Genomic DNA, 131,153 nt, shown 5'->3' with positions numbered 1-131,153 from the left:
TTTTCCATGCTCCAGGAAGGTACCCACAAATCTGCCATTTTATGAGGCTCCCACATGGGGCTGGGATCAGGGTGAGGCTAACTAGATGCCTGCTGGGGGCAGCATGAAAGAAATGCTAACTCCTGGGTGAGCCCAAGTGCAGAGTCGCCCCTGAGAGGACACACACAACTGTACATTTTGTGTCTGTGCTATTCACAGGGAAAGATCAGAAATCTTTTCCTTCTAGAAAACACTTGAAAATGGCCTTCTGGACATGATAATATCGTAGTTGCTAAGCATTCAAGCCACAGGTTAACCCTAACATTGGTTGGTGTGGAAGACAAAGAGGCAGGGAGGTCTTCCTTTTCAAATTTCCTCATGCCCCTAACCGAAAACAACCCCACAATTCTCCATGATGTTGTCGCATGTTTATTTCTACGTAAGGCATGAAGGCCACCCCACATAGTATGAGATGTAACTGCCACTCCTCGTTAGATCTTCTTGTTAGCTTAATGATTGGACAGCTGACCATTATCTATGTTCTAGAATTATAAGTCTACTCCCCAGGACTTCTGTACATTTCATGATAGTGTCCTCTCAATAATGTTCTCTTGCTACTACACTTAGTAAATTTTGCTGTAGACTGAATATTCCTGAATAAGTTTAATCATTCAATAATTTTAAGCCCCTGTGTGCTCAGCATCATGTTATGAATTGAGTGTGCAGGGGCACCTGGGTGGCTCAGTGGGTTAAAGCCTCTGCCTTTGGCTCCAGTCATGATCTCAAGGTCCTGGGATTGAGCCCCACATCGAGCGCTCTGCTCAGCAGGGAGCCTGTTTCCCCCTCTCTCTGCCTGCCGCTCTGCCTACTTGAGATCTCTGTCAAACAAATAAAATCTTAAAAAGAAAAAAAAAGAATTGGGTGTGCAATTTTGAAAACAAAACAAAACAACAACAAAACCACACTGACCTTGCCCCCCAACAGAGGTTACAAGAGGAAGAGAGAGAGAGAAACATTAATCAAGCCACATAGAAATTTAAGCCTCCCTAAGTGCTCTAAGTGCCATACAAGATAAGGTCGTGGTGCTAAAGGCATATACCAGGAAGAAAAAGATATCAAGAGGAAAAAACAACTCTGTTAATTGCATTAAAAGAGTGGACATTCTTCCCCACCCACATGCTGCTCCTTTCGCTCATGGCTTATGCTAGTTCATGTCCTCTGGGAAGCAGGTGCCAAGACAGAATGAGATGTGTGTGAGACGTGGGGGATATGCCTGCAGAGGCGGGGAGCCCCGGAAGACTGCAGCGACCTTCAGACCGTGGAGCAAGTGTGACACCCGTGAAAGAGGGACAAAGACAGGAGTGAGCAGGAGGCAAAGGGAAGGTTTGCTGCATGTGCACATTCACACCACGGTGGGGCCTGGGGGTACCAGGAGACACTTGGTAGATGACCTGGGTTCCACATGGTCACTCTTGTCCTCACTGTCTAGGAGTAGCTCTGCTCCTCCTGCTGGCCAGGGATACTCCTTTTTTCATCAGCTCGTGCCTGCACACAGGCAGGCCAATGATCCCTGATCTCGGCCATAGTTCGTAGTTCAATGGGACCCTCCTGGGTCCCTTGGCAAGAATTGCTTCCTTTGGAACCAGGACTTCCAATGCTGCAAGATTCAGAAATGGATGGGAAGCACCAGGTCCCACGGTGGAGCTTTGGAAGTGTTGGTAAGTAGGACCACTCCCTCTTCCACTCACTGGTTCCCAGAAATGTTCCCAAAGCCTTTGGGGAAAGGCGTCCTGACAGATGGTACCCCAACCTTTCAGAAGGTTGCTGGCACTTAGGCTATGCATTGGTTGTTCTAGTCCTCTGTGGAGCTGGCTCCTTCTAGAAGCACTGTGTGTGCAACGACTGATGGTTTCAAGGTCAGGGACCCAGTCTCACAGATTTTCCTGGGAAGTGGGTCACCTGATTGGATGCTGATGCTTGGGATTCCGTGCCTGTGGATCAGTCTTTGTATAAGCCCCAGGAGACTGGTGTCTGAGTCCCTGCTAGCAGGAATGGTAAACTCTCACCTGGATTCAGTATCTCGCACTATGAGCTACCACAGGGGATGGGAGGGATGAGAGATTGGCTAATAGGAAGTAAGGAGAACTGGAAAGAATAATGGAATAGGGGCACCTGGCTGGCTTAGTTGATAGAATACGAAACTCTTGATCTCAGAGTGGTGGGTTCGATCCTCACATTAGGCACAGTGCTTACTGAAAAAACCAGTAAGGGAAAAGCAGATATAAAGAGGAACTACTAATCTGCTAGGGCCGAGATGGCAATTAACTGTTGCCCACGGCCTAAGGGGTACATTTTGAAGCTGACTATATATTTTACGTTTGTGGAGGGACCTATATCCCGTGACCATCAGCCCCTTTTATTTTCAACACTACCCCAAAGCTTGGCTCAAAAAAGTGTCACCTTGTGGTTAATTGTAGAACAGGAGCCTCTCTGGACAGGGCCTTCTTGGGAAGCCAAGACTTGCCTGCAAATTTTCCACTTGAGCTCTAATGTCTTCTAGTATTTCTTCTGCACTCCTCCTTTACAAGGGCTTCACTTTGATGAGGAGGACAAAGGCAAGAAAGATGTTTTTTAAATGAAACTTAGAGCTTGCAGTCCAGGGATATTCGTTAAAGACTAGAAGCAACGTTGTCTTGATGACAGCTAGATCTTCACAGTCCTGTAAGACCCTGCTTTACGCATACAGAAATTCCTTAGAAACCTATGTTATCTCTACCTCCCCTCCATCTACAAACTTAAAATATATAGTCAGTCACCCCCACACGCAGGTGCAGCTCATCGGCCTATGGGGCCTGTCCCCCTAGTATAATAAAATCACCTTTTTTGGACCAAAAACCTCTCAAGAATTCTTCCTTGGCCATTTGCTTATTGAACCAAACTTCAAATCACATCCACTTCCCTGAAGTGTTGAAATTTGATCAACTGGCAGGAAGATTTGAAACCATAATCCAGAAAAGTGTATTAGAGTAAAAGCGGGTGATCATCCAGCGCTTGTTTTATGACAATTATCCCAAGGAATATCGAAATTTCTGCTTATCCAAAGGGATGTTTGGAATCCCATGGGCAATGCTCTGATTTGCTTGGTAACCAGCGCCCCCTGTCGGTTCGTGTCTGCTCTGCCGCAAGCCGCGCCGCCGCCCAGTTTTCTCAGCTGGGCGTGGACCAGAGGCATGTCTGCCCTCTGCCCGGGTGGGAGTCAGATCCTGCGGACCGCAAGTCCTAACGGAGTCCGCATCGGGGCTGCATCGCGGGGGGTGTCCTTACTCCTCTCATCGAGTGAGCCCGCCTATCCCTCTTTTCCATCTGCAGCGTCCAAACTTGGTCTTCTGCAGCTTGTCCGTTCTCTCCTGATTGACGCCACTTTGCAGACGTTAACAACAACCTGTCTGCTCACAGGCACCCTTACACCCTCTCCCCCCCGTTTATTTTACCCTTTCCTGCCCGTTCCTGCAGAGCGCTCCGTGGGCTCTCTCCTTCCATAAGTTAGGGCTCTTAGTCTCTGCTGGCGTCCAGCTGCCTGGTTTCCAATCCCAGCTTCTACCACTGACTCGTGTCACGGCTTTGAGACCATTGCGAGGTTAGAATATGGACTGGGTATTAGCAGGTGTTATGCAAGAGATACTTGTCATTCGATGTGATAATAACAGGGCAGTTACTTTTTTTTTTTTTTAATGTCCTTCCCTATTAGGAAAGAAACGGTATTTGGGATTTGGTTTTAAATACTCCAGTTTAAAGAAAAGTGGCGTAGGGGATGGGAGGAGTGAGAGGAGATTGGAAGCATGACAGTAATTGTTTAGGCCACTGACAGATAATTATATGTTAGTTAATTCTATTCTTATCTCTACATTTGGGTAAGTTTGGAAATTCCTCAAATAAAAAAAAATTGCAAAATAAAAATGGTCTCATTCATTACTTGGATAGTGGGTAACATGATCAAGAATTAGTTGGTCGTAAAGAAAGGGGAGAAACAGGAGAGAGTTTGCAGTTACATCCAATGGTTCTTGGGGGTACATGGGTATGGCAGAGAGAGAAAAAGACCAGGTTCCAAGGAGCATATGTATTTGGTGTACAAAATTATTGCCCCTTAACCTGAATTCTGTCCTGCAGGCACTGGGCATAACACGAAATTCTGGCCAGGCTCCCATCCTGGTTGGTTAGCATTACCAGTTAGTCAGGCCCAGCACAAGCCAGTTGGGTAAAGATGTAGAGTTGCAGGAAAGGGACAATGGTCCAGTTATTCCAGTGACATTGATATACTTGAGTTCATACACTTGAATGGGGAAATTATATCCAATTGGTAAATTTGGAAAAACTCAAATAGTCAAAGCAAAACCAATATTCCTTGGTTTTCTTGACTATTTGGACCATGAAGCTTGTTTTCATCTGTATAGACTGAGTCACAAATATAGTTAGAATTTGTAGTTTTAAGTATAACCCAACAGAATTACCTTTTTTCAGATACTAATAATTACCATAAACTCAGGTAATAAAGATTTCTTTAAAAAAAATAACAAGGTCATTTCTATAGGTGATTAGGTGATTTGGAGTAATTGTCAGAATTTCTTACCCTTTAATTTTAGCCTCTGAAGTAAAGGCTGTATGTACCAAAGCTGATTTTGTTTAATTTCTTTACCTTCTTGTTTTCAGATGAGCTGAAAACAGAAGACTAGTCTATTTCTTCCCCCTGGGAAGATTTCCAAGTGAGGCATTGAGTCTGGATTGAGGGTTGGTGGGACTGACCGTGGTGGGGAGGGATAAGGAGCAACCCTTCTCTTCTGTGTTGTTGGGATGGAGATTGGGGAATTGGGGAGGATGGATGCCTTCATTGGATCCTCATTAGTTCTTACTATTTTACTTGGAGGAATAAAATGGAGAGGATTTCAGTAAGATACAGAAGAGAATATTTTGTTGCGCAAGCAAAGCATGTGTGGATGGAAATGGGCTTTGTGTTGGCTTGGGAGTTCAAATTGGAGAGCAGAAACATACTGCCCACAGAGCTATAGAACCAATACACCGTAGGTAATGAGAACTATCATTTATTGAGTGATTACGACATGCCAGATAGTGCCAAACACTTTCCATGCATGATGTCATCTTACCCTTACAAAGACCACATGCGGTAGGTTTCATCACTAGCAGCATTTACAGTTGGGGAAACCTGCACAAACAGGCCCAATGCCTTGCTCCAGATCTCACCTACTGAATGCAGAAGTGGGATTTGAGCTGAAAGAGTCTAACTGTAGAGCCGGTGACCAATGTGATATCCTGAGAGAGACAGACTCTCACCAAGACATCAAGAGATAATACAAACATTTTTGTTAATGGAACCATTCAAACATTTACTAGAGAGAAGAGTATCATAATACCCATTACCCAGATTTAATAATGATGTATGTTTTTCCAAACTTGTTTATCTCCCCTACTTGATTGCTAAGTATCTTAGAGTAAATTCCAAAATTTCCTGTCATTTCACAGCAATAATTCATTTTAATTTGGTTTAAAATACAAATGTGAGCAGAAAACATGCAGCCCTCCAAAGTGGGAGAGTGATCCATCATCCAGTGTAGGAACTGGTCATAAGACACACACCCCACTCACAGGTCACAAACATTTGCTTGGCTCAGTGTGTACACACCGGCTGTGGAAAAGGGTGCATCGGTCTTTAGAACTGAATTCTTTAAACCAACTCCCTTCCCCCCAAGTCCATGTGCAAAAAGAAATCTAAAAAATCTGATTTTCTGTGCAGTTTTGGCTAAGCGGAAATAATGGGCTGCTCTGGCACCTCAGAATGTCAAGCCACTGTGAGACTTTTGTGTCAGCCTAGACCACATGCTTTAATTCCCAGTGGGTTTATGAGCGTGAACCAGTATCTCTGAGTTCTGAGAACTTTGGAGAGAGCAATAATAAGATTGAGTTTTTATTTTTCTTTCTTTCTTTATTATTATTATCTTTTTTAAAAGATTTTATTTATTTATTTGACAGAGCACAAGCAGGAGCGGCAGGCAGAGGGAGAAGGAGAAACAGGCTGTCCACTGAGCAGTGAGCCTGACCAGGGCTCAATCCCAGGACCCTGGGATCATGACCTGAGCTGAAGACAGAAGCTTAATGGATTGAACCATGTAGGAGCCCCAAGTTTGAGTCTTTAGACGTGCAAACCCAAATGCCAGCCTCCAGGAGGTAGGGAGTGTTTATTACACTTTCTGCCTATTCTAAAACATTTGCCTTTGTTGCCCTAACTCAGCAGCCCAATCCTTCTTAAATCACCACAAAGGTACCTTCATCCTATTATTTTATTTTCTTTTTAAAAAGATTTTATAGTATTTATTTGATAGATCACCCGTAGGCAGAGAGGCAGGCAGAGAGAGAGAGAGAGAGAGAGAAGCAGGCTCTCTGCTGAGCAGAGAGCCCGATGCAGGGCTTCATTCCAGGACCCTGAGATCATGACCTGAGCTGAAGGCAGAGGTTTAACCCACTGAGACACCCAGGTGCCCCGGGAAGAGGTCTTTTTAACCCATTTTTTTAAAAAAAATTATTTATTTATTTGACAGACAGAGATGACAAGTAGGCAGAGGCAGGCAGAGAGAGAGCAGGAAGCAGGCTCCCTCCTGAGCAGAGACCCCAACTCGGGGCTCGATCCCAAGACCCTGGGATCATGACCTGAGATGAAGGCAGAGGCTTTAACCCACGGTGCCACCCAGGAGCCCCTAACCCATTTTTAAAAATTCGGGCAAATTTGGCATACCATAAGATGAACAGTTTTTAGATAATTTAGTGGCATTGAGTACATTCCCAGTGTTGTGCATCCACCACCTCTGTCAAGTTCAAAAACATTCCCAAAAGGAAGCTCCATATCCAACAATCGGTTGCCCCCCCATTTCCTCTCCTCCCAGCCCTGGCACCAGATGAGCTGTCTTTTTGGATTGACCTATTTTGGATATGTCACGTAAATGAATCATAGGGTAGGTGACCTTTCCTGTCCAGCTGTTTTTCACTTACCGTAATGTTTTGGAAGTTCACCCCCCTGTAGCTTCTATTTTTCATAAATTTAATATGGATGGGATTGCCTCCCCTGGGGAACAGAATTCTATGCCTATGGACAAAAAACCGGAGACCTCACCTTCTTATGGGGCACATAGGGAAGATGTGAGGGATAAGGACGGTGGCTCCGTGTCAAATCCCTACCTAGGGGACAAAGGCCTCTCTGTACTGAAAACCACCCAATCAGAGCTTATGGAGAAAAGACCCTTGTGGGGCTCAGCAAGGGGAGGGGAATGGAGCTTACAGGCCTAAGCTGGCCAACTTCACAAAGCCTTTGAGAAGGGCACTCATAACATATTCAAAGGGACCTCAGCTTTGGTCAAGTAGAAAGTAAGCATCCATCGGTTTAAGAGTCTCACTCTTTCCTGTCTCAGTCCTGGCGTGCGGTGCTGTCCTATTCTGGAAGGATTCACTGCCACCTTCCTTCACACACAGCTCACGGCAGGTGCCCTTCTGGTACTTTCCTCCCTCCTTCCTGCTTCTTCTTCCTTCTGGTTTCTCTCCAGTCCTTGGTCCCCACACCAACTCTTGCTCCCCCCCCCCATTAGTATGCAGAACAACATAGTTCTAGGCCGTTCATCAGAGGGAATTTTTACACAGCGAAAGTGGCCCATCGACACATTTCACCAAGGACTGTTCTTTTTCTGGGGAGTTTTGTTCCCACCCTTTGATTTATGTCAAGTTGTTTCCACGATAGATTTAGAAGTAATTTTTTATTTTAATTTTTAAATTTTTAAATAAACATATAATGTGTTTTTATCCCCAGGGCTACACGTCTGTGACTCGCCAGGTTTACACATTTCACAGTACTCATCATAACACATACCCTCCCCCATGTCCATATCCCCACCACCTTATGGAAGTACTTTTTATTCCAAGTAGATAAAAAGCAAAATAAATAATAAAATTGGAAAACAAAGACGCTTCAGATTCAGTCACTGATTTAAATTACTTCCTCTATATAAGATAGTAAATCAATCTAATAAATCGAGTAGCAATAATCCGATCGAATGAAACAAACATCCAAAAAAATCAATCACGTGTGGCACATGCTGATAAGAAAAGGGGACGTATTGCCCCTGGCCCGTTCAGCAGTGCCGTAGCAGGTTTAGAGTTTGGTTAGAGACCGTTGAAGCCCCGCATTTGAATATTGAGATGGTCCTTTGAGATCTAAGTCTGAATACGTGGTGTAGAGAAAGCAAGCTTTGGAACCCATTTCAGATCTTTAGTCCATCTCCCAAGAAACTAGGATTCCTTACGAGGGCTAGGCACTAGGTGGCAGCATGGAGCACTAGAGGAGCGGATACCTGAAATCTTCCTGGGGAGGTTTACCTGGTCCTTGCCGCTTGGGTACACCTTGCAAGGAAAAATTGTGGGATTCTGGCCTGTTTCTGTATCTCTGTGAGTGTTATGGAGAAAGAAGTAATATAATTGAATGGAAAACTAAAAACCCATTGTCATAAATTTGGTTCTTTATGAATACTCAGAATGGTGGGATCTGGGCTTAAAGTTGGAGCAAATTTTGGGGGCCTTTCTCAGTCAACGACGGTGCTCATGTATTCTCCAATATAGCAGTTAGGATGAATGGTTTCTCCTGTTTAGTATCTTCGTGTCACCTTGCATGTAGCGAGTGCTTAATACGTGTTTGTTGAGTAGAGTTTAATCACATCAGGAGCAAGTGTGGTATAACTAATGGATACAGGCTGATGTTTAATTTTAGTTGGCTATACTGGGGAGAGTTGGAAGGCTGTAGAGCAGTTGAGGTTATAGGGGAGGGTCTTCTGGAGGAGCAAAAACAGTTTCGTCCCTGAAGAGGTGAGGATTGAGCCTGGATGTCTAAACAGTGTGTCCCAGTAGAGTTAGAGGATTAAAATTAGAATGGGAACATTGTGGGCAAAGTACAGTTAGCTCGATGAGTCTGGTTACGATAGTTCAATGTGAAAAATGTGAGCAACCAAAAGTTTTAGTACCTTGGGGCACAGGGGAATAGAGAGGATTTCAGCGTCATAATTCTGCAATTTTTGTTGTGGGTAGATGTGTTCTGAGTAATGTTCTGGGGACGAATGCTGCTTATTTTTCATCTTTGTATTCCGCAAGAGGTTTAGCACAGTGCCCGGCTTATAAAGTAGACATTCAATGAGTATTTGTTAAATTGAATAATTTTAGGTGGTCACAGTTGGCTGTGTAAGGGGAAGGAGTAGAATCTGATTAAATTATGTATTTAAAAAATACATATGTATTTATTTTTAAAGATTTTATTTATTTATTTGAGAGAAGGAGAGAGACAGAGCGCATGAGGGAGCAAAAGAACACCAGCAGGGGGAGCAGCAGAGGGAGAGGGAGAAGTGGATGCCCCGCTGAGCAGGGAGCCTGACAAGGGACTCCATCCCAGGACCCCGGGATCATGACCAAAGGCAGATGCTTAACCGACTGGGCCATCTCGGTGATTATATATGCATAATGCGAGTGCGCATGAGCAGGAGAGAGGCTCAAGGGAAGGGGGAGGAGCGACTTCCCGGCTGAGGAGGAAGCCGGATGCTAGACTTGATCCCAGGACCCCGGGATCATGAGCTGAGGGGAAGGCAGATGCTGAACCCACTGAAGCACTCAGGCACCCAAAGGTATGTATATTTTTTAACAACAATAATTGTAGCTGAAGTTCACGGAGCACTCCCTGTTTTCCGTAAGCCTGCGGGGTAGTATTTCACCTCATCCTGACCGCAGCCACACGGGCGCGCTGTGACGCCAGAGCCCCTGCTGGGAACCTGCCGGTGGTTCTCTGGTGTCCTCTGTGGGTCAGTTTGCCAGAGCTGCCCTCACAGTCGCCGTGCACTCGGTGGGTGAAGCAGCAGAGGTGTACTTTCTCACGGTTCTGGAAGCTGTGAGGTCCAGGTGCCAGCAGGGCTGATTTCATCCTGAGGCCTCGCCTTGGCTTGTGGATGGCGGCCTTCTGTCTGTGTCTTCACCTGGTCTTCCCTCCGTCTGTGCATCCCAATCTCCTCTTCTTACAAGGAGGCCCGTCATGTCGGATTGATGACCTCATTGAACCTCAGTGATCCCTTTAAAGGTTCCATCTTTAAATAGGGTCACGTTCTGGGGTATGAGAGATTAGGACTTCAACATGTGAATTTTGGAGGGGACACAGTTCAGTCCGTAACCGAGTGCCTCAGAATTCCCAAGCCTGGGAAGTGGGGTCGGGACTAGGGTCCGGAAAGTGAGAGGTGGCTCACTCTTGGGGCTGTTTGTACAAGTGCAGGGTCTGCCCCAACAGTGAGTGTCCCCTTAACTGCCGTGCCATAAATACCTCCTCAGCCCCCACCGAGGACCATCCCTGCTGGGGAGCCTGGTAAAATAGCAGAGTCCGGGGCCCCAGCCCAGAGCTTATGATTCCAAAGGTCTCTGGTAGGGCCTAGGAATCTGGTGTTTCCATAAGCCTCCCCAGGGATTCTAATGCAGGTGTTTAGGATCACCTGGAAACTAGAAACTTATATCCAGTGCAATAATTTCTCTCTTCCTTTTTGGTCTGGGAGTAGACATCGCTGAACTCATCAGTTACCTTTCTGAATTTTTAGGGGGTGGGGTAGTATTCTTAAATCCCTCCTGCAGAAAGCCCCTGTAGTCGAGTTGCTGGGCATTGACCTTGACAGACCCACGGACTAGCTCTTTTTTTGTGGGGTCCTTTCTATCTGTTCCAGACGGCAGTACTCCTTGCACACACACAAGCACGTGAGAACTAGAGCATCAGCGGCTGCCATTACAGAGTGTGGGTTGCACTGGGTCCTACGTACGAAGTTGTTTGCAAGAGTCTCTACTAAATTTTGAGGAGAGAGCCAAGATGTTCGTTGCTTGACACTGAAGAAGGAGCGAAGACTGATCAGTAAGGTTTTCTCTGAGTCTGCATTCTGGGGGCAGGGAAGCAAGTGAAATTGATCAGCAGACTCTACCAAATAAAAATAGTATGACAATATGGAAAGTCATTTGCTTTATGGAGAATCACAGAGTGATACAATGAAGGATTCTTGGGTGGCAGATCTTTATCTGTTTCTCTTTGGGGAGGAGAAATCAAGCAAAGAAACAGACAAAAATCTCACCTGACTTCATCAAACTTTGGCCTGTTGTGTATGGCCTAAAAAAGAGCTTGTCTTTCATGATTCTCTCTCTGTGCACAATCACTCCTTTTTTGTTTCTTAACCCTTGTCAGTAGGACTGTATAGATTTAGCTGTGAAAGCAACAGATTCTGACCCTTGTTGACTTGAAGCAAAAAAAAGGAAAAAGAATATTGACTTGACAAGTGATAGAATAAGCCTCAGAATGATGGGCAAACCCAACAGGTTGAACAACGGGATTTTGGCAGATCCGGGAACAGGCAAGGTCCAGACATCTAAACAGCAATTGCTGTTGGACTTCTTCAGGATGCTGTTTTGAAAATAATTCATGTCTCCACTCCAGCCATTTTCTGTCGTTGGCTCATTGTCCTTAAGATGTGAATTTCAGGAAGCATGTCTAATCGGCCCATCTTGGACACACACCCATCCCTCATTGGAGGTTAAGTTCTGAGGGTTGGAGGGGGGGAGTACATTGATCATCAGACCCAACCCATGGGATCGGAGGGGGGTCTTCCTCAAAGAAAAACAGCAGACGTGGGGCGCCTGGATGGGTCAGTGGGTTAAGCCTCTGCCTTCGGTTCAGGTCATGATCTCAGGGTCCTGGGATTGAGCCCCACATCGGCTCTCTGCTCAGCAGGGAGCCTGCTTCCACCCCTCTCTCTGTCTGTTGGTCTACCTACTTGTGGTCTCTCTCTGTCAAATGAATAAATAAAATATTAAAAAAAGCCAAACAGGAGACGTGAGACATATTACAGGGACGGAAACAAGAGACCCAATAGGGACCCTTGGCTCACTTTTATCTTGGTGACAGCCAGTCATTTCAGTCCCTGATGTGACTTCTTCAGAGACAAGAGGCATATTAGCTGTCCCTTTTCGGTCACTTCGGTCCACTTTCGGCACTCACAGTGATGAGGCTGAGGTCTTCTTGGATTACTGGCTTATCTCAGAGGATGGTTGTTTTCTATAAGGAAGACAGTGTCCCTTACCTGTCTACTGGATATGGGTGGCTCATAAACGGGCTCTTCAGAAATTAAAGATAACTTCGCGCAAACTCTGGACTCACTCAACAGCCCCTTTTCTATTTTCACACATTTCTTTAACACATTTGTTAGGTGCCTACCCTGTGGCTGCTCTCTCGTTGATGCTATGATACAGAATTCCCTTCTAGAGTCCTTCCCTTCCAGAGTCCCTACGCTGGATCTGCATGGCTTAAGGTGCTGGGATATTGCAAGAACGAACAAAATCCTTGTTTTCATGGATGGAGCCCACATTCTAATTCACCATTGCATCCCCAAGGCCTGGTGCAATAAATATTTGCTGAATGACTCTATGAGTGACATCAGCTTGAACTATGTCATTGCAAGCCTCACTTCCCTCACTTCCAACAATCACGATGTGCTGTTGGAGCCTAAGAATGTGATTTTCTGATCTGTCCTGCCCTGTGGATGCCTCTACTAGTAACTCACAGGAGTCATCAATAAATTCTTAAAGGAGACTTGTTTTCAAAGCAGGCACCAGAGTTCTTCCTGCCATGGAGAAGGCTGAAAACATGGGCCAGGCGTTCTGCCTTGAAAACAAGCAGCTGATGGGTCTGTGAGTCCCCTGTGCCCCAGGAGATTGCCTACTCCCCCGACATCAAGTGCCCAGGGGCTCTTGGTGATGTCAGATGTTGCCGTCTGTGGTGGGTGGTGCTGGCGTCAACTCAGGCGGTGGGAACAATCTAGCATCACTCTAAAAACAGGAAGGCTAGTTGCCCTTCTGTGAATGAGGTCTGAAACAGGAAACAGGGTCACCAAAACGTGGTCTCAGCCACCTGGACGCTGTAGCTGGAGGGTTTGTTCTTCCCCAAGATCCTATTTACCAAAAGAAACAGGGAAATCAGGAGAATATTTAAGATCCGGGAAGATGGGCACTGCAAAAACATAGATAAAATAATCCTTAGCAAATTGGTTAATAGAATACTCACATCAGTTAAAACATGAATGAGGTAGCATTATATGGGCTAATAAGGTTAAATATCCAAGACATACTACTAGGTGGAAGAAGCTGGCAGATTAACATGCAGTTTTTATATTAAAACAAAACACTGCCAAGAATAACAACACACACGTGATGTAAATTTACATCACAGGTTCACCCAGGTGGTCATGTGTCTGGAAAAAGTTTGGTACCGTACTGATGACAAGGTTACCCCGGAGAGGGCAGAAGATGAACAGACTGTGGTTCGTGGCCAGAAGGAACTTGAGCTGTAATATTTCAACTTATCTAGAGGAATGTTTCATTTACAACTTTTAAATCTCAAAATTAATTTTAAAAGAAAGACATTAGTAATTGTTAGAGCAGGTAAACAGTATATACAATTCTTAGTAAATCAGGCCGTTAAGACTTCCTTGATCATGTTTGTTAAGCAGGTGTGGTTCCATGGCTTTCTAGAAATATCTTGTCTGAAACAGACCACATGAAAGATGCCCCACACAGCAGAGGTACAGATACTATCATGGGCAAGCTAAGGAATATTGGAAAAGACATTCGACCAAAAGGCCTATACTGGATTTGATCAATAGTGTTGACCTTTGACATTTCTAAGGAACTTCATGGTTGTCGAACTATCTTATTTGAAGCTCACAACAGTGTCTGGTTAGGGAGGGCCAGATTCAATATCCATGTCAAAGCTTAGAAAATTGAGGTTCAGCAGAATTAAGTGACATGTAGAAAAGGGGCAGAGCACCTGTATTTTCCAAGAGCTGAAAGCCTTCTCTAATTTATCTACTCAATAAATCCCACTCCAGTAGTTAATAGTAGTTGCTAGAACCTAGACAGCATCTTCTTGCTGGCTGAGTTCACATTTGGCAGCCTTCTCTACCCACTTTCTATTTGAACCTGAGTGGACTGACTCCCATTCAAAATCCAATTTTAGAACCTAGTGCGCGTTCTCCCAAAGGGATTTTCCAGCCAGTCGGAAGTTTGCCGTCAAGAACAGCATTCAGCCTCCCTGCTGTCATAGTCGCAGGTGATAAATGACATGGTGTTGGGCTTGATAACACAGCCCCATGCTGCCTGGCAACAACAGCTACTCTGTAATGTGGACTTTACATCAAAACCTTAGTCAAGGTTAAAGGAAACCTCCTGTTACTCTTTTTATCCTTCTGTAGCAAGCCTGTCAATGATCATGCATTTGATAAGTTCCTTCAGCTTCATAATGTAGCCAGGAGAGGACACACTTACGGGTAGCAACACATTAAAAAAATTAACACACTGCCCATGAGAACTGACGCTTCTGAAAGTAAATTCTAGCTCTTCCTCCTCACTCCTGAAAACCTGTTCCCCACCAGGTTCTTCTCTATCTCAATCAACAGCAAGTCAACTTTTGCAGCTTGTCAACTGGAAACCTTAGAGTCACTCCTTTCTTTTTTCACACTCTATTTCCAATCCTTTAGCAAATTTCGTTGGCTCTACCTTCAAATTCCATCTAGAGTCCATACCACCTCTACTGAGACCTCCCTGGTCTGTCACCTGGATCATTGGAAAGGCTTCCACGTGCATCTCCCTGAACAGCCCTTGGCACCCAGTTTCTTCTCAAGGTGGCAGCTAATGGATCGCACTGTCATCTAGGTAGACCGCATCACTCCCTCCACCGAAACACCTCCAACTCGGAGATTAAGCTGAAGCAAAATCCTACAAAGTCCCATATTCCATCATTACCTATTATTCTTCCTCCTGGCCTACACATCTCCAGGACCTCTAGCATTCTCTTTCTCTTGCATCCTATATTCTCTCTCCTCTGGGATTAGCCAGCCACACCCTCCCTGAAATGCTCCTCCCTGTGATATCATAGCTGGCTTGCTCACCTCCTTCAAGTCTTGGCTTAAATGTCACCATATTAGGAGGCTTTCTGAGACCACCCCATTTAAAACTGCAGGCAGCATCCTTCTCCCCAGCACGTGTACACACACACACACACACACACACACACACCCCTCCCTGGCATTTCTTGTCTCCTTCCCTGCCTTATTTATCCCTATAGCATGCATTACCTTTTTTTTTTTTTTGTAAGATTTTATTTATTTAATTGACAGAGACACAGAGAGAGGGAACACAAGCAGGGGGAGTGGGAGAGGGAGAAGCAGGCTTCCCGCTGAGCAGGGAGCCCTGTGTGGGGCTTGATCCCAGGAACCTGGGATCATGACCTGAGCCTAAGGCAGATCCGAAACGACTGAGCCCTCTAGGAGCCCCCACGCATTACCTTCTAACACATTAAAGAACACACTTGTTTTGCCTAACTCTCCTCCTAGAATGCTTGCTCCAGAGAACAGGGATTTTTGTTTCTTTTGTTCCCTGCAGTTTGCCCAGCACCTAGTACAAGTCTGGCACACAACAGATGCTGATTACGTATTTGTTGAATAAATTAGATTGGCAAAGATGACAAATTAGATGGTGACTTGATTGGCAGGAGTGTAGGGAAATAGATACTTTCGCACGTTACCCGTCAGAGTGCAAACTGGAATTGCCTCCTTGGAGAGCAATCTGGCAAGATCTCTATTAAAATTTTTAAAAAGGCCTTACCAAGACCCAGCATTGAGCTGCCAAGCATTTACTCAATAGATACACATGTCCAAATGTGTAGTTCAAGGATGGTCACTGGTGCATTATTTTAATGAAAAAAGGCCAGAATGAACTGAAATGTCAGTAATAGGGGTCTGCTTGAATAACATGGGAATCGGTATGACCGTACAATAACCTTTAAAATGACAGAGGAAGATAGACCCGTATTGCTGTAGGTCTCCATGATCTACTGAGTGGAACAAGCCAGGGTGCAAATGTGCGAGGTATGCTGCTGTTTGGGTTTCAAAAAAAAAAAAAAAAAAGGAGCGGGACGGAAGTACACATACTTACAAGTTCGTACAAGCATACATACGTTTATAAATAAGCACATAAAGAGCTCTGGAAAATTGCAAGAAACTAATGATAGGGGTTGCCTGTTCTGTGTTTTAGGGGCTGGTGAGCTTGAAAACAACTGGAAAATTACGGGGAATGCAGTACTTTAAAAAAACCCGCTTCTGGGGGCGGCTGGCTGGCTCACTGCGGGGAGCTTGGGGCTCCTGATCTGGGTTGGAGTTGGGGCCTGATGCTGGGTGTGGGATTACTTAAAAACAAAACCAAACAAAACCAAACAAACCGCTTCGCTAACGTGTCAGTGCACGCTCTTCTGCTAGCTTTTACTCCGTGTGGGGCTGACCTGGTAAAAAACGTGCCCTCCACTCTGCTTTGAAGACACGGAGTAGGAAGGAGGACCTTTTATTTCCTTGGGGAGCGAAGCCAATAAAACGTCTGAATGGAGTCCGCCCAGCCTCGTGCCCTGTCACTCCAGGGCAAGCCCCCTCCCTCCCCCAGCGCCGGGCGCCCGTCGGAGGTGCCGGCTGCCTGGAGTCCCCGCTTCCTCCTGAGAGGGCAGCAGCGGAGCGTCTCGGGGACGCATGCGTCCCAACTGGCCCCCGGGGAATTAAAAGAAAGGGAGGGGGGAAGCCCCAACCAAACGGGCGCCCCAAACAAAACCCAAGTGGAGGAAAGCGCGCGGCCGCGCAGACCCCGGGCCCTGCAGGCGTCCCGGCCTCGCCCGCGTCCCCGGCCGCGGCGTGATGCGCACGGACCGGCCCGCGACGCCCGGGCCGCCACTGTCCCCGCACCTGGACGCCGGCCGGGTGGCCGCGCCCCAGCCGCGCTCGCTCGCCGCCGCGGCCGTGTCCCAGTGTGCCGGCGCCGCGGGGCCCCTCGCTCCCCATGGGGCCGCGGGACTGGCTGAGGACCTTGTGCTGCTGCTGCCCGTGCAGGTGCCTGGAGGAGCCCGCCGCGCCGGAGAAGGAGCCCCTGGTCAGGTGGGTGCGCGCCCCGGGGCCGCCATCTGGGCTTCCGTGGCGGCGGCCGGCGGCGCGGAGCCGGGTACCCGTGTGCCCGTCCGAGCCGGGGAGGGGGGCTCGCTTCACGGTCGCACCGAGGCGCCCACTCAGCCCCTCGGTCTCCGCCCGGAGATCCTGTCCCGTGGGTAGGAGTTTTGTCCGCGAGCGCAAACCTCCGGAGGCGCGGGAGACCCAGGTGGACGCCCGCGGGAAGCGCCAAGGGAAGCGCGGGAGAGAAGTTGGCGTCGGGGTCGGTCTGGAGGACCTGCGGAGACCGTGTCTTTAATAGGCGTTTTTCAGTGAAAAAGGCGACTGTGAGTTTCTCGTTCGTCCAGGAGAAAAGTTGGGTACGGTGCCTTCAGTTTTATTACCAAAGAAAGACAATTGTAAGTGACTGAGCCGCCGTAATATTTTTCACATTAAACAAAGACCAAAAATGCTTATTTCCTGTAGGGACAGCCTGTTCACTAGGATGTTGACTCATGACAGGTTCGGTTAGGAAGTGTGAGGAAATGGAACGCAGGTTGGCAGTGAGTGCGCTTAGTGGCTCTGTGGAAGGGGCCATGCGACACAGTTTTGTTCTGGGCTGTCATTTAAACAATTAATTTTGTACCTTCGCCATTATGAAATGAGGGTTCCTTTAGGTCACGCCTAGGGGTAGTTTCTTATGAAACCTGCAGCTAACATGATAAAGCTTTTCTAAGTTTGCAAAAGCATGATTTACCTTTTCTTACTCGGTCAAGTCCAAACACTTCCCTTGACTTAGGAGGTCTTACGTAACCCCTTACTTCCTGTCCACTCTTATTTTCCAGTGTATTAAATACTGTGCACTCCTTGATTTAATCAGACAGGCATCCTTGCTGTTCTAGGGACAATTCAACCTTCTTATTTCCCCCAAGCTTGCCTCAAGGAATGACCTTTATCCTTCCTTCCTGCCTTCCCCCCAACTAGCTAAATGCTGGTTCTCAAGCCATCCCCCACCCCCCTTCCCCCCAGCAGCTCTCTTTGATGACTCTGAGCTCATTCATCTCTCACTCCCATGACTTAGGATTTAGAATTCACCATCTGCCCCTCACTGTTTAGTGAGCGCACATGTGTGTAAATATATATGTCATGTCGGCTTTATATATAGGAACAACTGTACACACGATGCATAAACTTTTGTGAGCTCTTGCTGATGGTTTCAACAAGAAACCTAGACTATTAGGATAATACGGACAGGGAGACAGCTAGTCAACCACCCTCAGTCTACAAAGAAGTAAGTAGCAATCTGGAATTTCATGCTTGCTTGTATGTGCAACTTGTCAGTATTCAGTGTAACGAGAATACAGTACTGATTCTCAGTGTCTTGGGTCTTTCCAGTTTTCCATCCCGATTGCTATTCGAGTTAATAGTTTTGGTTATTTAAAAATCTTCACCTGCGTGGTTTGCATTGGAAGGCAATGAATTTTGCAAGTGATTTTAAGAAGACGGAGTCACTTGGGGCCAGAAGAGCCTAGTGTTCATGAGTCAGATTGCCTGGGGTGAAAATCCCAACTGGGTGACTGGGCATAAATTATGAAACTTATTTCTGCCTTAATTTCCTCATCTGTAAAATGGGGAGGACAGCAGTGTGTACCTCAAAGGGTTGCGGTGAGAAAGGAAATGAGCTAATCCATGTAAAGTGTTGAGCAGAGTGTCTGACCCATAGCAAACAACCAATAAATTCTAGTTAGTGTTAATTATCGTTGTTATTCTTCTGAGCATGTGGATATGAGTGGACTGGTCTTCTGTGGCTTAGTGTCAGTCCTGGCATCATTTCAGTGCAACCCCATTTGGGAAGAGCGGCTTGTTTGTGGAAGTGTGGAGCAGTGATAGGTGTGTGTATGGGTAACTGTATCTTCTTCCTTACTGAAGTCATCATGAGGTGTCATTTGAAATCTTTTTTTGTTTATTTATTTTTACAGTGGGAAGTTCTATGGTTTTTCATATATTCAGAAAGTTGTGTAATCATCTCCCCTATCTGAGAGAGAACATTTCCATCAAGTCCCAAGGAAATGCCACACCCCTTAGCAATCACTCGCCACTCCCCCTTCCTCAGCCCTAGATTTGCTGTCTCCCTAGATTTGCCTCTTCTGCAAGTTGCTTATAAATGGAATCTTAACACTCTGTGGCCTTGGGCACCTGGCATCTTTCACTCCAAATCGTCTTTTTGAGTTTCGGCTGCATTGTAGCATTTATTAACACTTCATTCCTTTTTAAGGCTGAATACCCTTTTTATGTTTGGCTTCTTTACATATTATTTACCTGTTCACCAACGGATGGGCATTTGGGTTGTTTCCACTTTGGGGCTGTGATCGTCTGCGAACAAGTTTTTGTGTGGATGTAAGTTTTCAGTGACCTTGGGTATATCCCTAGAAGTGGGATGCTGGGTCATACAGGAATCCTCCATTTAACTCTTTGACAAACTGCCAGACTGTTTCCCAAAGTGGCCGGTTTGAAATCTTGATGTGGTGAAATCATGGGGCCAGATGGTCTTAATTTTTATTTTATGGAGACTACTTTATGTCTTTTTTTTTTAAATATTTATAAAAAAGGGGTTTTGTATATATGCTCTCCCCCTAACTAAATCGTTTATGGTGAGGTAATGGTTTTCAAGTTTTGTTTCAGGCCGCAAGGGAGCAGTGCTGGGAAGAGGTGTGCTTGGGGAATAACAAGTGTCATTCGTCTACATGGTCCCCTTCAGGCCTCTTCCAAAATGCACCAGGGATTCTCGTGAGTTCAAGAAAAGCAACTCTGAGTCTCATCTCCTTTGCCAATCTGATCTTGCCTTTTATGTTTTGACCTCGTTCTTTTTTTGGCCTTTCTAGAACTTTATACCTGAAGGGAAATGCCTGTGCCTTGTCTGCTTTGTGTCTGTGTTTCTCTCTGTTCTTAGTTTCCCCTTTTTCTAGAAAAAGAATTTCTCCTTTTTTAGGAATGCCTGAAAATTCATCCTGATACTGCCCAGCCCTTCAATTACCACCCTTTGCTTTCTTTGGTGACGGGCACAAAGGTCTTGAAAGAGTTGTCAACTGTCCCCCCCCCACCCCCCACTTTCTTCCTTATCACCCATTCACCATGAAATCTGGTTTCTCTCTTTTTAAAAAAATATTTATTTATTTTCGGGTGGGAGAGGAGCAGAGGGAGAGAGAAAGCCAGAATCCCAAGGAGCTTAGTGGCTCCTTGCAGTGCAAGGCATGGATGGACTTGGAAGTCCTGATGAACAGGGAGCCAGATTTGGGGCTTGATCCTAGGACCCCGAGATCAAACAGGAACTGAAATCAAGAGTCGAAGGCTCAACTGACCACCCCACCCAGGTGCCGCTGAAATCTGGTTTCTGGCCTCTGCCTGGTGACATGAAAATTGCTCTCTTGCAAGTCGCAAGAAATAGAAATCTGATGTTCTTTCGTTGGTGCGTGGGCCATACCTCTGTGCTGACTGTCTCGCTTGCTTTCACACTTCCTCTTTCCCTGGCTTGTCTGATTCTCCGGTTTCTGCCTGTGATCGTTCCCGTCATGCTGGTCTCCCCCTAGTGTGTGGTTGCCAATACCATATTTGTTAGATAGACATCTTATTTTTTTTTCCGACTTCTTAAGCTTTGCTCTGTTCTCCAGGCCCATTTCAGCTGCCTCCTTTGTGATGGAGCCTTAGAAAGTCTCCCCAAGCAGTTATGGCATCTCTTTACTTTCTGTTTATCCCTTGGGTCTCTTATGGTTATGACTTTTCTAAGTGGGGGCTGCAACCCTAGCTTGATTGGAGGTTCTGGTCTAGATTGGAGAGGCTAAATCCAGCTCCCCTGACTCCTCCTGTGCCCTGCACAGTGCTCAACATGGAGTAAGAACGGAATAGCTCCTTTTTGATTGGTAATGATGATAATGCTGTTTACTTGTTAATTTCCATGTGTAAATTTTCTAAAACATGTATTTAAGACAAAATGTGAAGACCAATAGAGTCAACACACACATGCACCCAGCATCTGCCTTAAGAAATCAGCGATGGAGTTGAACCCCCCAACGTATCTCTCCTGACTGTATCTGCCTTCTTTCTTAACTTTCTAGAAATGGTGCATCCAGGGTATAGCTTATTGCACGAGTGAGATTTCCTTGCATACCTTCTGTTGTTTGTCATCACTAGCACTGAATTAAATGGGTGTTACTTAGCTCCATTTGATAAAGGAGGAACCCAGGGCTTAGAGAGTTTAAATGAATTCAGAATCACAGTTGGGAAGTCAGAGAGCCACAATTTGAATCCATGTCTGTCAGACTTCCAAATCCATGCCTTGCATTGTAAAAAAATTCAGAAAACTACCAAATGTTTTCCGAAAGTAACATAATATTTATGCACAAGAAACTGGTGGATATCAGTAGCCTTGGCTCCTGTTTGTTTTGGCCCCTTTCTCCTTCCCTTCTTCCATGTGCTTTGTGGGTAAAGTAGAAGTAGAAGCAACCTGGTCCTGTGAACCAAGCCCAGGGGGAGTTAGGAGACCTGAGTCCTAGTTTCAGCTATTAACTGACTGTGGGATTTGTGGGGGTGGGGTTGGACCTCCCTTATCTTCCTCAAATTCTACTTTCTTCTTTTGCAAAATGAGATCAGACTTTTTTTTTTGTAATTTTATTTTTTTTTTCAGTGTTCTAATATTCATTGTTTATGTACCACACCCAGTGCTCCATGCAATACGTGCCCCCGTTAATACACACCACCAGGCTCACCCAACCCCCCATCCCTCCAAAATCCTCAGTTTGTTTCTCAAGAGTCCACAGTCTCTCATGATTCATCTTCCCCTCCAGTTTCCCCCAATTCACTATTCCTTTCCTTCCAATGTCCTTCATGTTATTCCTTATGCTCCAGAAGTATGTGAAACTGTATGATAATTGACTCTGCTTGACTTAACTTCACTCAGCATAATCTCTTCCAGTCCCGTTCATGTTGATACAAAAGTTGGGTATACATTCCTTCTGATGGAGACATAATACTCCATTGCATATATGGAACACATCTTCTTCTTCTTCTTTTTTTTTTTTTAAGATTTTATTTAGTTATTTTTCAGAGAGAGCGAGCGAGCACAGGCAGACAGAGTGGCAGGCAGAGGCAGAGAGAGAAGCAGGCTCCCTGCGAGCAAGGAGCTCGATGTGGGACTCAATCCTAGGATGCTGGGATCGTGACCCAAGCCAAAGGCAGCTGCCTAACCAACTGAGCCACCCAGGGAGCCCTGGACCACATCTTCTTTATCCATTCGTGTGTTGAAGGGCAACTTGGTTCTTTCCACAGTTTGGCAACTGTGGCCATTGGTGCTATGAACATTGGGGTACAGATAGCCCTTCTTTCCATGACATCTGTATCTTTGGGGTAAATACTGCATAGTGCAATTGCAGGGTCATAAGGCAGCTCTATTTTTAATTTCTTAAGGCATCTCCACACTGTTTTCCAAAGTGGCTGCACTAACTTGCACTCCCACCAACAGTGTAAGAGGGTTCCCCTTTCTCCACATCCTCTCCAACACTTGCTGTTTACTGTCTTGTTAATTTTGGCCAATCTAACTGGTGTCAGGTGGTATCTCAGTGTGGTTTTGATTTGAATCTCCCTGATGGCTAATGATGATGAACATTTTTTTATGTGTCTGATAGCCATTTGTATGTGAGATGAGACTTTAAAAAAAAAAAAAGATTTATTTGTTTTTAAGAGCGAGAGGGTATGCGAGCAGGGGAGAGGCAGAGGGGGAGGGAGGGAAAGATGCCTCAAGCCGACTCCTCGTTGAGCTCAGACCTCAGTGCTGGGCTCCATCTCATGACCCACGACCTGAGCTAAAATCAAGAGTCCCACTCAACCAATTGAGCCACCCAGGCGCCCTGTGGGATCAGACTTTGATGTAGGATCTTGCAGGGCTGTCCCAGGCTTGATGCAAATTCTCCTCCTCCTGTGGGCTTGTGTCCACTGATATTGTTTGACTTGGACTCCAGGGCCAGCGAGACAGTCTGTGGTACAGGGAGAGAACCTGAGGGCCCAGGGCATATGAAGGACAAGCACTTGTCCAACGCCTAGCTGCTCACGGCTGTTTCACCAGCAAATAGTGAGGTCATCTCTATTGCCAGGAAGCTTGAGAACAAGTCTGGAGAAAGGACGTAAGACCTGACCTTCACACCAGGCTTTAGGGCTGAAGAAAGCCAGAGGTTTTAATCGGTCTCTGTTTTCTTCCCTTCACTCCGATTTTAGGACAGAGTCATCTAAGACTCATCTTTTTAATCATTTTGGAAGGTTTGACATTCTGCTTGCCATTCTTCCCTGCCCTGCCTGTATTCCTAAAGTAAATAGTGATCAAAACCATAAGGAGCCAATGTGCACTGAGGCCCAATGGATTGTTTTGGATTGTTCTGGAATGGCTAGGTGGTCGATCATTTGTCTGTAAAATAGTGAATAGCTTTTGGGCTCAAGGTTTTATGTGACTAATGGAAAGAAACACATGGGGTGTTTATCATTAGTTTCCTAGGGCTGGCACAGCAAAGTACCACGAATCTGGTAGCTTAAATAAACAGAAATATGTTCATTCACACTTCTGGAAGCTGGAAGGGCTCTAGGGAGAATTGCTTCTTGCAGGCTTCAGCTTCTGGTGGCTGCCGGTGTCCTTGGCTTCTGGCTGCCCACTTCCGGTCTTTGCCTCTGTTTCCCTCTGTGTGCCTCTCCTCCTGTCTCAAATACCCCTCTCTTTGCTCTTGTAAAGATACCAGTCACTGGATTTAGGGGTCATCGTAAATCCAGCTGCAAAACCCCTATTTCTGAGTGAAGTGCCATTTCACAGGATCCGGGGGTTGGGACTTGGACAGATCTTATGGGGGGACACTATTCAACCCACTACAGGGTACTTTTGGGAAAATGTTCGAGCTCAGAGCATTGGTTTTTATTTCACTTTTATAGCACGGCTATAAAAGCATGCTAAAAGCATGCCTTGCCATATAAAAATTGCCCTGAGCATGAGTTGTGGCCCTTGAAATGTCATGATTCTGGAAGCACAGCTGCAGTCAGCCTTTGAGCAGAGCGATGTCCCATCCTCCGGCCCCAGAGTCCACTGCCGTATGGTGTCCCACGGGACAGACCTCAGAGATCTGGAAGAGCCTTCGATGCAACGTGAAGGAACTGGCACGCAAATGTCACACTCTAAAGCCTGTTCACAAGGGTCCCTTTGAAGACTTTCGGGGAAGTACAGGTCTGATGCTCTCATTTATACTCATGCCAATCTCTGATTTTTACTGGCTTTCGGTAACCGATAAGCACCACGACAGTCCAGTTGTTGAAAAGCCAAAGAAGAAAGGGAGAGAATTACAACCGTGGCTGAGTTTTTAATCGTGGCTCTCTCTTAAGCCACCTGAGTGAGCCACGTGACGAGCGACCACATCGCCTTAGCTCCCGGCTCTCCTCCACGACATCTTATTCTTTATATTTCGACTCGCTAGCATTGAACTCAGGGCCAGCAGCCCTCTCACTGCTGTCTGGATGGAGCTTATCTAACCCACGGGTTTGAGGGCTTTAAGCACTATGCTTGGGGGCCATTCCAAACAGCGGAATCACCAATAAAAAACACAGAAATGCAAAAAAACTTGGCACCAGATACATGACGGAAAGGACACTTGTCTGCACTATGAGAGCTGAGCCAAGCAAGCAGGGCATCGTGCAGAGGAACCCAGCTGGCGACGTGCCCCTTGAATGTTGCAGAAGCAGCACCAGCATCGATCTGGGATGACAGACAGATTTTAGTAAGTGGGTAAGTGTGCGAACGTGGGAACGGTGAAGCGGAGCCGTCTGCAATCCCCACTTGATGGTTGAAGAAACTGAGGCTCAAGAGCTTCAGTGACTTGCTCAGAGGCGTGCTTGGCTGAGCTGGGATTCAAATCCTATTATATTTCATCACTGTAGAAAGAGCGGGCACTGCCTCATATGCAGGGAGATGTGCAACTAGCTGCTAACGTGGTGTGTGCTAGAAACTGTGTTTGCAGCATCGTTAGAACCTGTGGTCGAAAGCCCTAAGCTCATGTTCCTGTGTTCGGTCTGCCCGTGGGAAAGCAGGTGCCCATGGGAAAGAAGGGTGGGGGGTTAAAGACACTCGGGAGGCACTCAGCACCGGCTTGAGAGGAACAATAATCCTTTACATGTGTGGAGTTTTTCATTTCACAGTGTGGACTCACATGACCTCCGAGCTGAATAAATTGTCTTCCACCCTTGGAAGGGCTTAAAGAAACGTTGGCTGAAGAGTTCGCATCAGTGAGCTCTCTCGGGCTGGCCCAGATGGCCTGACTTTCCCCATAGTGTGCTGCCCGGCTCCCCGAGCTGACACAGCTGGGTCACGACTTCCTGTAGAATCTGCAGCTTCAAAGCCCGGAGCCCTGGACTGGACCATGATTCCTAGGAAATGCTTGCAGAGGCACAAAGGATTCCTAGTGCAGGAATCAGCTCCCAGCTCGAAGAACCTTTCGCAAAGCCTGGATGCTTAACCTTTTCGAAAGCCAGAGGGGAGAGAGGCAGGGGTCAAGGGCACAGTTCCCAGACCGGGCCTCCAGTCCAATGGGTAGGAGGTGAATGCTTTACCAAGAAGTCAGCCTCTCAGGGCGCATAGAGGGATGACTTTTAAAGGTTTTCTTTCCAGGCAACCTCCAGTGTCTCTCTTCCCCTTTCGTGAATTGCATGAGTCAGTCTTAGTGACACTGGAAGTTCCCGAGAAGATGAAATTTCTTTCTCTTACGCAGCCTGTGATCTAGGTTTCCAGGAACTTTTTTTTTTTTTTTTTTTAAGATTTTATTTATTTATTTCACAGAGAGATCACAAGTAGGCAGCGAGGCAGGCATAGAGAGAGGAGGAAGTAGGCTCCCTGCTGAGCAGAGAGCCTGATGCGGGGCTCGATCCCAGAACCCTGAGATCATGACCTGAGCTGAAGGCAGAGGCCTAACCCACTGAGCCACCCAGGCTCCCCTTCCTGGAACTTTTTTTTCTCTAGATATCTTGAAGTGATCTTATCTCTTCGTCTTTGTTTAGAGAGTAAATTCTGCTTCAGTGCTGGGTAAAATAAATTTATTTTGTTAGTGATGGAAGTCTTTTTTAGTCTGGTTGATACATATTTGTTTGGTGCCTTTTATGTACTGTGCACTCTGTTCTTTTTGGGGCCCTACTTAGGGAATAATTTTGGCGACGCAACGTGTATCCAAATACCCCCCTAAGAGTATACTGAATTCCCTCAATTATTATTTTTTTCCTTAACTTAAAAAAAATTCATGTCTGTATATGCGTTATCAGAAACTAAAAACGTGTGTGCCTGGGTGGCTCAGTGGGTTAAGCCTCTGCCTTCAGCTCAGGTCATGATCTCAGGGTCTTGGATGGAGTCCTGCATCAGGCTCTCTGCTCAGCAGGGAGCCTACTTCCTCCTCTCTCTGTCTCTCTGCCTAATTGTGGTATCTCTCTGTCAAATAAATTAAAAAAAATTAAAACAAAGGAAACTAAAAACATATAAAAATAGCTACAGTATAAACAACAGCTATAAAGTAAATATAACCACCATCCGGGCCAGGAGATAACTATGGCTAGCCCTGTACCCCCCACCCCAGATTCTATCTAGATTTTTGTGATAGTCATTTCCTGGCTTTTCTTTAAGGCTTTACCATCTATGTGTGCACCTTGAACATGTATTTTAGTTTTGCCTGCTTTTCAGCTGTACTCAATGACATCCAACTGTGCAAGATCCATCCAGGTTGTAGTGTGTGGATTAACTTGTGATTCTCGGTTTCTGTAGGGTATGCATTTTGCTCACCCATCCTACTGTTGGTGGACTTTTGGGTAGTTTCCACTTTAGGACTGTCACACCAGGCTCCGATTTTAAAGTCAGCACATCAGGTGAAATTGTTCTTCCTTCAGCCATATGGACCTTCCCTTGGGTCCTCAGATACACCGAGCATGCTCCTGCCTCAGGGCCTTTGCACTTCCTGTTCACCTGCTTAGAATGTTCTTCCTCCACTTACCTGTGTGGGTAACTCCCTCACTCTATCCAGGTCTCTCCTCGAAGTCATTTTATCAGAAAAGCTTCCCTGACAACCCGTTTTAAAACAGGCCCCCACTCCCTCCCTCTGTCCCTTCATTCACCTGGTATTCCTTCTAGGCCCGGAGCATCACCTGATACAAATGTATGTACTTATTGTCTGCTTCCTCTGGAGAGACGATGAGCTTCACCTTTGTGAACTGAAATAGCTAAAAAATGTTGAGAGTTTGTCTGTGAGTCTGGAGACAGGGATTTCCAGCCTCATTTCGACCATTCAGAGCCCTGTGAACTTGGGAAACAACAATTCATCACTCAGAAAATATTTATTGAGCATATCCTGCATGCCAGGAGCTGTTCTGAGTCCTTTGATACATCACCACTGGGCCGAGTAGGTAGTGATCCTCTGCTCCTTTTATTCTAGTGGGGGAGGAAGCAGCAAACGTAGTAAGTAAATGGGAAGATAAAGATGTACAGGGAAAAGAAAAGGAGAGCATGGGCAGGGGAGCACGCTTGCCATTTTAAGTAGATTGGTCAGAGCAGGCCTCGTGGAGGAGCTGAGGGTTAGACAGATGTGGAGGAGGGGAGGAAGGGGGCATGTGGGTATCTGGGGAAAACATTCCAGGTAGAAGGGACAGCCAGGGTGACTGGGGGGTTCAGGGAACAGCGAAGAGGCCAGAGTGGCTGGGGTGTCCTATGGGGCCTAACAGAGCACTGAATGACTGGCTTATAGTCTAGGTCAAGTGGGAGCCACTGCAGGGTTTTGACGGAGGGGTGACGTGGTCTGATTTACACAGTAAATCAGGGGATTATGTTGGCTGTTGTGTTAGGGACAGACTTGGTGGGGGGCAACGGTCCAGCGGTAGGTAGAAACAGTGAGTGGAGGGAGTCCTATGCCGGATGGGAGACCGACCACCTTGGCTCGCCAGACCCCAGACTGTGCTGGGACGTGCCAGTGCCTGCCCCTTATAGCCTTGGCTCAGAGTGGTGGGAGACGGATGTGTTTTGCAGGTAGAACCAATGGGAGTTTCTGATGGCTTGGAGGTAGGGGATGAGAGAGCCAAGAGTGACGTCAGGATTTTGGCTGGAGCAGTGGGAAGGTTGGAGTGTCCGGGATCGGACTGGAGGCTGCTGGTGGGGAGGTCAGGTGGGACAACCAGGTGCTTGGTTGTGACCTTGTGGAGCTCAAGGTGCCTCTCACAGCTCCACAGAAATGGGAAGGAGCAGCACGTGGAGGAGTCTGGGGACACAGGTGTAGACAGGAGAGGGGGTGAGGTGAGCGGGAAAGAGCGCGAGCAGAGCAGAGACCGAGGACTGGGTCCCGTGCTCCTGACTGCTTCCCAGGGTTCTTGTCAGGGCCGTCTTCAAGCCGGGAAGCGCTGGGCGCAGGCATGAGACGTGCTGTCGTGGGGCTCTCGTTCAGCCCCGAGGACAGAAGGCAGGAGGGCAGGGGCCCAGCGGGCAGCAGGGCCGGAAAAGGGGCCCCCGGTTGGGGCTTTTCTTCCTTCACACTGAGGCAAGCGGAGCCTCCGGCGTTGAAGGAAGTCATGGACCTCCATGGCGAAATGCTGAGGAAAACTCTGGCATCTAGGGAACCGTGTTTAGACCGGAAGAGCCGGTGTGAGGAAGAGCTCGGGTGTCTGGCGGGAGGGGAGGAAGGAAAAAGGCAGGGAGGGAATGAAGGAAGGGAGGGGCAGAGAGAGAGAGAGAGAGAGAGAGAGGGAACAGCAGCACAGAGGAAGGACGGAGGGGAAAGAAGGAGAGGGAGAGGATCGTGGCTCCACCTGCTCCTCACTGGGAGGCTTCCTTAGCAAGAGGAAAGGAAAGATCTGGAAGCCAGGGGCTCAGCAGGCAGACCTGTTCTCGGTGGGGAATCAGGTGCGAAGTCCTTAGTCAAGGAGGTGGCACCAAACAGCCTTCGGGGTCTGTTTTTTGAGACCTTTGGTTGTTGTTTACTGGAGATTTAAAAAAAATAATTTACTTATCAGAGAGAGAGAGCCAGGGAGGGGAGGGCGGAGGGAGAGACTCTCGAGCTGACTCGCTGCTGAGTGCGGAACCCAACACGGGGTTCCATCTCAAGACCCTGAGAACATGACCTGAAACCAAGAGTCGGACTCTAAACCAGTGGTGCCCCCCACCCTCGGCATCCCTATTGGAGATTTTTATCTTTTCACTCTCTTTAGGCCTTCAGCCTTAAGCCAGCCACCTCTGACACACGGCCTGTTGGTGGGGAGACCCATGGAGCCACTCACTGCAGCTGTGGGTATCAGCAGCGCGCACGGTAGTTCCTGGGCCTGCCAAGGTCTTGTTCGTAGGGAGGACTCACGGGAAGCTCTGGAAACTCTGGGTAAGCAGCCTTAACAGCTGCCGGCACTTTGCACCCTCGGGCCCCAGGCAGGGAGCCTGGTGCTCCCAGATCTGGAGTCTCCTGGGAGCTGCAGGTGGGTTGAAAGAGAAGAGGAGTGACTGGGTCTTACGCCCCCAGGAGGGACTAGGGGTGGAACTGTCCTACCTGTTGGGAGTGAAAACTGCTTCAGCTTCTAATGTGACTTCAGAGCCACTTCTCAAATGCTTGAGGTTAATAAAATATTTATTATCAGCAGATGGTGGCCGGGGGCAAAACAGCTGCTCTGTTCTTAAGAACCTTTTCGAAATCATTCTATGGGGGGTGGGGAGAAGCTCAATGTTCCTGGTTCAGCAGCCCCCTGTCCCTGCTTTCTGTCTTCCCTGAGCTTCTTGGGTTCAGACCTCAGGGCCTTTGCACTGAATTATCTTTACACAAGCCTCAGAGTCCTTCACAGAGGTTCCCAAGCTGCTTCTCCTGTCATTTGCTTTACACATTTCTTTCTTTCTCTCTCTTTTATTTCTGGTCTCTCCACCTTACGGGCTTACAGTTTTGACGTAAAGCAGACTGATGCCTGGATGGGGTGGGCGGTGCAGAAGAAAAGGATCAGGGTCTAGCATGCCAGAGCAGAGAATCTGGGATCAGCGAGTCGGGCGGGCTCTGACAGACCCTCCTTCACTTTCATCTGGACCGGAGTGTGGCTGACCAGGTTAGGTTTACAGTCACATCCCACTCTCAGGAGGAGCGCAGGAGCCCCAGGCAAACAGCACGGGTCAGAGTCGTTGGTCGCCCAGGGGCCAAAGAGCTGGATTCTCTTGCCTGTTTTATGCCATCCCCCTGGGTGTCAGGGACGAGGCAGTCCGAAGCTCGTGGGATGCCAGGGCAACTCGGCTTCTAATTAGGGCAGCGTGAGATGTGGAGAGCACTGGGGAGGCTCCCCGTGTCTGGAGCGTGAGCTCCTCTGAACAGGCCCGGTGCTGACCTCGCTGTGCAGCTGTGTTTGGGTTTGCAGACGAAGCAGGAGAGGCTGTGTTTCACACTGGCCAGAGACATGCGTGTTCCTGTGTGTGTACGTGTGTGTGTGTGTGTTGGGGTGAAAGAGAGAGGGACAGAGAATAAGGGAGAGAGAGAGATGGGCTTTGAAAGGAAGGGGACTAGCCAGGGAGGCACCTGTTGTAATGTAAACATGCAAAGGGATTGTGGGTTGTGAGCAGAAATTGGCTAGATTACTCGTGGTCCCATGTGCTTGATCACGGATAACGCAGGTGGGTACTGGCGAATTTCTCAACCTCCTGCTTTGGGGGGAGTCTTAGAAAGGTGGCAATGGGGGGTTGTGGCTGACATTTCCTTAACAGCTCACTTTGCGACAGACACTCGTCACATACTCTGAAAACACCTCCTCTGTGCCTGCTCCTGCCAGGCCATGTGGATGTTAAGAAGTGCAGAGTACAGTCCCTCCCTGGAGGGACTAACCAGCCTGTTGCAGAGTCCAGACTGACACAAGTGGAACAGATTCGGGGACAAGCTGAAGTGCGGTTTCAGGAAAGTACTAGAGTCTCACGGCCCCGGAGGGAAATGTCCAGTGGCATCGGGAGCCAGGGCGGCGGCCACCGTGAGCCTCTGGGGTCTCCATGCCCAGAGGAGCCGCCCTGGGGGAATTTGCCGGTTTAGAGGGCAACATGCACATGTGCACTGGTTATCTGAGCCGCTCCATTTGTGGGTGTGTCCCTGTCACTGCGTTTGGATGTCCAGCCTGTGACACGTGGCTGCTTGGAGCCACCCCACTGGGGACCTCATGCTGGGAGGACTGTCAGCTGGCGGTCAGTCCTGGGCAGACGGTCAAGCAATGCCAAAGTCTGGTCTGAGTCTGGTCTGCGTCTGCAAACGGGGTAGTGTTACCTACCCTTCTGACCTCAGACAACTGTGTGGCAGGAGGGATGGGACATGGGAGCCCCCAGGCGAAGCTCTGTGTAAGGCAGCGGGGCTTTATCAACGACTGTAAAATCTGCTTAGGCAGAAAGCCATCAGAGGCAGCACGTCTCACATCGTGGACGCCTTTCCAGTGTCTGCCTGCCCTTTGGAGTTCCTCTCGGCATCACCGTCTGTCTTCCTTGGGACTCACCTTCTCTCTCCAGTGGCCCTTCCATTCCTGCTGTTTAAGTCTAGTTGTTTCCCGCAAAGCCTTTCCTTACTCCCCAGGCCCAGGCCGGTCCTCCGATGCTGCGTCTTCCAGAGGATGGAAGTGCATGGGCATTTCTCCCTAGTCTAGATGGCCAGCCCCGTCCTTGTTCCCAAGCCAGATTCACCTCCCTGTGAACGTCCCATAGGTTCAAGGTCAACCCTGGCCTCCTCTGCATGGGGCCAGTTGAAGGCCTCCGTCTCCCACATCAGCTAGGACTCTGCCCGCCACGGGCTCTAACCTCTCAAGATCCTATAGTGTGTCCTCACATGTCCCCTCCTGTGCTGTTTCCGTAGCCACACCCTTGCTCGTGCTCTCCCAACCAGTATTTCAGACATGTATGGTGAAATATGTATTTATTAGCAGAACTCCACTTTCCTGTGCCCCAAAGCAACCTGCGTTGGAACTCTAACAAATGACATTTAAATCGAGCGGCCTTGTGGTTGTGGCTGGTTCGTGGGCTTCTGTGTCTGTCTGCCCCACACCCGCCCCCGGCCCCCCGACAGAGGACCTCAGAGATCATCATGAACACCCGGGATGGCCTCCTAGGCCATGTCTTTGGTCCTTCCTCCCCCTGAATTGTTTCTAAAACCCAGACCTGGCAAGGCTCAAAATCCCCTTAACTTTTCCACAGTTCACACAATAAAGTCCAAAGTCCAGCAGGGTTATCGGTCTGACCCCGAGTGACCTTTTCTTCTTCCCACGCTTCTGTTTCCCTCTGTGCCAGCACTGTGTGGTGTAGCCACACCGGGAGGCTTGGAAACCCCCAGGCCTGTGCTTGCTTCAGGCCTCCGTGCGCTGCCCCCGTCGTTCCCTCTGTCCGGAATACCTTTCCCCGGCTTCTCCTCCAGGCACCTGGCGGTGCATTCCTCGGGTCTGGGTTAGAGATCACCTCCACAAAACCTTTCTTGAGCTTCCTTCCCATCACAGAGGTTGTCACTCCTTCTCTGGTTCTACGACATTCTGTTTATACTTAAAAATTTTAATTTCACTTATCTCATTGCACTCTTGTCACACTAAGAACCGCACAATGTCCTTTTTGTTTTCATGTCCCCAAAACACCCAGCCTGGCGCGCAGTAAACAGCAGGCATCATTTCACGTTTGTGGAATCAGCAACTGAAGGGATGAGTGAATGAATTTGACATGTGCCGCCAGGGCACTGAGGCCTCATCTGTGTCTTCTTTCATTGGCTCATCATCCTTTTTTAAAAAAAAAAAATTTTTAAATCTAAATTCAATTTAGTTAACATATAGAGTGTTATTAGACTCAGAGGTAGAGTTAGGGATTCATCAGTTGCCAACAACACCCATGCCCATTCTATCAAGTGTCCTTCTTAATGTCCATCACCCAGTTACCCCCTCCCACCCACCTCCCCTCCAGTGACCCTCAGTTTGTTTGCTATGGTTAAGAGTCTCTTATGGTTTGTTGCCCTCTCTGATTTCGTCTCGTTTTATTTTTCCTTCCCTTCCCCTATATTCTTCTGTTTTGTTACTTAAATTCCATGTATGAGTGAAATCATATGGTTTTTGTCTTTCTCTGATTGACTTATTTTGCTCAGCATAATACCCTCTAGTTCCACCCCTGTCATTGCAAATGGCAAGATTTCACTCTTTTTTTCTTAATTAAATTTTTATTTTTTATTAACATATAATGTATTATTATAATGCCCCAGGGGTACATGTCTGTGAATCACCAGGTTTTCATACTTCACAGCACTCACCATAGCACATACCCTCCCCCATAGTCCATAACCCAACCACCCTTTCCCTACCCCCCTCCCTGCCACCGGCAACCCTCAGTTTATTTTGTGAGATTAAGAGTCTCTTATGGTTTGTCTCCCTCCTGATCCCATCTTGTTTCATTTTTTCCTTCCCTAACCCACCAACTCCCCAATGTTGCCTCTCAAATTCTTCATATCAGAAAGATCATATGATAATTGTCTTTCTCTGATTGACTTATTTCGCTCATCATAATACCCTCTAGTTCCATCCACATCGTTGCAAATGGCAAGATTTCATTTCTTTTGATGGCTGCATAGTATTCCATTGTGTGTGTGTGTGTGTGTGTGTGTGTGTGTGTGTGTGTATCACCGCTTCTTTATCCATTCATCTGTTGATGGATATCTAGGTTCTTTCCAGTTTGGCTATTGTGGACATTGCTGCTATAAACATTCGGGTGCACGTGCCCCTTCGGATCACTACATTTGTATCTTTGGGGTAAATACGCAGTAGTGCAATTGCTGGGCCATAGGGAAGCTCTATTTTCAACTCTTTGAGGAACCTCCATTCCCACCAACAGTGCTTTCCCACCGACAGTGTAGGAGGATTCCCCTTTCTCCACATCCTTGCCAGCATCTGTTGTTTCCTGACTGGTTAATTTTAGCCATTCTGACTGGTGTGAGGTGATATGTCATTGCAGTTGTGGTTTGTATTTTCCTGATGTTGAGTGATGTGGAGCACTTTTTCATGTGCCTGTTGGCCATTTGTAGGTCTTGGTAGAAATGTCAGTTCATGTCCTCTGCCCATTTCTTGATTGAATTCTTTGTTGACTCATCATTCTGAACAAAAGTGCTTTCTGCATTTCTGCCTTTGCTGTGTCAGGCTGCCTACATGACAGCCACATGTGGCCAAGCAGCCTCTGGTTCCCCATAGGTTGCTCCTTTCCCCATCGCTCGGATCTCTTTGTCCAGTCCCAGACCCTACACTTTGCACTGTAGCTAGAGGGATTTCAGGGTCCAGTGTCTTGGCCCCTTGTCTGAGGCAGATAGTGGCCTCCTGCCGACCTTGGTTCCAAGATCCCCCACCACTTGTGCTCCACTTTTTACAACTGGACCCAAGGGCTTTTGAATGTGTTATTTCATTTCAACGAATGAATTACAACTTGAAGCTCAATCACCCCTTCTTTACAATGCCTACCCGATGCTTCCCACCACTGGCTCTACAGCGCGTATCCTAGTTTTTCACTCTATAGTCACCTGGTCATTCATTAATGTGTTTCCCTCCCTGGGCTCTAGTGAGGTCCAAGGATGGGGATTATGTGTCTGTTTTGTTCACAACTTTATGGAGCCCTCTGGTTAACATGGAGTCAGGGCTTCATACGTATAATTAGATGAAGGGAATATCCTCGACATGACCCTAGCTGTACAGTTCCACAGAAGCTCACCAGGGCCAGGTGCAAGCAGGTCCTAAGTGAGGCTTAGCCACTTGCCTCCTCCAGAAGTCCCAGCACAGGTAACCACCTTGTAGAGGGTAAATCCTAGAGCGTACATACAAAAATAGGATTACTGAACTTCTTACTCCACAATCCACATTGTCTACTGAATGTATTTGGAGGGCACCAGGGTGGTTCAGTCGGTTAAGCATCTGCATTCGGCTCAGGTCATGATCCCAGGGTCCCGGGGTCGAGTCCCATATCATGCTCCTTGCTCAGCAGGGAGCCTGCTTCTCCCTCTGCCTCTCCCCCCACTCATGCTTGCTCTCTCTCTCTGAAGTAAATAAATAAAATCTTAAAAAAAAAAAAAGGAAAGCATTTGGATATGCATATTTGTTTCTTCACTTTCTTGTAAGGAATTTGATAGTTCATTGCCATCGTGATCTCAGTTTACTGTGCTTCCTTGAACTCATAGCCCGTGAAAAGCTCACCTCTTCAGGTCACTTGTCAATTTCTTCTTTTAATCATACAAGAATTTTATTCCCCTTCCCCCCACTGGATTTCATTTTTCGGTTTTCACTGCTGGGATGTGCAGGGCTCAATTTCCTGATGAACGTAGTAATATCCCTTCTACCCAGGCGTCTGGTTACATCTGTTCTCTGTCATTTTAAAAGCCATTTTTAAAATTATTCTACTGTGCTATGCTTAATTATTAGAGAGAGTTCAGGCCTTGTTAGTAGAAATATATGTTTATATATTACATTGTATATTATACAGTATATAACATTTTATTTGCATTACATGTTACAGGCATCTGATGTATACATTATATACATTATATATATTACAAAACGCTTATACCCCTTTTTTTAAACACCATAGTGATAGCAATCCATATTCTTCATTTGGAGCAACTCTGGCGAGAGACGATGACAAGAATTTGTGGAGCATGCCCCACGACCTGTCCCACACAGAGGCAGATGACGACAGAATCCTGTACAATCTGATAGTCGTTCGAAATCAGCAGGCCAAAGATTCAGAGGTAAGCGGGCGCCAGTCGAGATTTTGCCGGGTGCCGTTGATAACGGCCAGTCGGAAAAAGCAGTGACTGAGAAGGCCAGCTTGGAATAAAGAAAAGGAAAGGTGAGCTGTTCGGTATGAGGGCAGTGTTTTAGCAGCCTGGGGGTGCTAATGTTCGTTAGTCTTGGTCGACCTGCTGGATACACAGATGAGACCGCCTTCTACTTACGACCTTGATGATGCAAGGATTACAGTGCTAGCGAGGCAGTGCTGCGGAAGACGGTGAAGAGAGCGGACCATCTTCCATGGCCTGCTTAGCAAGCCACAGTTAGAAGATTCAGACGGAAGTGGAAGGTGGAAGTGTATTTTGCATTATCACAATTTGTGCATCAGCGGGGTCTGAATTAGTTTTATTTGTTTTTTCTCTTGATAGCTTCTTAAATTGTGCGTGTTGATTAGACAGCTGCGTATCATAATTTTTGTGATGAGGCATGAAATTGATCTTTTTTTTTTTGTAGTAGCAATCTTTAAATTAGTAATTTTTCAGTGTAGTTTTAGGTTTATGGAGAAATGGAGCAGAAAATACAGCCACTACGTCCACAGTCCACAGTTTTCCCCATTACCAACATCTTGCATGGAGGGGGGTACATTTGGTACAGACCGTATTGGTACATTTAACTGAAGTCCAGAGTTTACATCTGGGTTCACTCTTTGTAGCATATATTGTACAGGTTTTGACAAATGGATAAAGACAGGGGCTGAAAATACTCTTAGTCAACTCTTATCCCCAAGTTATTGGTATGGGAACATTGACATATTGAAAAGGAGCAAGCTATAATAAGAGAAAACAACAGGGGAGTCGTGTTTTGTTTCCTCATTATGGTACTATGTATAATACAATATAATAGAGTATGATGGGTATTATTTTCCACATAATACTAAGTTTTCTAAATTCTGTGTTTATCAGTTAGTTCTGAGTGGATACCCTTATTAAATACAGACGTCATGTTTTACTTTGTATCTTATAGTAATTGAAAAGAATAGGGACATTGAAAACCCCAGACTCTGGCTCTGAAAAGAAGTACCAGAGAGGGTCCATGTGTGTTGCTGGGGACAGGTGGCCACAGCAGGGGGTTGGGGGGGTCATCTGTTCCTTATCTGGGCTTCTTTATTTTTGCAATTAGTTGCTTAATTTTTTCCTTTCCCAATCATGCATTAGCAGGAAGTGATAACTTTCAGAAGAGCCACATGTCTTTTTATTCTGTTTTGGCTTGGATGCCTTTGGGGGTTGGGGTGGGCGGAGTTAGAAGCAGGTGTGGAGGTGGGGATCTTCTGGTTGGGGCGGGGCTGACTTGCCTCTGGTCCTTCAGGCCTGGGTGAAGGTGGCCTGGAGTGTCTACAGAGGCTGTGGAGGTGAGTTTTGTCTTGGGTGTGGAGCGCTGATGAGGACGGCCTCTGCTAGACATCTATCACAGGGTTTAACTATATATTATACAGTTTATCACACCCCACAAGTGGCCGGCTGTGTTCTGCTCTGTCCCCGGTTTCCAGTGTCCCCTGCACAATTCCATCCTCCGCTAATAACACCGAAAGCACGTCATCTAGCTGGTCCAGCCAAGTCCTGCCACCTGGCTGCCCTTCTGGAGCATATGGACAGGAGCGAGTGACCTGGCTTTCCCCTGATAGGAGAGCTACCCCTTCCTTACCCTCCTGAACTGGGCTGACCAGGGAGGGTTTCTTTCTGCTGGTGAGGATAGACCTCTTCTGACCCCACTGTGCCCAAAGCTGCTAACAGCAAGAGGGCCAGAGTAGCTGGCGCACCCCTCCTCTCCAAGGCACCTGGATAAAAAATTTTTTCATATTTTTTTCCAAACACTTGAAATACATATAAAAGCATATGTTAATCTATCCTTCATTTCCCCCCACATTACATACTGCTCCTCACCTTGCTTTTTTAGACCTAGGTCCATTTCAGGACGCTCTAGATTTACCTCATTGTTTTGGGGAGGGGTCTCTGATATTCTCTTTCCTGGATTGGCCATCACTTATTCAGCCAGTCTCTAGTAACTTTTATGTTGTTTCAGGTTTGAGGTGGTGTTGCAGTGGATATCCATATATACTTGCATGATTTTGGATAGATTTTGGGGGACAAGAATTGCTAGGTCAGGGTACATTTAAATTCTGGAATTGCCACAGAGCCTCCCCTAGCTTCCTAGGAGAACCTAGGAAACATCCCTGAGACTGTGGAACAGGGGAGCATTGGAAGCTTATCCTGTGCTCAAAGGGAGCAGCTGCTGAGTTCCAGGCAGCTCTTTGCCATGCTGACAACATGGATCTGGAGGTGCCAGAACTTTTGATTATTCTTTTTAAAGATCTATTTATTTTAGACATTGAGAGAGAGAGAGGGAAGGGAGGGGCAGAGGGAGAAAGGCTTCAAGTAGACTCCACATTGAGCATGGAGCCTGACGAGGGGCTCAATCTCACTACCCTGGGATCATGACCTGAGTCAAAACCAAGAGTCAGGTGCTCAACCGACTGAGCCACCCACATACCCCATAGAACTTTTGATTTTGAAGGGAAGATGAAAATCCAGATTCACAAATAAAATGTCCAAATTTTTATTTATTTAATATTTTTAAAAGATTTTATTATTAGGGAGAGAGAGCGAGCAAGCACAAGCAGGAGGAGTGGGAGAGGGAGAAGCAGACTCCCTGCAGAGCAGGGAGCCCATTGCAGGGCTAGATCCCAGGACCCTGGGATCATGACCTGAGCCGAAGGCAGATGCTTAACTGACTGAGCCAGGTGCCCCACATTTTTAAGTGATAACTCACATTAAAAAAATGTGTCAACTAGACAAAATATGTTTGTGGGCTGCAAATATACAGGGCACATTTACAAGATGGATGACTACTACATATTATTATTGTTATGTTGTCTGGTATGAACAAGAAACGAACCCACCATTGATGAGGAAGATGGAGTTGGGAAGCCGGTTGGGTTGTGTTTTAAGTTTGAAGGAATTCCTTGTTTACTACTGTTGCTTATTTTCTTTTTCACAAAGGATGAAACTGGTACAAATGTTAATAAAACAGAGGGTTTTAGTTTTCTACCTAAACAAATTCTACCTACTGAGGTACAAGGAACCCAAGATATTCTTGTATGATACAGTTTAGAAGCTCAAGCAAGGTATTAAGGAAAACCAGGCATTATGGTTTTCCTTGAGTAGCCATAGCCATGCTGGCAATGTCCCTATTTGGAATACCCTGAAAGATAAAAAATAATTTCAAAATAGTTGTGTGCGCTACCTCCATTCCCCTAGTGGTAGGAAATGCTGCACATCACACTAAATTTGCACTGTTTCCCCAAAATGAAAAAAAAAAAAATCCGAAAAACAGTGTATGCAGAGCAAATAATGAAGGAAAGCCCAAACTTGAAGTTACTTGCAGTGACAGAAGATGTAAAATGTGACATTATTGAAATAGAATAGAATGCACTTTCATTTGCAAAAGCTTCAAAAGCTAATTGAAAACAGACTTCCAGCAGAAGAAATAATGCATCTGCAGACCTCCAAGCAGTGGAAAACTTACTGCTTTTGTCTTCGAGTGCTGCCATAAAATACTTTACGTTTGAGAAATAGTGAACTTCCTCAGAATCCTGCCCCTGAATCAGGATCGTTCTGTTCATTCCCATTAGACGGATTGTTCTTCACATAATCCACTCTGTTCTAGGGAGCTTACAATGGTTTATGAAATATCGACGCCTCTTAATTTTTTATTTGGACACCTGATTTTAATCATATTGAATTTTCTTGTCCCCCAAGATGTCAATAACAATGAGAACAGCTCCAGGTACTGTTCAAGCAAGTTGCACGTATTAACTATGTCCTCTTCACAGCAACACAGTGAGGTAGGCACCATGATTATTTCTTTTGGAAGTGACTTGTTCGAGGCCACGGAGCTGAAAACATGGTAGCCGAGATTTGAATCTTGGCTTCGTGCATCTAGAGACATTGTATATTGTGAACACCATGATTGAAATCATGAGAAGGGAATAGGTATTGTCTGCAATTTGATGTAGATTTAAAAATGGGTGAGCCACGTCTGCCCAAAGCCTATTTCTGTGACTTTTTGATGCTAGGAGACAAGAGCTGTGTTTGAGCATGAGGATCGTGACCTCATTTTAGGTAATGTTCTTGGTTGTACTGTAGCACACCTTTCCCTGGTGATGCTTTTCCATGGGGATCGCAGCCAGTCAAGGCTCCTGTCCCAGGCTTCTGTTTTATCTTGTGCCCTTCCATCCTGTCTCTGCTTTGGTTAATGTTCCCTGACTTCTGTGTTTTGATGTCCTTTCTGATGGTTCAGTAACAGTCAACATTTTTACTCTGCTAAAAAAGGCTTTTTATGTTTGTTTATGAAAAATAAATGCTAAAAGTCACATTGATCTTCTAAACACTTTTAAGCACTTTTCTGGTTCAAAACTGGTCATGTTTATTTGGTGGGATCAGTGATAGAAATTCTATGCCTATTTTTCTTAAGTCATTACATGCTCAGAAGTGTCCGTAGTTCTCATGACCTGTGCCTGCCTCTCCGTCATTGAGAGAGGTGGGATTTCTACACCGGGAGGATCCACGTGAACATCAGATGCTCGTGTGGCTGGAGTGATCCCATCGAAACCATACTCTGCCGGATTCTGGGGAGCCGTGAGATGGTATTATATTTTAAAACTGTAGGCGCAAAAGCATGAAATGTTCCCAGTTTATAACTCGTTGGCTCTTCCTGCATGTCAGAATTCTGCTGGAAGAATGTTGCCAGGTATTGTAAACAGCTCATATAAAATGCCTAAAATAGCCACAGATCTTCCCAGGGGTTGTGGCAGTATCTGGAGTATACACTTAGCCTGGCAGAGCCTTGGTGCTGAAAAGAAAGAGAACACAGGAGTTGAGTGGAGTATCTGGTGGGAGGGTGTGAGGAAGCGAGAGAGAGGGTTGGGGACCGGAAACATCCCTGTGACACACAAGGAGCCTGGGATAGGCCACTGGGCTCTGCATGACAGTCTCCCCGGGTCTCCACACGTGGGCTGAGATGTGCCCCGGCAGGGTTGGCTGGCTTCTCTGTAAGTGCTGAACTTCGGCTCCTATTGGAGATGGGACTGCAAGCTCTAGGCCAAGCCCAGAGAGCAGAATAGTAGAAAATGAAAGCAGTTCTCTAGTTAATTCTGGGTTCCCCCAAAGGCCTTGTACTTGCAGAGCCCGGAGTGTGCGGATTGTGGAAGGTGGCCATACTCTATCTTATTTTGCTAGTGAATATTTGGCTTTGTGGGCAAGAGAATAAAAATTCTTACTAGGATCGGAGTTTCAAGTGGTCTTAGCCTCTGTTTTCTAGGCGATAATACTGAGTATTAGCGCCATGGGCTAAGCAGCCCGCTCCCCAGGCAGACTGAATCCTCACAGCAGCCCTGGGAGGGAGGCATTCAGATCCTTGAGATTAAGGACTTCGAGTCGTCTGTACAAGGTGCTGGAGGGAATGACTGGGAATTTGGGATCCCAGCTCAGTCTGGATGACCCCGAAGCCAGTGGAGACACTGCTCCCTTCTCTCCAGTGAGCTTAGAAAAAGCCTCAGTGGAATCCTTTACAAACTTGCCAAACAGATGCTGACTTCCTGCTTCCAGTAGCTGCTCCCGTCTGTGTATTTGCTGACATCACACACCCTTTGCCTGCTGAATCACACAGTGACTCTCGTGTTTGCTCAGTATCAACATCTGTGCTGGCCACTGGATGTACTATCCTCCAGACGCTGTTGCTTTGGGACTTTTTTACACCCCAGGCCCCATTCCTGGCTTGAAAACCCACTGGACCACACCAGAAGACGTACTGTCTGGGAAGTTCCTTTCTGTTCTTCACCCACCGATCCTTTAAAAAAATATATATGTATATATAGATAGATAGATAGATAGATACACACACACACATATACAGAACATGTGTATATATATATATATATATATATATATACACACACAGAACTATATATATATATATGTATATATATATATATATACATAACTACAGACATATATATACACACACACACACACACACACAGAACTACAGATGTTTCTGAGCATGTAATGACTTTTATATATATATATGCACAAACATTTCTGGAGAGCAGTGTTAAGATGTTGTTTTCTTACAAGGTAGATAGCACACCAAAGCTGTATTTAAGGCAGCAGATTTAAAACAATAAATACTAGTGCAATTGCAGGGTCATAGGTATTTACCCCAAAGATACAGATGTAGTGAAAAGAAGGGCCATCTGTACCCCAATGTTTATAGCAGCAATGGCCACAGTTGCCAAACTGTGGAAAGAACCAAGATGCCCTTCAATGGACAAATGGATAAGGAAGATGTGGTCCATATACACTATGGAGTATTATGCCCCCATCAGAAAGGATGAATACCCAACTTTTGTAGCAACATGGACGGGACTGGAAGCAATGATGCTGAGTGAAATAAGTCAAGCAGAGAGAGTCAGTTATATGGTTTCACTTATTTGTGGAGCATAACAAATATCATGGAGGACAAGGGGAGTTAGAGAGGAGAAGGGAGTTGAGGGAAATTGGAAGGGGAGGTGAACCATGAGAGACTATGGACTCTGAAAAACAATCTGAGGGTTTTGAAGGGGCGAGGGGTGGGAGGTTGGGGTACCAGGTGCTGGGTATTAGGGCACGGATTGCATGGAGCACTGGGTGTGGTGCAAAAACAAGGAATACTGTTATGCTGAAAATAAATTAAAAAAATAGTTCTTTAGATTTTCAAAAGGCTGAAAAAAAAATAAATGCTAGAAAACTTGATGTATACAGGAAGTCATTGGATACATGGTAGGGTGTGAGGTGGTAGAAAACACAGGCTTTGAAATTAGATTTAGGGATAAAAGTTCTACTTTTCTGTGTTTTAGCTAGAAAGCACTAAATAATTATTTAACTGTAGGGGTGTCATGCTAGTTATTGCCTACTTTGGGACCCAGTCACAGGGCTTAACTAAGAGGAAAAAGAGGCACTAATATCAAGCATGCAGGGCCAAAGATAGAAATTGGGGCTGCCCTAGACAAGCTGGGATATAGGATCACCTTTCTTTTTTTTATTGTAAAATACATAACATGTACCATTTTGGCCATTTTTAAAAAGATTTATTTAGTTATTTGAGGGAGAGAGAGAGAGAAAGTGAGCACAGGGGGAGGGGAAGAGAGAATCTGAAGCAGATTCTCCACTAAGCATGGAGACTACACAGGACTCAATCTCATGACCCTGAGATCATGACCTGAGCTAAAACTGAGAGTCAGAGGCTCAACTGACTGAGCCTCTTTTAAGCTTAATCTTTTAAGATTATTTATTTATTTATTTGACAGAGAGAGAGAGAGAGAGAGAGAGCGAGCGAGCAGGAACATAGCAGGGGGAGTGGGAGAGGGAGAAGCAGGTTTCCCTCCAAGCAGAGAACCCAATGTGGGGCTTGATCCCAGGACCCTGGAATCCTGACCTGAGTCTAAGGCAGACACTTAACTAGGTGCCCCCATTTTAACCATTATGAAGCGCCACTTCAGCGATATAAGTACATTCACATCAATGAGCGACCATCACCACTATGCATCTTCTAGACTTTTTTATCTTCCCACCCTAAACTCCCTACCCATTAAACAATATTACCTCTTATACCTCCCTCCCTGTCCCTGGTAGCCACCATTCTACTTTCTATCTCTGTGACTTGGACCACTGTAGATACCTTGTATTAGTGGGATCGTACAAGATTTGACTCAATATCAAATTTGGTTTTCGCTAGAACAAATGAGATCATCAGAGATGCCTGCCCGTCATCCGGTCAGGGTGCCTCCTGCGTGCATTACCAGGCTCTCACCACAGTCTTCTGATGTAGACAAACTGTTATTAAAAAGAGAGAGCCAGAGCTCTTTGGGACTTTCTGAAATCGTGTCATGCAGAAATGGGTTTCTGACTCAGTGTTCTATACAGTGGACTACAGAGTGGGGAAGGAAAGCCACCAGGTTCTGAGGATTTAGAGCAGACAGTTGATTGTCTTTCTTATTTTATTTTATTAATTGATTAATTTTTTAAAGATTTACTTATTTATTTGAAAGAAAGAGAAAGGGAGGTAACTTGGGCTCGCGCACACACGTAACCACACACCAACAGGTGGGGAGGCAGAGGAAGAGGGAGAAGGCAAGAAGGAGACTCCCTCTTGAGCACGCAGCCCTACACTGGCCGATCCCACCACCCTGAGACCATGACCTGAGCCGAAACCAATAGCTGGATGCTCAACCAGCAGAGCCACCAGGGGCCCCTGTCCTTTAATAAATGTGAACTGGAATAAACTGGTGTTCAAATAAACTGATATCCATAGGACTTTGTAGAACATACACTGTCTAACTTATTTCCCTCTTAAGGGAAATAAGCCAATGTATGTATGATTATTTTTTCAAAGTCTAGACTATTCTCCTATACAAGATTTGTTTCAACAAAAGCTCAAATTCTGTGTTGATTTATTGGTTAATTTTGTTACAAATGATGTGTCCAATGTTGAATGAAGCAGGTTTGATTTGGAATTATAGGGTCAGTTATTCTATGTCTGAAAGGATATTTTGCTTTTTTTTTTTAGAGAGAGAATGAGCGTAGTGCATGCCCCCTTGGAGGGGCAGAGGGAGAGAGAGAATCTCAAGCAGGTCCCTGCTGAGTGGGGAGCCTGACTTGGGGATCGATCTCACGACCCTGAGATCATGACCTGAGCTGAAATCAAGAGTCACTTGCTTGACTTACTGAGCGACCCAAGTTCTTCAGCCTAATATTTTTAAGTCTTGATATTAATTTAGTGTTAACAATGTAGAAAATTATTTTCTGTTCTTCCTAGATCCCTCACCTCTCAACTCAGCATGAGAACTAACTGGTTGATACTTCCATTAGGTTACTTTCTCTTTTCATCATAAAAAGGACCCACTTCTAGGTTCACAGTGTGATGGGTGTGTATGTGGGGGAGGCTGGTTGGTTGTTCATGCAAACCACACAGGCTTGCAATATCATGGGTGGTGTCACTTCTGCCCAAGATCTGGTGATCAGCTTTGCAAGGTCTTTGAACTTGAATTTTTCAGGGCATCTAGAACTATCTGAACATAGAGAGTGTTCTTTGGAGAAGAACTATATGAGCATAGCTAGAGTTCTTTGGAGAAAGAAACAACAGAAACAGTTAGGCTGTCTATCTATCTGTCTATTGAGAGATATTTATTTTAAGGAACTGGCTCACAGTTGTGAAGGCTTGGTAAATCCAAAAGCTGATAAGGAAGGCTGCAGGCTGGAGACTCAGGGAAGATTTGCAGTTTAAGTCCAAAGGCAGTCTGGTGGCAGAATTCCTTCTTGCATGAAGATTACTCATTGTTCTGTGAAAGCGTTCAAGTGATTGGTTTGGGTCCATCCAGGTTATGGAGGGTAATCTGCTTTACTGAGAATATGCCAATTAAAATATTAATCTCAGTCCCAGAATACCTTCACAGAAACATCGCGAATATAGTTTGACCAACTATCTAGCTACTGTGGCCCAGGCAAGTTGACATATAAAATTACCCATCTAGGGGGGTTTTACTAACAGTTACCAAGTTCACAAGAGACTGTTGTATAAACCCAAATGCATATAACCATTGAGGGGGGCCATATGCCTGAGTGGTCCCAGCAGTCTTTGCCCTATAATAAAATTTATAAGGTAAATCAGTGACCAGACTAGAAAGTAGCTTGGTGGAAAGGAATCAGACTGTGAGAATGATGGCAAAGCACATTTATAGGGCACTTACTGTGTACTTGGTGCTGCTCTAAGTACGTTACATGCACTATGCTAACTACCCCCGTCCTCCTGGTGTGATTGATCATGGTAACCTGGTACTTTCACCTCCACTATCAAATTATTCATGTCATTTGGTTAGGACACTTTGCCCCATGATGGTAGTGGATAGATATTTCTGAATACCACCCCAGGGTAGCAGTCATTTCAGGCACTGGACTCAGGCATGGATTTGGGAGGTCAGGCAGCAGAATGTAGAATCAAGAGAAATCCAGAATAATTTAATATCTCCAGACACTGTCGTCCAAATGAAGCGCACAGATGATTGCAAATAGAATTTAAGGCACTGCCAAGGCCCAGTGAGTCCTACCATCCCATCTTCTGCCCTGAGACCTCTTGACTGTCTTCTCAGTCTCATCATGGTATCATCTCTACTGCCCATCGGTAGCTACAGTTCTGTTACTGAAGTCTAACTCATTTTCTTGCTTTATTATTTAATATCTAAAGCTTCCCTTAGGGCACAGAAACCAATGAGGCTATTGAGTTTGGAGGAATCTCTGCCCAAACAGACTGTGGCAGCATTCAGGGAAGACCTGCATTTTTCTTTTGGCCGGGACACAAGTGAGCCCACGGGAAGTGGTTGCCCAGAATGGAATCCCTTGTGATCAGAATAGCGCCTCTGCTTCCTCATTTGTCATTCTGGCTCCATTCACCAGTTTGCAATCCTCTTTAAGGTGGAGTAGCCTCAATATTGAACATGAATTAAATCAGTTCCCTTGGCAGCTTTGCTGTAACAGTCCATCCTATGGATATTCTTATACCGTTAAACAGAGATACGTGGGCTCCACCACATTATTTTGAAAAGTAAAAAAGCTGGAAATAAAATAATCCAATGAAAGTACTAGTTACAAAATCAAGAGGGAGGGAATTATGCTCTGTTGCTAAGGGGGTAGGTATCCTGTCGTCCTGCTCGTAGAAGAGCTAAGGCTAATTATAGTTAGGAGAGTTTCTGGAAGGTTACCTATCAGCTTGTTAGTCATGGTGACTTCTGGGGAGCAGAGGCACATGCAGAGAAGAAGACTTGTGTCTTCCTGTAACTTCATGCTCTTGGTACTGTTTGACAACAATTTCAGATCAGATGCCTGTATCACTTCACGGATGCCTACTTCATGTCAAATCATCATTTCACAGCACACTTTATGGTGGCGGTTTCCCCGGGGTCTTTCTACACCGTTCTGGTTTGCTGTTGGGAGGGTGTGCTGGAGGAAGGGGAAGGGGAGGGAGGGGGGACCAGAGAATGGGAGTCAGTTTTGGAGGAGCAGGAGCAAACTCTGAGCAGTCCTGCCAGAACAGGCTGGGGCAGACCATGCGGGAGCAATCAGTCCCTTTTTATCTTTCCAGCATTGTCAGATCCTTCTGCTCAATCAGGCTCCTTCTCTGGAGCTCCCTTCCCCTCCACCTGCCTGCCGCAGTTGGTGATTAACAGGGCTTTATTTTTGGCTTCTTCACCTCCCGCTTCCCCCCTCAACCACGCCTGCCCCCGCTCCTTCCTTTGGTTGGGTTTGCTCATCTCAGAATAACCGAAAATGGCTCTTAATTGCATGGCGCCTGTGCGGGTCCGGGCTGCTTGGCCGTCCCGTCAGGAATGCACTCATCTCTGGAATTTCGGCAAGATTTCTGAAGAACTTTGCTTACGAGCCACTTGTCTGGCTTTCTGGTTTTGACTGAACTCATAGTGAAAATGGAGTTCCGGTGGGGGCCAGAGCTCCTGCTTCTCTGACTTAAAATCCCCAGAGTGTTCTAGAAGGAACCTCCCTATAAAACCACCCTTTACTCTGGAAGCCCCAGCCCTAGCTACCTGGTTACACAGGATCAGGCTGTTTCCAGCAGAGCAGTGAGTGGGGCCCTTGGATGGTTTTGCAATAGAAGAGGCAGGCCCTGGGGCTCAGGCATGCAAATGGGGGACGCCCTCTTGAACTGTTCGTCACGTCTCATGACACATTCGTTGAGGTAGAGCCGGGCCCAAGCTCTTACGCCACGTTGTTGCCATCACTAAATGAAAGCACTTGGAGCACATTTCAACAGACCAGAGTCAAAATTAACCTCGTTCCTTCTTCCATAAATAATGTTTCGCGGTCAGAGGCCACAAGCATGTGGGAGAAGTGCTTTGGGGCCACAGGCTGCCAGTCGTAGCTGTGGAATGAAGTCTTTCAACCAAGAACCAGAAGATCAGGTGCTCTAGCAGACCGACCAGGCCCGATGTTGAGCAAGGTACGAGGGAGGAGCGTAGCAGGAGTAAGTCTTTCCGGAGCACAACCAGAATATTTTTGTTCAGTTGTAGAGCTGAATGTACTCCAGTCTGTTTGAGCTGACTTGCTGATTTTCTTTTCTTTTTCCTTTCCTTCCTTTTTTTCCCTTTCATTCTCCCCCCCCCTTTTTTATTGGTGCCAGCTTTGATGAATTTCCCAGAAAATTTTGAAACCAAGTCCGTGTGACAATGAAAGTCCAGTGCAGTTGAATTTACTAACCACAGGCCGCGCTTCATGGCTGAGACCTTTCATCCATGAGCCCTGGGCTCTGTCCTAGGCTGTCACGGACAGTCTGGGAGATTCTGAGGGAGCTAGAAGTAGAAATGGCAACAGCTTGTAAGAAGAGAGACCTTCAGACCAAGGACTGCTCAAGCATGGTTCTCTCCACCCAAGCGTGACAACATGCAGAAATTAATTCTGAGATGCCCTCTGTCGTCTTACACTGTGTATGCTGTTATCTGTGTAAAGTTATAAAAGTTTTGGCATTTTTTCTCATGGGAAGTCACTGTAGTACGTCTCTTCAGGCCAAAGTTTGGAATGGGTTGCGTAATGAGTGGGGATGAAGTGGGGACATTTGTGGCCAGCAGGACGGGCAGCCTTCCCCTTCCGAATGCTTCCCTGTGCTCTGGGCCCCTCTTCACTTCTGGGGGCCCCTCCAGGTTCACCTCGTGTCATCTTCTTGGCTGTGCCCCCTGGCGTTGGCTCCTCTCCAGGCCTGGCTGTCACCCACTGAGTATCCCATGCCTAACATTTTTTTCCCCCTTCTTTCTACCCAATTAAACATCCGTTTATTCCGCATAGGCTCTGCTCAGCCAGAAGTTGAAGAGAAGCGGGTATTAGGAAAAAACCAGAGGAATTCAAGTGAAGCATGTGAATGATTTGAAAGGAGAACTTGGGAACCCAAATGCATCACAACTGGTGAAAACGAGGGAGAAGAGAGGTGTTCTGAGCAGAGAGGTCTGCTCCACTAAGTGCTATTTGTGGGGCTTCCTGGTGTCCATGCTCACGGTCACTGTGGTTTACGATCTTTCCTGAACTGGGCTTGGAGCAGCCTCGCCACCTGGGAAATGCTGCCAAAGCTTGGGATGCAGAATCCCTGGGTGGAGGCCAAGGCACCAGAGGAACCAGATGGCTCCTTGTCCCAGAGGGTTTTGCGGGGCTCAGGGGCCGACTTGGGATGGGGTGAACGCTGGCGTGAGCCAGCTGGCAGCAAGGAGCACGGCTCTGAGTTGCACAAGAGCCCGGGTAGCTGACTGGGGGTGCCCTGGCGTCTTTGCCATCTGATCGGTGTTGGGTAAGGCAGGGCGTTTGAGAAACGATCTCCTGTCCGGCTGGCAGATCCTGGGCTGATGTTCGAACACTGACTGTCCTTCATCCCACTTGCTCCACCTGTTCCTGTGCCCTCGTTTTGAAAGTTTTTTTCTTCTCTTTTTTCTCCTGCTTCCGATCCCTTCTGACTCTGCAGCCACTGAATGCGTAGAGCAGGGCTGTGCAAGCCCTTGCCTAGGAGGGGAAGCAAGCAGACCTCTGAGCTTTCGTCGCATTTCATTCCTTCCGCTTGCTCAGAACACACTCCCTGGCCGCCTCTGCTTTCTGTTATGTAAAGGTCTCAGCTGACACAGGCTGGGTTCTGGTCCTCGAGAGGAACTGGCTCAGGCCCAGATGTATCCAGGCCTTTGACTGCCAAGTGTTTGAAAACAAGGCTTTTTACGGACACCTTAGTCTTCACCTTAACATTTTATTCCACGACATAGTATTTCTCTTTTTACCTGTTTTATTTATTTATTTTAATTTATTCTTAAAAGATGTTATTTATCTTAGAGACAGAGAGAGAGGCCGGCAGAGGGAGAGGGAGAAACAAGCTCCCCCCTGCGCAGGGAGCCTGATTCAAGACTCCATCCCAGCACCCCAGGGTTTATGACCTGAGCCAAAGGCAGACGCTTAACAACTGAGCCACCCAGGAGCCCCAATCTTCTTACCGGTTTTAAAGTGACATTTAATAGAAAACACCTTTGGTCACATACTGAATGACCTATTTCAGAAGGATGATTTTCTATGGAACTTCTGCCTCCAAGAGTGGAGAGCAGTTGACATTGTTGTTTTTCAAAATCCTGGCAAATATCCCTTCTTGTAAGGACAGGGCCCACCTAATAACTTCATTTTTAACTTGGCTACCCTCCTCACCATCTCCAAATAGGGTCACAGCCTGACATGCTGGGGGTCTGGACTCCAATGCAGGGAGTTTGGGGGCGTGTGCGATTCAGCCCATAAAGGTAAGCATACCACTGATCGGATTATAAATCGTTGTTTCTTTTGGTGGACAGACGTAGCTCCTGTGGCCATAGCCATAAACAAAGTGCCTGCCCTCAGGGGCAGAAGGAAGACCCATGACAGATACATACAAAGTAGGTTGTGATGAGCACTTCGAAGAAAAATAAGACAAGAGACAGAAAGCCACTCTGGGCTGGGAACAGAGGCCTGAAGGAGGGGAAGGCGTGAGCTTTGTGGAGAATGTGCCAGGCAGAGGGGATGGTGGAGGTGCGAAGGCTCCAGGCAGCAAGGAGCATGGTAGCTGCCAAGGACAGTGAGGCCTGTGGGGTCGCAGCAGGGGGAGGCAAGGAAGGGGCTCCTGCTGTGGTGCTGGGAAGCCAGCAAGGACCAGAGCAGGAATGCACACTGGGCCATGCGATGGGGGGTGGGGGAGGGGGGCGGATTTTGAATTTTGTTCTAAGAGAAATGAGGAACACTTCCTAACTAAACAAGTAAAACTTGCTTATTTATTTGTCCCTGTGCAAGGTTTGTTCCTTCCCTCTCGCCCCTGTCATTCCCATTCTGGGAAGCTCATGGCAGAGGCTTAACTGACTGAGCCACCCAGGCTCTTCCCCATGGATCTCTTGATCTTTGGGAGCCAAGGCACTGCCTGCCTGTTTTCCTGGACTGTCTTTTCAAGGGTGCTTACCTAGTGAACAGCCCTGGGAGATGTAGGTAGGTAGTTCTCTCTCCAGAGAAAAGAACAGGCAGACCTGTTTTTCGTTATAACAGGTTCCCTGGGTTCAGGGTACCTTTCCCTCAGGTAAGTGTGTAATGTAGCCTACTGCACATGCGCAGATCATCTGACTGCCCCTCCCCCTCATTACTGCTTTGTAATCAGAGCTTAGAGCACCTCCATGAAACCTACTGAACCGTGGTGGCTGGGTCCTTTGTCTCCTCCCAAGAGCCTGGTGGTTTTTTTGCCGTGTCTCATGCCACTCGTGAAACTGTGGCAGGAGGACTTGTTATTACCTTGTAAGGGATTCAAGTTTCAGATGCTTCCCAATTCTCAACTACCTGAAGAATAGCTTCTGTGTAGGCATCATGACGGAGACCTTGACCTTGGGCCGATGCTTTGGCGATGTCTGTGGTTTTTCAACTTCTTATTTTTATTTTTATTTATTTATTTTTAAAGATTTTATTTATTTATTTGACAGACAGAGATCACAAGTAGGCAGAGAGGCAGGCATAGAGAGAGGAGGAAGCAGGCTCCCCACCGAGCAGAAAGCCCGATGTGGGGCGCAATCCCAGGACCCTGGATCATGACCCGAGCCGAAGGCAGAGGCTTTAACTCACTGAGCCACCCAAGCGCCCCTCAACTTCTTTTTAAAATCAAGTCACAACTCTTCTCCCCTCACCCCCCTCAATGAATCTAACAGGAAACTGACATAATTAAAACATCTCTGGTAGAAATGCTGCCCTTGCATCTTTGGAAGAGTAGCGCAACATGATTTCAAAAACACTGTTGAGCTTCTAAAAATCCCCTTTAAAAGTCAAATCTGATATCTGGGAGCAATAATACATTCTTATGTATGTATTATGTATGTCTTAGAAAAAGTTAATTTACATGTCAATATCATTAATAGGTCAGCACAAATGATCTTTTTAAAGGAATGGGATCCAGGATTAAGATTGCAGGAAACAGAGCAGAGGTTGGGAGGGAGGGGCTCTGCTGTGGTTGGCCCTGGCTAGCAGAGCAGGACTGAAAAGGAGAGAAGAGAGTGCTGGAAACTAGAGGCTTGGAGAGGATAGCAGGTGATAAATAAAATTACAACTGATATGCCCGTCAGGACACTCACTCCATGGTTCCTTTGTGCTTGTGTCCAAAGGTCTTTTCCTCTTCACTTGGTCTTTACCTGGTGTCCTTGAACCTTATGATCCGTTCAAGGTGCCCCGGGAGCTTTGAGGGCAACCAGGTGGAGGGAAAGAGGTATCCTTACTTTCACATGTTTCATACTGGGGTTTATGTGAGATGTCATTTGGAAAAAAGACTCTCTTGCCATGCTTGGAGTTCATCTACTTCACTCTGTCACCAGGAGCTCGGGCAGGGTGTTAAAAAGAAAGTTTGTTAGAAAGGAAACCAGGTGCTTATTTCATAGAGCACAAGGGGGAACATGGTGCTGTAGAAAGGGTTCCGGGGGTTCAGGCTCAATGCTACTACTGGTTCCTGACTATTCTGCTGATTTACTTTGTGACATTTGGCAGCCTACTCAACCTCTCTGGGCTGGTTTTTTGTTGTTTTTGTTGTTGTTGTTGTTTTCATCTGACAGAGGGAGGTATGGAGGACATGATCTCAAAGTCCTCATATTTAAAGGCCTGTGAACAAGGGAGCAGTGATGTGAAACAATGTTTCTTGTTTTTACCCCAAGAAACATTAAGTGTTGCACCCCTGGGCACCTACATTGTAAGGAGCTAGATTTGACTCATGTCCTTTGAGCGAGATACATGCACTGTGCTTGGAACGGGGCTTGGACAGTTCCCAGAATAGAACAGGTAGATTTCATTCTGTCATGCCACCTTTTCCTCCACATTCCAAAAACCTGTGGCTCACAGGTCCAATCCAGGTTTGTTTGTTTGGTTTTTCTAAGTCCAGTTTTATTGGAACACAAACATGCCCATTTGTTTGCATATTATCTTTGGCTACTATAGCATGTCAGTCACAAAGCTGAGGAGTTGTGGCCGAGACCTTAGGTCTTATGAATTCTTTTACTATCTTATCCTTATGAATCCTTATGAATTCTTATGAATCCTTAGGTCTTATGAATCCATTTACTATCTGTCTTGAGGCCATTCATGCTTGGCCTTTGATTTGCTGCTCAGTAGTCCTTGCTCGAATGATTGTGTGGTTTTCCTACCAGAAGGACACGTAACCAGCTGCTTTGGAGAAGGCGTCCTGTGACTCCCCCAACCCCTGCCTCTCTTTGTGATCTTTGGAAGAAGAGATCCTCTTTAGAAACCGAGGGACTCTTCTGGCCTTTTTATTTTTTTGGTGTAAAACATTTCTCATTTACTGATTTTTTTGAGGGGCGGGGGAATGACTACACAATTACCCATGACGCGATATTAGTCAAAAATTTAAAAAATACACTGTAATTTCCAAACATGTTGAATGTGCAGTGGGTTCATGCCTCACCACGGTTTTCCCCTCCCATTCTGGGATTTCTAGTGCATAGGAGTTGGGGTAAGGACTTGTTTGAGTTAACAAAAGCCTGCCGTGTTGATGAAGAACCAAGTAGATGCTGCCCAGGCAAAGGTCTTAAAAACTGGAAATGGCTGCCGAATTCAGGATTCATGAGGCAGCCTCCTAACTGGCTTGGCAAAGGGTCATCCTATAACTATCTATAATAGTTACCAGTAAAGGGATAATTATAAACAGAAGTGTTAACCCGTGAGTATCCAGGCAATTACAGGGCTGCTTCTGCCTAAGTGATTATTTTGGCTCGAGGCTGTGGTGTTACATCATTCTCAAGGCTTGGTCAGAATAACCCCCAAACAGTTGAGTGGGAGAGCCAGTGCCCCTGGAGAATCAGCTGAAGTTTGGAGGAGAGTAAGAGGCAGGCAGTGAATGAGATACTGGAATTGGAAGGAAAAACACTTTATAAGGCTTGAATTTAAATACTAACTCCTGGCTGTTAATGGAACTGTGTTGTCATTGGAAGGTGACCCAGGCAGCAACATCTTTCTGCCTCTTGTCCCAGGGTGAATATGAATGTTGTGTTCACAAGGCTATAATATCCCGGAGATGTGCATGGTGGGACCAGGGCAGTGGTTGGTCTTAAAAAGCTCTGTGTCTTAAAAAGGATAACAATAACTTGGAGAAGGTGTAAAGTGGACAGTGAAAAATATGGAGAAATGAGCACGTAGGAGTCAAGTGATGGGGGAGGGGTGGAGTGAGCCAAACACAGATCATCGAATCAGAGTCACATGGGTCACAGACCTTACCCAGCCGGCATCAAAGACGCAGGCCATCCAGAGGCTCAGCTGAAGCAGAGCGAGGTCTGGGACCTTGAGAATGTCATCTTAGGACGCTGACGCTCTTCCTCCACAAGATATACACCTGACTCAGAATACTAGATGAGTCTAAAGTTCACTGGGTTACCTCACATCGTGGAAAGCATTTGAATTGTGAAAGGGCTCTGTCTAATACCCCTTCATTATTTTGTAGCGTATGTGACATTCTCCAGGGAGCCCTACCCAAAGATTTTGGGTGTCTTGAGTCTAAGGAACGCTTTGTCCTGAGACATTGTGTTAAAGGCATTCTGTAGACAAGGTTTCTTCCTCCTAGGAGATATCCCTCTAGTTACCAGGAGATTCGGCTGATAAGGAAATTAGATTGGGTCACCTGCCAGGGTTACCAGTTTTCTTTTCTTTCTTTTCTTTTTTTTTTTTAAAGATTTATTTATTTATTTGGAGGAGGGTGGAAAGGAGCAGAGGGGGAGTAGAGAAGCAGACTCCCTGCTGAGTGCAGAGCCTGATGCAAGACTTGATTCCATGACCCTGAGATCATGACCTGAGCCAAAGCCAAAAGTCGGATGCCCAAATGAATGAGCCACTCAGGTACCCCTTCTTTTCTTTTTTTTTTCTTTTTTTTTTTTTTTTAAGATTTTTATTTATTTACTTGATAGACAGAGAGAGATCACAAGTAGGCAGAGAGGCAGGCAGAGAGAGAGAGGGGGAAGCAGGCTCCCCGCTGAGCAGAGAGCCCGATGTGGGGCTCGATCCCAGGACCCTGAGATCATGACCTGAGCTGAAGGCCGAGGCTTAAACCACTAAGCCACCCAGGTGCTCCCACCCCTTCTTTTCTTTTTCTTGGTAGGGCTTACCCCTCCCCCAAACACATACGCCCGTGTGCACACACGCGCGTGCTCGCACACGCGCGCTCGCACACACACACACAAGAATGAATAGGTCACAAACCAGCTGCTTTAACTTCTTCCTCCTGGGGGGCAAAGATGAAAAAGACAGGCAAGATTCAGTGCCAGGTAGAAGTAAACAAGCTGACAGGTTTTTAATACAGAAAGGACATTTATTAGCAGGGTCCCTGGTGATAAAGTATGCAGGAAGAATGATTACAAAAAGTTACCACTACATGGGTGCCTGGGTGGCTCAGTCGGTAAGTACGCAACTCTTGATCTCAGCTCAGATCTTGATCGCAGGATTATGAGTTCAAGCCCCATGTCGGGCTCCACACTGGGCACGGAGCCTACTTAAAAAAAGAGTCACCACTACAATAAGAAGTGTCTGGCTTGAAAAAAAAGTGAGAAACTTTTGGATTTGGGGAGTTGTTAGTTTAAAAAAAGCAAATTATAACTTCTGATTTCTCTCTTCCCTTTCTTTCTCTCCCTTGCTTCTACCTGGCTCCCTCGAATGCCCGCCATCCCCAGATAATCTTAGCTCTCCTGGTGCTCCTTCCTCACCACACTTAACCTTGTCCTTGCTCTGCCTGCCTACTTTCTGTACCCCTCCTCTTCATAGCTGGCAGAGATTCCAGAATACAGAGTAAATGCCCCACAGAGGCAACAGTGTTTTCAGCTAAATATTGAGGTGCGCACGCACACACGCGCACACACACACACACACACACACACACACACACAAAGGAACTTACAAATTTATCCACAGGATTTTCAGTTTAACAGAATTAATGGAAGTCATATGAGTTGAGTAGGGTCTGTGAGTTGTCATCCAGAACATAGTAAATATTTTTCTAAGTAAATTCAAGTGATAATGGTACTCATAACTAGACTTCTTCATTTTTGGAGTAAGTAGACATTAGTTTGGATTACCAAAGGAAGCTTTGTTAAAATTAATTTTTACCTAAATTATTAAATCTAAAATTTAAAATTATTTTTGTTAAAAATAATCCTTCTTAGGTGTTTTAAAATTTCTGTTCTGATTATAAAAGAAGTATATAACCATTGTGGAGAATTTGGAAAGTATAGGAGAAAAAAATCATCTATACAAAATTCTACTCTGAGATAAATATTAGCGTACTATATTATACATTTTTCTGTATGTTTGAGACATTGTGTGTATATACATACATATAGAATTTATACTGTATGTACCTATAGATATGTACTATATATATTCTCTGTATATAATTGTCTCAAAAATTCATATATATTATAATAAGTAAATAAATATTCTGCCTTAACACTGATGACTAATGTATCTTAGGTCTTTTGTCTTCACTTTTTTGCCTTTCCAATTTGTGCTTTCATGAATATTCTTTGCATTCACATCTTTTGTATTTGAGATTATTTCCTTAGGATACATACTTATAACTAGAATTCCTGGATTAAATAGTTTACCCATTTTTATATATTTTGAAACACACTGCCCAATAGTTTTCCCTGTTTGTGAAAAAAATAAAACGCCAATTTATAACTCTCAATTGTAGTGAAGGAGCCCCTTTCCTCACACCCTGCCCAGCCCAGGCATTCTCCTTGTCTGCTACTTCTCATAGATAATTTGGCTAGATAGCAACAGCAACACAACATTCATTGTTTCCTTGAGAATTCTTGAAGAGCTGGTATTATCTCCTAATTGATCCTTCTGTAAATTCTCTTTTGATGTCTCTTGTTCACAAGTGTGGTTTTTCTATGTTAATCTCTTGCTATTATTTGTATCAAACACTCCCCCCACCCACCGCTTGTTTTTTACTTTTGTATTATTATTTTCTTTCCTTTTTCTAGAAGAGTTTTGAGTTGGGGCATCTTGGGGGGTCTCAGTTGGTTAAGCATCTGCCTCAGGCTCCGGTCCTGATCCCAGGGTCAAGGGCTCAAGTCCCACATGGGGCTCCTTGCTCAGTAGGGAGCCTGCTTCTTCCTCTGCCCTTCCTCCTGCTTGTGTGCTCTCTCAAATAAATAAATAAATACAATTTAAAAGGAAAGTTTTGGGTTTTTATTCAGTCAGATGATATACCTTTCTGTTGTCTTGGAGGTCTTTTAGAAGTAATGGGACATTTACCTGGGTGTAGGTGTCATGTACTGAGATTATGGTGTGAAAGCACTTTATTTTTTTTTTTAATTTTTATTTATTTTTAAAATTTCTTTTCCGTGTCCAGAATTCATTGTTAGCACTCTTATAAATTGAAAGACACACTAGCAATAAAAGGAGCAGTGACTCAATCCCCATAATGTTGCCACATTTTGAAATTAAACCACTGGGTATAGTATTATCTAGATCAGCCCTGTCCAAGAAAAAAATACTGCAAGCCCCCCAAGTAATTCTAAATTTCCTACCAGCCACATTTAAAAAAGTAAATATAAATAGGTAAAATTGAATTTCGTAGAATCTTATTTTAACCCAGCATATTTAGATTATTATCATTTCAATATATAATCACTATAAATCTCCTAATGAGGCATTTTATGTTCTTTTCTTTTTTCCCCTTTGGTATAAAGTCTTCAGAATCCCGCGTGTCTTTTACACTTAGAGCGTTTCTGTGTTCAGCCCTGCCACGTGTGGCTGCTGGTGAGGGAGCTGCACAGCCCTGGGCTGGGTGCTGAGGGCTGGCTGGGTCTCCGTTATCTTCTAGATCCTGGATTCAAACAACCCGTCCTTAAATCTAAACTCACCTCAGTACTTGGGAGCAACAGCCTTCCTCGTGGGTACATGCTGAAAGTCAATGAATCGGTCATTTCTACCTTGCCAGAAACTAAAGTCCCCCTTTGCTCTCCCTGAACAGGAACGCAGGCTTATCATCCTTTGCTTTTGGTGACAGCCATAAATTGTTCTAGGACTTTGGGCTGGTTCCAGCTCGTTGATTAGGAATAACAATGTCACATGCAGACTCCAAGCCCCCCCCCCCCCCCACCGTTCTTCCCACTGACAGCATTCGCCAAATCACACCCTGAGTCTGGCCCTTCTCCTAACTCGGAAGCCGGAGTGTTCTGGAACCCCCCAAATTAGACAGAACTGACTTAAAATCTCATTGCTCAGAAGCCCAGTTGGTTCCATGGCCTTCCTGGCAGACTTCGGCAGCAGGAGCTGGGAGCTAACCTTTGGCTTAATCTAGTTAAAACCAGATAAAGAATTAGGTCAGGGGCCTCTGGCTGCAAAGCAGTCTGTTTCCAGAACCCTGGCAGAGCTGGGGAATGAAAATAAACAAGGAGAACTGGAAAAGCTTTGCTTGGCATTTACGTCTCATTTGTTCTAGGTCAACATTCTAGCTGTAGTTCTAGGTCAGAACACAGCAGCATTGCAAAGGGCAGTGGGACTGCATTAAAGCAATCAGGGTGGGGCGCCTGGGTGGCCTCTGCCTTCCGCTCAAGTCAGGATCCCGGGTTTCTGCGATCGAGCCCCGCATGGGGCTCCCTGCTCAGCGGGCAGCCTGCTTCTCCCTCTCCCACTCACCCTCTCTTGTGCTCCCTCTCTTGCTATCTCTCTCTCTGTCAAATAAATACATAAATCTTTAAAAAAAAAAAAAAGGCAATCTGGGTAAGGAGGTGCCCCTCCATGGCTCGGCAGACTGTGACTCCCGGATGCTATTAGGAGTTTGAGGCTCCTGGTGGTCAGCCCAGCAGGCTGGTCCTAGACCTGGGGGTATCGTGAACCCCACCAGGCCCAGCTTTCCCTGGGATTCAGGAGAAGAGCAAGTGGATAGTTCTGGAAGGTCCATAGGGAGGAGCCCCAGACGCAGATGTCTTACCCAGAGGTTTGTTCTTATGTCACTGAAGAGGTGGGTCTGATCAAAGTTGGAGAGAGAGAACTGCGTGAGAGTCTGACCTGCCCCTCCAAAAGGCTCCTTTCCATAGACCCAAGCCACCAACAGATGCTCCAGACAGATGAGCATCTGGAGGGCCCTCTGAGCCCTGAAGCCCCCAAGGACCTAAGGGCCAGGTCCATGGGCCCCCCTTGGCCACCACTCCTCACTGCCCCTTCCTCCAAGGTCTATCTCCCTGCTGTTCATCCTTTTGCACGCAGAGGTTCTCAGCTCTGTCATTTGATCCTGTGCCATTTGGGGCGAGGGGGAGGCAGAGGGCTAGATGAGCGGCCTGGCTGTCTAGGAACAGTGAAATACGATTCTGTCTTTCCCACTTCCACACCGTATCTGGCAGGTGGAGAAAACAGGCTTTTATAGCCCTGAAAGAGGATGCCCCTCCTGGGTCAGTGCCCTTGACACTGTTCAGAACCAGCTGTGTTTAAAGGAGGCTTCTCTGTGTAATGGAGTGTGGCCTCCTTTCCTGGCCCACTCTCCCCAGCCTGCCGCTCACGCTGGAATCTGGTTGCCTGGTGTGTCCTCCCACTGCTGGGCAGTGAGGAGCGAGTCAACAAGGGGTAGCCGAGAACAGAGGAGGGGGCCTGTCCCTGTTCTGGACCCGAGTGGCTGTGCCAGAAGCTGCTTTTGGAATGTCCCTGCACTCTGTGTTCCATTTCTCTCCTTGTGTCCCAGTTTCCACGCTGGTGACAGGGAAGGACAACAGAGTGGGCTAAATTTGGGCCCAGTTGAGGGGCAGCTTAGGATACCAGGAGGAGCGTGGGTTCTGGAGTCAGACAGACTTGTGTTTCAATTTTAGGTTCTCCTGCTAACAGCTGTGAGATCTCAGCTGGGTTATTTAAACTGTCAGAGCCTCACTTCACACATGTCTCTAGAAAGGGCTCTACGAAACTATCACACTGGATTTTGTGCAAGGGACGGCACCTGCCACCCAGGCCGGCCTCAGCATCTCTTATTACTTAAAGAGCCACATGTGAAAAGAACTTCTGAAATGTCAAATACTTGATCAGGCACAGAGTGCCGGAGGCGAATGGATTATTTTGTTTAATTTCACCTTTCTCAAATTCATCATTTCCCCAAAACACAGAAATCAAAATATCTTGATCATACAAACCAGCCTTGTCCACAGAGGGCATGGACTAGCGCCCAAATGACTTTTTCTGATGAGATTTAGTGCCGGTTTCTAGATCAAAAGAAGCACTGAATCACCAGCAGAATGCAGCCTTTATGTGATTTGTCATATTCATTTGAATTCAGTGAACCCACGAGGGGGGCAACACTTTGCACAGAGGATTGTGTAAGATGTGGGTGAATCCAGGTTCTTGTACCCAGGGATCCTACAGTCTAGTAGCGAAGGAGACATTACGAATACCTTTGTACCAGTGTCTGTACAGTAAACAGCTCTGCAACAGTTTTCATATAGGGGCTGAGGAATTTCGAAAGAAAAAGCAGTTACTTGCAGTTGGTGGGAAAGGTGAAGGTGTCTGAAGGCATTTGAGCAGAACCTTGTCGAGTGTATAGGATTTAGCTGGCTCTCGATCGAGGAGGTGCATGAACGTGGTGCAAGCCACGGAGGTGCAAGGTGCGCGGGAAGAGGAGGTCCCGCGGCAGGTGCACACTCCTGGGGCTGGATGTGGTGGGTGGAGCCTGGAGAATCCGTGCATGGCGAGCCTGCTTGGAATTGCAGCTTTATTCAGTAAGCACCGCAGCACAACCCAAGTGTTTGAGCGGAGAAATGGTCCAGCCTCAGCTTTAGGAAGACAGCGGGTTGGGGGATACTAGCTTCTGGAAGGAAGCAGAGGGACCAGTTTCTGCAGCTGTTCAGGCCCATCAAGGTTGGGGCGGTGGCAGTAGTGTGGCAGAGGGCAGATCGCGGGAGCAGACGACTGGTTTGCATCGGGGTGAGCAGGACTGAGGGGAGCGGGCAGCAGGGAACCAAGCTGGGGGCGCAGGAGGGCAGTTGCTGGCTCAGCCAAGGCTGGTTCTGGGTCTCACTGGTTCTGTAGCATGGCCTGGGCAGCAGCCCTTCCCCGTGGAGACAGCCAGTGGAAAGGGGCCAGTAGAGACCCTCAGCAGAGGCGTGGGGTCAGGAGGAGATCGGGGGTGACTGACAGAGAAGTAGGGACCATGGGGGGTTGGTGAGGCATTGCTGGGGGGTTGGGAATCCTCTGGGCAGATGGAGATGGGAAAGCCCAAGGCAGAGGCTCGGGCAGAGTTGTAGGAGAGGAAGAGGCGACGGAGGAAGCAGGAGCTGCCAAGAAAGCGCGAGGGGGATGGAGGTCATCGGGAGGGCACCCTGGAGAGGGAGCCGACCCAGATCTCAGAGCTGCTGCTGCTCACTCCGGGCGAGAGACTGGACCTTTCTACGCCAGGCAGTGTTGGGATGGAGGCCGGTGAAGAGTCGTCGTGTCCTGCACCCAGTGGGCTCCGCACAGAGACGACTTTCTTCTTCCCTTTCCCACAGAAACCCAGAGAGGCCCTTTAGAAGGGGATGGCCGCCAGGAATCCATGCTTTAGGTAGGCCGAGGCTGAGGCCTTCGGAAGGAATGTGGAGCCCTGACTGTCGGGAAGGTAGGTTAGCGCTCTCTGGGGTAACATCTCTGAAGGGCGCTGACTGCCAGGGACTGGTGAATTGGCAGGGGACGGGGAGGAAGTGACAGCAGCAGGTGGAAGCTCCCCAGGGAAGCCTGGGCAGTGAGGGGGGCCTGGAGAGTGGGCGAGAGCTTGAGGCAGCAGCAGGGAGGACGGGCAGGGGACCATGGCTGCTTGGGTCAGCGAGTGACTCAGCTGTCCTTTTAAGAAGTATGAGCTAATTCCTTCCAAAATCCTTTTTCTTGAATGTGGCATATGAGAGCTGCCCTCTGGTGAGGTCTGGGAGGAGGAAGCCCATCACGTGAGTGAGTGCCCTCGCCGGCGGTGGCTGTCCCGTGTGCTCTAGGGAGGACGTGGGTTCTGCATGAAGGCATCGGGTAAGCCCGTAATCTTGCAAGCGTGGCAGAAGAGGGCTGCAAGCTCCCCAGGGACTTTTCCAAGGTTGGGAGCTTAATGTGGCTGGCTTCCTTTTGGAATGAGAGGTGGGGCAGCGAGGGAGAGGAGCATAGGAAGGACCTCTCGGGAAGTCTGAGGAAACCCAGGTTTTTTTTTTTTTTTTTGGTCTTGTTTTGTTTTGTTTTTTAACTCAGTCTTGGAGCCTGAAGCATAGTTTCAGAAAATTATGGGGAGTTTCATGGCTCTCTGTTGCAGACAAGCACAGTTTAGGCCAAAGATTGACCTTTTCTCCGTGGTCCTCAGAATCTCAGACCTTTGCAGGTTGGGCCACCCTCACCACCCAACACCCTGCGCCTTGGAGGGAACGGTTTTGCCCATGTGGCTCTCCTCACAGAGGACACGGGGAGGAGGTGGGCAGGAGGGACTGTGGGGAAGAGAGGGTTGAGGCAATTGGGAGCGGTCAGGGTCCTTTCTGCCTGCTCTGAGGTCCCCAGAGGAGGGACTGGAGCACAGCTTCCCAGAGAGCCAGCCCTTGAGAAGGATGTTGCTGGGTTTGGTAGCATCCTGGGAATACGCTGTCTCTAGAAAATGTCTCTCCCGAGACTTCAGTTATGTTTTCTTGGTTCCTCCTTGGGCACAGCTGTTCTGGCTTCAGGTTGGTTTCTTCTCTGACCAGCTGTTCTTCTGGGCTCTTCCTCCATTCCTTTCCTCCCTTTGCACCTGCCAACCCATCCCTTCTTCCTGTTTTAGAAGGTGGTGTGGACAGTGGCACCGTGCATTGGCCCCATAGCCAGGCTGCTGGGATGTGAAGTCCCAGGTCTCACTTACTAGTAGTGCACACGCGGGCAAGTTGTCTCAGGTTCCTCATTCTTGAGATGGGATAATCCTATTCATCTCCCAGAGTAACGCACGTATGGGAATTACTGAAGTAAATACATGTAAAGGGCTTAGAGCAGAGCCTGGGAAGAAGTAAGTGCTCTATACATATTATCTCTATCTACCTGTCTCTCCTTTTTTGTAAATACCTTGAGATCCTTTTGGATTTTGTCAGCTGATACAAGAAAAATACATTATATTGAGAGATCCTACAGAAATCACATCTCTAGAGGACGCCTGGGTGTCTCAGTCAGCTAAACTACCCTCAGCTCGGGTCATGATCCCAGGGTCCTGGATGGAGCCCCAAATCGAATCGGGCTTCCTGCTCAGTGGGAAGCATGCTTCTCCCTCTGCTGCCACTCCCCTTGCTTGTGCTCTCTCTTTCTCTGTCAAATAAATAAATAAAATCTTTTAAAAAAAGAAATTACATTTCTGGATATTTAAAATTATATACAGTTGGCCTGTGAACAACATGGGTTTGAACTACACAGGTCCACTTACACAAGGAATTTTTTTGATAAATACAGTACAGTACTGTAAATACATTTGCCCTATTTTCTTTTCCATATTATTTTAATAATACTTTCTTTTCTCTAGCTTAATTTATTATAAGAATACAGAATATAATACACATAATATATAAAATACGTGTTAATCGACTCTATCTTCTGGTCAACAGGAGGCTATTAGTAGCTCAGTTGTTGTTTTAAAGATTTTATTTATTTGTTTGAGAGAAAGAGACAGAGATAGTGATGGAGAGCATAAGCGGGGAAGAGATGGAAGCAGACTCCCTGCTGAGCATGGAGCCCAATGCCAGGCTTCATCCCAGGACCCTGAGATCATGACCTGAGCCAAGGACAGACGCTTAACTAGCTGAGCCACCCAGGTGCTGGGTAGTAGTTCAGTTTGAGGGAATCAGAAGTTATGCATGGATTCTTTTCTTTATAGGAGGTTGGCACCCCTAACACCCAAGCTGTTCGAGGCTCAACGGTGGTATATTTCCTATAGAAATTATCCCTTCCAGGTCCAGTGATGAAGAGCTCATCATCTTACAAAGACTTCATTCGAAAAGAAAGTTCTGTCTCCCACTGATCTTCCTCCTTGGGGCTTTTTCTATCTGTTAGTCTTAGTCCTGTATTTTGAGTGTATACAGAGAGGAGAAAAGAAGAGGACTCCTTCTTCCATGCAGCAGCTGCTGAGGCTTGAAGGATGCCCTCATCATACTCCCAAAGCCCTGTGGTTTGCAGATCTCCCAGCCAGGCTGCTGTGACCCAACCATCTCGTCTCATCTCGGTCCCTCTCCTGGCGGTGCCCCTGTTGGTCAAGATGCCTCTTTAGGCAGCTCCCCCAGGGGTTCTGGGCAGAGTGCGGAGATGCTCATGATGAAGGCAGTATAATATACATCAGTTTTGGGGGCTACATCTCATGTCTTTAGGGCAGGCTTCATGTGCTATTTATTTTGGGAAGCCCAGACCTGTGCTTGGCACAAGAGAAGTCAGATTGAATGCCCCATTTTGGGTGGATTTGGAGCTTTTAGTTGAGTCAAACCCTAGACCTGTCTTGGATCGGAACTGCTGTATAAGCAGGTCCCTTGTGTCCCCTGTTTCAACCTCACAGTAGGATATATCTCCATTTAGTCCTAATAAATTCCAGCATATAGGTTTTATTTCATAGACCTTATTTGTTGCACATTTTTAACTCTTGGTTCTCTCCTGCCGTGTGTTCGCTTCCTCTCCCACCTCCGTGGCCTTTGATTTCATGAAGTCAATGATAAAAACGATGATGAGGCCCCCACACCGAGCCCTGTCCTGCATTACTGAAAACCTTTTTCCAGACTGACATCAACAGTTATTGTTCAGTGGTTGCAAAACGACCCTCGTCTGCATCACCCATCTCACACTTCCCTGTGAGAAGCAAACATGAGAGAATCTGTTAGCAGATATATGCCCCCCACACTGCCTGTCTCTCTCTGATTTATCTGATATTTCCCCCCACAGAAAAAAAGAAGGAATACTAGAGATGCAGTCCATATGATTTTTCTATCCTTTGGAGAATCTCTCTTCATTGTAAGTAGAAGATAACACGAGATGATGTAAACAGGCAAAAATGGAAAGAAAGAGATGGCAGTTAGCAATGTTCAAAGGATTCATTTTAGCAAGAAGTTGTCACTTTCAAGGAAAAGTATTGGGGTCCCATTCGCTGGGCCATTTCCTGATGTAGATGTTTAACTTTTGTACAAGGCAATGTTGTTAGAGCCGGCGTGTCAATGTTGCATTGAAGTGAAAATTCCCGAAGGGAAATCTGTGGTACATGACACATGGGAGTACTTAATCATTTTTAATGGTGATTCTAGAAAGAATGATGGGGAAGCAAAAGGTCTTTTTTTTTTTTTTTTAAAGATTTATTTATTTGAGAGAGAGAGAGAGAGCACATGAGTGGAGGGGAGAGGGAGAGGAAGATGGAGACTCCCCAATGAGCAGGGAGCCCGATGTGGGGCTTGATCCCAGGACCCGAGATCATGACCTGAGCCAAAGGCAGATGAGTAACCATCTGAGTCCCCCAGGTGCCAGAAGCAAAAGATCTTAAGGCATTTTTTAGTTTTAAGGCACATTCAGGAACATACTGTAATTTTTAGGGGACCATTTTCTATAAAACAAATGTATATACATTTTTAAAAGATTTTTTTAAAGATTTTATTTATTTGACAGAGCAAGCGAGCATGAGCGGGGGAGGGGCAGAAGGAGAGAGAGAGAAGGATAAGCTGACTCCCCACAGAGAGCAAAGCCCAACAAGGTGCTTAATCCCAGGATCCCTGAGATCATGACTTGAGCCAAATTCGGATGCTTAAGTGACTGAACTGCCTAGGCAGCCCTTTAAGGATTCTATTTTTAAGTAATTTCTACACATAATGTGGGGCTCGTACAGCCTCAAGATCAAGACTTACATGCTCTACCAACTGATCCAGCCAGGCGCCCCCAAATATATGTGCTTATTATAATTTTGTGTCCATCTACACCAGAAGGGAAAGAAAGTCATGTTAAAGAAGGATCTGGAACTTCATATTCTGATACAGAACGACTGCTAAAACCTATTAAGTGAAAAGTGCAGGATATAGTATGCCACCATTTATGGGGGAAAATGGAAGGGTGCAGGAGAAGCTGGTAACATTCCTTGTTTATACCCTGATGGCTGGGAGACAAGGCCTTTATTTTTGGATTGTGGATCATATGAACGTATTCCCTAAGTTAAATAAGCAAACAATAAATATGCAAGAAAAAGGAAGCTGTGTTGAGGTAGTAACAATAACTAGTCATTCTTTCATGTTTCCTTTTTTAAAATTAAGTGTGTGTGGACTTTCGAATTAGGTTTGAATTCTGGCTTGACAGAATTGAGCTGGCATGTTGAGCATGAGGGAAGTAATATTAACTCATGCAAAAGTTGGGAAAGACTCTCTTGCAGATCAAATACAATAAGGACCATTTCTTAAAGTTCAGTTGGTGATTGTCTGATCTTGGGATATGGAGTGAAAACAAAGAAGCAGATTTAAGCCTGGGTACGAGCAGCTGCTTCTGAAAATGGTTTTTGACCATCCAAGCAAGACAAAAACTAGGGTATCCAAATGCTTGGGTTTCAAATGGTGAATAGGTTTTGACTCAAAAAATTTATTTTGACTCAAAATAAAAATTTTTTTCAAAATTTTTTAAAAATTTATTTTTGACTCAAAAAATTTATTTTGAATCAAAAGTCAGCTTGAACTACTCATTAGATCCAGCCAGAAAGATTCTATGTGTGTTTGTGAATAAGGGAGTTGAGTGTTTCAGTCAATGGTCGCTGGACCCCTCTCCATCATATCTTTGGAAGAAATTAGCCAATGAGCTATAAGCATAGCCACTCTCCTGTTATAAGTACAGTCTTGCCTGAGTGAGAAGCTCTGCTCTGATGGACAGAATTCAGGGGAGTCACCAAAAAGCAGTCCCTGGACCCAGAAGAGGAATGCTTTTGTATCTGTGTCATCGCCCGAGTCACTTAGGGACAGAAAGATTGAGCCATTAACACCCCCTTCTCTGTAGACCATAACCTCACCCAGCCAAATAAGTCTATATGCTGAATGTTTTCCCCCAGGAGCAAGAGCTAGGAAAGCATGAGAATAATAATTTGTATGGTAGTTATGATTTCCTTTCTGTTTATGTACTCCTTGAGCACAGTTTGTAACATGAATCTTTCAGACGCGAGGAACAGAGAAAGAACTCCCATTGTCTAAACCTAAGTGGAATTGTCTTGAGTTCCAGAAGAAGGGCTGACTTCAGATGAGATAAGATCCTGAGATGGGAATGTCCTTAGGCGCTCTCTCTCTCTCTCTGTGCTGCTTTCACCTTTGTCCTCCTCTGAGGGTTGACTTCTTCGTTAGGCTGACTTTTCTCAGGGTAGTCATGGTGATGGGAGAAGTTCTAGTTAGTTCTAGGTTTTTTACCCTCTTGCTGCATTGTCCAGGAGAAGAGAGAACATCTCTCCTGGTCACTCTCGAAAGCCTCACAGTTTTAGCTACATCTCCTTCGCTGAGCTGGGTGAGGTGTCCATCCCTGCCCCAGTGGGGCTGTGCTTACTGATGTGAGTTATTGGATTTCAAACCTGGCACCCCTTCAAAGGATTCTGATTTCATCAGCCTGGGAGATGGGTCTCGTGCACTGGTATTTTAGAAATGCTCCCTGCATGATTCTAATAATCAGCCAAAGTCAAGTACATTGGCTTAAGTCAGTTGGTACCAACTTTTAGAGCTGGGAATGTAACTGTTCTCCAAAGGAAAATCTGAGTAAAGGTGACAGATTGATAGAAAAGGAAGATAGATATCAGGGAAGCAGACATCAAGTATGTGTCTGAGGCAGACATTTTTGTTGCATACGTATTTGCTGCCCTGGTGTCCCTATCACATCTTCCTCCTCGCTATCAGAACCTGGCTTTTGTGGGGAGCATCAAGGTGCCAGCTCCAGTGGCAAGATCATGATTGTCCAAATACTGTTGGCAATTTGTTTCCCCACTTTTCCTGTCTCCCTGGTGATGAAAGAAACAGAAAGAGAGAGAGACAGAACAACTAAATTATTCTTTGTAGCAGAATATACAAAGAAAGTTTCAAGTTAATACATGAGAAATTGGGAATATGAGCCCAATATTTGGAGTTATGGAAGTAGCTACCAGAGGAAGAAGGAGGAGGAAGGAGAACAAGAAAGCAGGGGTGGAGGGAACAAGGAAAAGAAATGTTCAAGTGTACTACCAAGGAATAAGACAAGAAAAAGAAAATGGGAAAGCAAACTTCATTTTCATTTTAGACCCTTCTGTTCTCTTTGGGTTTTTACTTCTGTGTAATCGTATTATTTTTATAACTTAAAGATAAGCTGATTGCTTTTGAAATTGTTTCTAAGAGCTTAAGATGACTTAAAATATATGTAGCTTCTTGTTCGAGTCCATTCTCTAAATGCAGACATTGTCTTTTTTAGCAAGAAATGTGAAGTTCTTTTTTAACAGTCCCATTCATCCACAGCCTCACAGCAATACAGTCCTCTGCTCTGCCTGTCTTTGTGTTGCCTCAGCCTTCTTACCCGGCTTGAAACAACCAGAGAGGAGAAAAACACCTCAAGAATCTGGTCTACATGCCTTCAGTAACACACTTTCAGTCATATGTCTTTCACTTGGACTTGGCTCCCTGGTGTCTTATGCAATCAAATTGGCACTCTTTCTTTTTTCTTCTCTTTCTTACTCTTTCTTTCTTTCTTTTTTGAGAGAAAGAGAAAGAGTGGGGAGGGAGGGGCAGAGAGAGAGGGAGACAGAGAATCTTGAACAGACTTCATGCTGAGTGGAACCCCCCCCCCCGCTATGTGGGGCTCCCTCTCATAACCCTCAGGTTATGACCTGAGCCGAAATCAAGAATTAGACTCTTAGCTAGCAGCCACCCAGCCACCCCCCCCCCCCCGCATTATTTCTTTTATTACACCTTTGCAAATTGACTTATTGTTTCAGGCCACTGTATCATGATGAGCCACAATGTATTACATTAGGTTTTAGCAAAAGACAAACAAAAGATTATTTTAGAAAGTAAGACTTCAACTTTTGATGTCTAGTGGGTTGGAATTTCAACTCACTTATGAAGGGTATTTAATTGGTCTATGTTATTTAAAAAAAATCTATTTATATATTTTAGGGGGGGGTGAGGGGCAGAGGAAGAGGGAGAGAGAATCCCAAGTAGACTCTGGGCAGAGCACAGAGCCCAACACGGGGCTCAGTCTCAGGACCCCGAGATCATGATCTGAGCTGGAACCAAGAGCTGCGCAGTCAACTGACTGAGCCACCCAGGCGCCCCCAGTCTTTATTTTAAAATTATTTGTCTAAGAACAAAGTGTGACAACTTAAAAATTGTAGGACATCATAAGGCTTGATTTTCTCCAGTAGCAGGGAATAGGCAAGTTAGTTTGTTTAGCCATGGGTAAGATTTTATCCATCACCATTTCTCATTTGTTGCATTCAGATGCCGTTTGTTGGGCTCATATGTTAAAAACAAATTCAAATTCCCCTCCTTGTTGATTTTATCCAAAACCAATTCTTAGTAAACCCTACCCACACTTCTGCTGGTTTTAGAGCTTTTAAATTTTCCACAAAACTTCCAGATCCTTTCATATGAGATTACCCATGACCATTCTGTCAAAAGATGACAGTAATAATCCAGATATAGGAAGTGCATGGCTTTAGTCCATTAATTTTAACAGCACTTCCCATGCACACAAGTCAGTCGATGCTTAACTGGCCGGGTGGAGGGTGGGGGGGGGGATGCGCGTGGAGATCCGTCCTTAGCAGGTTTTTTAATGTCATAGTGTCGCTTCTCCATCAAATGCTTTTATCAGAGTAACAGATACTGAAACAGAAAGAATTTGTATGACACGCAGTGTTGGAATTTAGGAATAGCAAAAGAGCCGATAGATGGGCAGCAAGAGGAGGAAAATTAAAAAAAAAAAAAAAGTTTTCAACTTGGACGACCCAGTGAGGTTGGGTCTCTGAAAGGACAGGATTTGGCTACTTTGAGCTGAGCAGACAAGTTCTGGGGCCTCAGCCTAAGAAGCCAGGACAGAGGCTCAGAGACCTTGAATCACAAGTTAATGAAGCCACCTAGTGGTTTGTTACATGATTTAAGGTTGTGTGAAGACAGAAAGTATCTGCGGATTTTTTGATTGTGTGGGTTTCTCCAATCAAGTGTTTCTGAAAGCCCCATCACTTTCCATTTAAGGAGGGCTCACTGCATTGAGAATCAGTGCAACACTGCTCTGTGTAATATTTTATTTATTTACAGTCTTCTTTTTAGCAAAAAGGACCAAAGCAACACTTATTAAAAGACAGTGAGAGAGCACAAACCAGAAGATGAGAGAGAGAAAAAGCGTGAATATAGACATAGAAAGGAGCATAAAATTCTGGGTGTTTAAAAATTCAAAAACTTTCTGTGAAAGGGCTCTGTATTTTCACTTAGTAGAAACTGGTCCCTTATAAAATTCAGTGTCCAGAACGGTGAAACAGTTCTCAGGAAAAGTCTAAAACTGTACCTGACGCTAAGAGCTGAGCACTTTTTCTTCTGGAGGTCTTCCCAAATGAGATGCTGCCCTTAGTCCTCATCCAGAGTCTTGGAGGATTGTTTCTTAACCATGTCCACTCTGACTGGAGGAGAATGGGCATCACACGTCCCTTTCAGCACTTGTATGAACACACGTGCTCCTCAGAATAAGCCCATGAGGTCGGTAATACAGTGTCCCCATGCCACACACTAGGCCATGAGACACAGTTATTAACTTGCGCAAAGCCAGGCTCTTAGGAAATAATGGAGCCGGGAGCCAGACCCAGGCAGGATGGCTCCAGCAGGTGTGTTCTTTTCCAGAATGCTCTACACTGAATGGCCAATGTGGTACAATAAGACCCATCCAACGAGAACAACAATAGTGGAGGTTTCCCCCCAACTTACCCACTCTGTAGTGAATTATATATATCATGCCCTGAACATGATGCTCAAGATGGGTCAGGGTTGCGTATTTCCAAGATGACTCAGTTAACTTTGCTTTCTTCCAGGGCACAGGCTTTATCCCAGACCTCCGTCACCACACATTCGTGCCCACACATGCCTTTGGTCCAAAAAATAAACAAACAAAAAACACAAAGAAACAAACAAACAAAAGTCCTACAGAAGAAGGAGAGAGTCCTCAAATTCCCCCACTTACTGGCTTCTAAAAAATGGCTGAAATCAATGCCTTTTTGATGGCCTGTCCTTTAATACAAGATCTAAAATGTAGTCGTAACAAAATTCCCTTTATTTCGCTGGTTTTTCTTCTCAAAGTGGTATCTAAAAATATTTGTGAATGGCAGCTAAATGGATTTCTCCTAGCCAGTCATGAAAGCTGATTAGCAACGAGCAAGGTTAGGCTCAACAGGAACTGTAGGAAATGAGTGTCATCCCTGAAACATTTGCCTTAGAGGAGTCAGAGTATCACACACTTGAATCTTAAATTGAGCATTAAGAACGATGTTCTTTGAAGCTGTGTGTTAGAACAGTTGTGTGGTTAATGTTTTTGCTGAAAAGAAAAAGTATACTCTCTAAAATGACTGTTCTGTATAGATAAGGCTCCTTAACAAAAAAATGCCCATGATATTTAAAAGAAACGCTTAGCTTAATAAAGATTCTGATGCTCCTGAAAGATTCAGTTTCTGTTTGGAGACCAATGTGATGGCCCTACTGCCCATAAGATTGGAGTTTTGAGAATGGTAGCTTTTTAGCAGTTCTGAAAACAATTCTGCCTGAAAAGATTTGCCTTGTTGTGTGAATCTTACTGAAGCAAAAGAGAGCAGTGCTGGGATACGGTGAAGAAGACGTTGGCCAGGAATCCAGAAACTTGGGATTCCCAGGTCTACTGTACTCTGATAACAAAGGAAGAGATAAATTCTTGGTGTGTGGTATGTGCCGTATTTCTCATGAACTTTGGAGTCAGACCTGGATGCAAATACCAATTCTGGTACCAATTAGCTGGATGGTATTGGATGCCCCAGTTAATGTCTTCGGGCCTTAGTTTCTTCAGGGATAAAATGGCTTTGGTCATACATGGGTTTTAGTAGGGGCTCACTGAATGTGGGTGGGTGCCATTCTACACCTTTAATCTTTATAACTGTCTGGAATGAAGTCATCCCTTTCGACACCCCCACTTCACAGATAAGAGCATTGAGGCTGAGACACCGGGAACAGGAAGAGTTTAAGGAACATCGCCTGCTCCAGGCTGAGGCCCTGGAGATGGGAGCCGTCGGATTCCTGCTGACGCCTTCTCACGTGTGCCCTCCTCTCCTTTCAGAAAGGTTTTGAAGCCTGGTGAAGAGGAGACCCACCTGTTTCACTCAGTGTCCATTTGGGCATTAGAGAACAGTGGAAGGCAAGGGGTGAAAATAAATCCGCATTTTTATTTTCCTTCAGGAGTGGCAAAAACTCAACTACGATATCTACACCCTGCGGCAGATCCGGAGGGAAGTGAGAAATAGATGGAAACGCATCTTAGAGGATTTAGGTGAGTCTGAGAGTGACTGTGGAATGGTGCAGATAGCCAGGGGTGGTCATTCCTCTTCCCTTTCTTCTTCGAGCTTTGTATCAAAGGCCAGAAGACACATCAGCAGCTGACTGATTGGAGCTGTTGCGTACGGGTTACGGTCCCAATCCTGTGCTCCTTGTATCCTCCAGCATAAACATCTCATATTTCTGTTCCTACAAGCCTGTGTCTTGAGGACATACTTGGCCATGTGCTACTCCCATCTGTGCTCAGCGCGGAGTATCCCAGGCAGGGGAAGCATGCGGGCACCACCACCGGATATTTCTGGCGGTGTACATCATGGATTGAATTAGATGAGCGTGATTGGCCAGTTAGGAGGTGCTTGAAGATGAGGCAGGTGGAAAGAAATGTTGTTTGTATGAGAGAGAGCAAAACTCAGTGTGGACTTGCGGAAGGACTCAAAGCTGGGAAACCTTCCAAGTTGGGACATAGACCTGTGGCATCAAAAAAGACATTGGGCATTGGTTTTTCTTAAGTCGGCTAGATTCATGATACAGTAAACGTGGCCCCTCACCTTGGAAAATGACCTTGTTTTCGTATTTAAAGCATGAATGTATTGAGTTCGAAGTCTTCCATTTTTCTGCCTTGGAAGAGAACAGAATCCCTTGGCCTAATACCTGTTCACAGGTTGCTGGCATCAGCCCCCATTGCTCCGTTGGGTTACGGTGGGATGGACCCCTGCCCTCTTGACTCACCACTCTTGTGACTTAATTGTCTCCTTCTATAAAGTGAGTTAGTCCAGGCAGGTGTGAATCTCTCAGTCTTTCATATTTTGGGGTGAGTAATTTTTTTTTTTTTTTTTTTTTTAACAAGACTATTGCCTCGGGGGAAGGAATGTGGGCTTGGAGAAGTAGAAGCCTGGAGACAACCACTTTGCAGGTCCCAAAATGCAGAGGCAGGTAGGGGAAGAGGAAGGAGTAGGAGGAGGATTTCAGTGCCAAAAAAAGAGGTGGGAGTAGCAAGCTGTCAGTGGGTGAGGTTCTGAGACTTAACTCGGAGGGAAAAGTTAACGAAGAAAATGAGACCAGAAGAAATCTCAAAAGAGCTTTAAAGACCCTGCCAGTCACACTGACCTGGGAAGGAGTGCACGGAGCAGGGCCTTGGCTCCTGACATTTGTTTGGAATGCACATCTGCGTACCTTCATTTTTTTTTTTTTTTAAGTTTTATTTATTTATTTGACAGACAGAGATCACAGGAAGGCAGAGAGGCAGGCAGAGAGAGGGGAAACAGGCTCCTTGCTGAGCAGAGAGCCCGATACGGGGCTCGATCCCAGGACTCTGTGATCATGACCTGAGCCGAAGGCAGAGGCTCTAACCCACTGAGCAAGCCAGGCACCCCTGGGTACCTTCTTAATCTCCTGCAGGATGGCCATTTCTTATCACTACTGTATTTACAGGAGGGGTAAAGTTTTTTTATCTCTGTAAGTTTTTTCTTCTCCTTTTTTTCTTTTATTAACATAAAACGTCTGTAGGTTTTCAAAAGGAAGCTGACTCTTTGTTGTCCGTGACGAAACTCAGCACCATTAGTGATTCTAAAAACACAAGGAAGGCTCGGGAGATATTGTTAAAACTGGCTGAAGAAACCAGTATTTTTCCAACAAGCTGGGAGCTCTCGGAGAGATACCTTTTTGTTGTGGTAAGTGGAGATATATGCTTTTTTTTTTTTTTTTTAAGGATTTTATTCATTTATTTGAGAGAGAGCAAGTGGGGGCTGGGGGAGGGAAAGAAGGTGCGGGAGAAGCAGACTCCTTCCTGAGCAGGGAGCCCAACATGGGGCTCGATCCTAGCACCCTGGGATCATGACCTGAGCCAAAGGTAGATAGATGCCTAACTGATTGAGCCACCCAGGTGCCCCAGTGGATGTATTTTTTATGTGCCCTCATTTTGCTTTAAGTTTTTGCTTTACTGTTATTCCAAATACTCATCATTCCAGCACCACCACAACACCACAGTTTGGGGAGATAGACGAAGCTGGCATCTTATATGTTGGTTTCCAGAAGCAGACAGCATCAGAACCACCTGACGGGCTTTAAATTTTCAGATTTCTGGATTGCACTCAGCCCTGTTGAGGCTCAGGTTGTGGCTCAAGAATCCATACTTTTCAACCACTTCTGCTATGCAGCCAGCTTTTCGAATCATTTGTAGGTCAGAGATGTGAGAAACATTGTTAATATAACCTAAGATTGGGAGCCTGGGTGGTTCAGTTGTTTAAGCAACTGCTTTTGGCTCAGGTCATGATCCTAGAGTCCCGGGATCGAGTCCTGCATTGGGCTCCCAGCTCCATGGGGAGTCTGCTTCTCCCTCTGACCTTCTCCCCTCTCATGCTCTCTCTCTCTCAAACAAATAAATAAAATCTTTAAAAAAATATATATATATATATATATATGACCTAAGATTAAAAAAGAATTTGAAAGGGACTCTACTACAAATGTGGAATGTTTCTTGGGTAATATGAGTAAAGGTTAGGGACATCTCTAAATTTGTTGAGAAAAACTGAAGCAATGTTTTACTTGTTCATGATTATTTCTAGGGTGGGTATTGTTACTAGATTGGTTTTCCCATCAACATGGCTGAGTTCCCATCTTGACAATACTTGTATGTTTAAATCTTCGGCAGGACCGTCTCATTGCTCTCGATGCAGCAGAAGAGTTCTTTAAAATCGCCAGTCGAACTTACCCCAAGAAGCCAGGAGTCCCAAGCCAGGCTGATGGCCAGAAAGAACTGCACTACCTTCCATTTCCAAGTCCCTAAAGGACAGTCTAGGAAGCAGAATTGGGATCCCCTTGCTGGTACTCAACAGCCAATCCAAGTTGGACAAATGCATATAGAAGACAGTAAGCAAGTGGAGGGCTAGCTAAGTGAAAAATCATTCTAAATCCTACAAAAAACTAAGGGTTTGGAATATTTGGTCTTCAAGAGGATGTTATGATAAGAAATGTTTGGGTTGTGTTGAAACACACTTGGGATCTTGCATCAGGGATATGGTCACTGGGATCTTTCCTCCCAGCTGATTAGATTTCAAGAACCCACTGTCCCCATTTTGGTTTTGGTTGTACAACAAGCCTAATGGGAGAGTGGGATGTTCTAGGTAAGAAAACAATAAGACTGATAAAGCTATCATTGAGCCCAAATATGGACTACTGAATTTTAAATAATCACTATGTAATATAAGCTAATGCTAAAATAATACCAGGCATCATGTGACTTTTATTTGATTTGGAAGCTCCTTCAGAACCTTGCAGGTGTCAGAGGCATCATCTTGAGTATAAGTCAGAATTCTTCAGAGGTTCTAATGTAGCAGATAATAGGAATATCTAACAGGGCTGCCCAGAAGGGACTTCCAGATAGATCAATCCCATGTCAAAAAGCTCTGTCCTCAGTGGTGGGACATGCATCTTAAATTCTTAACATTATCAATACTTGATTACCTCATTTTGGCATCTCATCCATTTCAAGACCTCAAGGCCATGGTATGTTATCTGGGCTAGCATCTATCAACTGAAACATTTGACCTCCACTTCCTCCTCTTCTCTTTAATCTGCTTCTGGCTCAGTGGCAGAGTCACACTTGCCCAGAAACCCGCAGTGCAGACTTGCAGCTCTGTTACACAGAGGGTCATTGCAGGACTGTCTTCTGGATTTTCAAGATGGAGCAATGCTGCCAATACAACTTGCTTCTCTCCACAGACTGAGAAGTCCAGCCTCGGAAGTTACTTGCCACTCAAGCAAGGAGCTTGCCGGGAAATGACTCCTAGTTCACATTATTGAGTAGATTTTCAGAACCTGTCAGATGTATTGGTAGATTGCTGAGAACACTGGCAATATTTTTACCCCTACAGACTTTGTTCTTCTGACTTCAGGTAAAGGGTAGCTTGTCTTTAGTTTGTCCAGGGGATGGTGACTTGAAAAGTTTCTGACCAGCTCTTTTAGTAGTATATACAATGTTTGAAATATTTCTTAGAGGAAGATACATGTTCTTCATTTATTAATCCATTGCAGATCAACTTAACTGACATGTTTCAGGAAGATTCTTTCTAGTATAGTAAGCCAAAAGTTTTATTTTTTATATTTAATGCTTAACTTCTCTCTCACATTGTTTAAAATTAGCCTGCAGACGATTTCCCTCACTTCTGTAGGCTCTTGTGAGATAAACGTACAAACAGTGAAACAAATAAATAAAAAAAAAACTAAAAATAAACAATAAATCTTTCTAAATCGTATTGTTTCCATGTCTGTCCTTGGAATTTGTGTTTTGTCTTTCTGCCTTTTTTGCATCTTTGGAGAATTAATTGTAAACATTGTCTTTATTTTTGGTAATGTATGAATAAGGATAAGAATGTCTCTATGAGTATAAGAAACATGGAATTATCCAGGAATTTTTCCTTGCAGGGAATTAAAAAGTTTTCCTATTTACTTTTCAGCTGGATGTGTGTGATATTTCCAAGAAATAAGAGGGAACAGATCATTCTTTCCATAATCCCTTTATAATAAAGGGTAAAGAAGCTGATAGGCAAATGGGTTTAAGGACCTCCTCCCCCTTGTCCTAAAGCAAGTCAAAGGGCAGATCTGTGCTCAAGTCCAGGTGATACCACAATACATGGCAGGCTCAAGGATGATTGCCTGGACCACTCCAGAGCTCACACAGGGTTTGGCAGGACCCGATCGACAGATGTGCTGGCGGCTGGAGGGTTTTCCTACTTTCTAAATGTCTCCCTGTTGACCACTGTAGTACTTCTCAAAGGTTCATCTGTGTATGCACAGTGCTTTCAGATGGTAGAGATGAATGGAACTTTCCATATTAAAAGTTATTTATTTTAATGTGCTCCAGTGGGGAAACCCTGGAGTTTGCTGATGTCCTGCTTCATGGATATTATGGCAGTAAACAATCAAGTATTCATGTTTTCTTAAAGGGGGCACCTAGGAAGGCACAGTGGACACGCGGAGCAAGGTGATCAGGAATGCACTGGTGAGGGGGAAGCCACATCACTGAGGAGCTCAGTGATAAGGCTTGTGGTCCAGATGCTGTTCCAGAAGTGGGCTCACTAATAGCAATGCAGGTGGACAAATAGGGGTCCAGGGGCAGTGCTTCACTGCCAGAAGCAAAGTGGACACAAGGATCATGAGTGGTCAGGTCTGAGGGTCCCTGCAGAGAGAGTTGGAGATGGTTAATAGAACACAGCATCCCTAAAGGCGGAACAGAGGGGTGACCAGTAAGAATATTGCTCAAGCTATACCAGCGAAAGATCTCCAAGAACGCTGACCAGGAGATAGATGGGGCACAGCTACCCTAACAGAAAGTTATGATCTCTTGATAGGTTTCCAGACCCTGGCTATTTTCCAGATCCAAAAACTAGTGACCGGAGGATGGTCTAGATCCCCAAGAGGAGGTCTTTGCAACACCACTGCAAGTATATACGGCAAAGACTTCCCTAGTCCTTCCTCAAAGGGACCTACAGTCATTTCCCTGGATAACTGTACACTGGGGAAAAGTGTGTACAAAAACACTCTGAGGATGTAGGACACAATTTCCAAGTTGACACAGATACTCACGGACAAGAGTATCATGATAGTGTGCCTTGGAGAATGGAGGTCTGTAGGGTTTATGGAGTCCTAGCCCAGATCTAACTCACAGTAGTTCCACTGAGTCCACGGATCTATCCAGTGTTCATCTCCCCACGTCCAGAAGAAATTATTGGGCTGAATGTATTTGGGACTTGGCAGGACCACCATTTATTTCTTGGCCTGTGAGTTAAAAACTGTCCTAGTGGGAGAGCTTAGTGGAAAGTCAAACTGCTCCAGCCCCTGGCCATGACAGTAAACCAAAGTCAACAGTGCATCCCAGGGAGGTGGCAGAGATTAGTGATGCCCTTGAAGACCTAAAGTTTGCAGGACGTTGGTCTTGACCATAATTCCATTTAATTCACCATGCTGGCCCCTCTGAAAACTAGATGGATGCCAGAGAATGAAAGTGGATTATTGAAAACTCAACCAAGTAGCTGCTGGGCCAGATGCGGAATCTTTGTGAGAACAAATGAGCACAGACTCAGCTACATGGCATGTGGCCATTGATCTGGCAAATATGTTCTTTCCATACTCATTGGAAAGGCAGACCAGAAATGTCTGCATTCTCTTGTGATGGACAATGGTAACATTAATGGACTTGCTCCCAAGCTAGACTCTCTCACCCTCTACAATATAGTCTAAAGGGATAGGTATCATGTGGTCATTCTACAGAATATCACATGGGTCATCTATCTCAATGGCATTAGATCTGAGGAGTACGAAGTGGCAAATGCATGAGAAAAGACATACACTTCAGAGGATGGGAGAATCCTACAAAGTCTCAGGGACCTCCGACTTTGGTGGTTTTTAGGGTCAAGGGCCATTGCTGGAATGTCTTCCCCAAAGGAAAGGTCAAGTTATTTCATCTTTCACCTCCCACAGCTAAGAAGGCATCAGAACGCTTGGCAGACCTCTTTACATTCTCACCTGGAATTACTGCTCCACCCTTGATAGTGGGGTGTCATGAAAATCTTAGACCCCTGAAGGAGGTCTAGGGCAAGAAAAGGCTCCAAAGCAGGTCTAGGCTATGACCCTGCAGACACTTTTGATTATATAAGTCTTGGGGACAGGAGAAGAGGTTGTGTGGAATTTCTGGAAAACTCAATAGGAGAATAACAACATAGATCTCTAGGGTTCTGGGGAAGGCCAGAATCACACATCATTTGAAAAATTGCTCATCAGGAGCTAGGTTTTTATCAGATTCACCAACGCATGAGTTATCCAATTTTTTTCCTTGTTACTTTAAAAAATAATCTTGGTTTTAGAATAGTGTTAGATTTATAAAAAAAAGTTGCAAAGATCATAAAGAGGTGCTATACACCTCACACCAAGTTTTCTCCACTATGAACGTCTTACCTTAGTGTGGTAGGTTTGTCACATCTAATAAGCCAATGTTGATATGTAATCATGACGAAGTAAAGCCCATTGTCTACTCAGGTATTAGTTTTTGTCTTACGTCTTTCGCTGTTCCAGGATCCCATCTAGGACATCATACTTCATTTAGCCTCCATGGTCCCCTAGGTTCCTTTTGCCAAGAATATCTACTCAGACCTTTCCTTGCTTTTGAAGACCTTGAGAGTTTTGAGGAGTTCCGTTCAGGAATCTAGAGGAGAGACATGATAGTCACCATGACTATGACCTTGAGACCAGCTGCAGCCATGGGGTTAACTGTTGTCTGGTTAGCCTTCTTCATTTCTCAAGAATTGAAATGCAGCAGGTTCCTTGGAGGGGTCCCTCCCAGAACTTGCCATAAGGAGCCAGCGGATCTGCACATTGTAGGGGTGGACTATAACAGAGGATGTGGGGGCACTGCTCAAGCCTGTTGTCCTTGGGGCTGGAAGATTCCCTCAGCTGCTGGCGGTCTCAGTGTCTGGGCTCTCAGATTAGGCTCCCTGGGAACTGCCATCGACTGATGACAGCTGTCTCTCCCATGGTTCCCAGCCTGTCCAGGAACATCCTGTATCTGTCGACAAGTTCATTGGTACAAGTGTGTGAAGAGTTATCCCAGCTCCAGAGACCCCCATTAGGTTGGCTGAAGCCTTTGTTGTGACTCCATTTTAGTAACATTTCCCCCCATCCTGCCTGCCTTCTCTTCTCCGTAGGTGTTTGCCGATAACTTCTTTCATTGCTCCATTTCAAAATCTTTCCCCAGGAAACTCGGTTGTGACATTATCAGAGCAAATAATTTACAATATCCAAGTCTATGTTTTTGTATGACCCATATATAGTGACTTTTTGGTTACTAAACCAAGCCAGAGCAGTTATCTACTGAAATAACGTATTATTGAATTGCAAGTCATTTCAAAATGTATTTGGCTTTCAAATTAAGACATTGTTTTTAAAAATTTTTTTTATCATGTGGATATCATGATCCATTAATTCATTTAACATAAGTGGTTAAACAGTTTTTAAAGATATCATGAAAGTGACTTTTCTGTAGCTAAGACATTACATGTAAGTTTCACTAGGGGGCATCAGTTTAAAATCAGTAGCTTCTGGAAGAGATCTGCATTGACAACAGCAGAAACCAGTTTATCTGATTACTCTTCAGGGGTCACAGAGGCATCATGGCACAGCCCTGGCTTCTTTTCCATGAAAGTAATACATTCATTCATTTCTACAGATAACTTTCTATTACTAACATCACAAGGAATATGTTTAAAGTGGATTAAGTTGCCCTGAAAGCAGTGTTCTCAATTTCCATGTCACTACTATGAACAGAGTTAAAAGGGGCAGCCACTCGGAACACTGTGTACTGTTTCAAGAAGTGTTACTATTTGCTTCCAGAATATTAGTTCATGTCCTGCTTTGACACACAACAAAAGGATATGTGGCATCTCCATTTTCAAATCCCTTACCATCAGGGTTTAAGAGAGTGGGTCGTAGAAAACTGAGTCAGGGACCCAGGTCTTAGCTTGAGTCTCCTTTAATCATTTAGTATAAAAGTGGGGTTCATTTGATTTTCTACTCATCTATATTCTAAGCATTTAGTGAAATTAAATTTAGAAACAACAGTATTATAAGTATTTGCAAAAACCAAGAGTTGTAGTTTCTAGGTAGCAATTTACTTAAAAAATTCTTCCGCGTGAGCAGTGCGAAATGTGTAAGTGAACTCCATCATACATCCTAGAGATATGTAGTTAGCATTTGAAGTATTCTCATCAGGAATCCACTTCCCAAATGGCTGTTCAATCATTTCAATGATCTTTAGCAAAATTTACACCTGAAGTTTCATTAAATTGCAGAAAGCATGTTAGCAATGATTTTCCATTTATGAAATGAGTCATAGTCTAGTAAGTGTTTAGCTAGAAACACTGGCTCCATCATCTTTGTAGGAAGATGTTGCTAAGAATCTGTTAGACCAAGCACTGCTCAAGGCCTAAAGCCTTATATGACCTTTGTCCTCGTACTTCACAGATCTGAGGCTGCGTTACCTGGTTTGGTTATCAGGGTACTGTTGTGTCTACCTGAAAATGAAACTTGTATCAAGTCTCAAGACCTACTGTGGGTCTTGAGAAAAGAAAGGGAGAATTCTCTGGTGTTACAGGAAGAAAATGTTTAGCTTGTGGCTAATAAGTGCTGTATAGGAGAATTTGGGCTAAGATTCACTTTTCATATCACCTGGTTGCAAGATTACCAGAGAGGAGACCTACGGCCTTTACCTTCCTCTTCTAATTGCCTGAGAACACTGAAATTTACTAAAAGACTGGATCTTTGATGAAAAATTACATTGACTTAGGTCAATTTCTAACCCATTTAAAGAACTTGAAAGTCATGCTGCAAATTTTAAAATAGAAAAAAAAAACTGTAGTACTATAATTCTAACACAATTATTCGTAACATTTTGGGAGATTTCATTCTTTTTTATGTGCATATTTAAAATTTATATGTACAATTTTATATCCCAATTTTTAATTTATGTCAGGGGTCATGAACTGAAATGTCTCCGAGGGTCAGCTGGGTGGGGACTGTGGATCAAAGGGGTTTCTGTGCTCCTTATCTAAAGGGAACAGTTGGGGGCCTAGGTGGCTCAGTGGGTTAAAGCCTCTGCCTTCAGCTCAGGTCATGATTCCAGGGTCCTGGGATAGAGCCCCGAATTGAGCTCCGAATTGAGCCCCCCATAGAGCCCTGCATCCGGTTCTCTGCTCAGCAGGGAACCTGCTTCCTCCTCTCTCTGCCTGCTTCTCTGCCTACTTGTGATCTCCATCTGTCAAATAAATAAACAAAATAAAAAAAAAAAGGGGGGGAACAGTTACTACTCAGCTCTGAAAGATTGTTGGAATGCAAATGGACTGTTTTGCCAGTTATCTGATTTTTTTTGAGACGAGCCAAGGAAACATTTTTATGTAGATTTTATCAGTTTTAAAATGTTGGTTACTACATTAAAATTTTAAAAACATGATGGAAGCCAAAGATACACATATGAGCTGACCGTTTACCACATTTCACAGGGCATAAACAATTTTCTGTTACTAAGTAGCCTCTGAGAGCATCATTTTTACAAGCCACCTAATGGTACATTGCATAGATGTAACACATTTTATCATCTTTCATCTATTTTTGGACATTTCAAGGTTGTTTCCACTTTTTCTCTGCAATGAACATCTTCATGCATATTGCTTTGTTCTGTGTTGTTTGTGGAATTACAGAATCATAGGGAATGATTGTTTAAATCACTCCTTATATACCACATCAAACATCTTCCAAAAGATATCTATCAATTTATGCTCTTTCTAGCAGTGGTGTCTGGAAATATAATTCCCCTGTATCTTTGTTATGATTGGAATATACACCAGGTTGTGGGGGGTGGGGGCTGGCAAAGAAGAAAAAGTTACCTTGTTGATTTATTTTGCATCTCTGCTTATTAGGGTGAAAATTAGTCCATAGGCTTGTTTACCACTTTTCTTTCTTTTGTGACTCGTCTGTTTCCTTGGTCCTTTGCCTATGGGGAGAACGCCTACTTTGAAGTCTTAACAATGTCAATCTATATAGCAGCCAGGTATAAATAAACATCCACACCTGCTTCATGTTTAAAACATCTGTTTCATGGGGCTTTTCTTGTTTCCACTAGTTGGCAGCTTTCATCCTTGGGTCTCTCACTGTCTCACATGGTGACATCCAAAACAGAGGCAAAGATGATCCCAGCTGTGGCTCCTTAATTCATTTTGTGGGATCTAATTCTCCAGGACTAAAACTGCTAGCTTATTATATTTTACTTTTTTAAAAAATATTTTATGCTTAGATACTGAATGATCTGTTATGAATTGTTTTGAGTTTACGAATACAAGTCTTCATTCTGTGATATTAGGCATAAGACTAATTCCTGGCTTTAAGATCCCAGACTCAAAATTCCGGAGCTCAGAGGGAACTGACAAGTCATTTATTCCAAACTGCTCATTTTGCTAAAGCAGAAATTGACTTTAGGTTACCCGTCCAAAGTCACACTGGCTAGCAGGTAACTGCCACGTGGTTTACTACTACCTGGGTCTCTGATCTTTTGATTCATTTGCTTCCTTTCTGCCGTGCTGTCTTCCTCTGGAGCTGCATGCATCACTACATTTTGCAACATAATTTGATCCTGATACAGCTGAATCCTGCTAATGAATTGCTGCATTTCTGTATATTTACGTCAGAAATCCATTACAGAAAATAATTATTTGTCTCAGTGAAGCCTGATGAAACATTTTCATAGAGCCATGGAAAACCTTCACAAATACTGGTTTCGTTACTCTTCCAAAAGATATGGTTGCAACAGTGGGAGCCGAGAAGAAGAATTAAATCATCAAATTTCCATTTTATTCATCACAGAAGTACAAAAATGCAGCCCGGATACTTTTTTAGAGATAAAAATTATCATCGTTGCTGCAGAGGTTTTTCTGCCCCAGGTATGTGTGAAGACGGTTGAAGGATTAGTGTGTGAAGGAAGGATTGGGCTCAGCTGTGAATAATGGAGAGCCTGATCCAGGAGGGACTGCTTTGTCTTACAGAACAAGAAGTCTGGGAATGGAGGGTCCGCACCACACCAGTGTAGTCTGCGACTTGCCCCCGGCTCCTCATTCTCACCTTGTAACTTTAATCCTCCTGGCGGAAAGGGGGCAACTTCCTCCAGACGTGGCTTCCGGTTCCGGTTCCGGTTCCGTATTCAGGGAAGGAGACCGTGGACGGCCGGAAGGGCAAAGGGCCTGGGAGCGATGCCTGCCCCTTGAAGAGAGTTCCCCTCATAAAATAGAATTGGCCAGAACTGAGTCACTGGGCCAGCCGCGAAGCAAAGGGATTCTGAGAAGGTCAATAATTTTAACTGAGCACAATACCACTTTGCACAAAACCAGAAATCCTGTGAGTAAGCAAGAAGAGGAGTGTGGCTGCTGGGTGTGCGGCCAGCAGTATCTGCCTCAGGGAAGCTACGCCCTCTCCTTTGTTTGTATTCTGCGAGTAGCCGGGGCCTTCCCGCCATCCTTTCATTCTTTCAGAGGGAAGTGATCTTCTAAAAATGGAAATATATTCATGTCCCCTCCATCTTAGCAATATATATATATGTACATGCATAAATATATATATATGTATGTATGTATTTTTTTCCCACATTTTATTTATTTGTTTGAGAAAAAGAGAGACAATGGCGGGGCAAGGGGTGGAGAGAGAAGCAGCAGCAGACTCTCTGCTGAGCAGGGAGCTCCCAGTGTAGGTGCTTAATCAACAGCCACCCAGGTGTCCAAAGCAAAAAAATTTTTTAATTAAAAGTTAAATTAAAAATTTTTTTAATTAAAATTTTTTTAAAAAATATTTTATTTATTTACTTGAGAGAGAGAGACAGCACAAACAGGGGGAGTGGTGGCAGGCAGAGGGGGAAGCAGTCTCCCCACCGAGGAGGGAGCCTGATGGGGGGCTCGATCCCAGACCCCAGGATTATGACCTGAGGCAAAGGTAGGCGCTTAATTGACTGAGCCTCCCAGGTGCCCCGCAAAGCAATATTCTCAAGAAAGAGAATTCCTACACACGCCCATGAGGTTCTGCAGTTTTGGACCTTGCTTGTCTCTTCAGACTCACTCTGAAAGCCAGGGACGATGGGTGTCCTTAGTGGTGGAGACATGCTCGGCTCCTTCTTCCTACATAGCCTTGGTGCACATTCTCTCGGTAACAGTCTCTGGTTACCTGCACTCCAGCTCCCTCTTAGCTGCTTACTGCTCTTACCTCCTCTTTGTTCTGTGGATCTTTATGTGTCAGTTCAACGGACATTCATCGACAAAGACTTCCCCAACCCCGCAGACAAGCTGAGCCCCACTGGAGCGTATGTAATCTTAGAGCATCATGCACTTTTCCTCCATGGTCCTTAACACAGCTGTCGTCTTGACTCTATTCCTGTGGTGATTAGATTAATGATCGTCTACTCTGCAGACTGCAAGCTCCATGGAACAGGCAAGCAGCACATCTGTCTTTGCCCACGACTCCATCCCCAGTGCCTACTGGAGTGGCTGGCATATGGGAGATAGCAAGGAAACAGTGGCTGAGAGATGAATGAGGAGAGCCTGTATCCCGAAGCAAGAGAGAGTCAAGAGGCAGGGTTTAACTCAAGAACAGAGCATCAGGGATGGAGGGCTGGCATTCTGAGTCTAGCTCCATTTGCCACCAACATTTTCCTTCTCCATGATCGCTGTGTGCTTACCTCTTGATTAAGATGAGGAGACACAAAAAGAAGAGCAAACAATGAAACAAGCTATTTTCTGTGCCTGTCCTTTCCCTGGACTCTGGAACACGCTAGAAGTTTGGCACCAGTGGCATTGACAGCAGCCTAAGGATGAGACATCCGTGCAACTCTGATGCTTCCAACAGCAAAGGCACGGTCCGCTTCAGGTGTGGGCAGGTACATCTTTACCATAAACATTGGTGACGCCGTAGCTGGCCAAGGGGACAGGTTATCTTAGTGGTTAAAAGCAGAGCTTTTTGCATTTGGATTTCAGTGTTGTCACTAACAAGGCGGATGGCCTTGGGTAAGTTGGTTAACAGCTTTGATCTTTAGTTTCTTCTGTAGCGAAATGGGCAGAATGCTTGGTATGAAGTTTAAATGAGCTAATGGGGGAAACGAGATCCACACAGACGGTACCCACTGGGATCCCACCTGTGGTGGCTCTAGCTGTGGTCCCAGAGGGAATCAGGAACCTCAGCGTTTGGGGAGGAATGTAAAAGTGGAAGGTGGAATTCTGCCACGAGTAGAGATGACGGTAGAGAAATCTGGTTTTGTGACTGCTTCTGAAACTGGACGGCGACCCCTAAGTGGACGTGGTCTGAGGAGCCGTTTCACACAGGAGAGCAAACGTATGAGGGACTGAACTTCACTTCTCTTTCTTTTCACAGGACAGTCCTCTGGAAGAAGCAGCAGTGTCTCACAAGGCAGTGTCGCGTCCAGGAAGTTACCAGCTCTTCTGAGACTGCTATGGACCCTGGTCAGTAGGGGGCCTAGCGGCTTAGAGGGGAATGTAGCAAAGTGGATGAAAGCATGTACTTAGGAGCTAGATTACGGGGCTCTAAACTGAGTTTGGTAGTGTAAAACTGGGGAATTTACCCAGACTTTGGGTTCCTTACCTATAAAATGGGAGAAATAAAGCTATCTAATACATAGGGATTTTTGTAAAAATTGGATAGTTAGCTCATACAAGGCAATGGTTCTCAATGGGGAAGGGGGTAGTTTTGTCCCCCAGAGGACATCTGGCCGTGTCTGGGGATATTTTTTGGTTGTCATAACTGGGGGGAGGGGCTGTTAGCATCCAGTGGGAAGAGGCCAGGGGTGCTGCTAACATCCTACAATGCTCAGGACAGATCCCTCCTTCCTCTGTCAAAGAATGATCCAAAATGTCAATAGCGCTGAGGTTGAGAAATTCGAAAATGAGGTAGAGAGAAGAAATCTTGTCTGTAGAAATTGTTCAGTGTCAACTCTCATGAACACACTTTTAGTAAGGATGATAATGCCATTTTTCATATGGAACTTACCAAGTGCTCATGCCTCTCTGGACCAGGTAAAGGGGACTAAGAGGAGTTTTTCTTATTTTATGTTATGATAAAACCATATGGATGACATTTTAGTTGTAAGCTATGGCTATCAGTTTCCTGTCTGGATTAGTTTCCCAATCAAGAGAACTAAGTGGCTTCGAGCCATCCAAATGCTGATCTTTTTGTTTGGATAGCTTGGAAGATACCTGATGATGCCCTCTTAGAGAATGAAGACATGAATTGAAAGGGTAATTATCAAGAAAACTCCGTGGTACAGTTTTATGAATATGTCACAGGCAGGCCTGAAACATGGGACTAATAGGGGGCTCTTGCCCCTAGAATACTGACTTTGAGACACTGGCCATTGACTCTCTTTTCCGTAACCTTCAGAATTTTGCTTGCATGGTCGCAAGTTAATTACACCTATGGGAAGACAGGTGGGCCGTCCTGGAGAGAGGAGCAGAAGGGCATAAAACTCCCAGAAGAAAGGCAAGCAGTTTCTCAATGGATCTGAGGGTGTCCTCACCCAAGAATGTGGGGCCATTAGCAAGGGGGTGAGGGGGAGGGTGGGGCACTGTCAGGGATGTAGAAAGAAGGGAAAGCTTGCCTTTCCACGAAGTGCCGTCTGGCCTTATTGCTTGCTGGAGCTTTCTGTGTTGAGTAAATTATACTTTTCCCTCTTATTAAATTACTTTGTATCTTTCACTCAGGTCTACAGGTGTTTTCCTGTTGACGGTCACCCTAAGAAGACAGATCTAAGCTTAAAGGGCCTATTGAAGGGCCTGTACTGGGAGGAAGTAGGGCTCTGCGGAGAAGCCTAGGCAGCTGGGATCTGGTGGGGCGGAGGGACGTGAGAGGAATGGCTCAGGGGAGGGAGTGGGGACAGGGGAGAGAAAGGGTGGAGTTGTAGAAGGTCAAGTGACTGAGGATCCAGTTTTTCCACCCACTCCTGCTTTAAATGGAGCTCACCTGTCGTATTATTTATTTATTTATTTATTTAAACTTCTTTCTTTTTTTTTTTAAGCAAGAAAGTGTGTGTGTGTGTGTGTGTGTATGTGCGTGCGCGCGCTAGCGCGGGCGTGCCCATGCCAGCCCTCTAATGGGGCAGAGGGAGGAGCAGGGGAAGAAGGAGAGAAAGGATCTTTAGCAGGTTCCACATTTTAGCAGGAGCCCCAAGAGGGGCTCGATCTCATGACTTTGAGATCAAGAACTGAAATCAAGGGGCGCCTGGGTGGCTCAGTGGGTTAAGCCGCTGCCTTCGGCTCAGGTCATGATCTCAGGGTCCTGGGATTGAGTCCCACATCAGGCTCTCTGCTCAGCAGGGAGCCTGCTTCCTCCTCTCTCTCTCTCTCTCTCTCTTTGCCTGCCTCTCTGCCTACTTGTGATCTCTCTCTGTCAAATAAATAAATAAAATCTTAAAAAAAAAAAGAACTGAAATCAAGAATGAGATACTTAAACTACCCAGGTGCCCCTTTCACCTATTTTATTAATCTATGTTAATTAATCTATGTTAATTAATCTAAATCTATGAATTAATCTATGTTTTATGACATTATTATCTCAAATACTTCACTTCTAAGGAGTTCCACTGCCAGTAAAAAAAAAAAGTAGTAAAAAAAATGTTGACACTCTCTGGCATGTATAGATAAAAGATAGCCTCTTCTTTATAGAATGTTATAGGTCAAATGGTTTCCCCCAGAATTTTTTCTTCATCGAGGAGTTCAGGATCTCAGGATAAAGTTAATGCAAAACCAGGATTATTTCCCAAAGTCAGCAAGCGCTATTCAGTTTACTCCAGTAGAAGGCTGTTACAACAGTTAGCCAGGGTTCTTGTCCTCCAGGGGCTCTCAAGGCTTATCACCTGTCTTTGAACTTGGGATAGAGGGGAGGCTGAGGCAGATGGGATGGAACCAACTCCTTAACTCCAGGTGTGCTCCACAGCTGCGAGATGTGGAGTGTTCCTGGAAGTAGGACTACCTGCCTTTCCCTGGGAACACCTGTAGGAGCAGCCCCATAAACGCAGCCCCATAAACGCCCAGGTGAGCGCACCTTGCTGATCTCAGCAGGTTGGGCTGGTTAATGTAACAGATGCGCATCACCTTACCCTGGGGCTCCTGTTTCTCCCTCCAGGAGCTTTGCAGAAAGGATCTGGTTGAACACTAGATGCCACTGTTGCCTCATTCTGTCGTCTGTTAGCCGGTAGCTGTTAAAATTTCCAACTTGTGTCAGCAAGGAGACACCATTTAAAAAAAAAAAAAAGGCCTAGGTAAATACACAAAGTTTTGTTAAATTTCCTCCCATTTAGTGACTGATTTAGAGGGTTTTTTAAAAGTAAAGTTCAGAGGTTGTCCTTTTCAAGAGAACATTTGACAATGGGCAGGTAATAGATAATGAGGCCTGAATGTTTCTTTTTTTTTTTTTTTTTTTTTTTTAAAGATTTTATTTATTTATTTGACAGAGAGAGATCACAAGTAGGCAGAGAGGCAGGCAGAGAGATAGAGAGGAGGAAGCAGGCTCCCCGCCGAACAGAGAGCCAGATGCGGGACTCAATCCCAGGACCCTGAGACCACGACCTGAGCCGAAGGCAGCGGCTTAACCCACTGAGCCACCCAGGCGCCCCAAGGCCTGAATGTTTCTTAAAGGAGAAAGGTCAAGTCACACTGGAGATTTGCAAATAAAATGACTTTTGTACCTGTCAGTTTCCTCCCCCAAAAGACTCAAGTTAAGCCACAAGCCTACTTGCTTCTCTGGCGTATCCAATACACTTGTTTCTTTGGCCAATCAGACTGTTCCCACCTTTGGCATTTACTTGAATATTATAATGGGGTATGTGTCTAACAGTTGTTCTATTACTCAGGCCAGGTTGTTGGTGTCACTACAGACTTTTTTCCTTTTTTTAGACTTAATTTTTTAGAGCCATTTTAGGTTCGCAGCGAAACTGAGCGGAAGGTACAGAGATTTTCCATATAGTCCCTGCCCACACATGCACAGACTGCCCCATTATCAACAGCCCCTGCCAGAGTAGGACACGTGCTACGATCAATGAGCCCCCAGGGACATGTCAGTATCACCCAGCTTCCACAGCTTACACTAGGGTTCAGTCTTGGCGTTGCACATTCTGTGGGGTTTGGACAAATGTATCATGATACACACCAGTCATTATGGTATCATACAGAGTATTTTCACTGACTGACAATCCTCTGTGCTCCATCTATACATCCTTCCCTCCTCCCTATCTCCTGGCAACCACTGATCTGTCTGTTGTCACTGGAGCTTTATTCTCCATTACCGGCTTTTCCGTTTTTTGTTGTTGTTTTTTAAGTTTCTGCTTTAAATAAAATTTTAACACAAAAGTAGAAAGACTAGCAAACTCCAGGAACCTGGCCCATCACTTCAAAAACTACCAAAGTTACATAATCATCTATTTAATCCCCTTTTCAAGCAGGTTTTGATCACCTCCATTTTGTAACAGTGGAATTGAGGATCAGAGACGCTAAGCAAATGCCGGACTTGACACAGCTAATTGATGGTGCAGTCCAGTTCAAGCCCAGTTCTTTCTAGTTCCAAAACCTGTTCCTATCACCCCTCCTATAGCTTGATTTCTACCAAATATGTGTGCCTATCTGAATAGCTCCATTCTGTCTTCTAAAGAGAGAATAGTTTATCTTTACATTTATTTATAGCTCGGTCTATAACGGCTGTGTATATTGTGAACGTGTGTATATTTGGGCATTTTATTCTCCAAAGAAATGAAAAACTACTAGGATATATTTGTGATCCCTTGAAAGCTATAAACTGGCACATTGGTAGGTGTTGCTTATGTTGCCGACAGTACAAGCTCTTCTCAGCTTGCACTGCCCACGTGGAAATGACCCTGTGAGAATGTCCCTGGACATCTGACCATTCATAGAGCCCAGAAATTTTGATTGACAGCTGTGCCAGCTCCTAATCTTTATAGTCCCTCATCTTTCATCTTCAAAACTTATCTACCACACCTTTAAGTCCCTGACCCCTCCTGGGGCAACCCTAGGCAACCCCCCAATCCAACTATGGGAGCTTGATTTCACATAGGATGTGGTCCAGGATGCTCTCTGCCTTTAGTTATAAACAGCACTAAAGCTACACAGGTCCATTAAGACCAGTTTCACACTATGACATGTTGATGGCTGGTAAAACAGGGTGCCTCTCTCCAAGAGCAGATCACTGAAAATCATTTGGAAACAAAAAAATTACAAGTAGCAATAGAGAACCCTACCTCAATTTGAGTCCTCAAAATTCCCTCATCCTTCCAGAACAAATATGACCGACTCTGGGGGCAGTTCTCTCTGTCCTCCCATCAGAAGGTGCTAAGAGCATTTATCAGATTGCATTGAAATACGTGTTCCCATGACTGTCCCCCCCCCCCCCGACAAGGCATCCTCTTGGGGAGCTCCAAATCCTGGCCATCTTCATACTGCTGGTGACCCAATCTTTTCACAGCACCTGGCCTGTGTTTTCCAACTCTGACTTTGTGCTAGGATACCTTTGGGGTTGCAAATGTACAGATCTCCAGCCCTCCCTCCATGCTTCCTGAGTAAGAATCAGGACTCAGGTTCAACTTGGTGGAGGGATGAAAAACAGGGACTTGGGCAATCACAGTTCTCTGGGACATCTGCCCACTACCCTATTTCCCCCACCCTCCCCTTTATTCCTTGACCCTCATTTGATTGAAGTAGGGGCAACTTTCAAATTGATAACCCCAAACAATTGAGACTCATGACTTGAGAAAAGTAACTCAGAGACTGAAATGTTCAATTTTAGAAAATCATCCAAATTTGGGATGGAGAGCCACACCCAGAAGAAAAAGGCCGCCTTAATTCATATTATCCATACACAAAGCAGAATAAATACATAAGCATCTTTTTGGAATTATTTGTGAGGGAAACACCAATATGTTGAATTCAAACTAGAATATGAGAGGATTAATTGTTCTACACCCCATATTACGAATTTCCATTCCATAAAGTGTTGCAGATATTTTCTTTGTCTTGTATGCTGTTGTTATTGTTTGAGTTCACTAAAAATCTTTGTAACGTCTTTCGTTGTCTCACTAGGATCTGAGAGTCTTGCTTTTCCCCAAGACTGTGAGCTTAAGTTTGCAGGAAAATAGCATCTTTGCTGGATTCTTCTCTAACCAATCTTAAAATGTAGGGACTTCTAGGGGTTTTCATTCACTCTTTCATTAAGATAGATGTTTCTATTAATTTTAAGTGTATTATAAAAAAGAAAATGAGACCTTGGTCCTAATGAGCAAGGCAAGGGTAGACAAGTAGGGTAATTGCAGATTTTGATAAGGATCATGACACGGAACCCTGGGGGCCCCTCTGTGTGGGGCAGCAGGGACATCGCTAAAAGGGGACATGTGAGTTGAGACCTAAAGGGTAGCTGACACCTTGTCACACCAAAGATTTGAAGGAGGGCTGGTCCAGTCAGACAGCACAGCATGTGCAAAGGCCCAGAAGCAACGAAGAGTTTGGCATAACTGAGGGACAGAAGGGAGTGCAGTCCAACTAGAGCCTCATAAAAGGTGGAATGCTGGGGCAGTTGTGAAGGTGGGTGTTGTGTCCTCCAGTGGGCAATTGCTGAGGGGGTCTGTGCCTGGGAAGGCCACAGACTGATGTCCATTTTAGAATAGTCACTCTTCTGCAGTTTATAGGAGATGGATTGGAGGAGGGCAGGAACGAGTTAGGAACGAGTTAGGAACGAGGGAGGGGGGCCAAAGTGTGGATGGGGCTGAATGGGGGAAGTTGGAGATGTGTTTTGGAGATGTAATGACCAGTAGTTGCTGAGGGACTTGAATTGTGGAGGTGGTACAGGAGAAAGAGAATTCAAGGATGACTCATGGCTTTCTAGCTGTGGAAGAGTGTGGTGCCATTTGCTGAGATAAGGAAGACTAGGGGCAGGGGCTGGATCATTTTCAATGGAGTGTTGAGTTTTTCCCTTAATAATTAAAGAATTTATTTTGTTTCTAAACACACATGTTGTATTTTTCTTTTTGGAACAGCTTTCCTGAGTATAATTCATATCCCATGCAACTCACCCCTTTAAAGTATATAATTCAATGTTTTTTTAATCCACAGAGCTATATAGTTATGACACAATCAATTTTAGAACATTTTTATTATCCTAAAAGAAACCCTGTACCTTTCAGCAGTCACTCCCTCGTCCTTCTTCACATCTGTCTCTGTTCCCACCCCAAACTCTAGGGAACCACTCACGTATTTTCTGTCTCTATAAATTTATGTATTCTGGGCATTTTGTATAAGTAGAATCACACAATATGTAGCCTTCTGCATCTGACTTCTTCATGTAGCATAATGTCTTCAAGGTTTATTCACACTGTAGCATTATCAGTATTTTATTCCTTCTTATTACTGGCTAATAGTCCATTGTAGGACTATACTACATTTTATCTATCCATTCCTCAGTAGATGGGCATTTGGGTTGTTTCCATTTTTTGGCTGTAAGAAATACTGTTGGTATGAACATTTGTGTACAAGTTTTTGTGTGGGTATCCAAGAGTTGTTGGGTTTTTTTGGTCCTGTTTTTTTTAAAATTTGAAAGGTCTGTTATTTTAGAGAGAATGAGCGAGCATGTGAGCAGGGGGAGGGGTTGAGAGAGAGGGAGAAAGAGAATCCTCAAAGAGACTCCCTGCTGAGCATGGAGTCCAAGGTGGGGCTTGACCCCAGGACCCTGAGACTGTGACTCCAGCTGAAATCAAGAGCAGGATGTTCAACTGACTGAGCCACCGAGGTGGCCCTGGGTTTTTTGTTATTGTTGTTGTTTTTGTTTTTGTGTAGTCACTTTATTTTAGGTCAGTGCCATCTATCTATCTATCTATCTATCTATCTATTTTTTTTTAAATATGTGAAATTTGCAGTCTTTACAGAACAGCCCAATAGAAGAGCCCAGTTGCTTTCATTGTTCTGTGCTTTCTTCTTACAGCTGACCTTTTGACTTTTGTCATTCAATATAGGAGACTCTAGTCTACGGTAAACCAACCACCCCGACTTCCAAGATGGTCCCATCAGGTCTCTTTCTGTTCTGTATCCAGGCTGCTGAATCTTTCGGGCGGGAAGTACCTTACAGCTGGTCAGCTGGGGGGCCCTGCATGCCGGAGCTGACCCACACTTATTCTCACTGGTGATTTCCTAGGGGAAGGAGCACAGCCCAACACCTACCCTGAGGGGCAAGATATGTGGGGAGGAGGATCTGCATCACTGAGGCAGCCCTGGGTTGGAAGCCTAGCAAATTGCTTAAACCTTCTGGCCCTCATCTGTAAAACGGCAGTATTCTATCAAACTGATCTCGCTGAGCTGTTGTTAAAGGCAAATAAAACAATACTGAGCACTGTCCCAGTGCAAAGTGATTTATCAGTAACTGATTTTATTATTACTATGCTGCCACATCTCTGTGGGCTTCTAGTAACATAACAGGAATTTCCTCTCTGGTCAGGCTGACCATTACTAAGTCTGCTGTCACTTCTTGTATCAATAATCCAGGGATAATAATACATACCTCAGAGGTTACTGTAAAGATTAAATGAGGTAAGAACTGTAAAAGACTTGGCATACAATATGCTATCAGCAAAGGACAGCTTTGACTGTCTCTTTGGTAAGCATGTATCTTTTGAGCACCTAGTATGAGCTGCTGTTCTGGTGGGAATCGAGGGGTGAACGGATGGATTCTCTGCTCTGCATGGTATCATCATTGTTATTATTGCAGATCTGGTCTGTGTTGCATGTGCAAAGGGGAAATGAGAAGCAGGAATATCTCAGATGATGCCTAACGAGGGATATTGGCCCCATTTCCACTTCACTGGGAAAAGCAGGCCCCCTTCCTCCTTCCTAGGAGCAGACAGGCAAAAACCTCTAAAGAACTCAAGCTGTTACTAGCGGAGCCTACTCACTCCCTCCCTTGTCCTTCCCCATAGTCCTCATATGGGTCCCCAAGATGCCCACTGCTCAGGCAAGGCTGGCTGCTCACAGACCGCGGTGTTGAATTCTGCTCTGTGTGTACAGTTTTAAGTCAAATTGCCTGCAAACTTGGAACTCATTATAGATGTTCTCCACTGTTTACTAATGTGGCAGTGGCAGTGATTTGTGCTTTAATATTTTTTTCAAAGCCCATTTACCTTGTAAGTGCAGTTCCAACTGCTCAGGAGGACTCCCAAGGGGCGGAGGCTCGAGCACGCGTGTGCGGGATGGTTCGCCAGGAGATGGCAGCAGAGACACATGATGTCGGTCTCCGACGAGGGGCCCTGGACCTCGGAGGCAGTTTCTCAGACTTGTCAGATTTGTTATTGCTCCTGTGGTTTTCTCACAGAAGCATCGCAGATAATTCCACAAATAGGACATTTTAGGAAATGCGTTTGGAAATGTGAGCAAGATCTTTGTGGATAGGGTCTTACATCCCGTACATTAAATTGTTGCTGATGGACCTAGGATAGTACGTGAAAAGGCATTTACGAGCAAAGTGGTGGATGGAAACTGGCTGCAATTTTAATAGGACCCTTCAAGCATATCACAGGTTTGTTGACAATGGAGAATTATATGGAATTATATGGAAAAAAAAAAAAAAGACTTGCAAGGAGAGGATAGATGGGAAAGTTGACTTTATTTGATTTCAGGTATTAAGATGCTTGCCCCGTGTTGCCATTCTTTCAAGAGTGATCGGAGCCGAGCCCTACTGCCCTTGCAGAAAAGCACACTGTCTACAGAACCTCCAGGTCCTTTCCAGGATCCTTGAGAAAACGTCTCTTTATGTCCCATGTAACATAATGTGGCCTGTTCCTGGGTGCCATCTGTGGTATCCTAGACAGTAGGATGGGGGAGGAGGGAATGAGTCTTCAGGCATTTTGAAATCTGCAATTCAGGTATGTTTTCTAGTTTCAGCTCGGCCATACTCCAAAGGGGTTTTCAAAACAGGACAGGAGCGCACACTGCTAGGATGAAGGAAAATGTTGGTGCTGAAATAGGGTACAGTGGAGGACATAGGGTCCTGCTCCAGGCACTGGACAAGTCTCCCATGTACATGCATTTGCTCACAGTACCAGCTGCAGAATTTGTGGGTCCAGGGCAGAAAGAAAATGTGGAGTCTCTCGTTCAGAATTATTAGGATTTCAAGATGGCAGCACCAGAGGATGATCTCAAATCTGGGGACCATTCTGAGGGCGGTGCCTTATGCAATCATCTGGGTTTCACACTCATGAAGCCCACCGTGTGTGTGTGTGTGTGTGTGTGTGTGTGTGTGAGAGAGAGAGAGAGAGAGGAGAGAGAGAGAGAGAGAGAAGCTTTTAAGAAATTCTGTTTCCAATGCTTAGTCTCTTTAAGGCAGGGCTTCTCAACATCAGTGGTGTTGACACACAGACCAAGATCATTCTTTGCAGGGGGTGCTGCCTTGTGCAGGGTAGGCCGTTTAGCAACATTTGTGTCTATCAACTAGATACCAGTAACACCTTCCACCCCCAGCTGTGACAATCCCAAATATCTGGAGACATTGCCAAATGTTTCCTTGTGGGGCAAGATCACCCTGGTTAAGACCAAATGCTTTCTGGTAAGGTTTTACAACACTCCCAAAGATAGCCTAATGCCTTATATTTCTTCTTATTTCTTTCTTTTCCCTATCCAGACATGAAGGAAAATATGAAATGCCCTTTTAGGCCTGTGTCCAAGGGGTGCAGAATACCAAATATCCCAGCCAGGCTCCTCTGGCTTCGGAGGCTCCGTACCGGGATCAGGGCGCGCCATGGTTCTACGCATGCGTAATTGGTCCTGGTTGCTTTGGGTGGATATACATTTCACAGAGCGTCTGTTCTCTGAGCCCTGGAAATGTATCCTTTAATCTCTGACTCAGAAAACCCCTTGACTCTGGGAGGAGACACCAAAGGCCTTCTCATGACAGGCAGGGAGAGGGCTGTTTGGATTGCTAATTTGTTTTCACTCTTTAGTCTGTTTTTCCTTCATACTGATGTTCCTCTTTAGACCTTGAGTATGAATAATTCCGCATAGCCTGAGGGAAGAAGCAGGAGGCCCGCTTGTAGAGTTGTTTGTACTGTAATGAAATAGAAAGTTTAAAAGCCCAGTGAAGCTTGAACAGTTGGAGAAGGAGGGAGGTCTAGAATGTACTTTAAAAATCACTCATAAAACACGGCAAACTCTGGGAGCCTCTTGGAGGTCAGGGAGATTGCCCACTCACTTTAGAAAGGCACCCGCAAGCAGAACAGCACCCAGCCCCCGCAAATGTCAGGTCTCAATGCAGGGTCCCAACCACCTAAATGCTCTTCGAGATACTGTTATTAATCCTGTATTTTAGGAATTGTCATTTTTGAAAGCCAAGCTAAGTATTTGCATTTTCTGGATTGTGAGTAGTAACTTGATAACTAGCCATCTGAAAGATTTGATCTCTACTATTTAGTTTTTGGGTAGGTTCTGGTATGGAAGTGGTTGGGTTCAATCAAATTTAATGCAAAGAAGTCAAGGACCGTAGGCCCAAGTACTCTACTGAGCCTTTAGTTGTGTTAATTGGACATAGACTGGACATCTTCATGATAGTTATGCTGACAATGTAGTTTACTAATACCATGTATCGCTACATGGTATTATAACTTCACACTTATGTGGAGGTGAGTCTTCAAAACTGTGAGCTCTTTGAGTTCTATAAATCTCCAGCAAATAGAATAATATCTATTATATAGCAAATGCTCGATTAACGTCAGGGACTGGCTGAGAGCCATGATAGAAACTTGACAAATGAGTAGACCAGATCAGTAGAAACCCCCTTCACTCATGGAAAGACAAATTATCAACCTGCCTTTTTAATAGGAAAAGAAAAGAAGCATAGGGTGGTAGAATGGAGTTTCAAGCCCTTCCTTCCTGCCCTCTTTCTTGGAGGGGATCTTTGACAATTGGAATTAGTACAGTACACTGGAGTTCTGATCTGATGTGTCATCAGTACTAGCTACAGACAAGTTTGTTTTTTCTGTAGCTGCTATATACTGAGGAAATGGAAGAATCAGAATATTTATTCTCCTCTCTTCAGCTGGACTGGCTGGTTGAAAGCCTGTCATGGGGATAAATGACTAAAAAGACAGAGAAGACTGGGGGGGGGGGCGGGTGTGGGGGTGGGAAGAGAACAAAGATGGAGACCAGAGGGAGGGAGCTTCTTGAGGCCCACCTGAGGGGAACTCCATGGATTCCTCAATGAGAGAAGTAAAGAACAATTTTGTACTGTCCACTGAATTCCTTTTTAAGTAAAATAAAACCATGAATCTCAGACATAAAGTTAACATGTTAGTGATGTTATTGAAGTCATCAGTTAAATCGGGAACCAGTAAGATGTTACATGCCGCTCAGAGGAGAATTCAAAGAATCAGAATAATGCGGCATTAAACCTCCAGACAGATGAAAAACTGGGCTCATTCCACAGCAGCGGAGGGAAATCGATGGTATTTTCAGGGAACAAAATTCATTTGCATGTCTATTGACACGAATCATTTTCATTACTGTCAGTTATGTACAATTTACAGAGTTGTAAAATAGCTCAAGGTCGATAAGAGACGCAGAGGTCTCAGAGAGTCAAAGATCTCGAAAGATTATACTTAGACAATGCCTGGCTTTCCACTGAGGGCAGCCTATAATCCTTTTGGTCCATGTTAGTCTTTGACAATTTTTTCCCTACGTGTATTTATCTTTAATTGCTTAATAGTAGCATTTTCTTTTGGGAAACACTCTGTGCTTTCAGGAAAAGCACCTGATCTATAACTTCCTCTTCAAACAGCTTCAACAAGCTATGATGAAATGTGTGTGGGTAGCATTTAGGATGCGTATGGCAGGCTGAGAAGGACAGTTGCTTAACCACAGAGCATACGCCCACACACCTCCTCAGAGTAAGCAGTTACCGCCAAGCTCAAGACCAAGTGTTATCAATCTAAGTGTCCTCTTACTTAGTCTCCAGCCTACCTTGAGCTACATCCTGTGGGCGCATGAAAGTCTTGACGTTACAACTTAGAGTTCCCTCAAGAGCAGAAGAGTACAGAATCACCTTCCATGATTCTTTGAGTGCTCACATGGGGCTGGCTTTCTGTGGGCCAAAGGGGAAGGAGGGTTGTTAGAACCGTCCTTAATGTGAGTTGGAGGGTGGGAAGGAAGGACTTGAGTGTGTGGAGGGAAGAGGAGGACCTTCTAAGTGGGAAGAACTCTAGTAGAGGAGGATGCTAACAACCCTGGATGGTTATGGTTTTCTTTCATCACAGTATTCTCACAAAAATGGAGGGGGCGATGCAACATCTGAAAAGTCCACTCTGACTGGTTTTTGTTGACCTCATAGCACAGACAGAAAGAAATGATTTCAAGCTGAGTGGTAAAAATAGGAAAGAAATCCATGCTGTTAAAAGAAGGAGACATAAATATTGGTGGGGAAAAGCAGTTGGTCTGAGGTGGCCTGGACTCGTGGAGTCATGGATTCCCCCCGAGTCGTCGTATACAAAATCAGCCTCCAGGCCTGGGGGTGAACGTGACGCTCGCAAATTTACCCTTTCGTGAGGAATTTGGCATAATTCATTGTTTTGAATCATGAAGCACTACCTGCCTTCTCATTTTCTTGCTTCTTCTTCCAGTACGCAGACGCTGGGTGTGAGGGGGTGCTTCTTAGTCTCTCCTCACACTTGAAGTCTTGAAAAATCCAGTATGAATAATAATAAACTCCATGTCTTTTTGCTATAGCACTTGAACAAGTTAGTCTGAAGGAGAGGAAAGAAGAAGACACAAAACTTCTTCTAAAACCATTAAACCTCTCTTAACACAAAGTGTGGCTACATTACATCCGTGCATTAGAGTTTAAAAGCCAGACGCCATTTGTGGTTTTAACTCGTTTCCATAATTTTAGCTTTGATTCAGAATAGCTGAGATCTTTGGATTGGTTTAGAAGCTTCCTCCCGCTGTTAATTTAAATATGAAAATGGAGCTGTAGACTTGCTCTTTCTGAGTAAACATACAAAAATATGTCTGAAGCTTGAGAGCATTTGAGGATTTTTTTTTTCTTATGTGAATCGTTGGAACAGTAACAAAGTTAAGGCAGAATGGAGAATTGACTTCTTCCTGCCCTGTATTTATGTCACATCCAGAGTCTCAAAAGAGAAGCTGGCTCTGAACCATTCATTGGAAATAGGTTGTCTTTGAATTAACAGAAGGTAACACTCCCTATTCTCGGCTGAATTAAGGAATCAGGGCCCCCCAGCAGATAGAACTGTCTGGTTTAGATCTTGCAAGTTACCAGGAAAATGACGACTGAATCAGGAAAAGGGCAGAGTTTGACACATAGAGTGATTTGTAAGTGTCTGTTCGGTGGAAAAATCAGCCTAAAATCAATGGAAGTCTTACCTGCATTATGCTCTCTTCAGACTGCATGAGGCTTCAGGAACAGTCAGTATATTAGATGCTTAAAGATATAAATGCACATTGTGGGCCTGGAAGTGTTTCTCCTCCCCTAGGTGAGTCTTGATGCTACATGAATGAGATGGGGTGTGTAGCCGCTGGTCTCCCCTTCCTCATCAAGGCTGGAAGCGGAAGCTGAGGAGGGAGACTGCATTACTGAAAGCGTCTTGGCCTTCTGCGGTGGTGAGGGGACCAGAGAAAGTGTGAGTTACGGTTTCTGAGAAATATGCCTTTGGACTTAACACACCTATGGGAAAGTTAGAAAGAAAGACTAGTGAGAAAAACAGGCAGAGAAGGGCCTCAGTTCTCCAGTGGTCGCTCCTTCACAGGTGACTGGGCAACGGCCAGGTCCTCAGCTGTCGTGGGTTCTCAGGTCCTGTGCTGTTAGTAAAAGTGATTAAGGGCTCAAGTGTTCCCTGGTGGGGTGGAAACTGTCAACTTTTTGCTTGAATTGATAGAATTTTAAAGCCGGAATGTCCCTGGATGGCTGTTCTGGAAGAGCCCAAGTACCCATCCACTGCTGTTATTATTAAAAGTTTATTTCCACTTGACAGCAGTGGCTGCTGTAGTGGCCCTTTCTGGTGACCGCTGTTACAAGGACCAGGGCTGCCTGGAGTCCCAGCCTGTCTGCCAGGGGCTATCTTCTGGGGGCTCAGGGGATCCTGGTCTCCAGAATTTCCCCTTCTCTCCTGGGGTGTGAGGTCGACGGATAGAGAAGATGCCAGGCTAGGGGGCTCCTGAGGGAAGATCACAAAGTTATCCCGAGCCAGAAATAGAAGGCCTGGACTTGTCATGGTGCCAGGAACTCGCAAATGAGTATTGAAAATTGGGAGTTTGAGGGGCGGCTGGGCAAGAGTCACTGGCCTTCAGATGTCTCCTTGTCTGGGGCAGGAGCAGACGCGATGTGGCTGGTGAACTGCACTGCTTACCCTCTGTACATCCATGTGTTCTAGAACCTGAAGCACAGAAAAATACTTTGCGGAGTACTCAGATTGTCCTGCAAAACCTCTCCCAGGGTTAGCTGATGACTCTTGTATGAGGTAGACTAATGGATATGGATGAACTAAGTGTGCCCTCTTTATAGAACACTTCATTTAAAGTTCTGAAACCCAGTGGGAGGCAGCAGAAAAACCTTCCATTCCAAATTAGTGGCTGAAACATCTCCATTCAGAGCTGGCCCACCCAGGCCTCTCAAATCTTCCAGCAACTCTTCACACTTTGCTGGGAAAAAAAAGTTTAAATTATAGCAATTCTTTACACATAACTGGGAAAAAAAAGATGCTCAAGGTAACCCAACGAGTTAAAACATTCTTTTTATTTAAAAATTAAAAAAAATTTTTTTAAATACTTGCTTGGACAAAATTTCAACTTAGCATCTGAAAATCTAGAGAAAAAATCAGTTTCCTTCCTACCGCAGGCCCTCAGTCCCTCATACTTCTGCCCAAAGACAACAGCCAAGAGAATTTCTTGGTATAGGCTGCTAGAGACAGCATTTTAGAATCCAAATGTGTATGTGTGTGTTTATGGGTCTATTTTCTTTTCAGGTGAAAGTGTGTGTGTTCACCCCATGTCCATAAATATTAGCACATTGTACACATTGTTCTGCATTTTGCTTCTTTACATATCTTGGTGATGATTTCGTTTATTGAGCTGTCTTGTTTTTAAAATGTTGCAAGGAATATTACCACATACATTTCTTAGTGTGTAGTTGGGAGTAAATCTGTGGGATCAGTTCTAAAAGAATGGAACTACTAGGTATATGTATTTTTTATTTCGATATATACTGACAAATCTTCTCCAAAAAAGTGTGACCCATTTACACTCCTACCAGCAGTGTATCAGTGTTTTCTTTCTTATGTTCCTACTAACAGCCCAGATGTGTGACAGAGCTAACACTGTCGTCTGTCTCTCCTCCCCCTGTGGAAAGTGGGGCTTCTGTATAATATTAGCTAACTTTCAAAAAAGAAATTGTGGTTTCCTAGATAATGTGGCTCTTCTACTTACTTCTCCTGTTCCCTGAAGTGATGGGATTTCAATATTTAGAGAATGAGTATAGGATGAGTGGATTCCATTTGGTGGAACGGTTTGGATTCTATTTCTTAACTTGATTCTAATTGGATTGCATGCATGTCCTCAGGCCACTGCTGAAAAACGAGAGGGCATAGTTCTTACTTCCAGGTAGCTTGAAATGTTTAACAATTAAAGGGAAACCAGAAGACCTGGAAAAATATTTAGGAAGGGGCTTTGAAAAATTTGTGGGGAAAAATATCTATCTGGATACATATATCTCTTCTTGGCATACAGATCAGCAAATGCTTGCTTGCTTGAGGTCTTAATGGAATCAGAACGTGGTAAACACAGAGGGGTAGACCAGCTGAATGAAAGCTGACCCTTTGGTGGGCAGTTTCGAGACGGTGGACCGCAGATAGGAACCGAGAAGTAGGAAGAGGGTAGCTGGAATTTTAGGAGCTTGGCTGTGGCAGGAAAGGAGAAGGGGGTAGTTAGTGGAAAGGAGACAATTACAGAATGCAGGACAGGGAAGACAGGTCTGGGAGGAGCCCAGAGTGGCTGAATTCCCAAGCACAGATGGAAAGGAAAGAGGACGCTTCTTGCAAAGTGGGGTGTGGGTGGTTGGTGATGCCAACTGAGATAGCTCAAAGCAGGGGCAAGAGAAGTCGAAGGCGTTCATTTAATACAGAGAGTAAGGGACTTGGGGAAGACTCAGGTGAAGACCCAGGATCAGTCCCCACAAGGTTGGTGCCCCTCTGCCTGTCTGGGTTTCCCATGTGTGAAATGGTGGCATTCTGCTTTTCTTAAAGTTCTGGGCATCAAATAGTGGAGTGTATGTGAAGGTATCTAACACAGTGCCTGGGACAGTCATCTCTAGTAAATAAGGTGGGTCTGAATCTAAAGGCTAGAAGTTTAAGGCCCAGAAAGATGTCTGGGCCCATGGCCTGGGGACAGAGCACAGCAGTGAAAAATCGATGTTGGGGAAAAGGAGCTGTATTGGAACCTCTGGGGAGGTACAGGTAACATTTTTAAACCAATGTAAAAATTAACACTTCTTAATATACCTCTGCAGTGAAGGAATGATTGACGGGAAATTCCCAAGCAGCTAAATGAATATGGTTGTTTATAGCCAACCTAGACCCTTTTTAAAAAAAGTGATCTGCTACCCACTTAAGCCCCCATGTTGCATCACCACTTCCTCATATCAGGGAGATCATATGATAGTTGTCTTTCGAAGAAGAGTCAATGAAACAAGATGGAATTGGGAGGGAGACAAACCATAAGTGACTCTTAATCTCACAAAACAAACTGAGGGTTGCTTGGGGGAGGGGGGTTGGGAGAAGGGGGTGGGATTATGGACATTGGGGAGGGTATGTGCTATGGTGAGTGCTGTGAAGTGTGTAAACTTGGTGATTCACAGACCTGTACCCCTGGGGATAAAAATATATGTATATATATAAAAAAATATATAGAAAACAAAACAAAACAAAAAACAAAAAAAGGGATCTGTTCTTGTCGGATAAGCAACAGACATGGCTTAGGAAAATTATGGGCAGGACCCAGCTGTAAAGCAAGGAAGTATGTCACACAGATGGTATCCTGTGTGCAAATCCAATCATGCTTTGAATCATTTGTTTCATATACTCTGGTCTTCAAAATACAATCCATATTGATTCAGGGAGAGCGTTGCTTTCTTCCCATGATAGGAGGCTTTGGTTTGGCTGATAGAGACAGAGAGACAAGCCAGGAGGGATTTAGGGCATATTTTCCTCTGTATTTATTTATCTTGCTTTTTTTTTTTTTTTTTTTACATTAATTAGTTATCAGATGAAGTTCTCTTTTATACTGAAATTGTTTTCCAAGGGGAAAATGGACACAGGATTTAAAAGAAATACCGTGAGACGGAAGGGATTTTGGAATCAGGTAGGAGACCCCAAAAGGCAATTGCGATATCAGGGTTTCACTAGTTCATTACAGTTTCCCGCTCTTACAAGGATATCAAAATATCCCCATGAGCATTACATTATTTATTCTTTTTTTCAGAATTTATTGATAATGAGGAGCAAAAAGGAACAGATCAGATCATTGGCCACGTTTATAGACTCAGTCTAGAGAATGCATTATTCTGAGGGTAAGGATACAAGGAAATTTTAAGAAGCAGGAACTCCCAAAAATGGAAAACCCAAAGTTTCCTAAGTTTTATATTCATATCCATCCTTCCAGATGGCTACTGCTCCAACCTAGCTGAAAATTTGAGAATGCAACTTCGGGTCCTGCCAGCCACCTTAAAAAAAAAAAAAAGCCAGGGCTGTTGATTGAGGGTAACAAAGCTCAGCTGCAGGGCTTTTCTCCCCACCAGCTCTTTCAGGGGGAAATGGGGCTATAAACCCAGTCCCCCCTTGAGGCAAGAAGGGAAGAAAATGTCTGGGTCCTCGCCTGACACCTGGACCTCACTGCAGTGCAAAGTGAAACTCATCAACTCAGGTGGCCGAGAAAAGCAGATGTTTAGCACGGCTAAGTGTAAAGTGTGGGGGAAATGGCTTTATGGGCCTTTGGCTGAGCTGCTCCCATTTGAATGTTATACACAGGAAGTCATCAGGTAGTGAAATAATACAAACAGACCTTACTTCATGGCGTAGTACATTTTGGATTGGCAACAGCAACAACCACCCCTAACACAAAGGAACATAAAAATCTACTCTTTATGTAAAAAGAGTTTTCAACCAGGGAATGAAAAAGTTGAGGCACTGTTTCCTTCATTTTAAACATTTATTCATCATCAGACCGGATAGTCTTGACTTGTGTGGCAAGACTATTTCCCAAAACACTTTCAACGGCATGATTTTCTTTAGTTTCTGCAGCCATCTAGGAGAAAAGTAGGGATTACTGCCAATAGAAATGGAGGCTTATGGTGGTCAAAAAATTTGCTCAAGGCCACACAGCCATCGTTAGTGGAAAATCCAGAGTTCTTGCCACCGAGCCGGTGTTTCTCAGGCCGTGGAATGGACCACGGGTGGTGCACGAGATGGTTTCTTGTGGTATGTCAATTAAAAGGGAAGCAATTTAATAGTTGTATGGTTATTTTATAATGTATTAAAAAGGCAGAATCCCATCATGGGTAACTCAGGTTCAACTCAAGCTCCAGAGCATTCCCGCCTGGATTTCAGTCCCAGTTCTACTAGTTACTGTGTGATTCCTTCCCCACCGGTCCAAACCTCAGTGTCCTGATCTGTAAAATGGGGATGAAGCAGCCCATCCCTCACAGGGTTCTGGTGAGGACTGACTGAGCTAATGTTTGTAAAACATTTGGGGTGGGGCCTGACATGCCCTAAGAGTTCTCTGTTTGTGGAGGAAATATTAACAATGGCACATTAAACTTAGGATTGCATGGGTATTTTGAATTTGAAGAAGATAAATGGGGATTTATGTTAAAAAACAGATGGGAATACTTTTGAAATAAAAGAGGCAACTGATAGGACGGAGTGGTGTGTGGGGGGGTGCGCAGTGATGTATTAAGGAAGTGGCCGGTGCTTGGGAAGCACTCATGCAGCCCACAGGGAAGTCTGAGCCTGGGGGGAGACCCAGGGGCGGCACCTGATTGATGTTCTTTGGAAGGGAAAGATGGCCGTGGAGTCAGCCTGTAGCAAGACCCTTGCTAGCTTTCCAGATCCATCTCTCTTCTCACCTTTCCTAAATAAGTTATTGTCTAGGCAACATTCCTTCGACTCAGAGAGCAGGCATGGAAACATACTTGAGCAAGAAATACAGTCACTGTCGCCCAGGCAGACCCAGGCGGGATAGGACAGCAGCCTCCGTTTCTCTCTCAGCCCGTTTTAGTCAGAGTATTAGGAGCGGGAAGGTGCAAGTCAGATCAGCTGCAGGGTGTAGAAGGCAAGAGGCTTGGGGAAGCCGGGACAAGGGGAGGAATTCTCAATTCAGAAAACCAGACACCGTGGCCATAAAGAGGAGACAGGAGGAGAACTGCCTTCAAGTGAGTCATCCTGCCTCAACCCCAGACAGTTACCTCAGTGACACGGAGGGGCTCAGATCTGCTGATACCATCACTCCTATTCACTGGACCAGGGGGAGGGGGTGGAGAAAGAAATGAATACGCCATTTGTGGTGCGACTCCCTTAGGGACAGATTTACTGTCTGCTGCCCCTCCCTGGACTGAGGTCTGTGCTCTGGCCAAGGGTCACACAGGGGAAGGATCCCGGCTGTGTTTACCTGGGTTTTCACTCTCCGCTCCCTAAGAGCTGCTTTAACGACTTAACTCTGAGACAACTCTCCGCTTCGACCCATGTGCTCTGACAACATTCTTCCCTAGTCACTAGTAAACACAGAGACCTCAGATCACGGAGCAAGGTAAGCAGAGGAACACGGTTTCGTCCTTTTGCACCCTTGACAAGGCTCTGGGCTGGAAGCCACCTCTGCTTCAGGCTCCACGTCCCTCTGGGCCTGCAGGATAGTGAACATTTCAGGCTCTCCTTTGGGCACTTAGAAATCTGGCACTCACCAGAGGTCCCGAGAGTCAGGTCAGGTACACTCCTTGCTTCAGACGGGCTCCTTCTCCTTCTCCGGAATTCTCCGGGCTAACTGGAGTTGTTCAGTTGCTGTAGAAAGGTGCTCTGGTCAAGTTAAGCAAAAGTTCAATTTACTGGAAGGATTGCTCTTAGCTAAGAGAAGAAAAGCCAGAATAATAAGATTTTGGAAAGGAGGGGAAAAAACAGGCAGCTCCAGAAGCAGACAGCTGTAGCTAACATTGACCGAATGCATACTGTGTTCGTTCCAGCCCTTATTCTAAGGCCTTGACGCGTACTAGTCAATCTGACCCTCACAACAGTGCTTTGATCTGGGTACCATTATTATCCTATGAGGGAAAGGGTTAACAAAACCTAAGTCCCCTGCAATGTGACCATCTGACATTTGGTTGACTGCCCAACTCTTATTCTGGAAAACCAGACATGAATGGTATGTGTGTCAACCGTACTGCTAGGCGACATTGCTTCTGCTGAAAGGCTTCTAGGCTGGGACGACTATAATACCTGTTAAGGAGCTATCATTTTGGGCTTCTTGGACTCTTGCAATGGGCTTGTCCTTATGTGGGAACCTGCAAGCTATGCCTCGTGGAATTTTTACAAGAGCTAATAGCTCTCAGAGGGGGAGGAGGATGGGGAGGCGCTCATGAGGTCTTAAGCTGGAGCAGATCCCACCTGATGTGGATCTTGGCATCTTGTACTTGAATCCTACTGTGTGAATTGTTGTAAGGACTCCTGTGCTGAAGAACATCTGATATGCTTCTGGGTAAACTGATGCCAAACACAGAGCCATTTGCTGTCTTATGGGTGTGAATCTTGATTGGAACCTAAGAAGATCCTTGATGGTCATTGCACATTGCTTTTATACAGAAAAGGAAGCCGAGGCAGCAAGGAGCTAAGTAATTTGGAGTTCTCCGAAGACACGGGTGTAATACATAGGGGATCCCAGTTTGGGCAAGCCGACTCTAGTACCCACACGGTGACATGCTTCCTCTTACCCAACCAGCCAGTCTCTGTAGGGCACAGCCTTCTGGAGGGATCTGCCCCATTATTTCCATTCTCGGGTCACTCAACTCAAGATGAAAATCCTCAGAGGAGAGAGGCTTGGAGGTCTAACTGGACCGTCAGCCTTTTTCTTGGTTACTGTGCCTTGATTGAAAATCCCCAAGGAGACTTAAAAGAAAGGGAACAGATGCTAATTGGAAACAACAATGCCTGACTATGGTTATTGGGGTCAGAGAGGGCTCCAAGGACAGATGCCTAATGGGCATTAACCTCATAATATCTTTGGTGTTGATTTATTGAACAACTTCTGTCACTCAAGAGAACCTCTGTTTAGTCTTTTTCTCAACATCCCTGGCCAGATCCCATAAAGTATTCATTTATTCCTTCCTTCATTCATTCAGTGAATGAATGTTTAGAGAGCCCTGAGAATGAAGGAATTCAGCAGTGCGGTTTTGTGACATCTGACAGGAAAGGGGCACGTGGCTGAAACTGCTAACTAGAGTCATCAGAGGTGAGGGACACGAGGTGTAGCTGATGATTAGTTGTTTAAGATGAAGGACAGAAGCGGAGGGCTCAGGTGGGCAGGCTTGAAGAGGGTGGTGTTGGGAACTGGAGACAGAGCAGGGATCACAGATGGGTGGGGGATTTGGAACCAGGTGATAAGCCCCAAATTTGGGCCTAAGTTAGAGAAGAGAGAATTAGTAAGGTAGCTGGGTCAGGAGCAGATGCTGAGGGACGTGGTACCACACATCGAAAGTGTGTCTGGAACCGGTGTTGACTGATGATGGTGGCTCAAGCCTTCTTGGACGGTCACATCTGGTGGTGCCCACTGGTTACTCTGGGGTGGCGAGCGCAGCAGTGGGTCTCTAACACTAGGTGTGTCTCTGGGTCTGTCCTTCCACTACTTCAGGCCGCCTTCACTTTGCTGCATCTCCTCTTTGAGCCTGGCCTAGTCACCTTGTACTTTGGAATTGTTTTTCTTCTTTATCCCTAACCCCACATCTCAAGGTATCACCTGTTGTCTGGCTAGCTAGTTTGCAAAATCAACTCAAAGAATGAGGTTGGTGTTCGTGACTGAAAGACTTACGTGGTTTAGAGACTATATTTATATTTAACCAGTCCTTGGGGAGTCAACATGGGATCTTCAGACACTGAGACATTTCTGTCGGTTGATGGAGAGAAGTATTTTTAGGCAGAAGGATCTTTGAGCAAACCTCAAACCCTGTCAAAGACCTGGCTCTGGATGACCTTTCACATACGAAAGCTGGCCCCAGGTTATACATACTGCTTTGTGAAGTAGTGAACACCTTGTCACTGAATGGATGGAGGCAGAATGATTACCAGTTAGAATTTTCTCAGAGATTCCATTTGGAATGGACTGGATCTGTCGCATCCTTTTAAGAATGAATTTTTCTGTGGGAACCCAATGCAACAAGGAATAACAAAACAAAACAAAACAAAACAAAACACTGTGCTAGAATTCACCGTCTTTCTCCATAGTACTACCTTGTAAGGAAGAAGGGTTCATGCTTGCTGTACCAGTGTCTGGTCTTTCCTGTACAGGGCAAGGGCGGGGGGAAGCCCAAATCCCACCAGTGAAGCCAGAAAAGCTAAACTGAGCTACACAGTGGAGAAGGGAGCCAGAGAAGGGAGGTGGGGGCAGGGGGACGGTGAGGGGGTGGGGCGGAATTAGCCATACGGCCATAGTGGATGTCACGGAAAGTTTCTTGTCTGGCTTTGGAAGTAGGGAGGAGAGTAAGATTTCAGGAAGCAGCTGCCATCTGTGCAGTGTATATTGAGAGTGGCAGAGAATGGGAGTAATGGATTTTAAAGATCTCTTAGTGTGCATTAAGAATGCATTCCACTCCTTTGGCTTTTTTTTTTTTTTTTTTTAAGAGACTGAGAATAGATTTGAATCTTCTCAGATTATATTTTTTTGATGGACAGCTGTTCTTTGAACATGAGTTCACGCCGAGTTTGGACCTGTCGCAAGGCTGTCTGGCATCCACAGGAAAGAAGCCAGATACAAAATAGGTAAGTGATAAACTATTCTTGATGAATCCAGAATGGGCAGCTTAGAGCTCCCCTTGGCTTCCCCCTGGTCCCCTGGGATGCCTTCTCTGACCCCTGGCACTTCGTGAATCCAAGTTTGAAACCACCTTCTGGATACACCCCGGGTCCCTTCCAACTGTGCAAGTCATTGTGCAATGCCAGTCTTGCCTCAAGTTCAGTTGCAGGTACTGACCACAGAGAAACATAGACTCTTTCTGGTTACATGTCTGTGTTGCCACATTCTGGAAAAGGTGCCCTCAGCATGGCCCGGAGCCTCTCCAGGCTCTGGGCTGTGGGGTGTGGTTTTGTGAATGGGGCTCACTGTAGTTCTAGGGAGCCCAGATTGCATGAGCCAGCTCCCGCCTTGCCTCGGGGCGGTTGTCTGGTTACACACCACAGCCAGTTTCTGGACAAAGCTATTCTCATTGAGCAGTATTTTCCTCTTGCCATCAGCCGTGACTTCTCATAAATCCCTTTGCCGGATCCTGTTGGAACAGGGCTCCAGGGTTTAGGCCAGTTTGCTCAGCAGGACTCTGGGTGTCCTGCAAACAAGGAATCATTTGGGATAGGCTGGGATAACTTGATCTTGGGCAGGCTGACTTGCAGAGAACACTGCAGACTACCTTCCCGGGCAAAGTCTTTCGAGGAGCGGACACTTGTATGTGGTCCACGGAGGCGAAGGCATAGGGGAGAACCGCAGGGCTAGAGTGCTATTTGACAGGCTAAGCTGCTCCTGGGATCACGTGGCCTTGGTGTCCACAGTGAAGGAGATCCATGTTTTTCCACACTTCCCACTGGAGCAAACTGGGATTGCATTTCACGGAGAATTTCCATACAGTCATAGCACGCCTGTCTGAGAAGCCTGCTTGTATCCTTGGGTCCAGGACTCTTTTTTCAAAAAGACTCATGATTGATTTTTTAAATGACAAGAGCAACACATGCTTGCTTTGACCAATTTATAAAATTCAGGAGTGAATGAATTTAAAGGCATCCCCTTCTCTTCTCCTGTGATCTTTTCTCCCAGAGGTAACTGGTGTTCAGTTTTAGTGTCTGCCCTTCCAGAATTTTTTCCACAAGAGGCCCGTCTTTTATTTCAGAAGACAGGGCGATACAAAGTGCTGATGCTACTGTTTTAGGTTTTAGGAGACAAGCAGGTTTTGAGTGATTGTGGCTGATTAAGGTCTGGTGAGATGCAGGGGCCAAACCCAGTCGCTTGTTCTGAGCCAATGACTTTTCCAGCAAACCTGCTCCCATCTCATGGGTTCCGTTTGCTCATATGTATTGTTTTTAATGCAGGTTTAATAGCCCAGACCTACGTTTGATTTATCTGCTCATGGGGCAGGTGGTGACAGACTCATGGTCTGCACCTGGCTTGGCTGGACCATCCTAGGGAAGCCGGTGGGAGCTCCCCAGCGGCTTCCTGATGAAGAGCTACTCTTAGTTTCCGAAAACCTTTAGGATTGTCCTAATGTTCTGGGGGGTGAAGTGGTGGGGGAAGCACCTGAGGTATAAGTTCAGGGCTGGGGAAATACTTCCTTTTCCCTGCAGGAATTTCCAGGAGTTCTGGGGAAAAGTTATGCTCTAGCTCTCCCTTTGACTGCTGCCCAGGCCAGACCCTAGGTACTGGTGGTTAGCCTGGGACTTGTATGTGAAAGGTCCTTGTTCTAGAAACTCCGTGGAGAATGGGGAGCGTTGTATTAATAAGCACCCATTCTGGTGAAGTGCCCAGCACAGAGTGGGTCCTCCTTTCCCTTTGACCTTGCTACTTCAGTTAGCCACTGTGCTTTTTCAGTACACTTGTTAGCCAGCAACAGCATATGAACATTAGAATCATCACCAGCAACAATCCTATCATTAATTTATTATTTTAATCATTTGGGAAATTAATTATTTATTATTAATTGATTAAATCTATTTTGTTAGTAGCATTCTGTATGTGTCAGGCTCACTCCTAGGCCCTAGGCATATTTTTTTTCTTTTTTTTTATTAAATTTTTAATTTATTTATTAACATATAATGTATTATTAGCCCCAGGGGTACAGGTCTGCGAATCTCCAGGTTTACACACTTCACAGCATTCATCATAGCACATACCTTCCCCAATATCTATATCCCCATCATCCGCTCCTAACCCCCCTCCCCTGGCAATCCTCAGTTTGTTTTGTGAGATTAAGAGTCTCTTATGGTTTGTCTCCCTCCCGATCCCATCTTGTTTCATTTATTCTTTTCTTATGCCCCAGCCCCCCCACATTGCATCTTTACTTCCTCATATCAGGGAGATCATATGATAGTTGTCTTTCTCCAGTTGACTTATTTCACTTAGCATAATACCCTCTAGGTCCATCCACGTTGTTGCAAATGGCAAGATTTCACTTCTCTTGATGGCTGCATAGTATTCCATTGTATATATACCACATCTTCCTTATCCATTCATCTGTCGATGGACATCTAGGTTCTTTCCATAGTTTGGCTATTGTGGACATTGTGCTATAAACATTCGGGTGCATGTGCCCCTTTGGATCACTACCTTTGTCTTTAGGGTAAATATGCCCTAGGCATATATTGATGAACAAATCAACATTCCCGCCCTCATGGGATTTATTTGTAACAAGACAGACATGAACAATAGGCAAAATAAGCAAGTAGGTTTTAAGATATATTGAATGTTGACAAATGTTGTGGCAAAAAGAGGAGGGAAATTGGGAGTCTGGACACTGGGCAGGGAGATGATGTGGCTTTCAGGAGGGTTGCTCAGAGTAGACCCTACGTGAAGATGAGATTGGAACAAAGCCTTCCTTGAAAGAGGTGAGGGAATTAGGGAAATTTCCAGGGGGAAAGAGACTTTGGCCATTATCCTCAACACAGACTTAAATTCTCAGTGCTTCCCTTAGCTGTGCCAGGTGCAATCCATTATGACATTCTTTTTTTTTTTTTTTTTAAGATTTTGTTTATTTATTTATTTGACAGAGAGAGAGAGATCACAAGTAGGCAGAGAGGCAGGCAGAGAGGAGGAAGCAGGCTTCCCGCTGAGTAGAGAGCCTGATGTGGGGCTCCATCCCAGGACCCTGAGATCATGACCTGAGCTGAAGGCAGAGGCTTAACCCACTGAGTCACCCAGGCGATCCCCATTAGGACATTCTTAATAATGTTATGAAACCAAAGTGATTCATCAGAAATGACCCCGGGGGTGGGTGGGAAGGTTGGGGGCTCCATGGAAGATGCTGAGTTTTGGCTCTTCCCTGAAGAAAGAAATGACCATGTACCAACAATGACAGGCATGCACGGCTGCCTAGCATGGGAGGTGACTAAGCACCAACCATGACCAGGGAGCAGGACTGGAACAGCGTGGCTCTTAGGTGTGAGGTTGTTCACTGACATCATCAGGGGACCTGAAGCATCTCTCTGCTTCCTCCCAGAAATTTCCTCCTGCAGTTCTCTCCCTTGGAGTGCGTCCTTTTGGTTTCCTCTTTAAAACTGCACACAGCACAATTAGGAGCAAAATGTCAAAGTATACCAAAATCACGTTAGTGCTTGGATCAGTTTCCTCCCTGTGCTAGGAGAGACTGAGGATCTAGGGCTTCTGGGGAGGAAAGAGGGTGAGTGAAAGGATATGGAGAGGGGAGATCTGGGCATCACAGCAAACCAAGCAGGCATCTCTGGGTTTGCCTAGCTCAGTTCTATCCACTTACTGACGGAGAGCAGGCAGAGAGCTATATCACCAACACTGATTGATTCTTGATAAACAGAAGTGCACACCAGTCAGTTTTTGAGAAGTCAAGGGAAGTCCGGCAAGGGAGAACTGATGAGGAGAGATTAATTGCCTTCTTTTAAATCTCTCAATCAGGGAGGGGAAATTATACTCTCTTCCAGTCACTTGCTGATTTAAAAGCTGGATCCCTACAAGTCTTCCCAAGTAGAAATCTTGACCCAGGATTCTCCATAGAGATCTCAGTGTCCTGAGGATAAGTGATTTCAGGAGATTGATTAGCCTATATTGACTGTCCTCCGGTGGGATGCACAGAACAAAGATATCATTCAGTTTGTCCATCTCCCAGCTCAAGATTTCTCTATAATCTCCCTTCAGAGACCCCTCCTTGCCTGTCATGGTCTTATAAGCTTTACACTGATGTGTTTGACGGCAAGAGAACAGTGCCTTTCAGCCTGGGTGTGTGTGTGTGTGTGTGTGTGTGTGTGTGTGTAGTGGAGAAATGCATGGAGAAATGAATGACTGTAAAAATTTAGGCTCACTTGTGTTCAGCAGATACCAAAAAGCTTCTGCATACAGTACTTCATTTAATCTTCATAACATCCTGGTAAGAGATTTTCAGTGTTCTTGATTCAAGTGGAAGAACACTTCCAGAAAGGTTAGGTGAACTATCCAAAGTCACACAGCTTATAGTGGAACTTCATGCCGATTCTAGATTCTTGCTGGTACCCACTAATCTGAGTGAGCTCTAGTCTTTCCATAATGGGCATCATGAACGCACTCTTGTCCTAGATGTCTGAATATACTCTATACCACAGATAATCAATACAAATAATCACTCAGTATCTCTTCTTGTAACTTTTTTTTTTTTTTTTTTAACATGAATGTTTAGTCTGAATGACTCAGAGATTAGAAAAATCAGGAGACTAGCTACAGGATAGGGAGTTAGAGAGAAACTCTGACCCTGAATAATCTGTAATCTTTACCCCTACCCTCCCACCAAGTTTTGTAGATGTGAGACATGTGATTACAAAATGATTTCACATAAAAGAAAAGTCATGAGCATTTGCTTCTGCTGTAGGGCATTTTGTGATCTGTGATAACACTCTGTTCAAGCTTGGCCTAGTACTGTGATTTCAGAATTTTAGGGAGCACGAAAACAGCCCAAGGGACTTGTTCAAAATACAGATTCCAGTCACACTTGCCATTTTGTTTAGGAGGTCTGTATTTAGCAACATCTCAAGGTGGTTCTGATGTAGGTGGCCCAAAAGACACATTTGCAGGGATGTTGGCTTATGTCCACAAAGAAAACCGCTACTTCCTACCTACGTGACTTGAGACCTTAAGGACACCGACAAGGAGCTCCAAAAGTCAACACCTTGTTCATTCTCTTCTGAAGTCTGGCTTCGGGACATTTTCAGGGTTTGCTTACATTACTTACTTTGGCTGATGGTTGACATTTCTCACCACCAGCTTGCCGTGGAGTGTGGGTTTTTTATTTAGTTGGAACTACGGGGCCAGGGACAGGAGTGGGTCTCTTCCTAAAGTCCTCCCTACTTTTTATAGTGATCAAAAGCACTATCTGTGTCTGAAGGTGACTGACCTAAATGTCTCACTGATGACTCAAAATGGTGCAAGAAGTCGTTACCTATTGCCCAAATTCTGCACCTGCTTCTCTTCTTTCCTTGTTAAATATTTGCTGTCTGTCTGAATTGGAAAAGGATATTTCACACCAAAGGCAAATGGAGATGGTTTTGGCTGATGCCTCTCTATACTTTTTGAGGTTTCATTTTCTTGAGAAACGCACAGTGGGTAGAAGTGCTGTCTATGCTTCCTCCTAATGGGCTATTCATAGAAGTGCCCCTCGGGTCAGTCGGCTTGTTTTGTCTCTTTCATGGCTTTATGGAGGCTCTGTTTGCTCACCTGTAGCAGATGTTCTTGGATTCCAGATGTTTTTAACAATCTTTCTTTGTGGGTCTATATAATGTTATACAGCCAGCAATAACTCCTTTTAAGTCTTGTGACTTTGTAAGAAGTTCTGATTGCTTATTGTTTGAAATGTGTTTTTCCTAATTAAGCATTGAGTTAATAGCTGCCAAGGCCTTTTGGTCTATACATGGACTCTATTAAGTTGATTTTTTTTTTCTAACTAATTCGGTATGATTTAATGGCTATACTTTGGTGCTTTGTGAATTTTGTTAAATTGAGGCCCACACATGAGGCACTTAGTAATTTTTAGTAGATGATGATAGTAAAAACACATCCACAGAAACTTATCTCTTTGCAGATACGCTCATATATGTTTTTTTAAACTGGTTATAATTGACATAATATTATAGTAGCTTTAGTTGTAAAATGTAATGATCTGATATTTGCATATATTGTAGAACGATCACCACAATAAGTCCAGTTAGCATCCATCATCAGACAGTTACAGATTTTTGTTTTTTGTAATGAGAATATTTAAGATCCTCTTTCTCACTAACTTTAAAGTATATAATATACTATTATATACTGTAGTAACCATAAAAATATGCTTATATTTTAAAAAAACTTGGGGGAAAGCAAAATCTAGTAGGCATAGGGGTGTAGGAATTCATCTTTAAAAACATATCAAAAATTTCTAGCAAATACAAAAATAGACAATATATTAACCTTCCATGGATCCATCACTATGCTCCAACAATGATCAGTTTATGACCAATTTTATTTTTTACAGCTTCTCTCATTACTCCTACCCCTGATTATTTTGATCAAATCCTAGGCATATTGGTTATATAATTTCATATGTAAATATTTCAGGAGTATTCCTAAAAGACAAAGACTAGGCTAGTAAAACAGAATCACAATACAGTCATCACACAATAATGTACAATCATCACACAAAACCAGCACAAAATCCTTAGTAACATCAGATGTTCCGTTTTCTTGCTTTATTTTATTTTATTTATATATTTTTAAAGATTTTATTTATTTATTTTGACAGAGAGAGAGAGAGCGTGCATGGGGTGGGGAGGAGGCAGAGGCAGAGGGAGAAGGGGGTTCCCCACTGAGCAAGGAGCTTGATGTGGGACTCCATTCCAGGACCCTTGGATCTGAGCTGAAGGCAGACACTTAACCAACTGAGCCACCCAGGTATCCCTGTTTTGTTTTTGTTTTTGTTTTAAAGATTTTATTTGAGAGAGAGAACATGAGCAGGAGCATGTGGGGAGGGGCAGAGGGAGAGGGAGAAGCAGAATCCCCTGCTGAGCAGGGAGCCTGATGCTGGGCTCAATCTCAGGAGCTAGAGATCATGGCTTGAGCCAAATGCAGATGCGTAAGCAACTGAGCCATCCAGGCATCCCCAGATCGTTCAGTTTTTATTCATGTTCCCACATGCTCTCTCTTCCTTCTTTCCTTCTTTTTTCTTTTCTTTCTTTTTTTTTTTTTTTTTGGTATGAATCAGGATCCAAAGAAGTTCATACAATGAGATTGGTTAAATGTATTTTACATCTCTTTTAATCAATAGATACCCTCCTCCATTTTTTTTTCTTGTTGTTTTTCTTGTTTTTTTTTTTCTTTTGTTTTTGTTGAAGAAATTGTGTAGTTTGCTGCAGAGTTCCCACAATTTGGATTTTGCTGGTTCCATCTCTATGATTATGCTAGATAAAGTAAAATTCATCATGTGTACACACTGATACTCCCAAATGAAATTCAATACTGAGGGCTTTTATTTAATCTCTTACATTCCTATCTTCTTTCTCCCACTCTCCAAAATCTCAGTTCTTAACAATAGCAACATAATGACTCATTTGTTTATCCTGTACTGCTCCAAGACAGTCTCAGAATAACAACACCAACACTACACCAACACCATGATTATTGAAGCTAATTTGTGGTAATTTTGTTTTGTAATTATTTTGGTCTCTAGGTATGTACAGATAAATTGAGTGGTGTGCTGGTAAATGTTTAACAATCAGTATTCTAAGAACAAAAAAGCAAGAAAACCAAAATAAGCAGAAGACTTATTTGTGGCATTTGCTGATTTCCATGATATAAATACCCTTGAGTGGCTGCTTCCAAGCTATGGACTCTGCATCATTGAATACAGAGTTGGGAAGGACAGACACAGCTTTCGGGAGCCCTTGCTGACTGGCTGCAGTTCACACTCTGGGAATTCTGCTTTGACGTCACTCAAAAGGGTTCTTTACTGTGTGGTTGTGCCAACAATTGGACACTTAGGTTCACTTGTACCATTTCACTTTAAAGTCTTAGGGATTACTTTTTTAAACTTAAAGTTTGTTTTATAATTATGCAAAATACCTTCATGGTTTCAAAGTCAAATCTAAAAATATTTTAAAAAGTCTAGCTTCCGGGGTGCCTGGGTGGCTTAGTAGGTTAAAGCGTCTGCCTTTGGCTCAGGTCATGATTCCGGGTTACTGAGATGGAGCCCTGCATTGGGGGGGGGGGGTGTCTCTGCTCAGCAGGGAGCCTGCTTCCCCTCCTCTCTCTGCCTGCCTCTCTGCCTACTTCTGATCTGTCTGTCAAATAAATAAATAAATAAATAAATATCGTAAACAAAACAAAACAAGAAGTCTAGCTTCCATCCCTATTACCCCCCACAGATAACCATTTATTTAAAAATATTATGGTAGCCATCCATTGCTCTTTAATTTTATTACATTTTAATTTTATTTTATATTTATTATTTATTTGACAGAGAGTAAGCACAAGCAGGGGGAGTGGGAGAGGGAGAAGCAGACTCCCTGCTGAGCAGGGAGCCTGATATGGGGCTCAATCCAAGGACCCTGGGGTCATGACCTGAGCTGAAGGCAAATGCTTAACTGACTGAGCCACCCAGGTGCCCCATTTATTGTATTTTAGATAATATATTTTATCTATTGTATTTTATTATAGTGTGCCCTTTTGTCTAAGCACACTTTTCTATACTTCGCTTTTTTTCACTTAACAATATATCCTGGAGCTCATTTAGTAGTACTGTATAGAGATAATGCCTTATTTCTTTTTCAACTAACTAGGATGCCATTTTCTGGATAGGAAACTGGTTTAGTTAAGCAGTCTTCTGTTGATGAAGAGTTGAGTTATTTCCAATAATTTTAAATACTTTTTGATGTATGTTGACTAGATATTACATTCAATAGTTTAAAAATCAAATGATACAAAAGAACATACAGTGAAAATATACTTCTCACTTCTTTTCCCCAGATAGCTAGTTCCCATCTCCAGAGGAAACCTAGTGTTCTATGTGTGTTTAGCATAGACATTACTATTTATGCTTGCAAGATAAGATTATTATTATCAATTTTATTTAGTAAGGGGCATAAATAAGGAGAGAGCTCAAGTATTTCAATTAATTTCAGTCAATGACATGACATTGGATATGGGACCAAGGTGTTAGGCTTTCTTCTACTACATGTTTATGCATTCCACTTTCCAGCTTCCACATCAGAATAACAGTTACAAAGATACTGTTAGTTAAATTACCTTTGGATTGAAATCAGGGAGTAGTGATATGAGAGGTATAATCATTCTCATCATCATCAAATGATGAATTTTATTTAATAATGTTTAAGTATGAACAAAGATGGTGGCATGCTGAGAGTTGGATAAAGCAAATTAAACAAGAAACCACTTTGGAAAGTATATGAAATTGATTTAGGCATATCCTTGAAAATGTACAAAGGACACTCATTTTGCTCTACCTGAAGCAGTGTGACAAAAGCCTAGTAGTGTAAAAAAAAATCCCAGACATGCCACAATTAGCAATTGCCAATGTCACACATCACACACATAGTGGTAGAAATTTATGGGCATCTTGTAGGGAGAAAATAAGCATGAAATCTTTCTCTCTATGGAAGCCAGCCTCTCAAATGTTGCATAGGTCCCAGTATTTTAGCTACAGTGGGGTCTCCTCTCACCCCGAATCAGGACTGACTGCCCGCAACCAGTAGAATATGGTGGGAGCAACAGTGTTGTGACTTCTAAGGCTGAGTTGGAAAAGGCATTGCAACTTTGCTTTGACCTCTTAGATTCCTTACCCTGGGGAAAGCCAGCCATCAGCCTATGAGGACACTTAAGTAGCTCTGCAGAAAGATCTACAAGAGAAGGACCTGAGCCCCCAACCAAAAGCCAGCATCAACTTGCCAGCCATGTGAGTGAGCCACCCTAGAAGTGGATCTTCCGGCCATAACTGGATGATTGTAGATGACCACAGCCTGGCTGTATCTGTCTGCAACTCATGAGTGATTTGAGCCCGAACTACTCCAGTGTGCCATTTCTGATTCCAGAGCCACATAGACATATTCAATATTATTGTTTTATATCACACTTAAAAAAAAAAGATTTTATTTATTTATTTATTTGAGAAAGAGAAAAGATAGGACAGAGAGAAAGCAAGAGCACAGGCAGTGGGAAGGAATGGAGGGAGAAGCAGATTCCCTACTGAGCAGGGAGCCTGATGTGGTACTTGACCCCAGGACCCTGGGATCATGACCTGAGCTGAAGCAGATGCTTAACTGACTGAGCCACCCAGGCACCCTCATGTTTATGGTTTTTATTCAGTGGTGGATAATTAATACATTATCTGAATCACTAGTTAGTAGAAAATTTTCACAATAACTTTCTGAGATAGGCATTTTCTAAAATAATTCTTGTTGTTCTTTCCTGATTATAATAATAGAAAAATTGGAAAGTACAATAAAGTTGTGAGAAAAAACCAGAAAGCACTCTCAATTTACTATGAGATAGATTGTTATTTCTGCTATTGGAGTTTAAAATCCCAAGATGCAGAGAGGGAAGAAACTTCCCCATGGTATACAGCTACTGAATGGTATATGCAATGTTTAAATACAAGTCAGTTTAACTCAACTGTATGTTGTCTGTATTCTGCTAACCTTAAAAAAATAGAATTCATTATTAATGCCTTTTAAATGAAATGAAAACTCTCTGTGTACTAAAACTCTCTGTGTACTGTATCTGTAAGCCTTGATTTTGCTCATCTCTTTATCCATATATTCAGTAAATAGCTCTTGAGCACTTACTATGTATTAGGCTCTGTGCTTGGTGCTGGAGAAATGGGTGAGCCAGAAAAACACACCTGGTTCCTGCTCTCACCAAGATTACAGGATAGTAGAAGGCATTAATATTAAAAAGATAAACACATGGCAAATATGGGAGATTCAGATTGCTGTTACATGCCAAGGAAAACTACATGCATTGAGAAAAAAAATGCCCTAATTTAGAATCAAATTTAGATTGAAGGGTCAGGGAAAGCTGGATATTTTCTTTGAGACCTGTTAGAGATAGGAGTTAACCAGGCAAAGAGCAAGGATTAGAGCACTCCAAGACCTGCTGCTAAGACCTGGAAGTGAGAAATTCATTGTCGTATTTATGGAAGTGAAGGAATTGTCTCTGGAGAGTAATACATGTCGGGGTGGAAGGTGTGAGGTCAAGCTGGAGAAAGGGCTTGGGCCAGACCTCAAGTCGGACGTATTATAGGACATGCTATAGAGTGTTAGGAGCAAAGGGAAACCTTTGAGGAATTTGTAATTTCTCATTTGCATTGGGAGGCCATTCCAACTGCTGGGTGGCGATGGGTAGAGAAGGTCAGAGTAGAAATGGGGGTTCTTGCAGCTCTCCAGCAGCTGTGGGGACAAGGCATCATGAATCAGGGTGGTCCATGTGGCTTGAGATTACAGATGGATTGGAGACTTGGTAATCGGTTGAACATGAAGGTGAAGGAATGCTTACTGAAAGGAGCACCAGGATGAATCAATGTGACTTTTATGAAACTGGGAAAGACCAGAGGAAGAGCAGATTTGGCTGGGGTATTAAGAATTCAGTTTTATATATTGTGATTGTCAATTCCATGGTGTTGGAGCAAGACAAAAGAATGTGTCCCATCCTTGGGAAAGGATTTGTTCTAGTTTTGACAGTTACCAGCTACTCACAGATACCATCTACCAGCCACCATCAAGGTATCTTCTTCTGTTTTCCTTCCTCTGCAAGCGGAAGCAAACTGCAGATAAGGAAGGGTGTTGCCGGTTTGTGCAGGCCTGGCTGGACAGCCCTTAGGGATTAAATGAGCCACTGCTAACCACATGAGAGCAATCACCTGAAGGTCTTCTTTGAAGGAAACACTCCCACACTTTTCCTTTTTGATCACTGCCAAGGGAGTGGATTTTGTTCTTCAAAGATCATGCGTTTGTGATAAAACTTTTTGCTGTTTACTCCTCTTTGGCATGCTGGCTCTGGGTGTTTCCTGAATAAAACTCCTTCAGTTAACTGGCAGAACACAGAGTGGTTTCATTACACTGCATTCACATTTTAGGTAGGTAAATGTCTTATTAATTTATTTAGCTGTTTTAATATTGCTTGCTCCAAAGATAAACAGGTATATAGATGCCCCTTTTTAGAATTCTGGAGGCTAATTCAACTTTTATCTATCTATCAGATGTTCTTGAAGGCTGTAAGATATAAATATATTTCTCCAAATAACATCTTTGGGTAAAAATAGATCCTACATAGAGAAATATAGAAAACAAAATACAATATTTAAATAATTTTCTTTACCCCACAAAATAAAAATAGATCTCTCGTGTAATTCTTTGGTCATTTAACCGTTCTAAAAATGGCTTTCAGAGTAGCATTATTTTCTGAACAACAGAAGGAAGTATTTTTTCCCTGAGAATTTCTCTTTCTACTTGGTCTCCTTGCCAGTGGGATTTCTCTCAAATCACACGCATTTTCACTGAGTGTGGTCAGCAGCTTCGGAACCGTAAGCTCGTTAGTTGCAGGCTTTGCAGCACAGTGGAAATAATGCCAGCCTGGGCATGTGGTGTCTCCCTGGGAGGGAGCTTCCTACCTCTGAGTCAACCACCTGGAGCTCATTTCTTTCTGGAGAAATAAAACACCATGGGTGAGATTCTCCTCGGTGGATTTGTGTGAGGATTAATGAGCTGGGTAGGTGTGTAGAAACCAGGAAAGTAAGATATTGTTGTGATTCTTCCTTCTCAGAGAAGTTTTCCTTCAGTAGCTCTTCTTCTCATCCCCTTGGTCTCTGCCTTGGCAAAGATCACCTTCCTCTTTGCCCTGGACGATCGAACAGACTCCCTGACTCCCCCTTGTCCTCTTCCAGTCCCCTTTCTGCCATGCTCCCATCAGTCTTTCCCAAATGCAAATCTCACAAGGCTGTGCCTTTACTTAAACTTAGTAGTACCTCTCTTTGTCTTCCAGAAAGTCCACGGTCTATGAAGTGGCTTTCAGGGCTCCCTTAGGTGGCCTCTTCTCCATTCTGTTACCACTCCAGCTGTACTGACCCACCTTCCATCTCCTGCCCCCCGCTGCTCCCATCTGGTTGTCTTCCCCTGGGCCTCTGCATTGACTGCTTTCTCTTTCTAGAACACCCTGCCTGATGAGTTACATTTTCTGCCCTAGTTAAGCCTTACCATCTCCTCTCTGGCTCCCCAACCCCTTGTTTTTCTCACCTCATTTATTTCTCTCTTTCCTAGTGTTTGGGGCCCTATCCTCACTGTAGTCCCTGTCACACTGCTTTGTCCTACTGGTGGACCGAAGTGTCCGGGCTATGGCAGTCTGAGGAAACCTGTAACCCCCTTCAGTGCAGTGCCCCACCCTAGGCTCTTCTCCCTTCTCTGTTCACATAGGATTCTGCTTTCAAACCTTCCCTGCTGAAAGAATTTCTGGGAATTCTAGGGAAGATCATAGGTATGTCCGTGAGCCTTTGTGGCCTTTTGCTCTTGTGGCAGGTGAGGCAGCCAGTGGCGGACTGATTCCCTCTCCCTCTGAAGCTTCAGTTCAAAACATCCTAGAGGTTTAGCCATTATGCCCACTGGGGAGGGATGCGGGAAGCCTGAGGTCAGCACCTGTCCGCTGAGATGCAGAAACTGCCTGGTCTCCCTTGGTGACTGAGTCGGAAGAATGTTCCCTCCCTTTATGGAAAGAAAGCCTCAGAGAGTTAGAGGCCATGATGATTGTGTTCATGCCATGCTCTGTCTCTCCAGATATACCATGTCACGGACCTGGTTCAGGGCACCATCTAGGGAAAAGCTCTGGTGATGGTTCTCACAGAGGGATGGTAGGAAATGGTTAATAAGAATATAGGAATCCCAGCTTGTCTGAGATATATGTTAACAGGGAGCAGAGGGGGAGGTGTGGAGCCTGTTAAATGTCATGTTTACATTTATGCTTATTTTTAAATCCCAGGGACTGTGAGAATGGGCATTCTAGAATTTCCAGAAGTCATAGTCTAGACTAGAGATAAGATGCTCTAGTCTCTCCAGTCAGTCTTCTTCTTTCCTCACCACGGGAAGAACTCGTTTTATAGCTTTGAGGTCTCTGGGGACATTACTCTGTCTGATGGAAAAGAAAAATTCCTTAGATGAAAACAAAGAAAAATGATGAATATTTCAGATGAAGAAATAGGGACGTTCTGAAAATTTCTGGCATAGGTGGGGAAGAAATCCCAGCATGTTTTTGTTAACAAAAATTCTGATAGCCAAAAATTATGTTAACATGAATGATGTGATTTGCTTGGGAAAAAGGCAACCTGAGAGTGTTTTAGATTCCTTGGATATGTAATTATATCCAGAAGGTGCCATATCCAGTGGAGTGATAGATGAAAAATTATAATCAGTGTTCTTAAGCATATAATTAGCATATTGAACATTTACAGTTCAGACCCTAATTAAGTACATAGCGTGCTAACAGAGGGAGTTTTGAGTTTTCTGGTTGCATGGGAGCCTTATTTCCCAATGAAGGAAAATTTTAACTAATCATGTAATGTTTCTCTTCCATATCTCTTGGCGCAAGAAATTAAAACTACCCTTTGTTGCTCTTAGATCTGAGTGGGGGCAATGAGCGTAGGGAGTGTCAGAGGGAATTTTGTTGCTCTGTCAAAAAACGTAAATTGAGTATATCCATTGTCATAGTTTCCCTCTATATGTGAAGTGATTTCACATATGACTCTTCGGAGCATTGGACATGACCTTTAAAATACTTATGCTCTTAGAGCACTGAAACCAGATTTTTTTTTAAAACACCATGATCTATTTAGAAGTAATTTTGTCTTATAACCAAGGGTAATCTCATCACTGAACAATGCTTCTATTTATATATGTCTGTCTCTCAGAGCCTGTCTGTGTCTTGAAAAATCCCCAATGCAAAAGACAGAATATAAAATTGAATACCACCATGTAATATCCCCAAAGGGATTTGTTTAGTGTTTCCTTATCCAGTTACCCATGGCTACAGGGAAAGATTTTTCAAAATTCAATACAAATTGTGTTAGCTTGTTTTTCTTCTCGACACCCTTAGGTCTTCTTTGATCACAGATTTTAGAGGAAAGGAAGAAATTCCTTTAGATCTTTCAATGTCAAGGGGCGCCCAGATAGTTACTCCTTTGCCCCTGCACAGAGCTGTTAACTGTGAGGAAGGATGAAGTTTTCTGAGAGTTAGCATTCTGGGACCTCAATAAAAGCTGTTTTCTCTGCTCAGGGTCAGAAGGGTTTTGGGCCCTAGCATAGGAGAATTAGTTATTGAAGGACTTTATTAGGAAGTAGTTTTTTCTAAAAGACAATTCCTTTGGTCATATCACTGATAAAACATCAATTAACAGGTGTTTAATTATTGTGAAACTACCGTGTTGTGTGTACTTTCATCTGTTTTGTAAAACAGTGTTGGCTTTCACTGGATTTGTAAACGGTAGTCACTCTGGAAAGAGCCAGAGACTCCAGAATTTTAAAGAAAGGGTAGAAATTAGCACCTTCATGGTTCATAGGAGTTTTGGAATTCCCCAAATCTTACTGTGGACATCAGAATGCAGCTAATGGAAGAGAATAGGTGTTCTAATTCATTTTAATTTCCCCAAAGTAATTTTATAAGGAAAGGGGTCAGTATCCATGCAATTTAGAAAGAAGGCCAAAAAGTGAGGCATGTTCATGTTTGTCCCACTTAGAGAAGAGCCTTGTTGTATCTATCATAGCTAGAGAGGTTAGCCGCTGGGTAAAGCGGACATAACTCCACCGCTGCAATTTAAGGGAAAATGTGTCATGAACTGTCCAGTGGCCTTGACTGTGATTCTAGGTTCACCGCACAACCTTGTGAATACATGATTTGTTTCTTCAGGGGCAGGAGGGCCAGGGTGTATCCGGATCTGCCAACAATAGGGACCCACTTCCTACCTGTCCTAGAACATACTTCGACTCTTTAAATGATCAGAAGGCGAACATTTCAGGGCATAAGGATACAAATCAATTGAAGGGATACATAAGCTTTTTAACTCCCTTTCCAATGAAATGCCCAAACTAATAAGACCACAGTGTGTTTGACCCTTTATCCAAAGTTGTCCCAGTGTCCTAAGCCTCTGAGGCCCCAAGCTAGCATGGCTCCCCTTTTGTTTTTAGACAGGATGCCCAGAGCCAAAAGCCAGATGTTTTGCAGGAAATTTCTGAGCTCAAGGAAATGGAGGAAGAGTCCTGACTCTTATAAACCTTTCTCTGCAGAAGGCATTGCCACCTGTCCATTCGCCAGGCTCACTAGTCTCCACCCATCGCAAGGCTATGATCAGCCTCATGGAGGCAGAGCCCATCAGAACTGGAACCAAATATACATATTTTAGGGATCAGGATTTTTAAACAAAGACAATTCAGGCAGAATTTGTATGTTACTTATCTTCCTTCTGGCCAAACATTTGCTATCTTGTAGGAAAAGACAGTGTAACTGTAGATCTACTTGGGTTAAGAATGGTAGCTGGAGGAGCGCCTGGGTGGCTCAGGTGTTAGGCGTCTGCCTTTGGCTCAGGTCATGATCCCAGGGTCCTGGGATCGAGCCTTACATTGGGCTCCCTACTCAGTGGGAAACCTGCTTCTCCCTCTCCTACTCCCTGTGCTTGTGTTCCCTCTCTTGAGTGCATGTTCTCTCTGTCAAAAAAGTAAATAAAATCTTTAAAAAAAAAATGGTACCTGGAATATTAATGTTCCTTGGTCCCTGAAGAAAGAGCAATCTTTATCACCTGGTGTGAAGGGAGGATCTTTATAGGTCTTCATAGGGAGGATCCTCCAAATATAGAGAGAAAAGACATGAACAGCTTAGCTTGTAGGAGAATGTATTCCTCTTGGTTGTTGAGAGTATTGTCAGTAGCGTTTGTAAAATAATCTCTTATGGTTTGATTAGTGTGACTCAACCTCTACGATCTGTTCTACCATGGGTGAACTGGTGACTCGATCAAAACCCAGATCTTTAACAGCAAAACTGGGGACTAAGAAAACCAAAGATTTACTGGAAACTTACCCAAAGTATAGATGTCCCATGAAGTCCAGCCTGGTCAGCCAGCCGGTAGCCTATGTACCCATTCTTTCTCTCTCTATATATATTTTTTTCCTGTCACATTAATTCTCTTTCTGTCTCTCTTCTTCCCATGTTATTAACTACAACAAAATCAAATTTGGGGGAAATATAAAATGGAAACACATAAAATAAGAACAACACAAAACCAGATATATCGCTGATCAGCTCACTGGACTGCTTGAAGCTTCTTGTCACCTATACTGGGTAGTTTCATCCAAGTTTCTCTCATGTCAGAGAACATAGCAAGACAGCTTGAGTCAGCCAAAATATTTGAAACCCTATTTTTGTGTAAAAAACAGAAAATTTTGAAAAAAACACGAATTTTGAATTTTAATGTAAAATATGTTTGTTTTCATCTGAAAAGCATGTTCTTCTCCTAATGTCTATATGTAAAATTTATGTTCCAGAGAAATGAGCTCCATTCTTTTATGTCTTTCTATAAGCTCTAGTCAACCAGTGGGTAGACATATATTAGTTTGGGAATTAGGAGTTTCCATTGTCAAATCTAAGCTCTGTAGCCTGGGATAAAAAGCCCAGAGTCATCTCTTTCCTACTGCTCTAATCTCTTTTCCTTTTTTGGTACTCTATCCTCCAGACTCACTGGGGTTTTTCTGGCACAATTCCTAATATACCTTGGGCCTTTACACATGTGCTGTCTTTCAGCCATACCTGGGTTTATGCTAATAAGGTGATTTAAGTGAACCCTATAAAGTGTCAGGATATGGCTGGTTGTCAGAGGAACAAACCATGTGATTAGATGTTTGGAACTTTCAGCCCATCCTATGACCCAGTGGGAAGGAAGCCTGAGAGAGGGAGGCTGGAGACTGAGTTGATCACCAAGGGCCAATGATTTAATCAATCATGCTTACATAAGGGAACCCCTATAAAAATCTGAAATAAGAGGTGTCTGGAATGTATTTTTATCCCACCTGCCTTACCTCTGTCTGTCCACCTAAGAAGCTCTGACTCATCCTTCAGTACTCAGCTTCTTTGTCTCTTTCCTCTCAGAGGTCATCCCTGACTTTCCAAGCGAAGTGTTATCATATATTTTTTTTTTTGGGGGGGGGGAATACAAACTGGTATTTTAAAGCACTTCAGTTTTCTGAGGGTAACTTTTGCCTTTGGTAACCTAATTCACTGGATTGATCCCCAATCCATATATAATTCAAAGTTCAATGTCCCTCTCAGCATTTCCAGAAATTCTTAGGGAGGCTTACAACTTCCTGCTTTTTGAATTCTCAGTTATCCAGCTAGCATTCCTGCTTCTCCCTAGGCATGGACTAGCTCCTTCTGTATTCCCCCAAAGCACCAGTACCTCCCCCTGCCAAAATGTGTGCAAAAGGCACTAACTGAAGTTTTCAGAATAATGGGGGAAGGGGGTATCACGAGTGTATTAGACTCGCCAACCTAAAATTCAGTGGCATTTTAGATTCTTGGCCAACTGCACACTGACAGCCACTCCCAGCAATCCCTGTCCCCGAGTGTCACCTGCTGCTGTGGTGCTCACATCTGTTCTCTTTCTCTGGGCTTTTTCTCTGAGTCTCCAGGGCTCTACAACCTCCTCCCTCTCAAGCTTCCAGAGGACGATCCCAGAATCCTGTTACTATATACCAGGGAGTAATTTAGTGCATTACCTGTGTTCGTTCTTTTTCATTTACATTCATTCAGAGGGATCTCTGCTCTCACAACCAGAGACGATTCTAAATAAAAGAGAACAATTGTCTAAGAGCAGTCTCTCAGCCTTTAGAGGAATAGACTCAGACAGTGGTCGGCTCTGTGGGACTATGTGCCACCCCAGCCGTGCCACAGGAATGGAGCACTGGCTACCTCAGCTGCTGCCCCTTTTGGCCATTAGTCCTTCCTGGGACTGCCTCAGTTGAAGGTCATTGGAGTAGCCTCCTCCCAGAGACTGGCTGAAGCAACCCCTGGCTTCAACTCAGGCAACTCTGAAAGGCCTTCCCAGCTTCAGAGCATGCCACAGAGGGGCTAAGGTTTGTTTTGTTTTGTTTTTGTTTTTTGGGATTTTATTCATTTGAGAGAGAGAGGGAGAGAGAGAGCATGAGCAAGGGCAAGGGAGAGGGGGAAGCAGGCTCCCTGCTCATGATCTGGGACTCGATCTCAGGACCCCAAGATCATGAGCTGAGCTGAAGGCAGATGCTTAGCTGCCTGAGCCACCCAGGCATCCCTGGGCTGACGATTTTACTGAGGTTGTACCCCACTCAACTTCTGCCCCATCCTGTTTCCTTTACCCCCCTTCCTCGGGGCTGGTACCAAAACACTCTACTCCTTGAAGACCCACTGGGTACTAGTTTCCATCTCAGAGTCTTTCTGGGGAACTCTCCTTCATGAGTTATCTATCCTATCTAAGCTTGAGGTTTTGTCTGTTTGTTTGTAAAATGGGAATCCTTACTACTACCCACTGTGTAGAACTGGGATGTGTATTAAAATAGGTGAAATACAGAAAGAGCTAAGAAAGATGTCAGTCATGTTAACATACATTAGGTCTTCACTCAGTCTTATCCATACTTATTACTGTGCTGGTGTTGTTATTACTTCTGTACCTAGTGTCCAAACATGCTATAGCACTGATCACATTGTATTAATATTGCTTATTTATATTCTGTGGTGTCTAGTGAGGAAGAACTTAAACTCCTCTTCTTCCTTATTTCTTCTTTCCTCCTCCTTTTCCTCCCTCTCTTTTCCCTTCCCCTTCTTCCTCTTCCCCCTTTTCCTCCTCCTTTTCTTCCTCATTCTTCAAAAGAAGCTATTGATAGCCGGAGTGAGATACATTTGTTGAGCCTGGGGTCCTTCCAAGAGAGAAAAGGGATCAAGACTCCAAAGCTTCCTCCTAAGATTCAAAATTAGTCATACCTGTCAGTTTTGGACTCAGGGAACCTGATAAAGGCAGGTGCCTGAGATAAAGATCCCCATAGGCCAGTCATTATCACAAACACAAACAAAGCCCTCTCACATTTCCAGACTCATCCTGGCTGGGGTGCTGCTGCTGCTGCTGCTGGTGATGTTCCAGGTGAGAACTTCTGCAGCAACGTGGACTTCAACCTTACTTTTCACCTCACAACACGGCAAGTCACACCTTTCATTTTTGGAGCCTAAGACAATTAGTTTATAACCCTCTTCCATAATGTCTGCTAATCTAATTTAGTTGCGTAAATGAGGCTGTGGTGTGTTTTTACCTGCTAATCCTTCTGACACCAAATACATGTTGTTATTGTTGTTGTTGTTTTTCCCAACACCAACTTATTCTCCAGTTATCCAGAAACCAGCTGGGTATCATACAATTCAATTAAATTCTGACACTAACTGCCCGGAATTAACGCAGACCCCATAGGTGAAGGGCTCACTCCCACAAGACTGCCTCTATTTTGCATGCCAGCTCCCATACTTCTGATTGACCAGCTCTAAATCAGGGGTCTCCGTGGCCTCTTCTTCAGTTTGGGTAATTTGCTAGAAAGGCTCATAGAACTCAGGAAAACAGTTTATGTACTATTACCAGTTTGTTATAAAGATGACAACTCAGGGGGCGCCTGGGTGGCTCAGTCGGTTAAGCAGCTGCCTTTGGCTCTGGTCATGATCCCAGGGTTCTGGGATCGAGCCCCACATCAGGCTCCCTCCTCAGCGGGGAGTCTGCTTCTCCCTCTCCCTCTGCAGCTCTGCCTACTTGTACTCTCTATCTCTCTGTCAAATAAATAAAAATAAAATCTTTAAAAAAAAAAAGATTACAACTCAGGAATAACCAAGACAACAGGTGCATAGGGCAGGGTATGGGAGTGGGGTGCACAGAGCTTCCATGGCCCCTCTGGGTGAGTGCTTCCCCAGCACCTCGATGAATTCACTAATCTGAAAACTTTTTGAACTTCACTGTTTAGGGTTTTTGTGGAAGTTCCATTATGTAGGTGTGATTAATTAAATCACTGACCACTGGAGATCTAATCAATCTCTAGCTACTCTCTCCTCTGAGAGTCAGAGGGTGGGCTGAAAATTTCA

At 44.7% G+C, this 131,153-nt stretch overlaps 1 protein-coding gene across 1 annotated transcript; it reads left to right on the top strand.

Moving 5' to 3' along the window:
* Positions 1-16,699: 16,699 nt before the first annotated feature.
* MREG (melanoregulin) lies at positions 16,700-76,628 on the top strand. Its single transcript, XM_032354729.1, has 5 exons — positions 16,700-17,057; positions 35,665-35,824; positions 72,328-72,418; positions 73,930-74,093; positions 75,074-76,628. The coding sequence occupies exons 1-5, from the start codon at positions 16,963-16,965 to the stop codon at positions 75,206-75,208; spliced, it is 645 nt and encodes a 214-aa protein (XP_032210620.1). The 5' UTR covers positions 16,700-16,962; the 3' UTR covers positions 75,209-76,628.
* The last annotated feature ends 54,525 nt before the right edge of the window (positions 76,629-131,153 follow it).

Source organism: Mustela erminea, chromosome 8, assembly GCF_009829155.1.
Source record: "Mustela erminea isolate mMusErm1 chromosome 8, mMusErm1.Pri, whole genome shotgun sequence".
Taxonomy (NCBI): domain Eukaryota; kingdom Metazoa; phylum Chordata; class Mammalia; order Carnivora; family Mustelidae; genus Mustela; species Mustela erminea.
Note: the sequence above shows the minus strand (reverse complement) of the source record. Positions and strands in the feature narration are given on the sequence as shown.

What these genes read in the sequence shown, in the direction of transcription:
- MREG (XM_032354729.1), top strand. Translation starts at nt 16,963, where the DNA reads ATGGGGCCGCGGGACTGGCTGAGGACCTTGTGCTGCTGCTGCCCGTGC. An exon ending in GAGAAGGAGCCCCTGGTCAG is followed by an intron (nt 17,058 to 35,664) that starts GTGGGTGCGCGC and finishes TAAACACCATAG; the next exon opens with TGATAGCAATCCATATTCTT. An exon ending in AGAGATACCTTTTTGTTGTG is followed by an intron (nt 74,094 to 75,073) that starts GTAAGTGGAGAT and finishes AATCTTCGGCAG; the next exon opens with GACCGTCTCATTGCTCTCGA.